The following is a 144,179-nucleotide window of genomic DNA, read 5'->3' as shown; positions in this document are numbered from 1 at the left end:
GGAGACGTCATGTGCGTCCTGTTCATACAATATCACAAATGACAATATGGACAATATGGACAATATTACTATGGGTTTTCACAAATTTTCATTTAAGACGGGTATATAAAACAGATCAAATACATATTAAATTATATGTGTCTAATAAATATCAAAATTTTATCTTTATTATCACTATATATATATATATACCAAATATATAAAGTATTTGACCATTTTGAAATTCAAAACGGTTAATCCGTCTTAAATAAAACTTCGGCAAGTCTTGTTATAGACGGATATATCCGTTTATAGCAAGAGACGGGTCAAATACCCTTAAAGTTGTGACATTTTTGGGAATTGGGCCCCACCACGCAAGTTGTTGTTTGTCTTATATGTAATATGGTATGTTACTTAGCCCGTCTTTAATTATAGACGGATAGTTGCCCGTCTATAATGTGATTTTGCGATAAAACTTAGTACGAGTACTATTTTGTGGTTCAAGTGGTCAACTTGTGAAACGAGCATAAGGAATCCGAAAGGTGGGGCCCAAAATATATTTGGATTATAGTACAATTAGTGCCTCTTAGTCGAGGTCAACTAATCAATCCATTATTAAGCTTTTATTAAACACAAATTAATAAGTGGTAATTTAAGAACAAGTTGCATAAATGGTGTCTTCGATGATAAATCTCTTTCAAGTTTCAACGAAATAGAGAACATCCATAAAATTTTTGTTTTTTATGAAACATCATGGAAATTAAAAATTAACAAATTGTGAATTTTGTGATTGCATGGAATCTTCTTGCTTTGACACCGACTATCTAAATTTGTGTTTTGGATTTAAGCTAATTTCCATAAAGTCGGATGTATCGGTTTCATAGTTAAAACATACTCCCTTTATACCACACCAATGGTAACATTGAGAATCTTGGATTCATGGTCGTAGGAAATCTTCGATATTATTCTTAATTTATAAAACAAAATATAGTCATGTGAGATATTGTTTGATTTATCATCATGAATGCTATAAGAATATCAAATTTTTATAATTTTTAATAATGTGTAACTAAAGATATTCACGTTGCAAAACGTGTCTCGACAAGTGTGAAAAGGTCAATGTTATTATTGGTGTGGTATGGAGGGAGTATTAAAATAAATCTTTTGTTTATTCATAAGTTTTCTACTTTATTTTATTTATACTATTTGATGGGGCATATTCTGCACCGCTGACCAAGTCAACATATTGAACGAGGTCAAAGATATCCACAGCAAGTCAACGACTTAGACCTTTAGCCGATGCGACCCCATCGGCTCGCTAGTTGAGGGTATCGGCATGGCAACCCGCCGAACGTGATGGGCACATATCCGCGTACTCACATCCAAGACCCTCGGCGGCTGTCAGTAGGTCCATCTTTGAGGGTAGAACGGTCTTTCCACCTGATCAGCCACTTGGCCACTTGGTCACTACGTGACAAAAGGTGAAAGCCTATATATACCCCTCAACCTTCATTGAGGAAAGGATCCCACAACTTAACCTAAATACACTATTCATCTGGTAATATCTCCCTCATCTCTCTACAATACATACCTAGCCAAGCAACACAACTTAATCCTTTGAGTTTACTGACTTGAGCGTCGGAGTGAGTACGCTTGGCACAAAGCCAAGCCCTCAGTTCGTTCATTGTTGCAGGAGAGGCCGAGAGGAACGATAAGGACAAGAAGAATCCAACCAAAGACATTACTCTACAAGCCACGGGTGGTAACGATACTTGCTCTGGAATTACACCCGGAACACTATTCATATTATTTGACTCATTTTAATTTTAAGAGGGATAAATCCGTCTTATTTTATCCAATTTTTGTTTGGTAAATTTATGTTTCGCAATAATCATAAATTCTCAATAAACTTGCTAAACAACAGCAAATCATGTTAGATCGCACATAGGCCTGGGGCGCGCCCGTCGAGTAGGAGGGAGTGTCTACTTTACAAGTCTAAGGAGGTTCCATCCCAAAACCAATTGACAATGGGTAGAGTAGCCCCTTGGGTTATAAGTTAGATCACTCTTCTCTATTTCTCCGATATTAAAGACCTGCATGTGATTCTTCACAAATCATCTGTCTTATTTTCGTGTCTCATCTTATGTTTCACTACTCTTGTGACATTTAACCATCTTATGCTATTTACAAAGTATTGTCAATGGTTAATGCTTATGTGTCAATTGGAGAAGTAATGAGACACAAGATGAGACACGAAAATGTAACAGAGAATTCGGATTCATAAGTGATATAGCCACTATATGAGTATTAGATTCATGAGACCTTACCTATTTTCGAATTATTAATGTTTTGTTTGATTTGGAAATTTTATACCGTTACCAGTTACTACCCCTATTTAAGGAAAATGAGTGAAAAGTATACTAAATTGACTTTACACTCTAAACAATTCTCACCACGCCACTTTTTTTGTGGTGTATATCATCGGCTTTAGTTTGGATGTGAGTTGGGTAGGACCATTAGAGCGATAAAGCTCTTTTCATGAGTTAAGTTTTAACACTGCTACATTTTATTCTATAATTCTATTTCTGATTAAGTTAAAACAACTTCTTACAAGAATACCAATTAATTTAAGTTAGAACAATCCCCTATTATATTATCACAAATTCTCATTTTAGACGGATATATATGTCTTAAATTTAAAACAGGTCAACTAGTTAGTATAAAACAAAAGCAGAATGCATGGGAATAAGCAACATATTTGTCTTATATGCACGTGTGGGATGATATTTGACCCATTTTAATGTTAAGACGGAAGGAAGACTTATTGTTATACGAAAGGTAACACTTACTATGACCGGACGATCCAAACCAAATGTAACATTCATTATTTGACCTACGGGCTACAACATTACCAAGTTGTTCTTACACCCATTTGATATTTATACGAAATGTCGTTTACCACCTACCAACCAACAATTACATGTCCCATCTGTTTTTTTCCGTTTTACCCTTACCTTTTCCACATTTTCTTAAATACTCCATTTTCCCCTATATTACCTTTAGTCTGGGTCAGAGGGAGTATTATAGTAATAGTTAACCCAAATACACAAATTTTAAGACGGAGAGGATCATAATATTCTACAACCATAATAGAATCGTAAGATTCTACAACCATCCTAATTCTAAGATGGATATAATTTTCAAACAAATAGGTCGTATGATCGTTGAAGTGAAATTGGAAACAACACCAAGCTCCATTTTCCACGGTTTTGGGCTATCTCCTAAAATGAGGTCCAATTCCAATTCCGTCTAAGAACACATGCCATTTTCCAGCCTAAGACTCTTCTATGATGAGTTTAGGGCACTAGCAATAGAGGTTTGTCAACGGGTTTGTGCAATGACATGTCCTCAATTTTTCAGGTTTGTCAACAAACCTCCTATTGCTAGACATGGGTGTTGAGGTTTGTTGTTGAGAATGGTTGCTAGGTAGTATATGGGTTTGTAGAAAGAGAGTGTGAGAGAAAGAATAATATGTGTGGGCCACGTTATGAACCTTGAAAATGTTTATCTATTGTTGGGATGAGGTTTGTAGGTAGATAGGTTTGTATCATAGCTTATGTGGCATGAGAACAAATCTCTTGGAGGTTCATCCATTGTTAATGCCCTTAGAGCCTTTTTGCCTAGGATATTAAGTCTTGAAGAGGATTAAATCTGGTGCAAAAGAGAACAAACAGCCGGGAAGTCCAATGGGCACGGTTTTGGAGAGAAGTACAACCATCGCTTTCAAGCTTTCTTCTTTTGTCTAGGCAAGCTTTAAGGGATCTTTTGCTGCAAGTTTGGGTCTTATACTCCTTATGGACGAGCCTCACCAGCTGCCCAAGAAGTCCTTATAAGATAAATAAGTAAAGCATGCCAAAGGAAGCTTGTACAATTACCAACAATCCTCTTTATTTCATTTGTCTTGTAGCCTTTTATTTTCTTATTTGTGTAAGGCTTTGAGCCGTTTTTCTTGGAGCATTAGGAGACTCTTTTGAGCTCTTAGATGCTACTTTAGATGAATGGCTAGGATTGCAACAAAGACTCTATTTAAGGAGCTCTTTTCTCTTTGTAAAAATCAGATTTGAGTGAATTAAAATATGAGTTTGAAACTGAAGTTTTCAATCAACTTTCTTCTTGCTTAGTGCGGAAAACCCCTCATTACTTAGTGTTTGAGGCAGAATTAGCTCTTGCTTCGTGATCTTGAGTTTAATTCCAAGGCTTAAACCTGCTTCGTGATCTAGTTTAAGTCATATCCCGGTTACTTGTTCTTGTTTTCGTGTCAAAACAATCCAAAAGTTTCTGTTTTCGTTGCTTTAAGTCCTTGTGGAAATTGTTATTTGAATGTTTACTTCATAAGCATTTAAGTTACAATCTTATTTCCATTGTTTTCATTCAAATTAATCAAGTTAATTAGGGTCTTATTTTCGTCCAAAACAGGTTGTTTCGTACCTTGCTTCGGTTGAGACGTTTGTTAGTTTTAAATCTGTCCTTTTGTTGTTTGTTGGTCCTTAAAACAGTCCATTCAAGTGTCCAAATCGAGTCCATTGTTGAGTCTAAATTAAGGTGTAATTCTTGGTTATAAGTGTTGCTCTAAATCGTGACAATACCACAAGATTACACTCCAATCGTATTTTGATCCTACTTCTAGAATTTTTCAAACAAATAAGATCGTAATATTCTACACCATAATAATATCGTAAAATCTGAGATCGGTTAAACGTTTTTAGATCGTAAAATCGTAGGATCAAATCGGGATTTGTGACAACAATGTATTGACTTCTGATAAGTGCATATTTTATACATTTTAACCCCTTATATTAGTTTGATTTTACATATCATTTAGCACTTATCAAAGTGTTTCTAAGCTAATATTGTGTTTCTAGTACAATTGTGTGTTCAAGTGTGTTTTATAGGAAAATGAGCTAAATGAGCTAAAGTACTATAAAATGTGCTAACACTAGAAGCAAGGCTAAGTATAAGAGCAAGATTGGACTAAGTGTTGGAAGTGCATGGATTTTGCATGAAGAAAGTGTTGGATCAAAATGAAAATGCAAGCAAAGTCATTGTGCAAGTCAAAGCCCAAGAATTCAAGTCCAAAATGTGGTGGAAAATTTGGATGCTAAAGAAGAATTTAGGATGCCAAAATACTTAAGATGCCCTCCTTAATGCTCTTAATCGCACTCATAAACAAGGCATTAAAGCACCAACTTTGGATACTTTGAGCATTAAACCAAGAATTGAAGAGAAAATTAAGAGTGTGCTTAGGATGTCATTTTGGATTCCTCTACAAATTTTACTCTCTTGTTTCCTATATAAGGGGTGCTAATCACACACCCTTTACACACCATTCACATACACAATTTCTCATAATTCTCTCTAAATTTAGTAGTTAGATTAGTTTAGTTATTAGCTTAGCTTAGTTTAGATTTACTTTATGTTATTTGCATTTCCTATTTACATTTCAAGTTATAAAACAATTTACATTACATGTTATTTATATTAAAAGTATTGTTCTTCCATTTCCATTTCCATTTCCAATTGCAAGGTAATTTCTTATTCATATTTTCATTATGTTTTCATTTATCATTAGTTTAATTTACATTTCCACCATGTTAGAGTAGTTTCTTTTGTCCAAGGGATCCATGTATAAAAAGTATTTGTAAAATGTTAAATTAGTTTGTTATAATATTGTCTAATTGTTTATATCACATGTTTGCACATTAACGTTTAATCTTTGTTTAAAGGCCTTATTCATCGATTAAGTTTGTTCATTCGTTCTAAAGTCGAGAGGCACGGAATTGAATTAGACTAAGCATGTGTAGTAGGACGACCTAGTCATGGACGAGAGTTTCTCTAGGACCCGGTTTATGGTTGACACTAATGCCGTAAGGTGGGTGTCTCTAAGCCTAAACAATTAACGTTTCATCAACTCCTATGTTTAATTTAAGCATTTACATAATTTGCATGTGTGACCCGAGTTCCCTAGACTCCTTTTATCATATAGTTTATTATTTTCTAATCAACAAACCAATCAATCAAACGTAACCGACCTCGATAGAATTCAACCCATAACAACTAATTAACAACTCCCGTCTCTTTGTGGTTCGACCCCTACGTACTACATTAATTTGTGTCTAGGGTATAAATATTATTTTTGCATAGGTGTGCGATAGCCTATCAACTTCACTTGTATAACACAAATTCTCATTATAGACGTACACTATCCGTCTATAGCTATAGACGGATAGTGTCCCTCACACAAATTAAAGTGGGTAGTGCAAGTGGGTGGGAAATGGATACCCCACTTGCACCATCCACTTTAATTTGTGAGAGGGACACTATCCGTCTATAATGAGACCGACTGCTTGTATAATAAGTTCAACCCAATTACTATAACTAATGGGCCAATTACTTAGGTGAAAGTTTTATATGGGCCACCACCTGCAATAGCATAGTGCGATCACAGTTTTAGCATTTTACACAAGGCGACCACCGACACCAATTGCGGAATCACTTTTGGCCCAACTTGGATAATCTAATTTAATACTCCCTCCCATTCACAATAAACCTCCCATTTCATTTTGGCACAAATATTAAGGAAACACACTACCCCACCATATAATTAAATTTCAACCACACAAATACACTACCCCACCATACAATTAAATTTGGACCACACAAACACTTACCAAAAAAGGAAATAGGGAGGTTATTGTGAATAGACGGAAAAGGAAATAGGGAAGTTTATTTTGAATGGGAGGGAGTACTTCTTTCCTTTTTCTTTTTTTTTTATTTGATTAAATTTCTTTCTTATTTCTATACGATGATATAATTAATTTTTTCTATAATATTAATTAAAATGCTAATTCACGATTCATTTTTACTATATATATACTCTGTATAAATAATAGCAACTCTTCTACAAGACCGTCCTATAACATAAAACTAATACTCCCTCCCATCCAGACCAAATGTTACATTGACTTTTTGGCACTATTCATGGTCGTAGAGAATCTTTAATATTATTCTTAATCTATAAGAGAAAATATAGTCATGTGAGATCTTGTTTGGTTTATCGTCATGAATGCTATAAGAATATCAAATTTTTATAATTTTTAATAATGTATAACTAAAGATATTCACGTTGCTAAACACGTCTCGACAAGTGTGATAAAGTCAATGTAACCTTTGGTGTGGATGGGAGGGAGTAGAAGAAAAGTCCAAACATAAGACACCCCTTATACTAACGGTGTTGCTCTTTCACATACGCCTTTTACTCGTTCACATACTTTTTTTCATAAAATTTCCATCCTCTACCCTTTTTCTAAATCTAAACAAATTAGGTTTTCATTTCCTCTAAAATTAAAACCTAATTATTCTACAACTTGAACAATGGATTACAATTCTTCAAATTCTTCAATTAATGAAGTAATACTAATTTGTTTAGCTATTATTAAAAACTTGTTTATTGTTTATTAATTATTTTGTCTTAAAATTAGGGTTTATAATCACCCTAAAAGTTCTTCAATTATGTTGATGGCGGAAGACATGTTGAGTGGTGGGCTGTGAAGGAGGGTCGTCGGGTCAGGTGGGCGGTGGTCGGAGTCGCAGGGGTGGGGCGTTGCGGGGAAGGGTGAGTGCGGGGGAGACGAAGTTGCAGGGTAGGGGTTATTGTTCATCGTTTTTTTTTTTTCGTAAATCATTATTTGTTTTTTTTTTCCGTAAATCATTACTCCGGTAGGCGTGGGGTCGGCCGGAGTAATGGGTTTCCGGCAAGGTGTTGGTTAATGGAGGTGCGTGGTGGTTAATGGAGATAGATGATGGTGATTTAATGGTGAAAGGGGATTATGAAAGGGAGAAAAAAATTGAATGGGTAAAGGAAGAAAGAAATGAGAAGGGTAACAGTGTAAACTACGTATGTGAAAGAGTAAAAGGCGTATGTGAAAGAGCAATACCCTATACTAAAAGAATAAGGATTATGAAATATTTTTCCTCCAAAAGCACTTCCTTAATTAAGGAAACAAATAAGATTGATTTTCTTCAATTAAACCATTATCCTTTTATCCTATTTTCTTTTCATCAAAGTATAATTTTGTTATTAAACTCTAAAATATAACTATTGATTAAAATAAAATAAATTTGAGCGCATAATTACCAATAGCAAATAAAACTATAAATAGACATCATTAATAGACACATTTTTTTTCCTCCAATCAAAATACTTAAGCGTACAATATGAGAATTAATAACATGTTGATTTAACCTATAACTAAAACGCACACAAAATAACAAATCTATATATACCGTGCATGCAATGCGCGGGATCTAAACTAGTTATTATATTAAGCCCTTAATTTTCCCACCCGTGCCCCTGTGATTTTCACTTTTCTCAACTGTACCCTTGCGTCTGGTACTTTTCTAATTGTACCCTTAAACTTAGGTAATTCTTCCCATCTGTAGCCAATCTACCCTATACCGCCTGTTTTGCCGTTAAGTGCCAACATGACTTTTCCTTTTTTTTTCTTTATTCCCCCCATTTTATTCAATATTTCCATCCATAACTTCCCCTATATAATCTACTAATCCCTCAATTTTATTTCATTAATCCTCCAAAATCCATCACCCTCTTTTTTTCCTTAATTATTCATAATTGTTGTCCGGATCCTTCACCCTCCTTTTTTTTTCCTTAATTATTCATAATTGTTATCCGGATTAAGGGAAATTAATGAAATAAAATTGAGGGATTAGTAGATTATATAGGGGAAGTACCCTTCATTAAACATGATTCCCTATGTTTTTTCATATTCTATGATGTACCCTTCTTTTTGAGCTAAAAATCTTTAACCGTCTATAATTCTTGACCATAAACTCGTAAACGGCAATTTTTTTTCAAACTAAATATCTCGAAAGAGATCAATTTGAAAAAAAAAATTGTTACTTTATGAATTCGTAGCCATGAGATATACCCAGTCAATAATTATTTGGATAAAAATGTTTGACTGACCGTAACTCTTGCAACAAGTTTATAAAGTTGCAATATTTTTTTTTTCGAATCGAAAATCTCGTAAAGACGAACAGTTTGAAAAAAAGATATGTCGCGTTCCGAACTCGTGACCACGAATTATAGGCAGCCAATGTTTTTTAGTGGTGTTGGAGTATGATGTTACTCCAAACTAAAATGTGTAGTAAACTTGTCCCACATTGGTAGAATAGTGGGAGAGTTACTACTTTATATATGGAGTGTATTATCTAGTGTTAACTACGGAGTAGATAATAGTGGTGTCGTCGTCCATCCGGCTCGGCTCGTGTTCCTGACACGTGCGCTGTGTTGTGGGGCTACGTTTTTGCTTCGGGTCCAAACTAATTTCTCGGATTCTAGTCGTTGGAACATTGTTACACAATAATATCTACACTTAATTTACGATTTACCATTGATTACTGCCATTAATCTACAGATCCCTTCTCTGTAAAAGCCTCAATTCTCCGACAGTTTTACACACAAGAAGAATTACATAATACTTTCTCTCTTATATCTTCTCTATTCTAATTATTGAGAACAATTCTCACTTCCGTTTGTGGAGTGCACCACTGTGCGGAAGGAGGCGTTAACCCCGGAATCGGTTACCACGGAACCTAAGGAGCACCTGTGTGGGGGTCTAAGTGATTTAGGGCAGTGTCTTACACGACATCTTAATCAAGGGTATTTTGATCAGCTAAGTTCATATTTTCTTACAAGTGGAAAAAAGAGGGACACCTCTTAAAAAAACTAAAATATAAAGGGGTACCAGGTCCAAATATATTTTATATTTTTGTTAAATAATTTTGTTAGGCTTAATGTTACTAGGTAGTCTTATGTACAAATAAGTCTTATACAGCAACTTGCGTTTAAATATTATGTTACAATTTGCAAAAGACAAAAAAGACACAATTTTCTTCCTACAAAAATGTGTGTTTACGAAAAAAAATTGGTACAATAGAGGGGACATAAACCCTAAAAAAATGGTATCAACTGGTCTGGCGCAAAACTTTTTCTCTCTTTAAAAACTCTCTCCAAAAAAAACGCCCTAAAAACCTAAAACTCTTTTTTCTTTGCACCGCCGTCACCGCCACTCTCCCATCCCTTTCCCCCTATCTCGCAATCTTTCGCCGGAGATGAGGCATTGTCTATGTTCATCTCCGGCGAACCATCTCTTCACTATTGATTAATTCATCTAATACCACTTTTATCTTAGTTTCTAAGGGATTGTAATATCATCTTCCCTTCTATATTCAAGATTCATCACTGCATGTCGTTGTCTACCGGTTTTCGTTGTTGTGGCTGCTGTTTCTCATCTGTCTCGGCTGTTTCCGGTGTCTAGCTTTCCATCTGGCTCTGCCGAGGAGGTGTTCCCCTCCCCCAACCTCTTATGGTATGTCTTAAGTCGTCGATCGTCAAGTCGGTTGGTTTGTGTGTCTCTGATGGTGGTTTGTTTGATTGTGCATGCACTTGATTTGGTGTTCCCCCTCCCTTCGCCCCTTCCCCCACCAGTCGGGTTTTGCATGTCACTTGTGTGTCGGGTTTTGGTTCTGTTTGGTTGTGCATCCACTTGATTTGGTGTTCCTCTTTCCCTCGCCCCTTCCCCCACCAATCAGGTTTTGCATGTCCCTGTGTGTCGGTCTATCTCTGTCTGTTTCATTCTTTCCATTTCCTACTTGGTTTTGATTGATTGCTTTGGGCTTTGTTGGTCTGTTTTAGCTACGGTCGTGGTCTCGGCGGATGGTCTTTGTTTCTGGTTGGCTTTTATCTTAGGTTTGATTTATGCAGCTCGATGATGATTCTTGTCTATAGTTGGTTTGTAGGGTGATGTTTGTCCCTTCTTTGTGTTTGATTTTTACTGGTATTGTTGCATTAAGCATTATGGAAGAGATGTGTTATGATTGTTTAGAGATGGGGTGGTCTGTGATGTTGGTTGGGTGAGTCGGAAGCGGCGGTTCTCCTCAATCATAATGTTGCTTTGTTTAAATCTCCTTTGTTTTTTTTTTTTCTACAAATAATCCCGTCGTATGGGACATGCTTTTCGCTAGGTACTAATATTCGTAGCTTTTGTGTGTCTGTGTTAGTGGTAATCTATCTGGGTTATGTTGTCTTCTCCCAAGAATGTCATTCTTGGGTGTTCATGGCCAGGGGATTGGTTATAGAGTTCTCTCTTTTCCTTGTCGTCAATCTCGCCGTCTCTAGTTGTTGTTGGTTCGTTGATTGTTGTGAGCGTTCACTATGGTGTAGGAGAGCGATCTCCATCGGAGACATGCCTTCGCGGCTTGTTTTCACCTTCAATTTTCTACGCTCTTGTGGCGTAAGTGCACCTCGTGTTTGTCCCATGATATTTCGATTGGATCAATGGCTTGTGGGTGACGATCGTTTTGCTGATGATTTGGGTGAAAAAGCTCGGCTCCATTCCATCGTACTCCATCAACATGTTCCTGATACCCGATGCAGATATTTCACTGATCGCAGTTCATTAGTAGATATCTAAAGTTCTATGTTTTATCATGCTTTGTTTTATGTTGTACTATATCAACATGGTTCGCTGAACCAAGGTACTGGAATGCAAAACATTATTGCACCTTTGTCAAAAAAAATAAAAATAAACCCTAAAAAAATTGATTAGAAATTAAAAAAGTCGTAGACACCAATCAAACCAGTGGTGGGGTGGGCATTTAAACTCAGCACGGACGAAAAATTTCATTATAGAACGGCTAATAATGTGTGAAAAAGTTCTAAAAATAGTACGGAGCTCCACTGACAAAAAATGTGTTTATATGTTGGGTGGTTAGAGCATCCGCAAAAGTGGGGCTCCTCATATTTTCTCTTTCCTTCTCTTATTCGTCCACCTCATTTTCCACTAACTTTTCCATTTACCCTCCCCATTTCATAACTACATTTATGCAACAATGTTCCCCAATTCACACACAAACATTTGGGAACCTCCCCATAAGTAACTGTGGACAGCTGGGGCCCACGGGGGCGCTTGGGAGGAAGAGAACAAGCGTTTGCATTTTGTTGGAGTCGCCACCAATTTTTATGGGAAATTGGAACCGTTCGAATACCTCGTGTCATGTCAAGACACAAAGTAGTGACATGAACACTAAGCAATCGTTACCCTTAGCATTCTATGTCTAGAATGACTCTCGTGGATGCCAATGAACACGGGTGTTCACAGAGATCTGGAGTAAGGGGTGAGGGTACGTATTAGGAAGCTCTTTTGATCGAACACCTAATCCCGCCCGCCTCGATAGCGGCCTCTACTAATGATTAGGGAAGTTATTCGTACTCGATATATCGTCGATTATATGCATGCAATGCAACATCCAAGTTTTAATCCTAACATGTGAAGAATTAGGCTAAGTCGGTAAACACGTAATTTAACATACAATTAATGTCAAAGTCGGGATTTAATGTTAATTGCATGTGAAAGCATACAAATGATACAAGAAACAATGATAAATGCAATAAAGGAAAATTACAATAGTGAAAATTACAATAATTACAATGGGATTGGCGATTTATGTCGAAAATACCTTTAAAACGGATAATTTGAGAAAAAGGAATAAAAGAATAAATGAACAAACAGATTATAGGCGATAATACGAGTAATAGTTAATTATACGTAAGCTAATTAAACTAAGTCAAGGCAAAAACGGAGTTCAGGGACAGAATTCAACCCGGAACAGGCGCAACAGAGCTGCGTCCTTTGGAAGAGGCGCAGCAGTTGCTGCGTCTGTTCCTGACCTGAATTCTGGCTGTGAAGCCGGAATTGCGTGTTGTTAATACTCGTTGGTGATTTTAATGATTGATTAAATTATTTACTCGGATGAAAGTGATTAATAGGTTATTTACATGTGAATGATAATGGTCATAAACAATAAAACATGGATGCCGGATGCAAGATGAATTAATTTACATGAAAGAAAGATGGATTAATAACAAATTAACAAACTAAACCAATTAATTAGGTTAAATACAATGGATTAATGACGAACATATGATAGTGACGATAAATAACAGATGCAAATATGTCAATGATCGAATTCCAGGAACCCAATATGAATGAATTGAATTTCTACAACCCAGATTGAATTTAATGACGAAAACCCGCAAATATTGATTATAAGGGATTTAAGTCGGATTTAAATGATGAATTAAACGTGTTAATGAATGATAAACAATATACATGCGAAATAAGTTATTGTAACAAAGAATTAACGAACGAATTGCAGAGGACGAAGGAAGAAGAAAGGAAGCAGGAACTGCGGCAGCCTCACGAAGAGGCGCAACAAATACTGCGCTCCTTCGAAGAGGCGCAGCAGTTGCTGCGTCTTTTCTCGACGGTTTGTCTTCTGGAAATCCGTAAAAGGGGTTTTAAAGCATGGTTTTAGAAATCGATTTTAAGAGGTATTTTCGACATAAACCTTACATTAATGATACAAAAAATAAATAACAATAAATAAATAAGGATTTACACCCTCAGACTTACATGTTTGACGAAACGAGATGAACTAAGTTATCGATTAGTGATGCTCGACTCGAACTATAATGCAAATATGAAAGTGCCCTCGTAAGAGGAAATTTAACAGATTAATTAAGTTGATTGATGTGGAGTTGGTCAAATTGGTCGCTCATGCAGACGAGGCTGGTACTCAGAAAGATCCGAGCTTACGTGGTCGAATGTTCAAGCACGTAGACGCCAAAAAGTAAGAGCAAATGTCTAGAATGCAAAGGGAGAAGAGAAGAGCGGACACTCGCGTGAGAAATATGAGGAGCGAAGACTCCTATTTATACTAATCACGTGAAGGAAATATGGAAAGGAGAGAAAGATCCGGAAATAAACGACTTAGGTTAAACGCGGAAACTTGGAGAAAAAGAAAACCTTGAGGAAAAGGCGCAGCAGGCACTGCGTCCCTTGGAAGAGGCGCAGCACTTGCTGCGTCCTTTCCTCAGCGGGTTCCTCCTGCGCAAGAAAGCGTGTTTGACAGCCTGTCGTATTTTAGGCATAACTTTCTCTACAAGACTCGGAATAAGGTTATTTAGGTGGCGTTGGAAATCTAAGAAAGAGATCTAGAACTTTCTGTGAAATAGGCCTGACCCAAAAAAGTCGTTATCACCTCGTAAAACGGGCCTAAAGGTCGGGTTATCATTTTAACTAAATGAAATACACATTTTGTAATGTAAACTTTAAGTTTAGACTAATGAAGTGACATGGGACTCAAAATGAGATAACATTTTATGACATCCTAACCTTAGGTAGACAAGCACACTATTTTGACTCGGGATTTGACGGTTTTAGGAAATGAAGACGGTTTTTTACCCGGACTCCAAATGAACTCTAATTACTGTCAAAACGACCGTATCGGCACGTAGATGACAACTAAGAGGTAGACATTAATGTTTGAGCAATCACTTGACGATAAACTTATGAACTGTCACAAATCGTTCCGTATACCAAACATGCGGCCCAATCATCACCGGGTGGTTTTGCGGGAGTTGCAGAAACGAGGTGTCTACACAGCCCCCACTTTGACTGAGGCTTGGACAAGGCGAAAGTCAAAGTATAGCTATTAGGTCAATCGAAGATTAGAACCTGACGACTATGGCGACGCGAGGCGGCTCAAAGGGCCTGAACCAAGGACCTGTCGTTGGGAACATTTTAGAGTCTGTCGACTATCGGGGAGGGTCGTTTAAAGTCCATTAGACTACGTAAGGAAGCTCGCCAGCCATAAGAAGAGACCATACCTGAGACCTCTTTCTCGAGATGCTTCTGGAGGTGCATAGGAGCTAAGGTTAAGCGTAGGAGCTAAGGGTAAGACCTAAAAGATATGTGAGGATTTGCGCTAGGGTGTGGGGCCCTAAAGGAAAGCATCGACGGGAAGGAGGTCAAATATAAGTTCAACTTAAGGGGTAACCAAAGTTTGGGTGTAGGAACTCTAAGAAAAGGTGATTCTAAAAAAGGTGATCCTAAAGGAATATGATCCTAAAGGGTATAAGGTGATGAACTCTAGGGAGTTTGGGAACCTAAAGAGGCTAGGTGTGTGAACCTGGGTATACGAACAAGGACGGATGGTATGGGAACTTAAAGGCTTTTGAACCTAAGAGGATTTGGGATCCTAGGGTTAAGTTTAGGAACTACTGGGTTACTAATTCTTGTTTCAAACGCGTGCGTTTAAGCTTTCTGAGGTATGAGAACTCCAAAAGGATTAATGGGTTTATGAACCTAAGGATGTTGGTGTGGGAGCTTAAAGGCTTATGAACCTAAAGGAAGTCATTTTGGGGTCTAAGAATCTAAGGGTATGGATCCTAACTTTGGGTTTACGAACCTAAGGAAGGAGGCGCTGTCTTGGGAACTTCTGGAGAACGACACCTTCGCCGAACTCTGCGAGGAAACAAAAATGTCAAGGGTAGCAGGACGTAGGCGGGAACTGCTGGGGAAATCTGCTTGGGTCGTCTTCAAACAAACTTCGATAAGTCTTGGGGTTGATGTCGATCTCCATGTCTCGAGAGGGAAGATTGCCTGTCCGTGAACTCGCGTTGGGGGAACATAATGGATGTGTGTCGAAACACCTGTCAAAGAATATTCGCTCGTTATGGCAAGCGAGGTCTTGGTAAAGTACTGCTTCTGATACTTACCTGCATGGTTAGTAGCCACACAAGAATGCGAACTAATATATGCACGTAAGCGATTATCACATGGACCTCGAATGAGGAAACACAAAAGCTGTTTCTTTATAAAAGGTGTTTAAAACTTGTTCAAAGAAATTTGTCGTTTGTAATGCGTTATGCATATTCAATGGGCTTTAGACATAGGACTTGTCATGACACAGACCTTATATGGACGTGACGCGAAATGTAGATTTAGGTTTGACTGACGCGACACTAACTTAGATTTGACGCGACACAAGGATAACATTGACAGACTTTGTTTAAGTATGCGCAACCCCTAGCTGAGTGTGGGTGACAATGCGTATCGGTTCCAAAGGTAGAATAATTGCAAGAATGATGAAGGCATATAAAGGCAAGGCATGAGCCATGGATCATCTGTCTACTAGGACTTCTTTCACCACCGTTTGCTGTAAAAGAGACCCCCTCTTGAGGCATGATGACTTGGAGAATTGATCTAAGATCTTTGTCATTGTCCGGACCGAGTACTAGCTAGACTTAGAGGAATAAGGGAAGGGTGGCATCTTAGAAGATAAGCCCCCGGGATGAGAAGATGACTCTGGACTTTGGTAAAAAGGAGCTGGGCGATAATAAGGAGCCCCCAGTATAGAGGTTTTGGTTGTGGAAGGGATGTTAATTGAAGTTGAAAGGTTGAAAATTGTGATGGTTGTGATGGTTGTGTCCTTAAGGACTGCCTACGTATTCACGTGAAGTGAAATCAAACCAGATCGTAGTTCTGAGGTTTGGTTAATTTGTTTGGGTGTTGTGGTTGTATCCTTCTTGTGTAAGAAAAGACTGCCTACGTATCCACCTGAAAAGGTGAAATCAAACCACGCTCGTAGTTCAAGTGTGTGCCTAAGCTATGTTGTTAGGACCTTAAAGTGCAGGGGTCACAAGGGTAATATTCCTTTGGTGACTCGAAGAATCGATTTGAGATAAGTCCCTCTGATCATAGACCAAAGAGGTATAACTAATTTTGTAAAAATTTCCTTGTCATGTGAGCACACTTAGTGGACCCTAAGGATGATATGGGTATGTCCCGTTTTAGGCATCAAAGTATTTGAAGACTCCGTGTAAGGGTCAAGGTGAAACTGTATTGGATGTTTGGAATGTGGAGCTTGGACATAAGAGGCTTTGATGAAACAAATCTCTGGAGCTTTATTTTGTGGAGTTAAGGCTTTGTGGGGTTATGGCTTGTAATGTGGCTTGGAAATGGAGTCTCTTGGCTTGATGTAACCTGAGCTCATAAAGGTGGGTTAAAATGACGTGGGATCAAGTTTCCATGTCTTGGCCCTAAAGGATGGGTATACTTGACGAGCTTGAGAAGATTCTCAAAATTCTTAACTATCTCCTTATAAGAGTCTCGAGAAGGACTTAGGGTGTGTGATGTGTGAAAGGCTAAGTGAGGGTGCTAGATGACCATCTTCATTGATGTCCTGATTCTATATAGACTTCAGCAGTATTCCGTTTAGCATTTGATTTCAAGCTTGTTGTTGATTCCGGTTTTTGAAGATAACTTTAACTTTGGATATTGACTTGACTTGCTTGATTGAGCCTTGTTCTTCAACTCTTTTGTCTTGGGCTATAGCCTATAGGCATAACTACGGCTTTGGATATTGATTTTGGGTATTTCTCTTGATTGAGCCTTTGTCTTTGATCAGGGCTCGTATTGTCTTGGATTTGATTGCTACCATGGATTTGGGTTAGACTAGCACCTTTTGATGTGAAAGGGGTTGGTCTTTTAGTAACACGGGTTGTTTATTGTGGAGGAAATGGGCTTGCCTTCCGTCATGGATCGCTAACAAGGGAGATGATTTGGATTCGTCCTAGAATCTCTAGAGATGGGCTCGTCCTAGACTAGGGTTATAGTGAGGTTTCTATTGCCAGACATGGAATAGGTAAAGAAAAATGAACACGGAGTTTCAGGTCCTCTACAACATGGAACGGAACATCATCTAAGTGCACTCACATCGACTTGTCATGCGTTGTTGTTCGTTTTAAAATGTCTCAAATCAATTCTTGTTGTCACAGGAAAAGGATAAAGGAAGGGATCGGATAGAATATGTGGAGTGAAAATTGTGCCTTTATTGAAACGAATGATAAATGTATTTAACATAGACTCGAGAAGACACGTGACTCATGGGACAGCCCCCAGGTTGCCACTAGAAATAGAAAATGGAGAAAGACACTAGAACAATTGGGGAAAGAAAGCCTAAGACTCGGACTCGGATCCGGACTTTGACTCGATCTTAGATTTAGACTCGTAATCATCGGCCCACGCTTGAACATCTACTCTTCCAGCAATTGGCTTTGGCATCTGACTTTGAGAATTCATCCATTTGAGCATCTCATCTTCGTCATTGGGAACATTGAAAGGGTAATAGTCAAGAAAAGTTTCTTGATAAGTGGTATATCCATGAGGATTGCCTAAGCTACCTTGTGGGTTAAAGGTTGAGAGGGACAACCTCCCACTTTCGATCATATCCTGAATGACGTTTCTTAATTTGTAACATTTCTCTGTATCATGCCCTTTGCCTCTATGGTATTTGCAGTAGGCATTCTCATCCCAGAACTTGGATTTCTTTTCTGGTTCGGGCGTAGGTCCTATAGGCTTCAACATTCGTTGTCCCATGAGTCTCTGAAAGGCATCGACGTATCTAATACCAATGTTGGTAAATTTCCTAGGAGGTGTGCCCTTATTTTCGGAAGCCTTTGTAAATGACCTCGGAGGGTTGTTAGGTTTCTTTGACGAAGGGTCCATGAGGTTGCCTTTGTTGATTTTGATTCCCGGATGAGAAGAACTAAGAATATATTGTCCATTTGTTGCTTTCTCCTTAGGACTGTCAGGTTGAGGGTTTGTCTGGACACTTTTCATTTTGAGAGGTTGGGCATCAAGCTTCTTACCCATTTCGGCGAACTGGTTTTCTATGTTGGAAAGCCGAGAGTTTAGAGTATCAATGGCTCCTTCTAACTTGGAAAATTTATTGTCAAAGGCCCTGGAAAGCATGAGCATTCCATCTTGGATATCTTCGTCTTCGAGGACATTGATTTTTTTATCATCATGATGATTGAGGAGATGAGAACAATCCAGGAATGATTCTTCATCATGTTTAATGATATTGGACCCAAGAGGGTCGGTCTTCTTGGATTTCTTGGCGGAAGGTGGCACAGGAAGCTTGTGATCCTCGATCATATCCTGAATAATATGCTTTAGACAAAAGCATTCCTCCGTATCGTGTCCCCTACCTTGATGGTACTGACAATATGAATCGCCCTTCCATCTAGGGAATATCTTTTCAGGGTCTGGGGTTGGACCAATTGGATGAAGTTTTCCTTGGGAAATCAGTCTTTGTAGAGCTACTTCATATGTGGTTCCGAGGTCAACGAATTCCCTATGAGCTCGTCCCGGCCTTCTGGGTGGAGTTTGCAAGAGGTTGACTCCCTTGTCTTTATTAGCTCTCTTAGATGGGTGAGTCGTGTTGAAGCTATAACTTGGCCTTGGGGTATGAGAAGATGGTGAAGGTTTCATCATGTCTATCTTGTTTTCCATATTGATGACACGAGCGCTCAAGTCTTCGATGGTGGCCTGAAGCTTAATGATTATAGCACTTAGTCCCTTGACGTCGACAGATAAACGTTCTTGAACACTTTCATTGGAAATTATAGAATTCCTACCGAGAAGAAAATGATGCGCGTTACAACTTGATTTGACATGGGATCACGCATACTAAGGCAACAAACAAAGGATATACAACGAGACGCGATGACTAGACTCTTGATTTGTGAATCCAGGAAATGTCGTGAGTGACCTCTCGTGTTTGGACTCATGGTGTTTGACCTTGACCTTTAGACTCGAGTGTTGACTTTGACAGAGTGACATTTATGTGGTTGACTTGATTGACAGGATTGGCGACACGTGTTAATTCTAATTCGCGGGTTTAAGACAGACTTGACTCGAGGCTTGCTTATAGGTGTTAAGAAGACTGTTGTAGTTTAGACTCAAATATGAGGCCCATTGAGACTCGTGTGTTGAGCCTCGGAACTTGTGACTTGAGGTGTCAAAAATGTTTAGATCCTAACTGAATTGGGGTAGGGGGTCCAAAATGACGGCGTGACGCCTTAGGACTTGACTTGAATTTTGAAAAGACCCAAAATGTAAAGGAAGACGAGTTTATGACTCGACAGAGTTCCGACTAGGACATAGTCGGTTTGAATCTTGACTCTAACTTAGCCCAATTGAATTTACATATTTACATTTACATTGTTTGAAAATACTTTGGATAAAACGTTTTTTTTTGTTTTTTTTTTTGTTGTTTTTTTTTACGTTTTTGTTTTTTTTTTTTACGTTTTTGTTTTTTGGACTTTTGAAATGGGTTTTAGGCCCGAAGTTTGACTCGATATTTGGACAGAGTTTTGACTCATTTTACGCTGTTTTGAAAATATTTATATTTTGAAAAGGATTTTATTTTATAAAATTCGTCATGATTTTATTTACAAAAATGGTGATCACGTATATGATACAAGCATATATATAGGCATTACAACGGGATGCTGAGTGCATTTAGAAGGGTTTTGGTTTAAAGGGTGGGTTGCCATACCGAACAATCAAACCCGGGGTCTGTGGAGAGGCTCGTGCCAAATAGGAGTAAGGTCGATTCCTAGTCCATTTCCTTAAGTAGTGAAAGTCCTTGATACAAACAGGAGTAAGTACCATGGTATGGATGACGTCAATCGCTATCCATCCTTAGGCCCAAATAAGAATTAGGACCGTTTAGACGGTACGATTGGTCAAATGGGTTGGGTTGGGCCTAGGAAGGCCGAATAAACGATCTAGGAAGACCGAGTTATGAAAACCGACAATTGTCTTGTACAAACTATTCCCTAACCTTGTTCAAGTTTCACCCTTGGCTACACGTAAGTGTATGATCCCCAACGGAGTCGCCAAACTGTGGACAATGGGCCACGGGGGCGCTTGGGAGGAAGAGAACAAGCGTTTGCATTTTGTTGGAGTCGCCACCAATTTTTATGGGAAATTGGAACCGTTCGAATACCTCGTGTCATGTCAAGAAACAAAGTAGTAACATGAACACTAAGCAATCGTTACCCTTAGCATTCTATGTCTAGAATGACTCTCGTGGATGCCAATGAACACGGGTGTTCACAGAGATCTGGAGTAAGGGGTGAGGGTACGTATTAGGAAGCTCTTTTGATCGAACACCTAATCCCGCCCGCCTTGATAGCGGCCTCTACTAATGATTAGGGAAGCTATTCGTACTCGATATATCGTCGATTATATGCATGCAATGCAACATCCAAGTTTTAATCCTAACATGTGAAGAATTAGGCTAAGTCGGTAAACACGTAATTTAACATACAATTAATGTCAAAGTCGGGATTTAATGTTAATTGCATGTGAAAGCATACAAATGATACAAGAAACAATGATAAATGCAATAAAGGAAAATTACAATAGTGAAAATTACAATAATTACAATGGGATTGGCGATTTATGTCGAAAATACCTTTAAAACGGATAATTTGAGAAAAAGGAATAAAAGAATAAATGAACAAACAGATTATAGGCGATAATACGAGTAATAGTTAATTATACGTAAGCTAATTAAACTAAGTCAAGGCAAAAACGGAGTTCAGGGACAGAATTCAACCCGGAACAGGCGCAGCAGAGCTGCGTCCTTTGGAAGAGGCGCAGCAGTTGCTGCGTCTGTTCCTGACCTGAATTCTGGCTGTGAAGCCGGAATTGCGTGTTGTTAATACTCGTTGGTGATTTTAATGATTGATTAAATTATTTACTCGGATGAAAGTGATTAATAGGTTATTTACATGTGAATGATGGTCATAAACAATAAAACATGGATGACGGATGCAAGATGAATTAATTTACATGAAAGAAAGATGGATTAATAACAAATTAACAAACTAAACCAATTAATTAGGTTAAATACAATGGATTAATGACGAACATATGATAGTGACGATAAATAACAGATGCAAATATGTCAATGATCGAATTCCAGGAACCCAATATGAATGAATTGAATTTCTACAACCCGGATTGAATTTAATGACGAAAACCCGCAAATATTGATTATAAGGGATTTAAGTCGGATTTAAATGATGAATTAAACGTGTTAATGAATGATAAACAATATACATGCGAAATAAGTTATTGTAACAAAGAATTAACGAACGAATTGCAGAGGACGAAGGAAGAAGAAAGGAAGCATGAACTGCGGCAGCCTCACGAAGAGGCGCAACAGATACTGCGCTCCTTCGAAGAGGCGCAGCAGTTGCTGCGTCCTTTCTCGACGGTTTGTCTTCTGGAAATCCGTAAAAGGGGTTTTAAAGCATGGTTTTAGAAATCGATTTTAAGAGGTATTTTCGACATAAACCTTACATTAATGATACAAAAAATAAATAACAATAAATAAATAAGGATTTACACCCTCAGACTTACATGTTTGACGAAACGAGATGAACTAAGTTATCGATTAGTGATGCTCGACTCGAACTATAATGCAAATATGAAAGTGCCCTCGTAAGAGGAAATTTAACAGATTAATTAAGTTGATTGATGTAGAGTTGGTCAAATTAGTCGGTCATGCAGACGAGGCTGGTACTCAGAAAGATCCGAGCTTACGTGGTCGAATGTTCAAGCACGTAGACGCCAAAAAGTAAGAACAAAGGTCTAGAATGCAAAGGGAGAAGAGAAGGGCGGACACTCGCGTGAGAAATATGAGGAGCGAAGGCTCCTATTTATACTAATCACGTGAAGGAAATATGGAAAGGAGAGAAAGATCCGAAAATAACCGACTTAGGTTAAACGCGGAAACTTGAAGAAAAAGAAAACCTTGAGGAAAAGGCGCAGCAGGCACTGCGTCCCTTGGAAGAGGCGCAGCACTTGCTGCGTCCTTTCCTCAGCGGGTTCCTCCTGCGCAAGAAAGCGCGTTTGACAGCCTGTCGTATTTTAGGCATAACTTTCTCTACAAGACTCGGAATAAGGTGATTTCGGTGGCGTTGGAAAGCTAAGAAAGAGATCTAGAACTTTCTGTGAAATAGGTCTGACCCAAAAAAGTCGTTATCACCTCGTAAAAAGGGCCTAAAGGTCGGGTTATCATTTTAACTAAATGAAATACACATTTTGTAATGTAAACTTTAAGTTTAGACTAATGAAGTGACATGGGACTCAAAATGAGATAACATTTTATGACGTCCTAACCTTAGGTAGACAAGCACACTGTTTTGACTCGGGATTTGACGGTTTTAGGAAATGAAGACGGTTTTTGACCCGGACTCCAAATGAACTCTAATTACTGTCAAAACGACCGTATCGGCGCGTAGATGACAACTAAGAGGTAGACATTAATGTTTGAGCAATCACTTGACGATAAACTTACGAACTGTCACAAATCGTTCCGTATACCAAACATGCGGCCCAATCATCACCGGGTGGTTTTGCGGGAGGTGCAGAAACGAGGTGTTTACAGTAACACAATTTGTCTTGCTTTTTTTTTGGGACCTTCCCTAAAAACAGTGGAGCCTCAAATAATGGGGAGGTTGGTGCAACAATGAGGATGCCCATATGAGGAGAGAGGGTGCATATGGGGAGCTATTTTTCCACCTTTACGGATGCTCTTAGTGGACTAAATTGGTTGGCTAGTCTCCACAAAAAAAATGGCTTTTTTTTTTTGCAAAGTGTAAACACTATCATTGTTTCTCTAATGGTAGTCTAATAGATAATTTTGTCCTAATCATAATTATAAACTCTATCAGCGCGTCTTGCTTCATACTGTTTCCCGTCTAAAATAAGACGGGCAATATGTTGTCATTTTACAATAAAATGTTATTATTTTCTGATAATATGTTACCATTATTTTTCACATCATTTTCAGGGTAAAAAGTGACACCTCTAGTGATAACATTTTGTGGATTAAATGGTTACATTTTCTTAAAAAATGGCAACATTTTGTCGGTCTTATTTCAGATGGGAAAACAGCCCGTCTAAAATAAGAATTTGCGAAACTGTATATTGGGCTTTGTCAAACTCTATACTGTATACTTTATCCAATATGGACCAATTTAAAAACACATTAAAATTCACATCATCATATAAATTAGTGTTGAAACAGGTTAGTAACAAGTTTATGTACTAATAATAATAATAATAATAACAACATAAGATGCAGAAATTACTGTCAAGATTAGCATTCTTTCTAATGCTTGCTAGCTTTGGACTAGAATTTGCATTGGCTGGTATGTACTCCCTTCGTTTTATTTATTTGTTTTAACATTTTTTATTTTTTATAAATAATATTTTAATTAAAGGCAAATAAATAAATGAGACCGAGAATATTTGTTTTTACTTTCTGTGTCACGTGTTTCCTTATCTCGGTTATTACCATTTTCCATTGTTTCATCACAAAATTTAGTCTTCAAAACCATGATTCAATGTTATTATTTCACCATCCATTCTTTTGCTTGTGATATATCATTGCTATTTATTTATACTATTTTGTCCTTATTGCGTATATAATAATTAAATTTAAATTTTACTAAATTAAATATAATAAATAATCAAACTATCACTTAATTTAAATAACACTTTTTTTTTTGACAATTAGCAAGAATAAGTTTACATATTAATGGCTCTTTGGGCTAGCTTATGAGCCATTTTATTGAATTTCCTAGGAATAAAACAAAATGAAATACAATGGAACATACAACATAAATTAAGGATATCTTTCAACATAAATTTTATTTAAATAACACTTAATGTTAACATACTTGTTTATAATGTTTTTTTAAGGTAAATTAAGTTATTGCTTCATAAAATTACAAGGATTAGTCTTGACTCTTGAAAAACATCAAATTCGGTTAATAAGGTTGAGACAATAATTAACCGGTTTCGAACGAATCAGCCTATCGAAAACAGGAACTTTAAAATAAATAAGGGCCATTAACTAGGCCTAAAAGGATTTGATCCAGGTTCAGTCCAGTTCAAATGATCCGGCCCAATACTCCAGAGTCCAATCTATTTTCCCAATCATGAAAGGTTTCAAAGACACATTAAATCAAGGCAACCCCAAGTTACATAGGGTCTAAGACATTGTTATGATTATTTTTTTATTAACAACGATAAACTGAGATTAAAATAAAAGAAAGAGGCGCTGTTGTGATGATTATGTTGACCAAGTATAGTTCATTTCCATGACAGATGGCTTGAAGGAAGCATGGAGGCCCTCAAATTATAATGCAAATAATTATATGAGAAAGATGATTGGAGGAACACCTTGTAAAGCAAGTGATAGTAGTCTAAGAGCTGCTAAGCCATGGTATCCACCTTCACCAAACCCAAACTTTGGCCGTCATCAATTTCTTCCACCATCCCCTCCTCCGGCTATTTCCTAATTCTCCTGTCATTGGTATAAGACCGTCTTATTATAAGATTAATTCAAATATTTTTGGATATTTGATTTTTATTAGGTTTAATGAGTTGATTTCGCAAATGAAAGCATTAAGATAAGTTTGTTTCATTTACTGAAAGGAGTAAATAGTGCGGTGAAAAGATTTTATGGGATCATGTGATAAACATGATCACAATATCGATAAAATGTTACTCACTCCTTCCAGGTCAATAGTTTACATTTTTATTTTTTAATTTGGGTATTTCAGTTAATAGCTTACGTTTCTATTTTGGGTATGTTTTATTCTGTATTTTATCTTTTAATAATATTAAAAGCAATTCCTCTCTCCTTGTACCTTGATCTTTGAGCATAAAGTATGTGTAAACATTTCATTGAGAAAGACGGTGTAAACCAATTCATTGTCAATTGGTTGTGTGGCAAAACTATGGATATACTATAGTCCACACTCCACAACAGTAAGGATCATTTGTCCCACTTTTGTGTCTCGTTTTGTGTGTCACTCTCACTCACCTTTTGACACATCACTGGTTGCAAAATAAAATATTGCAATAATTATATTAATTTGTTGATGTGTTAGAAAGTGATTGGAGTGACACACACATTGGGACACCAAATGGGACAGGGGATCCCCACTCCACTCCACAGTCCACACCATTTCATGTAATTCACTATGAGTAAACCTTGTAAACAGATCAACCAGATTGGGTTCGGGTCAGGTTTTTTTAGGTTTAACAGAATTCAAGCGAGGTCGGGTCGAATCAGTTAGGGTTTAGGTAATTTTAAAGTCTATTATTATCAAGTTATTTATGGATAATAAACTGTGTACAACAATAAACATTGGGGTTGAGTTATATTGATCGTGTTAATTCAGGTTATGACTCAATATCAAATCCTTAGTTTCGGGTATCGGATCAGATCATTCGGACCGGCTTTGTTTTGCCCTACCTAAGTCAATGAGTCCACAAAAATGGCTGATTTCCAAATTCCTATTTATGCAAAAGTCCAAAAGTTGTGTCCTTTTGGACATACTACACTTAAGTCCATTGTGGACCAATTTAGAACACTTAAATTCGCACCACAGTATACATCTTTTCTTAATTATTGAATATAAAGTTGACTTGATAAAATATCTTCAATAAGAAAGTTGACTCTATTTTTGTATATAAATAAACTTATATTAAGAGCCAATCATAAACGTGATCTTACACAGAATTTAAACTTCAAAATTAAACTAATTTAAGTGTTTATATTGTTCTTTACATGTTCATAAAATGTGGCAATTAAGAAGATCAACATTGGCATTGTTTCTCATACTGGCTAGTTTTGGGCTATTACTTTCATTAGCCAGTATGTATTTACTCCTTTTTTTTTTTTTTTTTTTTTTTTTTTTTTTTTTTTTAAACAACGATAAAACTCGTACAAAATTGTTTTTTGAGAGAGTTGAACTTAAGACTGCTAGCTTTTTACTCAAGTTTTAACCTCCAACTTCACACTCGTGAGCTACTACCTTAATAAACTAGTTTTAAACCCGTGCAAAAAATGCACGGGTCGTAATTATTCTTGAATATTCTTGAATATATGAGCATATAAATAAGCATGATTATCATTTATTTTAGTTTATTGTCATCGTAAAACAAACAACAATGTGGATATAATCAAGCAAAATATAAGTATATTTTATAAAATGAAATTTAAATTCACGATCAAATAATAAATCTGAAAAAGGTGATATATTTAGTGAATATAACATGATTTTAGAACATATAAACCAATATAAAGAAGAAAGAAAAATCTTATATGGACGGGAATAAAAATAACTATATATTATCTCGACCTGTTAAAATAAATGTACATCTATAATAATTATACAACAACATTATTGAGAGCAACAATCTTAATCTGCCCAAATTGCAATTGGACCGACATTATCTCCGATTTAAGAGCTCATACGACTATAAAATGAGTCTGAAACTATTACTTCTTCCGTCTCGATCGTTTCTTATCTATTTTCATTTTAAGTATATTACTCATTCTTTATCTATTTTCATATTAGGTAAATTTTTAAAATGACAAACATGCCCTTACACAAATTATAGAATAAGAAGGCCTAATATGGGTGAGACGGTATTTTTTATTTGTAAGAAAACTATTCATTTAATACTAATAAATAATTTGTATGCTTAGACCGTATTAAAAGGTAAAACAGTCTCACGGTAACCCATATTATTTACTAATACTTCGTATTACTTACACCTTTAGATGCAAAAAATATAACTTAAACATACGAATACTAATCAGTAATCACTATATTTTAATATGTCAAGGTATAATCCAAATAGAGAATATTAATGACATAATAGAGTTACGAAAATTGAAAACGGGTCAATATAGGCTTGATATTTGAAATCGCTAACTCACCCAACGTCTTATTGGATCTAACATCTAAGAATCTTAATCCTAGATGCAATTAATCTAAGACCCAAACAATATTAAGTCGCATTATTCCCACCCGAAATTTATTGGTCTAAGTATCAAACATCACTAGTTTAAAACCCGTGCAAAGTTGCACGGGTATATATAAAAAACATTTTAGAATTTATTTTTTGCAAGTTTTACAAACAATATGCTAATATTAGTGGTTGTCTAGTAATCAACTCATCAAAAAAAAATTTGCTTAATTTCACTTTTATTTTCCTTTCGCTCTAAAACTTATTCCAAAATAATCATAGTTAAATGACTAAACTACTAATATATCCATAATTTACTAACTACCCCTCCCTCCATAAAAAATAAAATCGTTCTCATTCTCTTTAATTCAAATAATAGGGTTGTAAGTTTAGCCTATTTATTATTTATTATTTTTTTCCAAAATAGAAAGTAGGATAATAATAGTGTAATGAAAGAGTAGTATATTGTGATATAATCTACAATATTTGAATTTCAATATGTTGATTCTCCAAGCTGAATAAATAAATTAGGGGGAAAATGAGTATTAGACCCTTGAGAGAAGTGAATAAATATTTAAGTAATATTTTCTTCACGTATTATTTGTCATTTTAAAAAAGGATGGAAATAATCTATACACCTTTAACAAATTCAATCAGTATTAAATCGTTGTTTACTGAGCCAAGCCATAATTATAATGGACAGTTGAACACTCAATATAGTATATCTACATACTTGGATTTTACATGGCAATGCTGGTAGAGTAGTAGTGGAGCTATGTACTTGGATTTAGACGGATATAGTATCCGTCTAAAGTGAGATATTGTGATATATTTATCTCAAGATTAGAGTACTATCTTACATGTTGACTTCTTGGTAAGTATAATGTATACTTATCTCAACATTCCCAGCCCATTTTCATGGTAAGTTTAGTTTTGAGCAATTCACGCATTCATTCAAGTATAATGTACATTGAAGCCCATCGCTTGAGAAATGGAAAAGAATGAACTATATGAAATTAGAATTAATCAAATTCAAAAACTGAAAATCCAAATACACGTGATTACATCATAATAATTACTCGTATTTGTAACAATCATTATGTGTAATGTGGTATAGTGTAAATCAAGATGGTCCAAATTGTCCATTGGACATTCAAGTTTATTGTTGATCACGTTTCTTCGAAAACCTGTCCGATTCACCAATTAGGACTTGGTAAGCCTTGTTCTTTCTAAACTGAGTTAAAAGTTGTTAAGAAATAAAAACTATAAAAGTGTAAAAAATATATTGATTATAAAGTTACAGATTTAAATCTACAAAATGGCACAGTACTCTACTATGGGTTATTCATTCGAAAACTTATAAAACCACATTAGAGAGCTCAATCCGTGGATAACTGAGGCCTGCCAGAGGTAGAGGAATACATGGGCTATATAATCTGCAAAAAAAAAAAATCACTCGGGCTATTACTATGTTTATAAACTTGTGTACAATATGCGGAGAGAGAGAGAGAGAGAGAGAGAGAGAGAGAGAGAGAGAGAGAGAGAGAGAGAGAGAGAGAGAGAGAGAATTTCCATTGTTAAGAGAGAGAGAGAATTTCCATTATATTAACAATAAGCCGATTGTTATTGTGCAAGATGCAAGTATTTAATCACTTGGTCTCATAATTCTATTAATATACTTTTATTAGCGATTACAATAGGGAATACAAAAGACAAAAGATAAGAAAATCAAAGTCACCGTAAATAATGAAGGTACAAATTAATAATTTAACCCCTTACCACAAATTACTAACTTAACTCCCTCATTTGCCTTTCCCTTCTATGATTCCATCCATCTCGATGATCTCCCCCCGACATTTACTCTTTAAATAACCTCTCCATATACCTTAATTCTAACAATTTAATTCGTGTGCTTTTATTCGTTGCCTATGATTTATTTCTTCTTCTTGTGCTTGGTGGTATACATTGTTTTATTATACTCCAACAACTGTGCTGTCTATATACAATTTATAAAACCAAACTACATACGAAGTAGAATAAAGAGAGACTATGACAAATACTCTGAAAATGAATAAATAATGAGAGAAAACAAACTAATTGCCTACAAAGATGTAAAAGGAGTTAGATTTTAAATATGCTAAATTTTGTATTATTGGTTGTGTTTACATACCACCCTAAACTAAACCATTTTGTTCCTTTATGTGACTCCAATCCACATTCAGCTAATTAATCAAACGATTTTGTTCCTCTCCAATTCCATATTCCTCCAAATTCACAATCCACATAACGGTAAATGATTTTATTTAGTAAAGACTTTATTAATTACAGACTACTAACGTATGGAACAAATTTATGAATCCAATAGTTAGTAGTACACTTATAGCTTCGTTGAATTAATTATTATAAGCAACAATTATTATGAACAAAACAAAATAGAAAGATGAATCATGAAATTTAGTACTCCGTACCAAATCAACTAAAAGGCCACACACCATCAACAATGTATATACTTTTCACATTAGCAGCATAATTAACAAAATTTCCGTTATAATAACATCAATACACCATCATTAGAGCAGAAAAACGTACTTCGTAGCTATTTCTCGAGCCGACTTATTAATATTCTCGTTAGTAGACAAAACCTCTCACCCTTCCAAGGAACACAATCTATAAATCTAAAAGCAATTGAATATATCAGACACATCAATAGGTCTTACTTGTGACGGATAAATCCGTCACAAGTTTGTGACAGGTCAAGTATCACCCACATGGTAGATAAAACAAAAAGTAAAATGCATAGGAAATCACAAATGATTTATTTTTATCCTCCCATATAGGTTTTATTTGACCCGTCACAAGTCCACCGTCACAAATGAGAATTTGTGCAGACCCATATGATATAACTATAGAAATACAACTAAGATGAAAACAACCTACTCAACAATTGTTAAAACAAAGTATATAATTTGGTGAATTTGTCTATAACAATTAACAAAAGTTTATGAATTAACCAAATGTTCTCCAATCATCACTATCTCTGTACGTTCAAGGAAAAAAAATATACAATCTTAGATCGCATAAAAATTACGGAGTACTATTAACTAATATGAAGCATTTAGAAATTATAAATAGATTTAAATTTTAAAGAAGTTTTCTTTAATGTCGTGTTGAAAGCCGTAAAACAAATGCCAAAAAAAATGAGAAGGCATATTAGAATTAGAGTTTAAAGAAAAATAGGGTAAAGTAATATTTGTATGGTAATTTATTTGGGGAAGATGAGTAAATACTGAGATACCGTAAACGTTAATATAGAGAGAATGAAGAGTCTAGAATATTATTATCAGTAATATCAAGTCTCATTGTTAATATTTACGACTATAATTTAGGGATTTTGATTGAATGGGTTTTTAAGTAGCTGAGGATATTTAGGAATTAGGATAGGAACAACTTTTAGTAATTATTTAATTTAAAAGATATTTTAAGTGGGTATGGATGGATGTTGAGTAAGTAGGCGGGAAAATGAGAATGTTTAAGGTTGTTGTTTTATTATTTTTTATAGATTTTGTTAATATCCATGTTCCTTGTACGTTTTATGACACGTTTTCAATGTCAGTCTTTCGTAAAATATAAGGTTAGAAGTTACTCTCTATGAAAGTATTATTTTGTAATCATTTCCCCCTCAAAACAAATTTCGTATCATAAGTTTTTGAGTTAAATAATGTCGAAGAAAGTAACCCGAAAAAAAAAAGGTATATAGAGTAGTGGTTTTTCTAACGTGTGGGGCTCGCCCCCTACATGCACACATTAATAAGCTTAATCTTATAAATATTTTCATATTAAACTTATCAATGTATTTTTTCATATTAAGCTTATTAATGTGTGGCGTTATTAGGGCACACGTTAGAAATAGTATGTCTCATGAGAAACTGTCTTCCACTAGTTTAGTGGGAGACATAATACGGAAAAAAAAAAGAAATTCAGTGGGTCCCTCACCCATCATGTGAGAGGTCTCTTAATAACGTTATTAAGAGACCGTCTCTCCTGAGTAGTACTGAAGTTGCACGTTTACTCTTGCATTGAAAATTTGTTCTGTTTTCATCGTATGAGCTTTGATGCTCTAATTGATTTGACAATTTACTTTTTTTTTTTCCTAAAAGATGGCATGGAAAAAGCTTGGTGGCAACATAGTAATAATAAGGCAGATAACAAATGTATAAAGATGGTTGGTGCTCCTTGTAAAACCGGTGATATCAGTTCAAGAAGGGGCAAACTATGGTATTATCCACCGTCACCCAACCCTAATCATCCCCATCAGCAGATTCATGACGTGCATCCACCTCCACCGCCGTGCCTGTGATTCGATTGTCTACTCTACATCCACCTCCGAGATGTGTTAAACAAAATAGAACGATAAAAACCAAGTGGTGTTAGTCCAGTGGTAGCTGGGTTAAACTTTGAAGCTTGCAGAAATGCAGGAGTTGATAGGTCCCAGTTCGACTACCAGCTGGGGCGATGATCACTTGGCCAGTGCAGCCCCCGAAGGGGGTGGCTTACATGGTTCATGTGGTGGTGCGGGAATGCATGGGCCCGGGGGACTCAACCCCCTCGTCATAAAAAAAAAAAAAAAAAAAAACGATAAATTGTGTTTTGTTTCATTCCTCAACCGTAATATAAATAGTACAGCCAACATTAGGGCACAAAGCCCAATACCGAACTAACATAGACCAATGGGCCTTTACGACTCATACAACGCTATCAGTTATGGTGTCGTACTGATCATATGAATTGGAAATCGTGTAGAATTATATAATCGGTACTAAGGTTTAACTTCGATCCCCTAAACTTTTATTATAAGGATTTACGATATCATTATATCAAATCTCTTTCCACACTTTTCACTACTTGTATGGACAAACAATTAAAGTAAAAGTTAGAGCCATGTAATTGATGTAACAAAACAATTGAATATTTAATCTATAATCATATAACACAATTGATACATATGTTTGTTGTTACAAGAAAATGATCCAGAGGCCTTAACTCGACTCAACAATCATGGAAAATTGATCAAGCATTCACCACGTGAGACAATTAGTAGAGAACACCTTAAACTTAAGAAAGTCGCAAATTCTTATATAAGACCGGCTAGACTCTAGATGAGGAAAAGAACATGCAGCGATTATCCGAGGAAGAAAACGCGCACCTAAAGTGGAGTCTTCAACTGCAAATGACTATTTTTTCATTTTTTAATTAGGTAGTGGCACTACTTTTGAGATATGAGAACGACCAAATTTGTGATTGTTCCGGGTGTAATTTCAGAGCAGATATTTGTTACCACTCGTGGCTCGTAGAATGATGTCTTTGCTTGACTTCCTTTGGGTCTCTCCTGAAACAATGAACAAACTGAGGGCTCGGCTTTGGCCGAGCGTACTCACTCCGACGCTCAAGTCAGTAAACTTAAAGTGATTAAGTTGTGTGTTACTTAGCGCAATATATTGTAGAGAGATAAGGAAGATAATACCAGTTTAAGTGTGATATTTAGATGAATTGTGGAATCCTTTCCTCAATGAGGGTTGAGGAGTATTTATAGACTTTCACCTTTAGTGGCCAAGTGGCTAGCAGGTGGAAAGACCGTTCTACCCTCGGCCGATGGACCCATGGCAGGCCGGCCGAGGGGTCTTGGATTTGTCACGTAGTGGCCAAGTGGCTAGCAGGTGGAAAGACCGTTCTACCCTCGGCCGATGGACCCATGGCAGGCCGGCCGAGGGGTCTTGGATATGAGTACGCGGATATGTGCCCCGGCTGGCTAGTTGCCTAGCCGAGACCCAAGTGACAGGCCGACGTAGCTGAGTCGGCTAGGCTGTCCAAAGTGTTGACTTGCTTTGGATATCTTTGACCTTGCTCAATATGTTGACTCGGTCAGCGGGTGCAGAATATGCCCCATCAGTGATCTATTTTTATGTACACTATATTTGTTTTTCAAGAATCAACTTATTTCTTAATTTTGCCAAAACTTAATATCTAATTATTTTTTTCAAAAAAATAATTACACTATAGTTCCTTTTTTTTCCTCTACAAATAGGTAGTAATATTTGACATATATTCACATACTAGGCAACGCCCTCAAGGTATAAAGGCAGCTAAAAAGAACAAAGGAAAAATGAAAGTAGGCGAGGTTACTATTTGGCTGAAAGCATTGACCATTTTGGTGAAAAAAAAAATCCGGCGATGCGGAATTGCAATGGGAGAAAATAAATTATAAAAAAAAGGAGATGAGGGCTGAGCAATTAGCGCTCGCCAATAAGAAGCTCCAACAGGATGAAAGGTTGTACAAATGGAGTGCATACCACTCTTTACAATCAATGAATGATTTAACTCTGGCGGAAGAACAATGAAAAATCTCACTGTTTCAAGACTTGCAAAACAGCTAGATTAATGTTTTCTATTTTCAAGTGTTGTATTTTCATGTCAGGGTGTTGTCTTTTCGTTTCCAGAGTGTTGTATTTTCGTTTTCAGAGTGTTGTGTTTTCGTTTCCAGAGTGTTATCTTCTTGTATTTAATTTAGGGTTAATTGATGGAAATAATCCAAACTATTAGCAATCTTCTCATAATAACCCCAACTAAGATTTATCCTAAAATAAACTCATATTTTGATACTATATTCTCAAAATAGTTCAGCTAATCGGCTACCTAAATAACAGGTAATTCTTTTTTTACTCCGAAAAAAAGACCAATAATTTAACATATCTCCTTAAGGAAATGTAAATGTAAATAAATAATCCAAATTTACCATTAAGGTAAATTGTTTGTAGTAATCATGTATGCTAGGTGTAAACACTACATAGGTGCTAAGTGTAAGATAAATAAGTTAGCAAAGTGTCTTAGGTGTAGTGCAAGGTGTAACACCAAGGTGTGCCAAGTGTGTGTGGCATGCTTATCATGTAACTTCCCTCGAGTAGTATAAATAGAGTAGCTTGTGAGCTTTACAAAGACAAGCTAAGTTGAAATCAAAAAACACTTCACATCAAAATTCTCTTTACTCTTGTTCCTAATATAAGTTCTATAGCTTTACAACTTCTTGTTCTACTCTTTATTCTTAGTATTACAACTTCGATCCTAACCAACCTCCTTGGTGGTTGTACTTATTATGTGTTCGTAAACGTGGTATCAGAGCCATGACAGTTTAAGCTTTGGCTCTTATCTTCCTAAAAGGTATTAAAGTATAATGAGTTATCCCCTCCATAAATACCCTAAGTATGGAAAAGTATGCTCTGTGGTTGCCACTATGTGGATCTTCCACATCAGAAAAAATTCATACTAGGAGAAGTAAAGTGTAGAGAATTAATTATGATGTTCTTAAAAGCTTGTACCTTGAGACAAAAGTTTAAAACTATGTGTTGTCTCGGTTTAGCAATTTTAAGAACATCAAAATTACTTCTTTATACCGCTATATTATACTAAAGAGGAGGAACACTCATTATAATTTAAAACTTTAAAGGAAAGATAAGAAATAAGGCATTCTGTTATGGTTTCTGGTCTCATATCAAAAAATATGGAAAATACTTCTAATATTTTAGCACATCCATTTTCCTCTTCTCGCAAATCAAATGCTAATAAAGTAGATTATCTTTATGAAGTAGAATATGTAGATGAAAAAGGAAAAGTTCCTATTACTCAACTTCCCTTGTTAAATCCATACCAAGCCTTTACAAAACCAAATTCCTCATTTCCAAAAATAATCAAACAGGCACTCGGCCCACATAAGAATACAGTTAGAGAGATTGTTTTAGCCTCACAGTTAGAACAACATTTTGTTCCAGCTACAGAAGCAGAACAAATGTATTGCGATATTGTCGGGATATTTTGTGATATTTTGTTTGCTTGTATTCCACGTAGAATGTATTTAGGAAAGTACCTAGTCTTTCCTTATTTCAGTTTCCTCTTTGTCAAGTTTGCTAGATATATATACATGTATTCTTAGGTCATGTAAACACACGATTGAATCAATAAAATCTTCTTATTCTAAGTTTCATCATGGTATCAACACCAATGGTTTAACGATCCAATTTTATTTTTTTCCCACGCCAAACCAAGCTTTCCTCCTGCTTATCTCCACAACTTGCTCACGTAAGTTTTTTTTCTTTTCCTCGGTATCATGACTAACGGCAACGGAAACGGAAACGGAACCGGTAAGAAGCTCCAACTCATTCACGATGCTTCTACTATTTATTATTTACACCCTTCCGAAGGACCGAGTAATTCTTTAACTAAATATTTGTTAACTGGAGATAATTATGAAATTTGGACTAAAGCAATTATCAATGCTTTAGACAGTCGGAATAAATTTGGCTTTGTTAATGGTGAATTTGTTAAACCGGTGGATGTAAAATCGACTGAATTCGCAGCTTGGAAATCTAATAATTCCATTATTTGCTCATGGATTTTTAATTCGGTCGATATTTCCATCCAACCGAGTATTGCATCACATACTATTGCATCAGAATTATGGGCCGATCTCAAAGAACGTTATTCTACGCAACGGTCCTCGTATTAATCAACTCAAATCTGAATATCATAATTTCCGTCAAAAGGAATTGTCAGTTGTGTCTTATTATAATAAATTCAAAAGTTTGTGGGACGAATTGTATGGGTCGGTTGATGTCACATGTGGTTGTACTTGTTCGGCGGCTACTAAATTGCGTGCTCGAGCGGCTGAAGAACAGGTTCATGACTTCGTCCTCGGGCTTAATGATGACAAGTACAATACTCTCCGAACCCAAATTCTTAGTATGGATCCTATCCCTACTATTAATAAAGCTTTTTCGTTGGTTACTCAAGAGGAAAGACACAAATCGATTGTTCGCGATCGTGATGACAAGACCGAAGCTATGAGCTTCGCTGTTCAGGGGCCTTCATCCTCCTCTGCTCCATCGCCTACCCCTGTTAAACCCCCACTTTTATGCACCGCCTGTAACAAGCCGGGCCATGATTATGACCATTGTTTTCAGCGTCTTGGTTATCCTTCTCGTGGTAGAGGCCGTGGGAGATATTCTAGAGGTCGTGGTGCTTCCTCGTCTGGCAGAGGACAACAACACACCGCCACTGCTCACGCTGCACAGGGACCTCACAACGAGCCAGCACCTGCCACGACTTCGACCACTGTCATTCCGGGACTCTCCTCTGAACAATCTCAACAACTGTTCTTGTTGTTAGATAATGCCTCTGCCTCTTCCAAATTATCGGGTATGTCTTGTTCTAATGCTTCTTGTTGGTTACTCGATAGCGGCGCTTCTCATCATATGACCGGGTCTATTGAATTTTTAACGGACCAACAATCTCTCGCGCCGTCATCTGTAAGTCTCCCGGATGGTGGGCAAACCACGGCTGTATTAAGTGGCTCGGTGACATTAGGCTCTCTTATTCTTCGGAATGTGCTTTACGTTCCTCAGCTCAAATGCAATTTAATATCCATTGGTCAACTAATTAGTGATAATAATTGTTTTGTCACATTCACTGACCGTTTATGCGTATTACAGGACCGCAATTCGAGGATGCCGATTGGACTGGGTGAACAATCAAACGGGGTGTATTACTATCGGCCGGTGACACAACAAATTTTGAGTAATAAAAGCACGGTTGATTCTACTTTACTATTACACCGTCGCCTAGGACATCCGTCTCGACAACATTTATCTTTTGTTTCTCCTACTAGTCAGGATAGTACGATCAATAAGTTATTAACAAACTGTGATGTATGCATTCGTGCTAAGCAAACTCGGAGTGTCTTTCCTATTAGTGCTTCTATTTCCCGTAATTTATTTGATTTAATACATTGCGATCTATGGGGACCTTACTCTACTCCATCTTTGTCTGGTGCGCATTATTTTCTTACTATTGTTGACGATCATTCTCGTGCTGTATGGGTTTATTTAATAAATGACAAGAGTGAGGTGCCCAGTTGTATGAAAAATTTTTGTGCAATGGTTCGCACGCAATTTCATAAGGAGGTCAAAGTGGTTCGCTCCGACAATGGGACTGAGTTCATTAACTCCTCTCTTCACGAGTTTTATAGTCATTTTGGGATTTTGTTAAATACGTCTTGTGTGGATACTCCACAGCAGAATGGACGAGTAGAGCGGAAACACCGCAATATTTTGGAAATAGCACGGGCTCTTCGGTTTCAGGCGTCTCTTCCTATAACATATTGGGGTGAGTGTGTTCAGACGGCAGTATTCTTAATTAACCGTACACCTACTACCTTATTAAAAGGAAAGTCGCCTTATTCCATTTTATTTGGGTCCGAACCCAACCTGGACACATTACGCACATTTGGTTGTTTGTGTTATGTTCATTATCGGCCACGAGCCAAAGATAAATTCGGTCCTCGGAGCCGTAGATGTGTATTTATGGGGTATCATTCCGGTAAAAAGGGTTGGAAAGTAATGGATTTAGAAAGTAAGACAATAAGTGTGTCTCGTGATGTACGATTTGTGGAAGACGTATTTCCCTTCGCTTCCTCTGTTTTTTCATCTCCAACCGCTTCTACCCCGCTCTTTGCTGACTTTCCTGTCTTACATAACCCGCCTATCGAGGACAGGGGGAGCTCTACCCCAACTGAACAGCCTGCCTCGAGTGCCGAGGAGGCAAGGGAGGGCGATGGTGCTGCTGTCCGTCGCGGCACAAGACTCCGCGCTCCACCACCGTATCTTGATGATTACTTGTGTAATTCTGATATTGATGAGCATTTGTGTCACACGGCCCTCACTACACACCCCGTTCAAGCTTCCTCCACTCCAACGCCATCCTCAGGTATGCGGTTTCCTATTGCAAATTTCGTTCGTTATGATAATTTCTCGAGTTCACATCGCAAATTTCTTGCTTCTGTTTCGGCCAATGCTGAACCTAGATCTTATAAAGAGGCAGTCATACATGAACGATGGCGTAATGCTATGAAACACGAGATTCAGGCCCTTGAGCGAAATCATACTTGGGATATTGTTGATTTACCTCCCGGAGTGAAGCCAATCGGGTGTCAATGGGTTTTTAAGACGAAATACAACTCGGATGGGACCATTGAGCGTGATAAAGCTCGTTTGGTTGTTCTTGGAAATCACCAGAAAGAGGGAATAGATTTCACGGATACGTTTGCCCCCGTTGCAAAGATGGTCAGTGTTCGTATTTTTTTGTCCGTTGCAGTGGCTCGTAATTGGGAAATTCATCAATTAGATGTGAATAACGCATTTTTGCACGGTGATCTTCGTGAAGACGTTTATATGCGTCCTCCTCCTGGTTTCATGGTTCCTTCTTCTCATAAAGTTTGCAAGCTGCGTAAATCTCTTTATGGCCTCCGACAGTCTCCGCGCAATTGGTTTGCCAAGCTCACCTCGGCCTTACGCAGGTATGGCTTCACACAGTCCCACGCCGATCATACGTTATTTACTTATCGCCAAGGAGCCGATATATTGTGTCTTTTGGTCTATGTGGATGATATTCTTGTGGCAGGTAATAATTCTACCTTATGTGCTGCATTTAAGCGACATTTAGACCAATGTTTTCAATTAAAGGATTTAGGACCGCTGAAATATTTCCTCGGCATCGAGTGTGCTCGGTCCCCTGAAGGCTTATTTTTATGCCAGCGTAAGTACGCTCTTGACATTCTCCATGAGGCTGGTTTACTCGCTGCTAAGCCAGTTGACACGCCTTTGCCCCAAAACCATTCGTTGGCTGCTGATGACGGTCCCATGTACGAAGATCCAGCCTTATATCGTCGGTTGGTAGGTCGTTTAATTTATCTTACTCTTACACGACCGGATTTGACTTATGCGATACATATCCTTTCTCAGTTTATGCATGCTCCGCGCAAAGCTCATTATGACGCGGCCATACGAGTTCTACGTTACATCAAATCTCATCCAGGGCAAGGCCTTGTCTTACGTACTATTAATGACTTCCAGCTCCATGCTTATTGTGATTCCGACTATGCAAGTTGCCCGATTTCCCGACGCTCGGTCAGTGGCTATTTTATTTTACTTGGTGATTCTCCCATTTCCTGGAAGACCAAGAAGCAAACTACGGTTTCACTTTCTTCTGCTGAGGCCGAATATCGCGCTATGGCTTTCGTTTGTGCTGAAATTAAATGGGTGCGTTATATTTTAGCTGCTCTTGGTGTTTCTCAACGACAACCCGCTCGCTTGTATTGCGATAATAAGGCCGCTCTTTATATTGCTGCCAATCCCGTTTTTCATGAGCGTTCCAAGCACATTGATATTGATTGTCATTTTGTACGCGAGCTCTTGACGTCAGGGGTAATCACTACCAGTCACGTTGGCACTAAGATGCAGTATGCCGATATTTTTACCAAAGCTTTAGGTGCCGCTCAGTTCACATTTCTTTTGTCCAAGTTGGGCGTTCGGGATCCTCACGCTCCCACTTGAGGGGGAGTATTGCGATATTGTCGGGATATTTTGTGATATTTTGTTTGCTTGTATTCCACGTAGAATGTATTTAGGAAAGTACCTAGTCTTTCCTTATTTCAGTTTCCTCTTTGTCAAGTTTGCTAGATATATATACATGTATTCTTAGGTCATGTAAACACACGATTGAATCAATAAAATCTTCTTATTCTAAGTTTCATCAAAATGATTCCTCTTCGACTTAATGAAGCTATGCTTCACTCTTGGAAAACAAGTGGTTACACCCACCTTCATTATGGAGCAGTACGTTTAGCACTGACTCTCCATGGAAGGAAATGTCTTCCTGTTGTGGCACGAATAGCCCTATTGGATACAAGGTACAAAGAATACAAACATGCTTGTATTGCAACCATACAAACAACACTCAATGCAGGTACTGTATTTATTACCCTGTTTCCAAATTTTAATATGGCATTAGAAGACCCACAAATTCTCCAAAATCTTCAAATCCAGCTGCAAATAACTGGAACCCCACAAATTGGAAACACATATGCCGCAACTTTACACCATCAAATGGCATATAGAGTCCAAACCATGCAATGGATCTTAGTATTCCAAGGGATACAAATGATGCTCTCTTTATCCAATTAGAATCACCACATAGTCCCTCTTGTATCCATATACCCAGACAAATTCCCAAAGATGAACTCATCAAATTGCTCTCAGAGTCCTGGATTACTCACTATGAAAGAATACATGATGTCAACACTCCTATACAATCCATAGACTCCAAAATTACCAAACAAAAAGATGGCACCATTGAGATATTTTTCAAAAAAGAACCAAATGAAAAATCGTGTCCCCCAATTTTCTGTACTGAAATAAATACTATCACTCCACTTTTCATTCCAATGAAACAAAATGAGAGTTACCTTAATATTCCTATACATTCCTTTAACTCTCTTGGAGATCCAGTATACGTATTTAAAGATGAGTCAGGACACAAGTACTTTGACATCTGTGACTGTGAGAATTGCATGATGACAGACTCAGATGAAGATGACTATCCAAAGAAAAGAAACAAAAATAAAAAATCCTCACAAAAAATCCTCAAAGAAAAATATATATCAGGGGATCCTAATGTTGGTCTCTTGGGAGAACCAACTGGAAAAACTTTTGAGTACTATGTACAATATTCCAACCAAGAAAAACCTATCAATCCACAACAAGAAATCCCTACCTGTTATATGTTTGGTCCATCTTCTTCTCAAGACATAAATTTTCCACCAACCGAGTTTGAGGAAGAAAATTCAAAACATTCTTGGAAAATTAAAAATCCAGTCATCAAAAACCCTGATGGTTCCACAAAGCAAATAAGTGCTGCAGAAGCAACATTAAACTGGCAATCAGAAAATGCACGAGCCCAAAACAATCTATTGCAGCAACTAGATAAAAAGGTGACAGTCATGGACCTTGCAGTAAAAGAGATACATCAAAAAATCTCTTCATTACACCAAGAACTCTTGCGACTTGCAACGACAGTTTCCGTAGCATCTCCAATTATTTCCCAAAAAGAGGCCGAATTAAAAACCTTAAAAGCACAGTTATCCTCCTTACAAAATCCAAAAACACCACCAAATATGCCATGTGACATATTCACTCCATACCCAGTTTATACACCACCTTTTGAAAAACATCCACAACCTCTTCCAATACTACCCCCAGAATCAAATCGTTTCGGGGCATCATCTTTCCTTCCAACAAAAGTTTTGGAGGAAGGATATATCACAAAAAAGAGGCAGTCAACATCAACTGATGAAGGAAAAACATCTACAGTAACCCAAACTGAACCTTCTACAACTCAAAATCCAAAAGACGCCTCACAATTCATGATGGAATACAATAATCCCATCTCTTCCTTTCTAACCAAAATAGCCAATCCCAAAATAAAGAAGCCTACGTCTCAATGTTCAATAGATGAGGTTTTAATGCCAGAATTTATGATGGCTGAACCAACTCAAGTTGAAGAAGTCGTTGAGAGTGATACAGAGAATCCAGAAGGAACTGAACAACCTGAAATTCGTCCTCCACCAGGTTGGAACCCTAAAAGTCAAGATATACCGGGCCATGGTTTCTCTTTTGATAATATCCCACCTTCAAAATGGAGGGACAAGATTTACGAGATGCATGCCTGGTGTACCGAACAACTTCTTTACCCTGGAGCTCAACTTACAACAGTAATAGATAGCCTAGTCTCAAGATTTTATGGTCGTCTACGGCAATGGTGGATTAGTCTTGGGGGTTATAGACAATTGCAAATCCGACAGTCCTCCACAGTTGACGCTTTCATTGGAAACAACCATAATGAATTTATGGGTGCTTGGGATCATTACACGACTCAAGCAAGAGAAGAATTCCACAGTATGAAATGTTGTTCATTCATGAGGAAAGATCTTGAACGACATTATGAAAGAATGTCCAAGCGGTTTTATGCTCTTGGAGGAATGGATGATGTAAAGCTCACAAGCTACTCTATTTATACTACTCGAGGGAAGTTACATGATAAGCATGCCACACACACTTGGCACACCTTGGTGTTACACCTTGCACTACACCTAAGACACTTTGCTAACTTATTTATCTTACACTTAGCACCTATGTAGTGTTTACACCTAGCATACATGATTACTACAAACAATTTACCTTATCCATAGATTATTCGCCATTTACCAACCTACACACTCCGCAACCGCATCTCAACACCAAGCCCTCGCCACCAGCGACCACCAGTCCACCACCCCACTATTTCTCAACACCAAGCGCCAACCACTACTCCCTAACATTAACACTATCACTAAGCTCATCTTTCACTCACCAATTGAACCCATCATCACAACCGTCTCCGTATCGAAATTGAATTAACCACTGATAGTCCGCAATCCCATCATTCACACTCACCTACAACCGTCGAACTCCAACAATCAAGCACCACCCATTCACTAGCCTTCCCTCTGCCTCACTCGTCCACCGGGTTCAGGTCGCTGCTCCTCGCCAATCTTCCATCACCTACCTCAATTCGATCAAGCTGCATCTTCCTTACAACACCACTGCTACTGGCCGCAACCGACATCGGTTTGAATCCATTTGATTCGCACCATTGTAGCCCTCACTAGCCACCACGGCTATAGCCCAAATCGACCAAACCAGATGCAACTCACAACTTGGGTTTAGCCTCTTCACAAATAGGTTCACCATTACCGTTCCGGCGTAATGTGGCTGCATCGAATAGGTGGTTTGGGCGCATGACATAGTGGTGAATGGTGATGGGAAGGTTTGTTATTGATGGGGAATTAATTAGAAGGTGGTGGCAGATATGAGTGGATGAGAGAGGATGAGTTTTGGAGGGTTTATAATTATATTAATAAGATGCAAACTTGCATACAAAAAAATGGGATCCAGGTGGTGGTGTACTGGTTTTTGGTAATGGGATTGTTAATGAAGAAGGAAGAAGATGGTTTTAAACAAAAATAAAAAAAATAAAAAAAAAAGACTACCGGATAGTTTATCTGCTTCTATAGGTCAGAAATGTCTTAAGTGCAATAGGAGTAAATGAGGACCATATCATGGATTATTTTCAGTTAAGTTGAAGTTTGGATTATTATAAGCAGATGACTAATAGTTTGGATTATGGTTGGTTCTATCTAGATTACTGTGACACCCTTAAAAATTAGCGTTATCTAATTACTTAAATGCGTAAATTCTACGGAAAAACTGGTAGGATATGTTTGTAAATGGTTCGACTATCCAAAAACCTGCAATTTCAAAAAATTTTCTAACTAAACCATTCACAACCAATCCAACTCAAGAAGTCCAACATTCCCAGAAGCGGGTGCCAAAACCCTGCAAAAGCTGATGAACTACTTTGCCAGAGCTAAATAGAAAGTAGAATGATACAAACCCAAAATAGAAAAAAAGGGAGACATATGTCCCTTTAAATAATATACAAACCAAAAGATAAAAGGGTTACTAATAGAATAGCCAAAACTAGGTCCAAGGTTCCTTGCTCACTAGCTCGTCTGTGACTCCCAACAAAGCATCAACAACCTGTCAATCGCATTTTATACAAACACGAAAGCCACAATTCAGTGGGGAGTAACTTCGAGTCCTCCCAGCCACGAATCGTCAAAATTAATGTAACATGTAAACAATTTGATAAACCATTTACTTATCATGTATTCTAACAAATGACCCCTAAACTGACCAAACTAACTATCATGTGAATCATATAACAAATTGTAATCCAAACTCTATCAACCATAGCCGGCTTGCATCTCACCTTCTATGATTCATAGAATCATCAAGCAAGAAAGGGTAATATATCAAAGACAGGCATAAGTTCTTAGTACGGTCAATAGTCACTTTGTAACTCGAGTCTATACCACGAGGTAGGGAAGGTAATCGAACCGGTATCTTGGCTCAGCGGTTACTATTAAGAAAACATGGCCAAGAGACAACACAACCCTAGCCTAAAATGCACTTGAGACCTAGACATGCGGATACACACCACCGCACCCAAGACCCACAACTTTTTTTAAAACAAAGTGAAGTGAGTACCCTAAGGACACCACCGAAGGGTTGGCTAGTACTTAAGCCGACCCCATACTATCAAAATAAGTACACGAGGTCATGCCCTAACTTGGATAAACATCCACTAGTCGGGAACACAAAGGCTATCAAGCAAAGTGAACATATACTCGTCAAAGACTATAAAGACCTATCTATGATGGAGGCCGAAATACTCACCTAGGACCTAGTCCCAGCTAGTCCCAGCTTGAATATTTTAGCCCACACCACACAAGACTCACCACACAAGTCAAGTAAGACACCCACTTAACCTTAAGGGGGCAAAAAGTCCTACTTATCAACATAAATTCTAGCATTCTATCATGTGAAAGGCTTATAATGTCTATTTACAGCATACAATCCCAACAGAATCCTCAATAAGTATTCAATACTAATTTCTAATTCTAACAATAGTAACCATATTAAAGGCTTCAGGGGAAACTAGGGCCATTTCTACAATACAAGTCACTATTAAATTCAATAAGCTATACATGTGAACAAAAGCTTGATAAATGGCCTAAAACAAGAAAAAGACCGATTATCTAAATCATTCAACCGAATTTTTACCCGCAACCCTGACCTGCGGCAGTGCGGGTCAAATTGCGGTGACCAATCACTCAATTAACTGACATCGCATCAGTTAAAGGGACTAAGGCTCAGTTTTCGGCACAATCAACAAAACATTACAATTATAGCTATAAAATTCATTTTGAGCCTATTAATCACAATTTCCTTTTGTAAACTACCCTAACATGTGATAACTATTAATATAAGCACAATTTTACCAATAACATAATTTTTGTTACTATCAAAATACTACCCATTTGTTACTTATACTATTCCAACCTTAATTAACCCGAAATGACCAATATTGTACGAAAAACCGCAAAACAAGCACGGACCAACCCGGGCAGCCGTGGGCTAGCCGTGGGCCTGCCACGGGCCTGCTGCCCGTCCCCCTACACCAACTTATTTTTCCATTTTTGTTTAGTAAAAGAAATCGAAAATTAATTAATCGTCCCCAATTCAACTTTGATAATTTAAACTAACAAAAGGCACAATTTAAGCTAACAATTGACATGCATGCAACCATTCTAAACATGTGAAAACTAATTCTCAAACAAAAATTCACCAAACATACAAAAATCAAAAACATGTGACGATAATTCGTCGAGTAACTCGAAATATGTTACCTTAAGCTAGAAAAAGAGCAATTAACACCTTGAAAACCCAAACCCTAACGACACTAGCCGCTATCCTCTACAATATACGAGTCCCCGAACTCGTCTTCCAATCCTTCACCTAAATAAACAATTAAAACACAATAATAAGCATATAAAACCGAAAATACCGAAAATTGGTCTTAAAACAACTTCAATAAAACTGAAATTAAATTGTACCAAGTTGTAGATCGCGTCGAGGGGATTCCGGAAAGGTAAATTATGCGAAAAACGGACTAGTAACGAAGAAATTACGTCGATTTTGAGCTTGAAATTATATGGAAATTGTGTTTTGATCTTTGGAATAAGATAGGATGTTGAAGAAACAAGAAAAACCAGAAAAAAAATAGAAAGAAAGGGGCTGGTCAGCCGTGTAAGGGAGAAGGAAAGGAGAAAAGGAAGTGCGGGATTTTTAGTCGGGATTTTTACGAGTCGGGTTTGACTTGTTTCAATAATAATTAAATCCGTAAGTCAAACGCAAATTCCGTCAAGTCCAAAGTTCTTAAACACGAGATTACAATAAAATTGAGTATTCATACGACCCATCTCCAAATTCGTTTATCCAACGTTCAAACGAATTGTCATTTTCCCCCTGATATGCCCTTATTTCGAAATAAAAGATTTTACACGGTTTAAACTATTTTTAAACATTTCAAAACTATCAAAATAAATACTTTTCTTCAAAATATAATAAAATTATATTTCTTTGAATTATTTTTACTTTAAATACATTGTTGTCAAATTTTACTTGATTAATTAATTATTTTCGAAATATATTAACGGTCCGAAATTTACGGGGCGTTACAATTACGGATAAGATTGGATTTATAAAATATAATGTTTTATAAAATAATGTTTTAATGATATGCCAGTTGTTTGATCATGGTTGGTTCTATCTAGATTACGGATAAGATTGGATAGTATCGATTGGATAAATGAAATCTCAGTTGTTTAATCATGGTTGGTTCTATCCAGATTATGGATAAGATTGGATAGTATCGATTGGATAAATAAAATCTTAGTTGTTTGATCATCGTTGGTTCTATCCAGATTACGGATAAGATTGGATAAATGAAATCTCAGTTGTTTGATCATGGTTGGTTCTATCCAAATTACGGATAAGATTGGATAATATCGATTGGATAAATGAAATCTCAGTTGTTTGATTATGGTTGGTCTATCTAGATTACAGATAAACTTGGATAAGATTGGATAAATGATATGTCAGTTGTTTGATCATGGTTGGTATATCTAGATTACAGATAAGCTTGGATAAGATCCATTAGTTAAATGAAATCTCTTGTCTATATATATAGATATATACTTATTCTCTCAGTTGTATTATTCATCACACTCATCTTCCTTCTTTTTCAGCTCAAATGGATTTTTTATTTGAATTCTCATCATCTTCATCCTCTAGTGATGACAATAATGAAAATGAAATAATAGAAGAAGCTATTGTTCCTGTTATATCTCAAGTACCACGAATAATCAATCGTAATCGTCGAAGACGTCCTTATTAAAGAAGGTACATTGAGAGGAATCGTGAAACTGGCCACGAGAACCTCTACAATGACTACTTTTCTTCTAATCCTACCTATCTTCCAAACTTGTTCCAGCGTAGATTTCGAATGCATCGACACGTATTCCTTCGCCTAGTTTAAGCAACGGAAGCTTATGATTCATTTTTTAATCCAGGTCCTCATGGAAGTGGTAGAGAGTCAATATCATCTTTGCAGAAGTGCACTACAGCCTTACGCATATTAGCGTATGGAGAAGGAGCAGATAGAACGGATGAGTACTGCCGGCTTGGTGAATTAACAACATTTGTTGCATTAGAAAAATTTACCGAAACTGTTATCGATGCATTTGGAGCAGAGTACTTACGATCACCTAATGCAAATGACTTCCAAAGACTCCTACAAATCGGTGCTCACCGAGGGTTCCCTAGAATTATGGAAAGTATTGGTTGCATGTATTGGCAATAAAATAATTGCCCGGTTGGTTGGAGGGGGATGTATTAAGGCCGAAGTGGTAGAGCTACTATCATTCTTGAAGCCGTTTCCTCACAAGACCTTTGGATATGGCATTCTTTTTTTGAGATTCCAGGATCTTGTAATGAGCTGACTATACTCCATCGTTCTCCTATTTTTGATTATATGATGAATGGGCGGGCACCTCGTGTTAACTATATGGTTAATGGAAGCCATTATAACACGGGGTATTATCTAACTGATGAGATCTATCCACAGTGGACGACCTTCATACAATCAATTCCACTCCCACAAACACCCAAGTATAGATTATTTACAGAGCGTCAAGAAGCGGCTCGTAAAGATGTTGAGCGGGCGTTTGGCGTACTACAAGCTAGGTTTGCAGTCATTCGTAAACCAACACTTACTTTGAGCGAGCAACTGATGCGCAAAATTTTAAAATGTTGCGTCATAATACATAACATGGTAGTGGAAGATAAAAGAGATACGTGTGCTAACTACTCCGACCCTACTGAGTTTGACAATAACGGGAATGAGGAAGGTCATCTTAATGTTGATGATCCCGAGTATTGATGTAGGATTTTGTCGTCGTTTCCCAATCAAAAACAATTTATAAAGAACCCAAATTAAGTAGTATAATTAGGGTGTCGAACACAAAGATGGCGGGGGTGTATACTTAGTCCGTTTAAGTCCCAATTTAGCCTAATAAATGAAAGAGGTTGATTAAATTGTAAACTAAGATGCAAATAAGGTATAAAATTAAACTAAATAAAATTGTAATTGATCAATATGAGAAAGACTAGAGCTTTCGGGTTCACTCGGGTCATTGGGCATGAAACAAGGCAAATATGGGGAATAAGTGATTCAATTAGTCAAGGAATTATGCCTAATGTCTTAGGACACCTAGAATTCGCTAACCCACTATCGTATGATTAACTAAAACTCGTCACACACATACACAAAGATCATCCAATAGTCTACACACCACGATTGTTCATCCACTAGTATAGACACCAAGACAACTAAACATGTGAGAAAATACTCAAACTTTCATAGGAGCAATTCTACAAACACTTCATGTGCAAGAAAGTGACAACCAATAAAACACCCAATTCCTTATAATTCTAACCCAAAATCATACCCATTATAGACCCGATATCCCCATAGGCCCTAGATTAGGACTACTCACACATGTTCATGGGTGAGAAATTAACAACAAATTGCAACAAAACACAAGTAAACATTGTAAACATGATAAAGATAGAAACTTTAGATGAATAATGATTAAACAACATAAGAAATGTAAACAAATGAAGTAAATGTAAACAAAAGATGAGAATTATACCTATTAAGAGGAGAGTAACAAACTTGGATAATAAAAATGGAGGATGAATGTCTTCTTCCTTCAAATTACACCCCAAAACTAAATGTAAACTATTGAGAAAATGAAGAACTTGCATAAACAAAGGAATAATTAAACTAATAATTGAAGAAAGATTACAACTTTTTATTGAATCAAAATGAGAGAGGAAATATTAGGGTTCTACAATATTTAGAGAATAAAATAAGCTAAACTATTCTAATTCTCTATTCTAAATGGTAGTGTAATTGAGAGGTAGTCTAATAATAATAATGAGAGAGTGTGTATTTATACTACTAATCTAATAATAATAATAATTAATAATAATAATTTTAATAATAGACAACGATAATCATAAAGGGGAGGGGGAATCTTTATCGGACAAAAACAAGTCAAAACACGCGTGAAACAAAACCAATAAAACCAAACTGAGAACGCAGCACGGGGTGCGCTGAGCCGGTCGGCCGTCCGTCGGGTAAATGACGGGCTGGGAGGTTCCTGGAAACTGGAGCGAAATCAATTGTATTCCCAGCCGGGATGAGAGGGCGGCAGACGGTGGACCGTCTGGGAGAACAATTGTTGTTGCGAGCCGGGGGGTAGGCACCCGGCTGGGAGTACAATTGGTATAGATTGTCGATGTTGTTGATGCAGGGGACGAAAATGAAGGAGTTGAATGTTGGTGAGTTGGTGTTGGGTTGTTAATGGTATTGACGAGCTGGTGATGAAGCATGGCAATTGTCGGGTTTCGAATTATTGAAACTGGGGCCTCGTGGTGAACTGGTGATTGGGTGCGTGGTGGAGATGGTGAAGGTGGTGAATGATGAAGATGAAGGGGACGGGTTTGACTTTGGTAGAGTCAAATGGTCAACTTTGACTCTTGCTTTAATGAGTATTCCAAGTCTCAACTTCTCAATTCGATTCCGTCTCAACCCGTCTCATTACTTCCCCTTGCTTTCCCGTCTCACCTACACATTAAGTTAATAAAATAACATTAATACGAATATTATAATAATAATACGACTAAATATTGAATATGACTAAGACGACTAATCCCCCTTATACTAAAAGAATAAGAAATCTCCAAATTTTCCCGCCTAAATGAATTTGGCTATAATACGGTTTTATTTCTTTATATCATATTTGTAATTGAGTTTTTATTATAACATATCTGTAATTGGGCTTTCATTATAGTGTATCTACAATTGGATTATACTGAACTTTCTCTTTTCCACCGATTACTACAAAATATTAATAATAATAAATTTTACAATTAAATATCAAATTGTTAAATATCAGGTTTTATAATTGTTACTTCATATTTTCTTTAATATTCTTATCTAAAAACCGCGCATTTGCGCGGGATCTATACTAGTTATTATAAATTAGTAAATAAATGAGCCTTTTAAATCATTTAAGCACGCAAAATCGAGTCGGAATAAGGTATAAATGCGGGGTAAAATATGAATTAAATACTACTCATCAAGTATAAAGTAGGATATACAACTCCTATAAATGCGTACATTCAAAATAGAAATCGTATAAGAAATGCAAGGGCACATCAAGTCCTAAGAACAGATCTAATTGAAAATATTTGGCAAAAATTTGGTGCCCTCAACTAATGTTGTATTATTTTCTTTTTCAACGGTCTTTTAATTTATTGTATTTCCTTTATTGTTTTATGTTTTCTTGTATTTAATTAATCTATGTAATGTTTGGTGTTTTTTTTTAAATATTGTATTAATGCGACCTTGTAAAATGATGTTTTAAATGTTATGTCTTTTATGTTTTAGAAATTGTCTTGGAAAATATTTTTTTAAAAAGAAAAAAACGTCTTGCCTTTTTTCTATAATAAAACTGAAGTCGGTAAATTATCTAGTTGAAAATACGAACAAATTACGAAAATAGATTTTTAATGTAAAAAATGTGTGGGGTATGTTAAAGTAAGAGAGATAAATGATGAAAGAGAGTGATGAGAAATAAGTGTAAATTATTGTCGGATGAGTATTTTGGTTGTAAATTGAACAGTTGAGGAATAACGAGGTGAATGAGTAAGAAGTGATAAGAGAGAGTAGGATGAGGAAGAGAATGACTCATAGTTGAGGATGGTCTAATTACAAATAACAAGATGGTCGTGTTATATATAAGATAACTAGACAAGACCATGTGTGATACAGGCAATCAGTTTAGGTCCTGTTTTTTGGGTTAAATGAAATAAACTAAACTGAAATGAGTTGAAGCGAGCTGTGCTGAACTGATCTGAACTGAATTGAAGTGAGCTTAATGGAGCTGAACTCAATTGAAATTTGTTGAGATGAATAAAGCTCGAATGAGCTTAACTGAACTGAAGTGAGCTGAATGAGAGCTGAAATTAAGTCGAAAAGAACGAATAGGGCCTAATGAACAAGTAAATCGTTCGGTGAAAAGATTTTATGGGATCGTGTGATAAACTTGATCACAATATCGATAAAATAATGTTAATCAGTTCGTTGTCAATTGGCTGTGTGACAAAACCATGGATCGATATAACGTAGCCCACACCATTTCATTTATTTCACTATGAGTAGACCTGGTAAATGAGTTGGGTTCGAGCCAGGTCATTTTTGGATTTAGCATAATTCCTGTCGGGTCTGGTCAGTTGGGGACCGTGTGCTTTTCGAATCTTTTACTATCAAGTTATTTATGAATAATAAATTGTGTACAACAATATACATTCGGGTCAATCAAGTCCTTAGTTTCGAGTATCAGATCAGATTATTCGGTTGGGTCTATTTTACCGGGTCTAACTATGAGTCCACAAAAATGGCTGATTTCCAAAAACTTAAGTGTCATATTTATGTAAGTCCAAAAGTTTTGCCCTTTTGGACATACTACACTTAAGTCATTGTGGACCAATTTAGAACACTTCAATTCGCACCAAACTACACATCTTTTCTTAACTTTCAATTTAAAGTTGACTTGTATAAAGACCTTCAATAAGAAAGTTGTCTCTATTTTTGTATATTATGAACTATATTAAGATCAACATCTTATACAAAATCTTATACAAAATCTTCTTCAAAATGTGGCAATTAAGATCAACATTGGCCTTGTTTGTCATACTAGCTAGCTTTGGCCTAGAACTTTCATTTGTTGGTATGTACGATATACTCCCTTTTTCTTTTCTTTTCTTTTCTATGCTTGAAAAACCTACACAAGATTGCTCTAGAGAGAGTTAAATCTGACACCCTTACACTAAAGTTACACGTTTACTCTTGCATTTAAAATTTGTTCTGTTTTCATCGCATGAACTTAATTTTTTAAATAATTTGACAATTTACTTGTTTTTTCCCCCTAAATGATGGATTGGAACGAAGAAGCAAGGTGGCAATATAGTACTAACAAGATGGTTGGAGCTCCTTGTAATAACGTCGGCATTATCGGTCTAAGAGGTGGCAAACTATGGTATTATCAAACTCGTCACCAAGACGACACCTTAGACTTAAAAAAGGCGCAAATTCTTATATAAGATCGTCTATATATCATGTAATTATCGCCTATTATACTCCGTAACACTTCTTGTTGAATTGGCAAGCATGATCGTGTTGTACATCAAATCGGTTAGATTTGGGCCAACCTCTCGATATCAAATGGGTAAGAATCGGTTGATTTTTGGGCCCTAAATAAGCACAAATAGGATTATACAACTAGTTGTACCATAAGCATTGTACAACCAAGGTATAAGAATCCGAGCTTATATGTATTCTTTTTGAGCTAATTCAAAATTCATGTTTTTAATGTGAAAATGGATGAACTCAATACTTTCTAGTAAAGCTCATATTCTTTAACATAAAGCTCGGATACTTTATCACAAAGCTCAGATTCTACACCGTACAACATATACAACTGGTTGTATAATCCATGAATTGCTAAATAAGTCTTATACAACAACGTGCGTTTAAATATTGTGTTGCAATTTGCAACAGACAAAAAAGGCCCAATTTTCTTCCTACAAAAATGTCGTTTTACGTACTTTTTTTTTGGTACAATAAAGGGGACATAAACCCGAAAAAAAGTGATTAGAAATAAATAAGACGTAAAGACACCAATTAAACTAGTGGCGGAGTTAGCATTTAAATTCAGCAGGGACGAAAATTTTCATTGAAGAACGGGTAATAATGTATGAAAAATTTCTAAAAATGATACGGAGCTCCACTCACAAAAAATGTGTTTACATGTTGGGTTAGTGGAGTAAATTGGTTGGTTAGTCTCCACCAAAAACATGGCTTTTTTTTTTTTTTTTTTTTTTTTTTGCAAATTGCAAACACTATCATTGTTTCTCTAATGGTAGTCTAATAGATAATTTTGTCCTTAATCATAATTATAAACTGTATACTTTATCCAATATGGACCAATTTAAAAACACATTAAAATTCACATCATCATATAAATTAGTGTTGAAACAGATTAATAACAAGTTTATGTACTAATAATAATAACAACATAAGATGCAGAAATTAATGTCAAGATTAGCATTGTTTCTCATGCTTGCTAGCTTTGGACTAGAATTTGCATTGGCTGGTATGTACTTAATGTTGCACCTGTTTTCTCTCATATATTTATTCTTTACTCCCTTCGTTTTACTTATTTATTTACCATTTTTTATTTTTTATAAATAATATTTTAATTAAAGGTAAAGAAATAAATGAGACCGGGAATATTTGTTTTTACTTTCTGTGTCACGTGTTTCCTTATCTCGGTTATTACCATTTTCCATTGTTTCATTACAAAATTTAGTCTTCAAAACCATGATTCAATGTTATTATTTCACCATCCATTCTTTTGCTTGTGATATATCATTGCTATTTATTTATACTACTTTGTCCTTATTCCAAATATAATAATTAAATTTAAATTTTACTAAATCAAATATAATAAATAATCAAACTATCACTTAATTTAAATAACACTTTTTTTTTTGACAATTAGCAAGAGTAAGCTTACATATTTATGGCTCTTTGGACTAAGCTTATAAGCCATTTTATTGAATTTCTTAGGAATAAAACAAAATGAAATACAATGGAACATACAATATAAATTAAGGATATCTCTCAACATAAACTTTATTTAAATAGAAGTAACATTTAATGTTAACGTACTCGTTTATAATTTTTTTCAGCAACTCTTTTACAGGACCGTCCTATAGCATAGGACTGGTCCAAAAGGAGAAAAGCCCAAAGTTAACATATAATTACATTCATATTTCAGTTTTATTTTAATTACCCGATATTTTATATGAATACCGACCTATTTAAATATGCAAGTTATCAAGATAAAGTATTATGTTATCAAAATAAATAATTTTTTTTACAGATTTATTAACTTACTTAGTTGGGCTTTGTGCCATTAGACTAGTCTTTTGCTAAAAATGGTCCTATAGAATAATTTGTGAATTTTTTTTAAGGTAAATTAAGTTATTGCTTCATAAAATTATAAGGATTAGTCTTGACTCTTGAAAAACATCAAATTTGGTTAATAAGGTTGAGACAATAATTAACCGGTCTTAAACCTGACATCGAAAACGGGAACTTTAAAATAAATAAGGGCCATTAACTAGGCCTAAAAGAATTTGATCCAAGTTTAGTCCAGTTCAAATGATCCGGTCCAATACTCCAAAGTCCAATATATTTTCCCAATCATGAAAGGTTTCAAAGACACTTTAAATCAAGGCAACCCCAAGTTACATGCATAGGGTCTAAGAGATTGTTGTGATTTGCAACAATAAATTGAGATTAAAATAAAAAATAGAGACATTGTTGTGATTATTGTGTTGACCAAGTATAGTTCATTTCCATGACAGATGGCTTGAAAGAAGAATGGAGGCCCTCAAATTATAAGGCAAATAATTATATGAGAAAGATGATTGGAACAGGAACACCTTGTAAAGCAATTGATAGTAGTCTAAGAGCTGCTAAACCATGGTATCCACCTTCACCAAACCCAAACTTTGGCCGTCATCAATTTCTTCCACCATCCCCTCCTCCAGCTATTTCCTAATTCTTGTGTCATTGGTATAAAACCGTCTTATTATAAGATTAATTCAAATATTTTTGGATATTTGATTTTTATTAGGTTTAATATTACATGTAATGAGTTGATTTCGCAAATGAAAGCATTAAGATAATTTTGTTTCATTTACTGAAATGAGTAAATTGTGTGGTGAAAAGATTTTACGGGATTGTGTGATAAACCTGATCACAATATCGATAAAATGTTACTCCTTCCAGGTCAATAGTTTAGATTTTTATTTTTTAATTCGAGTGTTTTAGTTAATAGTTTACGTTTCTATTTTGGGTATGTTTTATTCTGTATTTTATCTTTTAATACTATTAAAAGCAATTTCTCTCTCCTTGTACCTTGATCTTTGAGTATAAAGCATATCTAAACATTTCACTGAGAAGGATGGTGTAAACCAATTCATTGTCAATTGGTTGTGTGGCAAAACTATGGATATAATGTAGTCCGCACTCCACAGTCCACACCATTTCATGTACTTCACTTTGAGTAAATCTAGTAGACGGATCAATTAAATTGGGTTCGGGTCAGGTCGTTTTTAGGTTTAACAGAATTCAAGTCAGGTCGGGTCAGATCAGTTAGGGTTCGAGTAAATTCTAGGTCTATTATTATCAAAGTTATTTATCAATAATAGACTGTATACAACAATAAACATTGGAGTTGGGTCATATTAATCATGTTAATTCAAGTTATGAATTAGTATCAGGTCCTTAGTTTCGGGTGTGGGTCGGGTCCTTTTGCCATGGCCCATGGCTAAGTCAATGAGTCCACAAAAATAGCTGACTTCCAAAAACTGTCTTATTTATGCAAGTCCAAAAGTTGTGTTTTTAATTTTATTTCGTGGTCGTGTGTTAGTAGATCGTTAAATTGCGTAGCTCATGAACTAGCTCATTTTAGATCAAGATTCGTAGGTAGGAAACTTTGGAATGATGATATGCCGCGGCATATTATTGATTGTGTCAGTTTTGATCGTAATGATATATAAGAACCCGCTTTGGGATTTCAAAAAAAAAAGTTGTGTCCTTTTGGACATACTACACTTAAGTCATTGTGGACCAATTTTTTTTTTTTTTTTTTTTTGACAATGATTTGTGGACCAATTTAAAACACTTAAATTCGCACCAAACTACACATCATTATTCAATATAAAGTTGACTTGATAAAATATCTTCAATAAGAAAGTTGACTCTATTTTTATAAATGAACTATATTAAGAGCCAATCTTAAAAGTGATCATATACAAAATTTAAACTTCGAAAATTAAACTAGTTTAAGTTTGTATATTGTTCTTTACATCTTCATAAAATGTGGCAATTAAGATCAAAATTGGCATTGTTTCTCATACTAGCTAGTTTTGGGCTATTACTTTCATCGGCCGGTATGTACTTACTCTTTTTTTTTAGTGAATGACGAGAAAACTCGCATAAAATTTCCTTTTGAGAAACTTAAATTTGAGACTCCTAAAATTTTACTCAAGTTTTAACCTCAAAACTTCACATTCGTGAGTTACTACATAAATTTTGTTTAATATCCAAGTTCTTTATATGTTTTGTGACACATTTTTAATGTCAACCTTTCGTAAAATATAATAATGATAGAAGCCAGTCTCTATGAAAGTACGGAGTATTATCTTGTAATCAATTTCCCCTCAAAACAAATTTCTTACCATAAGTTTTCAAGTTAGATGTCAAAGAAAGTAACCCGGCACAAAAAAAGTTTATATAGTAGTACTGAAGTTCTACATTACTCCGACTTTTCTGATTCCCTCACGCACCCGTGTCTGACACTTGACACTTGGAAAAGGGTATGACACATAGACATCTTATTTTAAGCCAAAATATACATATTTTTCATTAAAAAAGCAGACACTTGGACACGTACCCGTGCCAAATACTTATGAACTTTAATGTTTTAATTAATTTGACAATTTACTTTTTTTTTTTCTTAAAAGATGGCATGGAAAAAGCTTGGTGGCAATATAGTACTCCTTGTAAAAGGATGGTTGGTGTTCCTTGTAAAACCGGTGATATCAGTCCAAGAAGGCCGGCCAAACCATGGTATCCACCATCACCCAAACTAAGTGGTGGCCATCAACAGATTCTTAACCTGCGTCCGCCTCCGCCACCGAGCCTCTGATTCGTCTAGCACCGGCCCGAGATGTTATGGTGCATGTCATATTGATCATATGAATTGAGAATCTTAAAAGACTTGGGAAAAATCCAGCGTAAAGCTAAGACGCTCTTAAGCAAGACGAGCTGTATTTTATGGTAATCGTGTAGAATTATGTAATTCGTACTTAAGGTTTAACTTCGATCCCCTAAACTTTTATAAGGATTTACGATATCACCCCTTTTTCAACACTTGGAGATCACAACTTGTTTGGACAAACAATTATGTAAAAGTTAGCCATATAACAAAACAATTAATAGTTTAATAGTTTAATCTATAATCTTATAACACAATTGATAGTTTGATACACATGTTTGTTGTTACAAGAGAATGATCAAGAGGCCGAAAAAAAGAAACAATACAAACAAAAAAAAAAAATTCTTAACTCGATTCAACAATCATGAAAATTATCACACTCGTCACCAAGACGACACCTTAGACTTACAAAGGGCACAAATTCTTATATATGATCGTTTATATATCATGTAATTAACGCTCTATTATACTTCGTAACAATTCCAGTCAGAGGCGATTCCAGTACATGGATAGAACTCATGACCTCTAACTAAGAAATAGTCTTAATAACCACTAGACCCACATAATTAATGTGCTCCTTTACTAAAGGATATTGTAATTATTTTTCGGAAAAGGGGTGCAGATGAACTCCTTACACCCCGCCAAAAACGCCCCTGACTCCAGTTGAGTTGGCAAGCATGATCATGTTATACATCGGATCGGTTAGATTTGGGCCAACCTCTCGATATCAAATGGGTAAGAATCGGTTGATTTTTGGGCCCTAAATGTTCTTCTTCCAATAATGACATTAGCTGCATCACCAGGATGAAATGCATCCCAAAATATGTATTGATTTCTATTTGGGCATGGAGTTTGCAGGGGCAAACATGTAATTTGACCATTATTTTTTCTATCTGGGCGAACAAGTGATCACTCTATAAGAGCATCTCCAACAATGATTTTGAGAACATGCAGCGATGATTATCCGAGGAAGAAAACGCGCAGCTAAAGTGGAGTCTTCAATTGGAAATGACCATTTTTCCATTTTTTAATTAGGTAGTGGGCTAGTGGCATTACTTTTGAGATATACATAATCTCATTGAAGGCAGTCATTATCGTCATCATTGGAAAACGGATAGTCTTTTCTCACATGATATCACAGTGGCAGTATCCATGGGTGCTCAATTTCCCCCCACTTGCCCTCCACTTGCCTTATTGTGACTTTATAAGAGGGGTATTATCCGTCTTCAGCTTGTGACGGATAGTGCCCGTCACAAGCAAGACCAACTGTTTTGAGATATAAGAACAACCAAATTTGTGATCTTTTTTTACGTACTCTATATTTGTTTTTCAAGCATCAACTTATTTCTTATTTTTACCAAAACTTAATATCTAATTTTTTTTTTTCGAAAAAATAATTAAACTATAGTTCCTATTTTTTTTTCTCTACAAATAGGTAGTAATATTTGATATATATTCGCATACTAGGCAACCCCCTCAAGGTATAAAGGCGGCTGGCTAAAAAGAACAAAGGAAAAATGAAAGTAGGTGGAGGTTGCCTATTTGGCTGAAAGCATTGACCGTTTTGGTGAAAAAAGTCTGGTGATGCGGAATTGTAATGGGAGAAAATAAATTATCAAAAAAAAAATGGAGATGAGGGCTGAGCAATTAACGCTCGCCAATAAGAAGCTCCAACAGGATGAAAGGTTGTACAAATGGAATGCATATCAATCATTACAATCAAGGAATGATTTAACTCCGGCGGAAGAACAATGGAAAATCTCACTGGTTCAAGACTTGCAAAACGGCTAGATAAATGTTTTCTATTTTCAAGTGTTGTGTTTTCATGTCAAAGTGTTGTCTTTTTGTTTTTAGAGTGTTGTCTTTTCGTTTCCAGAGTGTTGTCTTTTCGTTTCCAGAGTGTTATCTTCTTGTATTTAATTTATCTATGTAATATATATGGTGTGTTTTTTTAAATATTGTATTAATGTAGCCTTGTAAAATAACGTTTTAATGATATGCGAGTTGTTTGATCATGGTTGGTTCTATCCAGATTACGGATAAGATTGGATAATATCGATTGGATATATGAAATCTCAGTTGTTTGATCATTGTTGGTTCTATCCAGATTACGGATAAGATTGGATAATATCGATTGGATAAATGAAATCTCAATTGTTTGATCATTGTTGGTTCTATCCAGATTACGGATAAGATTGGATAATATCGATTAGATAAATGAAATATCAGTTGTTTGATCACGGTTAGTTCTATCCAGATTACGGATTCGATTGGATAAATGAAATCTCAGTTGTTTGATCATGGTTGGTTTTATCCAGATTACGGATAAGATTAGATAATATCAATATTGGTAAATGAAATCAAAGTTGTTTGATCATGGTTGGTCTAACTAGATTACATATAAGCTTGGATGAGATTGGATAAATGATATGCCAATTGTTTGATCATGGTTGGTGAAAAGTCTATCACACCCGAAATACTCGAGAGGGGGGGGGTGAATTGAGTATTTAAAAACTTATGCCCACTTTTTATTTTATATCAATGTAATTAATTATTTAAAGTTTATTGATTAAACTTTAACTAATTAACTAAATGATTATGAACGTAATGAAATGAACAAAACGAAAACTGTAAAGACACACGGTTTTGAAGTGGTTCAGCTTCACACGTCGAAGCCTACGTCCACTATTCTCGATTAATAATTTTAGTACCTTTTTCCGGATTACAAAATTATCAACCCAACTCGTATAGCTAACTCTAGCTATAACTCAATTTGAATATCACTAGATATTCGGTTTTGACTATCTTAAGTTACTAAGAAATCACTTGATTGTTCTTCTAAGTGTTCACACAATTGAACGAGTAAGAAACAATATGAAGTACTATTATCTTATGACGTAACCTTAAGAAAAATAAGCAATTTTAAGAGCACGACTTTTCGCAAGATTTTCCAAATGCAAAACAATAAAAATAACCGATTAAAAATTAAACTCAAATTTGTTTGCAAGGGATTTTTAGATTTCGAAAAGCTTGACTTAAATGAAGAATGATCATATGTATTTATAGTAGAGGAGATGACTATGGTTTGCACGAAAACCTAGAAGTGCCGTGAGATAGGTAGTTTATTTCGTAAGAAATAAATCTCTATCTCTTTCTTAATTCAATCCAAGATATATTTAGTTTAGGTAAGTAAGATAAAAGTAAATCTTATTTTTCCAAAACTATATCCTTAAGATTTTCAGATAAGTAAACAAATTAAATCATATATATTTAAGATAAGAAAATATCTTATAAAAATATAAGCTAGATTTAATTAGATTGATTACTTGTACTAGAGGACTTGTGAAACCTAAAGATTCAAAGCCAGCGGCCGAAACCCTAGGCCCGTGTCCATCTAGACGGAAATCTCTCTTCTGGGATTAGGGTTAGGTTGAAACAAAACTAGCGAACCCTAGGTAGCATGACGACCCATAAGTCGTTTTACTAACCAATAGAGACATGCAAGTTATCCATTACAACAACCCATATTTCAGCTCTACTACAGACATATATGATTTCGAAATATGTTTAAAGAATTTTTATCCTTTGAAAAATGATCTTAAAATTATTAAAATCATGCCATCAAATTGCTACTCAAAGTTATAGTAGAAACAACTATAACTTTAAGTTTGGTAAGTAAAGTTATAACTTTACCTTCCCAATATTCTTCTCTTAAGATGCCGTCATTAGATGAAGACCTATACTAGCTAATCTTCCTGGAGATCTTCAGTGATATGATCTTCTCTTTATCTTGACCATAAGCTCTTCATCTTGAGCTTGTTAAAGACTTGATCTAGCCTTTTGCTTGAGTGATCATCATAATTGAAACTTGTTACAGTTACTATGATGCTTTAAGAATCTTCAATGTTATAGCTCAAGCTGCTATAACATTACTTGAACAATGCCTCACAAATCTTCAATGTAACCTAAGTTAATCTAACAAAGACTAAACAAACGATTACGAGCAAGAGTATATATAATACGAAGCACACACTTGTCATTATCAAAACTTAATCATATATCTATATGGTCCAACAGTTGGTATATCTAGATTACAGATAAGTTTGGATAAGATCTATTAGTTAAATGAAATCTCTTGTCTATATATAGATATATACTTATTCTCTTAGTTGTATTATTCACCACATTCATCTTCCTTCCTTTTCACCTCAAATGGATTTTTTATTTGAATTCTCATCATCTTCATCCTCTAGTGATGACAATAATGAAAATAAAAATGAAATAATAGAAGAAGTTATTGTTCCTGTTATATCTCAAGTACCACGAATAATCAATCGTAATCGTCGAAGACGTCCTTATCAAAGAAGGTACATTGAGAGGAATCGTGAAACTGGTCACGAGAACCTCTACAATGACTACTTCTCTCCTAATCCTACCTGTCCTCCAAACTTGTTCCGGCGTAGATTTCGAATGCATCGACACGTATTCCTTCGCTTAGTGCAAGCAGCAGAAGCCTATGATACATTTTTTAATCCAGGTCCTGATGGAAGTGGTAGAGTGCCAATATCATCTTTATAGAAGTGCACTGCAGCCTTACGCATGGTAGCGTACAGAGAAGGAGCAAATAGAACGGATAAGTACTGCCGACTTGGTGAATCAACAACATTTGTTGCATTAGAAAAATTTACTGAAGTTGTTATCGATGCATTTGGAACATAGTATTTACGATCACCTAATGCAAATGACCTCCAAAGGCTCCTACAAATCGGTGCTCACCGAGGGTTCCCTGGAATGATGAGAAGTATTGATTGCTTTCATTGGCAATTGAAGAATTGCCCGATTGGTTGGAGGGGGGATGTATCAAGGCCGAAATGGTAGAGCTACTGTCATTCTTGAAGTTGTTGCCTCACAAGACCTTTGGATATGGCATTCTTTTTTTGGGATTCTAGGGTCTTGTAATGATTTGACTGTACTCCACCGTTCTCCTATTTTTGATGATATGATGAATGGGCGGGCACCTCGTGTTAATTATATGGTTAATGGAAACCATTATAACACGGGGTATTATCTAACCGATGAGATCTATCCACAGTGGACGACCTTCATACCATCAATTCCACTCCCACAAACACCTAAGGATAAATTATTTGCAGAGCGTCAAGAAGCGGCTCGTAAAGATGTTGAGCGGGCGTTCGACGTACTACAAGCTAGGTTTGCAGTCATTCGTAAACCAGCGCTTACTTGGAGCGAGCAACTGATGCGCAAAATTTTAAAATGTTGCGTCATAATACATAACATGGTAGTGGAAGATGAAAGAGATACGTATATTAACTACTCCGACCCTACTGAGTTCGACAATAACAGGAATGAGGAAGGTCATCTTAATGTTGATGACCCCGAGTATGAAGTAGGATATACAGCTCCTATAAGTGCATACATTCAAAACAAAAATCGTATAAGAAATGCAAGGGCACATGAAGTCCTAAGATCAGATATAATTGAAAATATTTGGCAAAAATTTGGTGCCCTCAACTAATGTTGTATTTTTTTTTCAACGGTATTTTAATTTATTGTATTTCCTTTATCGTTTTATATTTTCTTGTATTTAATTTATCTATGTAATATTTGGTGTGTTTTTTAAATATTGTATTAATGTAACCTTGTAAAATAATGTTTTAAATGTTATGTCTTTTATGTTTTAGAAATTGTCTTGGAAAATTTTTTTTTTAAAGAAAAAAACTTCTTGCCTTTTTTCTATAATAAAACCGAAGTCGATAAATTATCGAGTTGAAACCCGAACAAATTACGAACATAGATTTTTAATGTAAAAAATGTGTGGGTATGTTAAAGTAAGAGAGATAAATGATGAAAGAGAATGATGAGGAATAAGTGTAAATTATTGTTGAAAGAGTATTTTGGTTGTAAATTAAAAAGTTAAGGAATAACGAGGTGAATGAGTAAGAAGTGATAAAAAAGAGTGGGATGAGGAAAAAGTGATAAGAGAGAGTGGGATGAGTAAGAGAGTGGTTCATGGCTGAGGATGGTCTAATTACAAATAACAAGATGGTCTGCTATATATAGGATAACTAGACAAGACCATGTGTGATACAGACAATCAGTTTATGTCCTGTTTTTTTGGGTTAAATGAAGCTGAAATAAACTTAAATTCGTTGAAGCGAGCTAAGCTGAACTGAAGTGAGCTTAAAGGAGCTAAACTCAATTGAAATTTGTTGAGTTGAATAGAGCTGGAATGAACTGAACTAAACTGAAGTGAGCTGAAATTAAGTCGAAAAGAACAGGGCCTAATGAACAAGTAAATCGTACGGTGAAAAGATTTTATGGGATCGTGTGATAAACTTGATCACAATATCGATAAAATAATAATTAGTTAGTTGTCAATTGGTTGTGTTGCAAAACCATGGATCGATATAACGTAGCCCACACCATTTCATGTATTTCACTATGAGTAGACCTGGTAAACGAGTTAGGTTCGAGTCAGGTCATTTTCGGGTTTAGCAGAATTCTTGTCGGGTCTGGTCAATTGGGGACCGTGTGCTTTTCGAATCATTTATTATCAAGTTATTTATGAATAATAAACAGTGTACAACAATATACATTTGGGTCGATCAAGTCCTTAGTTTCGAGTATCAGATCAGATTATTCGGTCGGGTCTGTTTTACCGGGTCTAACTATGAGTCCACAAAAATGGCTGATTTCCAAAAACTCCAGTGTCCTATTTATGCAACTCCAAAAGTTTTGCCCTTTTGGACATACTACACTTAAGTCATTGTGGACCAATTTAGAACACTTAAATTCGCACCACAGTACAAATCTTTTCTTAACTATTCAACTTAAAGTTTGACTGGTAAAAAGATCTTCAATAAGAAAGTTGACTCTATTTTTGTATATTATGAACTATATTAAGATCGAGTCCATCATATACAAGATCTTATACAAAATCTTCTTCAAAATGTGGCAATTAAGATCAACATTGGCCTTGTTTCTCATACTAGCTAGCTTTGGCCTAGAACTTTCATTGGTCGGTATGTACGATATACTCCCTTTTTCTTTTCTTTTCTATATAACGAGGAAATCTAAACAAGACTGCTTTAGACAGAGTTAAATTTGAGACCCTTAGCATTATTTTTTTAAACGCTAGTACCAAAGTTGCATCTTAAAATTTGTTCTGTTTTTATCGCATGAACTTAATTTTTAATTAATTTGACAATTTACTTGTTTTTTTCCTCTAAACGATGGACTGGAACGAAGAAGCAAGGTGGCAATATAGTACTACTAACAAGGTTGATAATAATTGTCTGAAGAGGGTTGGAGCTCCTTGTAATAACGCCGGCGTTATCGGTCTAAGAGGTGGCAAACTATGGTATTATCCACCATCACCCAATCCTAATCAAAGCCATCAGCAGATTCCTTACGCGCGTCCGCCTCCACCGCCGAGCCTGTGATTCATCTAACTCTGGCTCCGAGAATCTTAAAAGGACTTGACAAAATCCAGCGTACCTTATGCACCATGCATTTCTTCTTTAAAACCGTCTTTACTTTAAAACGGCTCTCATACACGACTAAAATAAATGTAGAAATAAAAGGAGGTTGTGAGAGGTCTTAAGCTGATAAAGTCTTAAGCAAGACCAACTGTATTTCATGGTAATTGTGTAGAATTATGTTATCCGTACTAAGGTTTAACTTCGATACCCTTAACTTTCAGAAGAATTTACGATATCACCCCTTTTCGACAATTTTCACTTGTTTGGACAAACAATTAAGTAAAACTTAGAGCCATACAACAAATCAAACCAATTGAATAATTTAATCTATAATCATATAACACAATTGATACACATGTTTGTTGTTACAAGATAATCATCAAGAGGCCGAACAAAAGTAACAATACAAACAATAAAAATTTTCTTAACTCGATTCAACAATTATGGAAATTCTCACAATCGTCACCAAGACGAGACCTTAGACTTAAAAAAGGCGCAAATTCTTATATAAGATCGTCTATATATCATGTAATTATCGCCTATTATACTCCGTTACACTTCTTGTTGAATTGGCAAGTATTCATGATCATGTTGTACATCAGATCGGCTATATTTGGGCCAACCTCTCGATATCAAATGGGTAAGAATCGGTTGATTTTTGGGCCCTAAATGTCCTCCTTCCAATAATGACATTAGCTGCATCACCAGGATGAAATGCATCCCAAAATATGTATTGATTTCTATTTGGGCATGGAGTTTGCAGGGGCAAACATGTAATTTGACCATTATTTTTTCCTACTCCACAACACCCTGAATTCGTATTCGTGAAACCTGCAATATAATTACGATGAAAGGTTAGCAGGGGCGTAGCCAGAAACAAATTTTGGAATATTTTCACTTGTACCCCTCAACTTTTTCATTTTCTGATATGTACCCCTCTTTTCTTGCAAAAAAAACTGTGACCGTTAATAATTCTCGGCTACAGGTTCAGAATACGATAAACTTTTTTTTCCAAATTGATCATTTTTACTAGCTCTTCAGTTTGATATAAAATTCACCGACATCTCAATTCGTGGTAGGGAATTATGGCCGGTTAAAGTTTACTCGTTAAAAAAACTTTCACCAACCATAACTGCTAGCTACGAGTTTAGAAAGTGGTGAATTTTTTTCTCAAATTCAAGGCCTTTACGAGATATAATTGGTTTGGAAAAAAAACTTATCATTTCCTGAACTCGTAGCAGAGAATTATTGTCGGTCAAAGTTTTTTTTGTGGAAAATGGGGGGTAGACCTTAGAAAACGAACAAGTTGAGAATATCCCAACAAATTTTTAGGCAGCACAATTTCTGCTTGTAGCTTAGCATCTTTGTTAACACCGCATTTTTAGAGATCTTTGTTAACAACGCATTTTTAGAGATTTTCGGTAGCATAAATCAATAATTTTAACTGTTTTTTTTTTCCAAATGTCTTAAAAATTACGGTTGCTACTATGTAACCCCCTTAGGATACATGTTAACCTTTGTGATGTGTCCCTTAAAATACATGTTAGAAAAAGCGATTTTCAAAGAGAATATTAAGTGGATGACGTACCAAAAGCAGACGGATTATCAATCAAGTCCTGGAACATATCATAAACGTTAATGTAGATAGCTCGACCATCAGTAAACTCGTTGTTGAGTTGCTGCACTAATTCTTTTAGCCTTGCATTGAAGATACGGTTGGCTGAGTTTATACGTTCATCACATGTTGAACCATCTGGGCTTCTTTGGGCTAACTCATTTGGGCTACATCCGATTTGTCCTATGCCATTAAATACAAACTTTCTTGCCCCATAGTTGTACATTGTCTGCATTATTTTCCACATTCAATTTAGTAGGGTATTACAAAAAGTAGAGGTGAAATCCGATCCAAAACCTTAACAATTTAATACATCCGGCACCATATTATATAAGACGGTCTTAGACTCTATATGTAATTAGGTTTGATAAATAGATCAAATCGTGTAAATTGTCACCCGTATCAATTTAAATGAGTTATACCCTTAAACTCGAAATTAAGACCGACAAAATGTGACCATTTATGACAAAATGTTAACGTTTCTTAATTAAAAGTTACCATCAGTTTATTGTTAGAAAGTGACAATTTTAGTTCTGAATTTTTCATCATTTAATTAAATGGTCACTTTTTTTTATTGTAAATTGGTGACAGTTTTCTCGTTTTAAGATAAAACCGTCGTAAGGGAGACTAGCTGGTTAAAATTGTATCGAGCTTGTGTTAAAATCTTCACCACAGACCCGATCAAAATAAATTTGTGTTGTGTCGTGTTAGTGTTAATCAATTACTTAAATGAGTCACAAATCATAACAGAGTAACTTTAAGTCGAGTTACCATCATGTTTTCAGGTCGAATCAATGATTACGAATTGCTACATATATAAGAGTGTAATAGAAGAACCAGCTATTATTGCTTGTGACGAAAAACTACCTGACCTATGACATCTCACAACCACCTTCCTTTTAAACATTATTTTAAGCAATTGTGAGACGTCACATGTCACAAGCTTGTAACGCGCGCGTCACAAATGAGAATTTATGGAGGAACAGAAGAGAGGAGACTAACCCTAATATTTTGAGCATATTCTTGGATGAGAACTTGAGCATATTGATCAGGAGTGTACTGACTGCCAGTAGAATAATAAGTTGGCATAAAATAATTATTAAGGTAATCATTGCTGCCAAGTCCTACTGAAAATATGCATTTGCTTAAATAATTTGCAGCTTGATTTTCATCTCCTAGTATTTGTACTACTTGTGATACTGCATTTTGGTAATTTGTTACTTGTTCTCCAAAGCTTATTCTTCCTCCCTGCATTAAAAATGTTTATTATGTTAATTGTCACAACAATATATATAAATCTTAATTAAAAAAACGTGTAACGACGATTGTCGATACTGCCATAAAATGAATTTGTGAGGCCCTGTTCGAAAAGTAAATTTGAGCCTTTGAGGCTACAAAAATTTTTTTGTACCAGATGCTGGTACTCGAACACCGACATTTTGGTTACCAAAAGGGTAAATTATCAGTAACTCCCTTTTAAATTACATTTTTTAAAATTTACGCCTTTTTTAAAAAACCTTTAAAAATTACACCCAAATTAATGCAAAAATTTTAAAAATTGCTGCCAAGAGTATGCTCATTTTTACATTTTTATGACAAAAATACCCCTCATGTGTTGCATTATTATAAAGTAACAATTAACAACAGCAATGGTATGCATTTTTTTATTACTCTGTATTTTGTTAAATTACTTATTTGGTCCCGAAAATAGGTAACATTTTGAACTTGGTATTAGACAGCCTTGCTTTAATTTATATATTTCTATGTTTTGAACGATGGTGATGTTGCATGACCTTTTTTAGTTGTATGAACGACTTGGTTCAAATTTCGTTGGCATGAAAGTTAATCTCGTGACTCCCTTAAAAAATAAATAAGCCTCTCACAGTGAATAAAATAAATAAATAAATGACTGAGACGGAATTGAAAGAGCAATAATAATATTCAATACGTACTAATTGTTGTCCTGTTTCAGCCCTAATCCCAGCAGCAGCAGATGCAAAGTTTGCTCCTCTCACTACTTGTTGACTACCACTGACTTGTGCATATGGTGGAATGTAATCGTCAAATCCTAGAAGCTCAGCTGCATCAATATCTCATTTATTAGCTAATTTAACACTCTAACATAAATGAACGAATTTACTCGGATCTACAAATTCTGGTTCCGCTACTGCATGTTACCACTTACCAAAGTTACCATATCCCCTCTCCTTTTACTACAATTATGAACCTATAATCTTAGGTGAGGTCATGGTATCTATATATCGTGCATGCATGGTACGTGACACATTTATGTGCTTTAATTTATAGATATGAATGAAACAATGCATGCATGGTGGTCCTTTAATTAAGTAACACGAGTTCTTTAATTACTAGCCTTTTTATTTAGGTTGAGAAATTGTACAAGGAGCCAATCCTATGAGCAAGGTTTTCCAATAAATAACATGCATAAGTTGACACCATTTTAAATTCAAGTAATGAACAAATTTATGACAAGCTAGCTAATCGAGTTATTCCGTTTGTCTCGCTCATTTGTTTACTTTTTATTTAAAGAAAAACAAATGATTAGAGACAGGAGAGAGTATTTAGTTAAGATATAATGTACTCCTTCTGTCCCAATGAATAGTTTATATTGGCTTGAAAGGAAGAAATAAATAAAGTAAATGTAAACTATTGACTTGGACGGAGCGAGTATGTGCATGAGGGGCTGAGGGATGACAATCATGGAACATATGCATGTAATAATTCTTCAACAATTGATAGTTGTACATGGACTAGTATAAAATGTGTGTAGCATACTAAATACTCCATATATAAGATGAAATAAAATAATATTTCCTCCATTTTTCTGTTTATTTCTCATTTCATTAAAATACTTCTCACATATATTAGAGAAATGAGAAGAAAACAGGAAAATGGAGCAAGTATATATATTTAGCTCTGAGATACGAAATGAATTTTAATTCTCTTTATTAATTGATCGACTTTACTAAAACGAAATTAAAGACTTACATATAACATCGATTGTGGTTTTTCCATTTGAAAATCTTCCGGTAGGACCTTCAGAGAAATCGATACCATAAGGCAAGTAATTAGCTCTAGCCAACGACGCAATATTATTATTATTACCATTATCAACCAAAGAATCGCCGAAAATGAAATAACATGGCACTAATGGATCGGCATTGACTCCCAAAACCGTCACCACCAACAGCGTTACACAAACTCCGAACCAAATTTTACGTTCCATAACTTAATTTGAATGAATTTGAATAAATTGTGACCGAGAAATGTGACCAATTTCGCTAATTTTAGGAGCGTATAGAGTAGAGAAATGGTCAAGTATTGTGTGACAAATAAAATGAGGATTCGAGTGTATATATATATGAGTTAAGGTAAGTGAGAAAAAGGGTAATATAAGGTGGAGTTAATGGTGTACGTAGTTAGTTAGGACGTGCATTAAATGCACGCGTACATTGGGTGTGTGATGCTACTGCTCACTGCTCAGTAAGTCACTAGTGCATCACGACTGAGTCGTTTAATTTAAGTGAACAAATTGCTATTCAATCTCATTAGTTTAGTTTAGTAAGTTTTGAGTGAGTTTTGTATGAAACGGTTTTATTTTGTTACATCATTTAATCATTTATATAAACATCTGTATGTAGTTCTCAAATGTAGAAGTGTCATAACTCATAACTATGCACAACCCCTTTATCGTCGTGTCGAGGGTAAGAGATGGCCGGTTAATTCAGTTAGGGGAAACGAAGTGTAAGGACGGTTAAAACCTTGTTCTTCTTAGCTTAATTTCAACTCTTATTCAGTTCACTTTATAGACTTTAGTTCATATCAGTTTAGTTCAGTTAACTTCATTCGGTTCAGTTCAGCTTTACTCAACTTCTCTCTATAGTCTAGCTTCATTCAATTCCATTCAGCTCACTTCAAGCACAATTCAGTTCAATTAAACCCAAAAGAAGAATCAAAATGAAGTTTGGTGCTTCAAATTTTTGATTAGGATGTAAAGTGACTATAATTAGGGATTTTGTGACGGAGTCAGGATTTGTAAAGAGTGTATTATATTTTGGATATTTAAGCCCTTTGTCTCTGTCATCTATTTACCTTTTATATTATTTGTCAGAAATATTTTAATCAAAGGTAAACTAATGATTAGGGAAGAGGGAGTGATAAAGATAATGATTTTTTAATATACTAGACCTCAACCTTAGGGATGTCAATGGGGCGGGGCGGGACGGTGGTGGATGTGGGCTCCACGACACCCGTACCAACCACACAATACTCATACTCATACCCGCCCCACCACCCATGCATGGCGGGTGCAAGTTTCCAAACCTATTCCCGTCCTAGACCACTAAATGAAAATCTAAACTCGTATCCGCCCCATTTATCCACTAACCCTCTACTCCCTCCGCCCCGGTCAATTGTTGTCCTTTGATTTTGGCAGAAAGACCAAAGAAAGAGGATGAGGCCAATTATAAGATGACAAGTGGACCAAATTGAATGTGAATGATCAAATTGGTCATCAAATGCAATCCTAAAATAGAAAGGACAACAATTGACTGAAACACCCAAAAATGTAATAGGATAATAAATGACCGAGACGAAAGTAGTATATCATAATTTCCATCGACATTTTTTACAATAAAATGTAGTATAATCCCATGAATCTCCAAAGTGTTAATCTTTATATATAAATTATGATTTTGAGCAAAAAGTTATAAATAATCGTAATAATACTCGGTATTATTTTATTTTTTAAAAAAATTGGTGGATAAAAGGGTATGAGATGTGTATAAAATCCATCCCTCGACCACCACTATGGCGGGTGGAACTTTTACCCGCACTTGCTCCACCACCCATGTGCGATGCGATACCAACTTGTATCCACCCCTTCAACCTCCCTACTCAATTTCAAATAACTCCCTACTCTGTAGTCTGTACTACATTGTATTGCATTTATCTCTTCATGTGTGATTGTCAAAATTGCCAATTGTAATTGCCGTGTTGAATATTGTTACACTATTGTTTGTTCAAAACAGTACAAAAGTCCCCCAAAGTCTTCATAAAGCTATTAATTTAACCCGACATAAATCTTGGATAACATGCAATTACGTACAGTATTACCATGCACAGTGAAAATTTGAGTGACTTCACGAAATGGTAGATGGCTTTAATAACCGTGACGGAATCAGGATTTAAACGGGTAATAATTTAAGATAAATTTGAAAAAAATTCAAAAAATTTAACTCATAGTTTTGAAATTTCGATCATTCAGCGAGGGCGAGTGTCAATTCGGGTTTTCGGGACACATTCGGATGATGTAGTTCGGGTCTCGGGTCAGCTTTTTCGGATCGAGTCGGATTGACTTTGCCAGTCTACTATTAGCCTTCCCATAGGTCCGTCGCTGGTTTAATTTTCCTAAAAAGAAGTTTGCATGGTAAAGTGGGTAGTTGGCCAAGAAATTAAATGCAGTAGCTGACTAAATACAACGAAGAAGTAACATGCATGGCATGCACGTATATGATTAGATTGTCTAAGATTGGTCATTATTTGTGCAATTAATTGACGGCAAAATTATATTGCACATTTGCACTGGAACAGAGCTGGATCCCCCCATTGATTAGATTTAATAGTTGACCCATCGTAAATGCCTAAATGGTCGTCTCTAAGTCTCCAATACATCTTGTAGCTAGTGGTGGAGTCAGGGAGGGGCTAGCAGGGGCGGTCGCACCCGCTGACGTTTGAAAATTTCGAAATTTTTAGTTAAAATTTTCGAATTTTTTAAGGCCCCCTCATAATATTACCGTTTTGCCCCCGCTGAAAATTTTCGCCCGCTGACTTACATTCCTAACTCCGCCACTGCTGATAGCTTTCAACATGATAAAGAACGCAGGGTGGACAATGGACATGGCAGCTGATGACTAATTCGTCCATCTAAACTCGAGCTTAAGTATATGAGTATATTAGAGACTCGATAGAACCAAACCGATTCAATTGATCCAACTCAAAAACACTCATCCAAGAGTTGATGACTTGAATTGCATAATCCAAATATAACTCGAAAACCCAAAACTCAAGCCGACTAGAAATATGACCCGATTCAAAACTACTCAACCCGAAAATGACTCAATTATAAATACGGAGTCACAAAAATTGAGCAAAATAATTTGAAGTGACTAATTTGAAATCAAATTTACATTAAAATAAAGAGTTAAATCATCAAAATCAAAACTAATTTAATTTATAGGTAATTGTCCAAACGTCCAAAACATAGTCTTCTCTCTTTTAATCACTTATCCGAAATGACTCAATCCAATTGAACCAAAATGACTTGACACAATTAACCAAATTAACCAGAAACGACTGTAATAGAGCCGAAACCCAAAATAACCGTAATTGACCTGAACTAACCCGAAATATGGCACATCCAAACTAACGCGGCGTGACTGACATGTTTGCCGGGTTTAGATGATCACCGGTACACAAATTGTCCCTAAAAATTAGCCTATTTCACGAATCTAAGCCTAAAAACAGAGATTCAGGGTACACCAAGTGATAATACATTCAACGTACACCAAGTAATAATAGAGATAATAGATAACCTAGCAAACACATTTATTGGTGCCTATCCAACCGTGGCGGCTCTAAGGATTGAACAAAGGGGGTGCGGAAATTTTACAAAATCAAAAGACTTTTGGTACATGGCGGTGAAATCAATATTAATATAATAAAATTTCATACATTTCACATACGTCTTTCTTAAAGGATGTCTTTTTTTAAAGGATTTTTTTAATACGAGGCTATCTAACTGACGCAAAATTAGAATACGAAAAAAACATTTATTATATACCAAACAAATTATTCTTTTTGGTAATTTTTTTAATAATGATGGACATATTTATCAAGAATTTTATAATTACAATACTAAAACTACTTGTTATATTAGGGAGGGAGTATTTAATTATTTATTAGGCCTATTTTGTACAATGATAGGTGAAAAATAATTAAAAGAAAAAAACACAGAAATTGTTGGTTGTAGTAATTGAACCGATGATCTCTAGGTTAGAATAAATGCTTCTTACCACTGAACCAAACAAATAACATTAAAATATATTGCACAATAATTTATTTATTGCTCCTGCTATCCAATCCATAAAGCTTTTAAAGAAGATGGCATACAGATATGCCATGGTTCTTTGGCCATTGAATTTAATCTCAGAATAATCTCAGAATTACGAAGGAAAATCTGGCAAACGGGTTAACCAGGTCGAGTTCGGGTTGGATGAGTTCAGGCCAGGCATTTTTATATTTGCCGGAATTTGGGTCAGATGATTTCAGGTTCAGGTCACTTTCAGCTCTATCATTATCAAGTTCTTCAGAAATAATGGTCTATTTGCAAATTGCAACAACAAACACTCGGGTAGAGTCATGCTCGGGTTTTCGGTTCGGGTGTCAGGCCGGGTTCGGGTGAGATCATTTGGTCCGGGGTCAATTTTGCCAGGTCTAGAAGGATATGAGGATGAGAATAGATCAACACTAGCATTTATAAGCATGTGACTTTAAGAAATCAAGTAAAGAACATGATCAAATAGTGGAACCAAGTTTGCATAGCTTTCACCCAGCATCCAATTCAATCCTATAACACCTACCACATGTTATATTTATTGTTGTTTCTAGATAGCTACTTCACCTATTCATTGTCATGTGAAATTGCAAATCATTCCAGAAAAATCGGCCTTTTGGCTCCACGATTCGCCACTACTCACCAGTCACCACCATCGTTCCCCATCGGCATACCACAAGAACTCAAATGATAAAGAGTAAAGACTATTGTCGAGTTTTTCTCTCGTAAATTGGTACCTCATTTATCGAGTAAACTTTGCCAACTACCCAGCTATGTTACTCCGACACTTCACTTAACGGCCGTGTCACGTGTCGGTGTCCGACACAACACGACACTTCGACACTTTAATTTAGACCACAAAACAAGAAAATTCACCCCAAATAGGCGTGTCTCAGTAACAGAGCTACCCAGTCACTTTGAGAAAAAAGCTTCATTTCTGTAGTTTTAACATTAAACAGACTGACATTCTGACAAACTCTATCTCAGGTTTCTCTGCTCCCTGAATTCAAAGAAGAATGTAATGGTAACCTTATAGTGTCCTAGGAACAGGGGAATAAAGCCACATCTAATGTGAGGCTATGAGCAATATGCCAAAATGAATTTAGGCTAGGAATGTAAATATTTCCCGTACTATCATTCGACAATCAACATAAAGACGTGTCTTTTGAAGCCATTAATATCAGTCAAGACTCCAGAGATAGAAGCGTACAAACCAGATGAACAAGAATGCTGGTTCATTGCATAAAATTGCTAGCGCTAAATGGTACAATGAACTTTAGCCTAGTAAATGGTGTCGGCATAGTTGCGCCAGTCAAACAATTCCATGACAACATTAGCTAGCGACTCAAATGATCCTGCATATAGAAGATAAGTGCGGTAGGATGTACAAAACATTTCCTCAATTGAAGAAGTTTGTCCCGTATGCCCTAGTAGTCCCTACTTAGAAAACTCTTGCCATCTCTTGCCATTCAACTCCATGAGCAGAAAAAGTACATGTCCTTAAAAATTAATTACGACAAAATGCATAGCAGACAAGTACTGTAATTTGCTTCTGTTAGATACAAACTCCAATTAACTCTGGAATTTGCTAAAGCTAATGACGCTCGGTTGTTCCTAATACCATCAGTTCCCTTAAACTTTGGAATCAAGATATCCAATGATGCCTACAAACTAATTAAGCCAACATTATCGTAACTTGATAAGCTCTCCTGAACATCCTAACATGCTTCCCTTTACCATATTTATAGTCAAAACGTTTATGTTTTATAATCACATATCGAAGGGGAAGACTCTAACACTCTTTCAAGCAGGTGACTTTCAACTCAAACAAACATTTCAGTAACATTCTATGCTACTTGAACTATTCCTTATAATTAGAACCCTTCACAATGTCATATTTGAAATAGGTAACCAAAGAGGTCATAATTAAGACGCCATTGCTAGCAGCTGGCCACACAAAAATGTGTTTTCTATTAGACGGTCACATTTATGGTTTGTTAATTCGACTAACATGTAAGACCGTCTCAAATAAACAATAGGTTTTGTATGAGGCGGTCTCAAATGTGAATCGAACGAGAGAATAGCTTAGGCTGAACACGATTGCTGAACATTCACTTACATCACATAGACACGATTCTCATTAAGCCAAAATCACATTATACCCCGTATTTCTGAACATTCATTTACATCACAAAGAGACAATTCTCATTTGCAAAATTCCATCATACATACCTGGCCCAAACTAGAGTAATCATAGCTCCTGCTTAGGATCATAATCTGTATATTGAGACGCTAAATCCTTCAAAATAGAAGCGACACCCTTCAAATCATTAAAACCAACCTCAAGACAATCCTTGAGAAAATCACCCTGCATCTCCTTCTGCAATGTCTCCACAAATTCTCTTACCGGTCCCTGCATCATCATCATGCCATTTTTTACATCATACTCTATATCCCAACATTAATTCCCATGTCCCTACTTCCTCAATCAAACTCCTCTCAATTTCGACAACTATTTCACACCTTATTGTTTTAATGTTTCAATGAACCTCCAATTTATACCCTCTCATATATTTAGCATATTGCTGCGTTTCTACTTCCTCCGTCCCAATCATTTGCTTAACTTAGATTAATATACCTCTCACAACGAATAGATAAATGATTGAGACTGAGGAAGTATTCAATTAGGTTTTCACAAAATCTCATTGAAGACGACCGATATCCGTCACAAGCTTGTGACGGATACCGTTTCCTCTCACAAAATGCCAATTAAGAGGTGAGTGGGAAGACACGTGGTGAGTCCCACCTTGCACCTCTCTCCTTTTTGTGAGAGTCACAAATGGCACTGTTAATTAGCACATCAGCAAAGCTAACTCATTATATTTTTGTGCATAAAATTTCACAACTTAATATTTGTGTCAAAAGCAAATGTCGCAGCTAATTTTTTAATTTACACATACCATTTCATGTTGATATATTATCACATCCGTCCTAATTATCTGTTTACCTTTTTTTTTATTCTTTACAACTATTTATATCAAAGAAATTACCACACTTGTCACAGTTATTTGTTTAACTTTTTTATTCTTTTCGACACCTATTTATCTTTTTTATACTTTTCGACACTTATTTATATCAAAGATAAACAAATAATTGGAACGGGGGAGTACACCTAATTGGGACGGTGTACATCATAGAAAAACATCATAAGCTATTATAAGGTCAAAGACGAAAGAAAACTCACAGATTTAGTGAAGATAGAGAGCAAGCGAGTAAAAAGCGACTTCGAAATCCGGAGGACAAAACGGTAATTATCAGCAACCCAAGCAGCGCGTTCAGAATCAGTCCGTAACCGAGTCAACTCAGTAAGCGAACTCAACAACTCATTAACATCAGCAGCAAAACCAACAGCATCACGAAACGACAGCGCATCACGCCAAGCGTAATTTCTGAGGTAATCCCAGCCCATGGAGAGGGCGGTGGGCCAGAATCTAAGGCCCAGCCCAATATGGAGCTTTGAGGCGATGAGTTCGGCCCGACGAGCACCCGGGATGTCGCCTCGTGATTGACGGAGGGTGGCGACTCGGGTTGAGAGGGAGTGGGAGAGGGAGATTAAGGTTCGGATTTGGGTTAGGGTTAAGTAGGCTGTGGTTTGGTGGATTTGGTGGGTTAAGAGGAGGATTAGGGTTAGGAAGGTGGTTAGGGTTGGTTTTGGAGGTGACATAGTTTGGGAATGTGGATTGATGATGATGATGATCAAGGTTGGTCCATGGTTTGGGGTTTTTGGGATTGTAGGTGGGTGGGGGGTTTAAGGTTAGTCTAAAGGTGGCAATTAGGTCACTCGGTAGATTTGTAGGTCGGATTATAACGGGTTGAATTATATTGGGTTTGGGCACTTAACAATAAGTCAAGGTTTAACATTAGTTTATCATGGAGGTGATAATCAGGTTAATCGGGAGGTCGATCGGGTTGGTTGTTAATTATAATAGATCGGATTATATCGAATTTGGATTTTATCTAGTTAATAACGATTGTTGAATTGTAAGAGATTGGATTATGTTGAATTGGGGTTTTATCTGGTTAATAACGAGACAGGATTTAACCTTATTTGGGAAGGTGTGATCCAGATTGATCCATGGGTTGGGGTTTTGGGATTATGGAGTTCCAACTTCCAAGGTTGGTGTCTATTGTAACTTTGTAAGGGTGGACTTATCAAATAGGTCGGATGGTTGGAGTCGGGTTGTATGGGTCAATTGAATATCGACGGGTCAGATTATACAGGTCATGAGTTGAGTTGAAATACAGGTTAGTAATAATTTTTGGCGCATTTATTTTAACATTTTTCTCATTTTTATACGGGGCAAATAATTTTCTCATTTTTATCCGTGATGTAACTTTTATATTTAAAATAATTTTACATTTGACCCAGCAAGTCGAGTTGGGTTTTGAATCTAAATTAACGAGTTATTTTGGGTTCGACTCGATCGGTCACATGCTCAATATTTAGAGATTGTAGCCCTGGAAAAATTGTATGTTAATGTGAGTATGTGACTATGTAATCTATATATATATATATATATATAAAAGAGAGTTTTTTCGAGCGATCTGAGAGCGTCCCCATCATCAAAAATCAATTTAGGAAAGTATAATTTTTAATGTAAAAAATAAAGTGGAGAATCTTTTAATTATTATAATATATATATTTCCTAAATTATATTCAAAATTATGAAAATAATATAATTAGCTTTGTGGTAAAAAATGCTATCATTAGAGTATAGATTTCATATTCTTTGCACATATTAAAGATGGTGTACTTCGTAATATGTAAAATTGTGTACTTTTTAGTATGTTTTGTCCCACATTGGAAAATAACGTAGGTGCGGTGAATATGCTACATATAAATAGTAGAATTGTCCCACATCGAAAGATTAGTACAAGGTGATGTGATCATATGATTATAAATAGGAGGCATATTTGGAACTTATGATCCACCCAAAAATTTGAGTCTCATAAATATTGTTTTAAAGAGCTCTTAAGATTTTCAATCATTATCTACGATATGATATAAAAAATAAAGTGGAAATCGTTGGGAACTACCCGGGAAAGAGTTAAGAACATGAGCAAGAAAATCAAAAAATACAAAACTAAAGATTTTACTAATGGTAGTCTCCTGACAGAGTACAAAACTAAAGAAATAATGTCGGTAAAAAAATTATGAAAATAATATTATTAGATTCATGGTAAGAAATGCTATCATTAGAGTATGTATAGATTTCATATCATTTGCACATATTAAAGATGGTGTATTTCATAGTATGTTATATGTCCCACGTTGAAAAATAATATAGGTCTGACAAATATACTACATATAAAAAATAGAATTTTCCCACATCGAAATATAACATAAGGTGGGTGATTCCATGATTATAAATAAGAGGCATCCTTGGAACTTAGGTATCAACCCAAAATTATTTGAGTATCTTAAATCTTGTCTTGGAGTCTTTCTTAAAAGTTTATATCATTATATTTTCTACCTATTGATTTTATATGTCCCACAATTAAAAAATAATGTAGGTGTGGTAAATATACTACGTTTAAATAATATAATTAGAATTGTGTTAAAAAAAAATTCTATTATTAGAGTATAGGTTCATATCATTTGCACATATTTTTATTATGATAAAAAAAATAGAAAACAAATGTATGAATATTAATAGATAATATAGTATTTACTTATTATTAAATCGGGTTGGATGTCGAATTAGGTTCAAAAATATGGTGTACTTTTAAATATGTTATTCGTCTCACATTGAAAAATAATGTAGGTGTGATAAATATATACTACGTATAAATAGTTGAATTGTTCCACATTAGAAGCTGAGGTGATCCCATGATTATAAATAGCATTTATCCCTTGGAACTTAGGAATCACCCCAAATATATTAATCTCTCAAAGTATACTTAATATATAAGAGACTTTAAACATAATCTTGAATTAAATGTTAAAATTTTAAAGTTGTAACATTTTTTTTTTAGGTGGGAGAAATAGCGATAAAATGGTCAGTATTATAATGAAAATTTTTCATGATACCCTCGAATTTTGGTAGATTACACATAATACCCCTAATTTTAAGTTTCTACATATAATACCCTTGTGTTTACTTTTTTTCATAACGCTATTACTCATATGAGTAAATATATGAGTAATTGAGCATGCCATGCTATTTGTGTTTTGTTATTTAGGTATTAAATGTTAGTTTATTAAATAAAATATGGATTTAGGAATTAGATAATGAAGTGTTTGTGCAATAGATAACAAAAGAAAAAGGCGTCCCCAAGTCATAAGAGTAATGGGCTTATGACGGAAGTTGTCAAATGGTATTCTGAGAAAGAAAAAGGTGAACACAAGGGTACCATTTGTAGAAACTTAAAATTAGGGGTACCATGTGTAATCTATCAAAGTTCAAAGTTACCATGAGAAATTTCTAATATTATAATGATATAGTTAATTAAATTTTCATTTAAAAGAGAGATATATTCGTACCAATAAAACAATAAAGGGAGAATTATTTTTTAATTGTTATTTTATTGCCACGCCATCAAACTTAACGTTCATTTAATAACCTTTACATTAGGGGGTACCATGGGCAAAAAAATGGAACCTCAAGGGTACCGTAGGCAGATTCTTAAAAGTAGGGGTAACATGGAAAATCTGACAAAATTAAGGGGTACCACGGAAAATTTCCGTATCTCAATTATGAATTTTTTTTGAAGAAAAACAACGTACAAATATTAATGGAGAGTACTTGATCATATTATTAAATTTAAATATAACTATTAGATATAATGAGTAGTAATTGTCCGTATTTGGTATTCGGGATCTGGTTGGATGTCGAACTAAGTGGAAAAAAGATAGTGTAATTCTGAGTATGTTATTTGTCCCACATTGAAAAATAATGCAGGTTTGATGAATATATATTACGTATAAATAGTAGAATTGTCCCACATCAGAAAAATAATCCAAGTTTGGTGAATATATTACATATAAATAATAAAATTGTCCCACATCGAAAGATTAGTATAAGATAGGGTGATTATATGATTATAAATAAGAGTTAACCCACGTATATATTAATTTTTTTTTTTTTTTGAAAGAGATATTTAATAATATGTAAACCAAGCATTAGACATAGAATGTAAACATTAAACCCTTTTTTTTTTTGCATTATAAATAAGTTTATTACCCCGTTGCAACGCACGGACATTCAAACTAGTTAAGAGACGATTTTACAATAAAATAGCGAACCGAACAACCATATGACTCACTATATGAGACACAGTGCGTTCGGTTGCATGGCCAAAACGGCCAAACCTTGGGACAACGACCGTCCGTCACTTTCAAAAAATCCATTCTTCGTATCACATTTTTGATTCGCAGAATATAACAAACAGAAAAATAGAACAGAGTCTTGATTTGACGATCAATCAAAATTCCAAAATTACCAATCTTTAAAAGGTTAGGTAGAAATGTAGAATGTTTAATTCTTGTTTATATTACATGTTCTTGAATAACTTCAATTCGTAGGATTTAGGAATGTTTGTGTTTTTATTATTTTATATGATAGAATTCTTGCTAAATTTGCTGAAATCTTAGCAATTTTGTTATTGTTGATGATTCCTTGGATGGTAATTTACTTATGTTTCTTCAGTTGAATTAAATGCATGAAACCCATGATTCAATTTGTTCTTTTTTTGTTTGTTATGGTGATGATTTGCATTATTTCCATTAACTAATGTCATTATGCAAGAAAAAAGAACTACATTGTTGATTTTAATGGGAGTTTGTGTTATTTGAGTGCACTAATTCTTGTTTATCTTTCAAGAATCATCTTTTGGTTAAAATATATGAGACGGTTTTACGCGTGAGACCTACTCAATAACCCAAATGGGGAATACATGTATAAAGATTCGGCTGGTCTCACATGCAAAACCGTCTCATTGTCGTAGATATGGGTTATTGAATTGAACTCCATGCCTAAAAATTGCAGGCTTTGATAGCATTTCGCGAATATGGTAGTTGTTTCAGACGGTAGTAGATGACAATGGGTGGGATAATTAGTGAAAAGGAGGTGAAACAGTTTCATAACTATTATCATCATATAGGAGGCCGAAGTATTCGAGGAGGTGATCAATATGGGGGTGATATATTCTTTAACGAGGGCGACAATTGTGTGTTTAGCTATCAGGAAGAGCACCCTGAACGGAATTCAGAAGCTACAACGTCAAGTAATCGATGTAAACATAAATTACTGGTGGTAGCTAATAGGCTCCCGGTTTCTGCGACAAGGAAAGGCAAAGATTCTTGGCAGTTAGAGATTAGTGTAGGGGGTCTTGTCAGTGCACTTTCGGGTGAGTACTCAATCTTTAACTGCTGTCATAGATTGAAGCCTTCAACATTTTCATTGCTTAATTTAGAAATCTAATCATTGATGTTGTTTGCTGTTATCCAATAGTACCTGTCACAAATCTTTGAGAAAAGAACCTAAAAACTGAAGTTATTGCTCCTGAAATAGAAAGAATAATTTCGGGTTCTTTTCACAAAGCTTTGAAAGATTCGGAGGCCATATAGCTTGCTGAAGTATCATGAATATGTCCCTTTATTGGCTGCGTATTTTAGAAAGCTGGTTACTGGTGCATTTTAATGCTATCCGGATTTCTGTCGCAAACTACTAAAATCTTGGATATTAGAATGCTTTGCAACTTCAGTTGACACATTTTGATATACTGCATTGAATCTGTCTGGTTCTCTTATTTCAAAGGTTTGGAAGATTTAGATGCAAGATGGATTGGCTGGGCTGGGGTGAATGTACCTGATGAAGTCGGAAAGCAATCACTAACTAAAGCCTTGGCTGAAAAGGTTGAACTTATTGATTTTCTTGGGCATCAAACCTATATTTCCTGCTTTCTTACACTCGTACTAAATTATTCATTCATCGCGTTACTACATCCATTCCAAATATAAGTATCAATATAGTGTAAATTTGGTATGCTTGGTTTAGAAGTGTAACTCAAGTATATTGGGAGAAAATTTGGTATCGCGTTACTACATCCTTTCTCATATGACTGTTCACTGTATGCAGAAGTGCATCCCAGTTTTTCTTGATGAAGAAACTTTTCATCAGTATTACAATGGTTACTGCAACAAAATCCTGTGGCCTCTATTGCATTACTTTGGGCTTCCCCAAGAAGATCGTCTTGCAACTACTCGGGGTATTCAGTCTCAGTTTGATGCTTATAGGAACGCAAACCAGGGATTTGCTGATGTTGTGTGCAAGCATTACAATGAAGGTGATATAGTTTGGTGCCATGATTATCACTTGATGTATCTTCCACAATTTCTGAAAGAATACGACAGTGCAATGAAAGTTGGCTGGTTTTTGCACACACCTTTCCCATCCTCTGAAATAGTCAGGACGTTGCCTTCACGATCACAATTGTTGAGATCTGTTCTTTCAGCCGACATAGTTGGGTACTACTCCATTTATACTCCATTTTATCTTTTGACATACTCAAAGAAATTTGCGTTTTTGCTCAGTTTGAATTTGAAGTTTTTCCGTGTTGAACTCGATGTCTCTGGTCTTCACAGTAAAGATGGAAGTGATAGGGTGTTGTTGAGTTTCAGTACTACCATACCAGCATAGAGTCTTATATTAGTTCTTAGTAGTAGTATATAACTCTCACATTCTAATAATATAAGAAATTATATGAGAATGGTGACACTGAATTCAATACCATTGGGTGACGCAAGTTCATTTCTGAACAATCTCTAGATAATGTAAAAGCTAAGGAACATAGTATTGGAATGTTCTATCAGCCAGGCCAGTATAGTTTCTTCACTTACCACTCGTCTTGAATTTCTATTTCTTATACTTTTTCTTGTGTTGGGTTTGGTATTTGAACTGAAGTTGTAGAAGAGATTTTGGCCTTCAGGATTTCCGATAATTTGTCATAATGAGCTATCTGTAGAACTAAATGAGAATTTGCTCCCACACTCGTATCGTCATTTTAAGACAGGGTCCTGTATCTAAATAATTGAGTCCAGCCAAATTCTACACTTGGATGATACTAGTGACCGTCACCTGTACCAGAGTAAAAAGTATAGCCATATAGTTTTCTTGTTTTTGTTTTCTGGTTTTTTTTATCTGAATGCAGAATGAATTTTCTACAGCTCTGAAATTTTGAAGGGTAGCATTACTTTAATGCTGATACTTCTGTGACCCCTTACAATGTTTAAACTTAGAACTCTAGTATAAATCCAATCGACTATCTTCAACAAATATTATACGTAGTTACACGCAAGGATTATTACTCGCTGAATTTAACAGAAGTTAAGAAAAAATTGAACTTTATCTTTTAGTATCACTTATTAACGACAATTCGACCTTGAACCTTTTCATCCCAGGTTTGAAGATACTTCCAAATGAGATTAATGTTGAGAGGGAACTACGGTTGAGATGGTAGAGAGGGCATTATCTTTCGTTTAGGGTTTGATCAATGTAAGAGGATATATGAGAGTTAGGTCCGAAGATTGGAGTTGGTGATGTGTGGAGGCTGCAATATATGACAGTAGGTAATTTTCCTGGTGTCGAAGTCAGCCAAGGGCTAATGAAGAAACTAATGGAGTTGTAGCAGGTGAAATGACTACAATCCTAGTTTTGTAAATAGCGAGTCTAGGTTTAAGGCGCAGTGGGTCGTACGTGCATAAAAGTGTAAGACTCACCCAAGCACTACAACTCAGACGCTTTAAGGCGCATTAGTCATTACTATCCAAACTCTAGTTTTTCTTCTGCTTTTCCTTTTTGTCCTTTATCCTAATTTCACCTTTTTACATGTTATCCCTCTCTAAAATGAAAAACAAAAGGAGTTATATTCGATAAATTACTATTTTGAAAAATCGAAGTTTGTTTACAAAAATATTGTGCCTCATGTGCATAGAGCTCACCATCGCCTTGTTGCCGCCACTCTTATTGCCTTTTTCTTCAAAACTTAGACTGCAAATGTGCATTATATGTGAATCTTTCAAAGTTGGGATTATTTGCAATTTTGTATGTATCTTAACTTAAGGTCACTAATTTTGTATCACTCAAACTTCTGATTATTAGCATCAGTGTATCCACAAATATGGCATCTAGTGATTGGTGCATTTTCCCTTGTAGCTTTCACACATATGACTATGCAAGACATTTTGTTAGTGCTTGTACGAGAATCCTGGGAGTAGAAGGTACACTTGAAGGAGTAGACAATCAAGGGAGACTTACAAGAGTTGCAGCGGTAAGCTGATGATGATTCCACAATTCTAATTGTTTTTCCCATAATACATGTATTCTGGTTAACTTAGGATGATTCCACGAATCCTTTCTTCGAGTATTGTTCTACGCCTACTGATCTTGATGATTCTTCTGTCTCTGCTAACTGTGCATTGCAGTTTCCTGTTGGGATAGATTCAGAGCGGTTCACTCGAGCTCTTGAGCTTCAACAGGTGCAAGATTACATGAAGGATTTGAGACAGAGATTTGCTGGACGAAAGGTTGGTGCACAAGACATCTATCTAGGTTGGAATCCCTAGTTTGCTTTCCATCTGTCCTAGGATCTATGTCAGATCAACTGTAGCACAAGCTTTGTTACTTGACATTTCATAATAAATCTCATACCCGTGTCTGATACTAGCCAACTGATATGGGGCTGACACTTAGATACTATTTTTTAAGCCAGAAATATCAGTGCTTTTTATAGAATAGGCAAGCCTGATACTTGGACACGGTCTGATACATCTAGCTGAGTAACAGATTGAGACCCTTGAAGTGAAAATTGGGTATAATATGCTGTTTTACACTTTTACCAGTTCATAGCCGTATTTCCCTAATCAACCCTTTTTTAGGCGAAATATGTAGCGAACATGAGATTGGCCGAGTGATATTTGACTGTTTCTTTATTGTTAAAAAGGAATCCTAGGTGCTTCATCAAGAAACTAATTCTTGCTAGTCAATTCTCTTTTTTAATCTACCAGGTTATGTTAGGCGTTGATCGTCTAGATATGATCAAAGGTATTCCTCAGAAAATACTTGCTTTTGAGAAGTTTCTGGAGGAAAATCCAGATTGGTGTGATAAAGTAGTCCTGTTGCAAATTGCTGTGCCAACAAGAACTGACGTTCCTGAATGTATGCATTTACTTATCTTTCTCCTTTTATTCGCAAATTTACTTTAACCGCTGCTATTTGTTGCTTATCCGTATACCTAAGACATTGGTGTTGTGTGTGTGAGGATGAAGTTATAAGGGGTGGCCGGGTGGGAACACTATGAAGTGGGGACTAAAGAACATTGTTTATAGTCCATTCCTTTGTACAGCGTCCTAATTTCTAATTTGTGCTCTGAATATTGATTTTACCAGATCAAAAGCTTACAAGCCAGGTTCATGAAATTGTTGGACGCATCAATGGCAGATTCGGATCTCTTACATCTGTCCCTATACATCACCTGGTCTGTGTTTCACAAAAACAGCTCTAAGCTTGTGCATTCATTTTTCGTGTGTCTGATTGATTACCAAGTTTTTATTATTTAATTTTCTGCAGGATAGATCTCTTGACTTCACTGCATTATGTGCACTGTATGCTGTTACTGGTAATTTTTTGAAATACGCATCATCCAAGCATATATAAAATGTAACTAAATGAGTAAATCGGTCATTAAAGTACTCGTGATGCTAGATGTTGCACTTGTCACTTCTCTAAGGGACGGGATGAATTTGGTGAGTTATGAATTTGTGGCTTGCCAGGCTTCAAAGAAAGGGGTTCTCATTCTAAGTGAGGTATGACTTGCTTTCATTTCATTTTCCTGTTAATTTTTGAAAAACCGTATTTTTTTTTTCATTTTTGTAACACGGTTTTTAATTCTTTGTAGTCACTTTAGTTTGCAGGTGCGGCACAGTCTCTTGGCGCTGGAGCTATTTTAGTGAACCCATGGAATATTTCAGAGGTTGCTATTTCGATCCATTATGCATTAAATATGCCGAGTGATGAAAGAGAAAAGAGACATCAACTTAACTACGAGTATGTGACAAATCATACTGCTCGGGAGTGGGCAGGGATATTTGTCAGGTATATCTCATGATGTTGTTTTTGTTGTTATTTTGGAAGACATCATAGGCTGGACTAAAATTACTTATTTTCATGCTGCCTCGTGAACCAGTGAACTGATCGGAACTACAGTCGAAGCTCAAGTACATACAACACAAGTTAGACCATCGCTTCCACTTAGCCTTGCTACAGAGAATTACTCTCGGTCTGACCACAGACTGCTCGTTCTGGTAATCTATTTTTTCCGTCCTTGATCTTTTCACTGTTTCTTGCAGAACTGATCTGAACTGAATGACCCTTTAGCCTGATCTAGATGGAACTATGCAGACAATTTGCTATCGTGTGACTGAGAATTTTTTTATCACAGGGTTTCAATGCAACCATGACCCAATCAGTCAAAACTAAAGGCACAGCCTGCAATCAAATTAAGGACATGGAGCTTAACTTGCACCCTGAGCTACACGACGCATTGAGAAAGATTAGTAATGATCCAAATACTACAACACTTGTGATGAGTGGAAGCGTCAGAGACGTCCTTGATGAGGTTCTCTTCTCTTCTCTGCTCGTGTTGGCTTCTATTTTGGTTTATTTGAGCTGATTCATTTCTATTGCAGAATTTCAGTGGCTATAATCTATGGTTGGCAGCTGAAAATGGTATTTTTCTGCGTCACACAAACGGTGATTGGATGACAACCATGCCAGAATGCGTCAACCTGGAATGCGTAGACAGCATTAAGGTAAACCGAATACTCCCTCTGTTCCTTTTATATACTCCTCATTGACTTTGGTGGTCTAACGATATCGACTCTGACTGGCATTTTAGATGTTTCGATAAATTAAACTTGTCAAAGTTGATATTAGCGTTCATGAATTTTTTTCCAGTGTCACCACCTCTTAGTAGTTCTGCTCTTTTGTCAGCATGTTTTCGAGTATTTCACAGAGAGAACTCCGCGTTCCTATTTTGAGCAGCGTGAGACTTCACTTCTATGGAGCTTCAAATATGCAGGTATTAAGCAAAATGTCTAGCCTAATGGCATAGAATCTGTTATTTTGATATCTTTCGTACCTGTATCCAACACTCTACACTCGGATATGTTGTTACGAGTCTGACAGTTTGGATACGCACTCATGTTAGATACTTACGTCTGAGTACAAGTGACATAGCTTTCACTGATTTACAGACATTGAGTTCGGGAGAATCCAGGCAAGGGACCTGTTGCAACATCTCTGGACTGGCCCAATTGCCAATTCTTTTGTTGATATTTTTCAGGGTGCAACAACTGTTGAAGTCCGAGCAGCAGGAGTAACAAAGGTCTGAAAGTTGTGGCCGTTAATGTTACTGCAACATTTCGTCTTTTTGGAACACCTTGCATTAAATTCTCGTTGATTGCCACTTATGTTAAGCCGACTTCTGCAGGGCGTGGCAATGGATCGCATTCTAGGGGAAATAGTTCACCAAAAAGGCATTAACAAACCTATCGACTATGTCTTATGTATTGGACATTTTCTTGGAAAGGTTCGCCCGCCACCATAGTTGATTAGATAATTACTTCAGTGTCTTACACTGTTACTGATTACAATGAGAAATGTGTATCAGGATGAAGACATCTATTCATTTTTCGAGCCAGAATTGCCTGTCGAATCACCAGTACTATCAAGAGCCAAGGCAATAGATGCGGTTAGGATGACATCACCGACCTACAAAAGTGGGATCAAATCATTTATAGGGTCACATAGAACTAATGTAACTCATTTCCAAGCTAAACCACGCGCTAATGTGCCGCCTGCATTATATGATGAGGGTGTTTCTGTACTAGATCTCCAAAGTGACAACTACTTCTCATGTGCTGTCGGAAGAAAGCATTCAAATGCCCGCTATCTTCTGGGTTCATCCGAGGATGTTGTTTTGCTTATGAAAGGACTCGCCGAGGTTTCATCACCCTGCCTCAACCATGCTGCCTGATTAGAGTTTAGGACAGGTTATTAGGGTGCATTTTTGTGTAGATTTCGTACAGGATACATTCTTTTATTGATTCTTTGCCACTAATGAAAATGGTTATTCGACTCGTCTCTGATTACAGCTTCTAAGTTTTGGGTAAAAGAGCTGTAATATCTAGCTTCAGGGTAGAGATTGTAGTATTGTACATGTATTTTAACGGACAAATACATTTTTTGATCGAATGACAAAATTATAGAAGATTATTCTCGAAACATGTGGTAAACTGGTAACATTACTGCAAGTGCATAAAATGGTTTTATACAAGTATTTGTGTTTTAAACAAAGTCATCAACAAGATTTGGAGAATTTGCTTCAACTAATTGGGTTTTTATACTTGAATAAATTAAAGTTTAGTTTAGTCACCAGTCTTCATGTGACTTGTTGGTTGAGACACTAGTGCATCAACCTCAATTCTCAGGTTCAAGGCTTGGTATGCACATTAATGTGCAGGAGGAGATTATGATGATCATGATATGATAATGATAACAAAAATAATAAATGAGATATTTCCAAATACCTCGCTTTTGGCAATCGAGAGAATCCGAGTTCTATTTTTATACTGTTAAATGTCGAAAATTCCCAAAAAAAATTATTTATTTATTTGAGAGAGGGTTAAAGTTGATATAAATGAAAAACGTATACAAGGATAATACACATAATCAATATAAATACCCCTAATCGTATCTATCGAAGTGGTACTATGGTCTATGACCCATTTGCCAAAATGTCGGATCTAGCGTATACATTCCTTGTCAAAAAAAAAAAAAAAAAAAAACATCATACATGCAGCATCATCTTCCGGAACATTTATTTTCAGAAACCTTTGATCCATAGCTCAGATATATGAGGCTTGATAATCAAACCTTTACCATCTTCCGATATCCAACATCCAGTTAGTTCTGGATTTGATCCAGCATTGTATAGAACAATATTCCCGCGTTGCATTATATTTGAACGGTCAGAACTCACGAGCTTGAACGAATATCAGCATATATACATGGAGCATTTAGTCACAAGGTTGGATCTCTTCTCACTTTGACCCTTTCTCCTTTAAAGTGAATATACTTCCATTTACACCCGTATCTTTCAAGAACCAAACGTTTCTTGTCTGCTTGATTGAGTTTCTCAAAGGCTCGGGCTACTCTCCTCACTGTATCCTCATCAGGTCCAACACCTAATTCTTCCATGTCTGCAAAAACCTGATTTTTTCCAAGTGCAACTCGTTAGAAACTAGTAGGCACCTTAATTCCAGATTTACTGACCTCATTTTACTTTGGTAATCAACCAATGTCGACTTTGACCAGCATTTTCGCAAAATAGTAAAGATACAATGTAAAGTTTGTCAGGTTTGATTTAGTAAAACAACAATTTTCTAAATTATCATTTGAAAAACTTGTAGCTATCGTAAATTTTGAGAAATATCTGTCAAAATTGATATATTATAACCACCAACATCGAAAAGACAGAAAAAAGCTAAACTAAGGCTTCTCCAGTGCATTCAGTAAACTTCAAACCCAATTGCGAGAACTAGGCTATAAATGTAACTAGACATAGTTTAAATAGATACGATTTTCAAAAGACATACAGTATGTTGCATTTCGTTACAGATGTATTAAACTACAGAAATAGATAGATTTCGCTAAAGACATGAGTTTCTCATTACCTCTATAATTTTATCAGGCAGATCATGATGATGATATACAGATGTCATCCTAGAGAACAATTTCTTTGAGACAGAACGAGTATGGGTGTGCAGAATCATGTTCCACAGCGATGCAGCTTCATCAATTCGAACTAAATTCATCGCCTTTTGACCAGACCCTGCAGAATCTTTACTTTTCCACAAATGATGCTCTCTCATCCCCTGACTTCTTGACAGTATTAACAGATCTTCAAGAGAAAAAATCGTCTTATGTATTCAAGCAACATATTGACAGTATTAACAGATCTTCACATCTTCACTAGTGTAGAAAATGAAGGAATAGACGAAACGCGTGACGCAGAAAAGCTCACTTCTCAATTGCACGGAAAGAAGACAAAGACCGTCGAACAATTGGGTTGGAGCAACACTGATCATGGAAAGATGCAAAACTATTTCATAAGCACACGAGTAGCTAATATTTCAAAATGTATTAAACCTGTGATGGAGAGCAACAAAGGCCTTTGTAGATGCATCATCCTTCGTGATATCCGCAACCCTAATCCAACTTTGCTTATCTTCGCCTAATAAGTCGAAATGAAATGAACATAAGGCAAGCATTCAATAACAATGCAGAGCAAAACACTAAAAAGACAAAGTACTATGTGGATAACCTGATCTAAGGAAATGTTGCGAAAGCCAAGGAAAACCGGGTTTCTGCTACAATTAACAATCATCTTCTATTCTCTCATTGCCAACACAACTTCACAATTCTACAAATGTTTAAAAGGGATAAACTTCTGCACCAAGTGTTTGCTTCTGTAAGAATATTTCGTAGTGCGTAAAGAAACCATACTTCAATCATCTACCACAGCATAATATCCAATAGAAAGACACCAAATTTATGATTTAACATAATATAACAACACTGCCCAGGTAGAAACATCCTTAAGATTCATTGAAAAGACGCTTAGGCCCTATTCTTTCGGACTTAATCTTAGCTTCAGCTGAAATCAGCTACGGTTCAGCTTAGTTCATTCAGCTAGTTTCTGTCGAAAAGAACAAGGCCTTAGATAGGTGGAATATGGATTTAAAGAGCGTCGCCGATAAATACATAATGGATTACAGTCATTTTTAGCATTCCAAGTGTTCGACGAAATGCCTCAATGAAATACGAATGCTCAAAAGACAACACTACATCTAATTTCCTAAATTCACGAAGATATCAAACATTCAATGAACAAAATTCATAGAAAACTGAAAATACCCACTTCAAAATCCCAACTAGGGAGCTCACCCACATCGCAAAATTGGAAATTTGAAATATTAAGCATTGAACAATTGGCAACACCCAAATTCTTGTTTAAGACGGACATATCCGTCTCAATCTTAAAACGGGTCAAATAGGATAGATGAGACAATTCAGAATAGGTAAGGACTAAGGACTATAAAGGAATTAAGAAGAAATAAGGGAATTACCGGATAATAACGGACGGTAACGAATTCGCCTTTTAATGGTAACAAAACAGAGGTAATGGTGGGTGAGAGGTTAAATGTTGGAGTGCGTACGGGATAAAGTCAAGGACTCAAGGAGGAGAAATGAGGTATATTGAGGTAGTGGGTGATTTTTTTTATCCGTATGTATGTAATATGTATGGGTATAATATACGATTAAATCACCACAAATTGACACTTAGGCATTTGATTGTAGAGTGGCTTTTGCTTTAACTAGTTGTTCCTCCGCGCGCGATGCGCGCGGAGTTCCAATGACCATATCCGCCTTGATCTGTAATCTCTTTGCTCAAATCTTCATAGGAACAAACCGATAAGCGCACAGTTATAATAGAATCATTTTCGAAAACATTGAACTTAAATTTCCACACGAATAAACTGATAAGCCCAGAGTTATGGTAGTCACATACCAAAGTAGTACATAATTTAGATAAGTTATAGTAACATTGCAAAATAACATCATACCAGGATGTAATACGGGGGGCGGTTCAGTACATCGTTTAAGTCTAGTCTTAGTACGCAAAATATTAAGATTACAGGCCATTACTATTAGTCATTCTTTAAATGCATGTGCTGTTCTGATGCCGTTTCCCCTTCATTCATGGAAGAGGTGCAGAGGCAGCGACAGTGGCTGCTTTTTCCTTCTTGAGCAACTTGTTGTGAGTTTGTGGCTGGACTGAATCTGCAGTAGTAACCTCACTTAGCTCGTCTACTGGGGTAGTTGCTATTGCTGGTTCAATAATGCCAGTGAGGCAGTGACTGCTGATGTGATGGACGCATCAGTGACTTTGCTTTTTGGAGGAGGTGTCGAGGAATTGCGTGTCTGCACTTGGCTTCCTTTGGAGCTGCTAACAACTTGAGATTGTGAAGGGTCTGCTTGAGTAGCTGTTACACTTCCTGAAGCATTGTCATTTGTACCATCAATAACCACCTGCTTCACTACCCACTGGAGAATGTTGCTCATTGAGAGCGATGTGGATGGGCCAACTTGGACTTTGAAAGGTTTAAGGCGGAGCATTTCCTGCACGGCTGAAAAAGCTTGATCGTCATCCTGCAAAGTAGTACCATATATGTTAAGATGTAGGGCTAAGTGCATGAGTTTAACTGTTGATGTTGTTAGACTCACAGCGTGCTTCATGTGGAATATGTCTGCGGCTGACATCTTGAACAACTTCTCAGTGGTTGAACTAAATGCAGTCATTGGTAATGTTCCAGTCCCATCCGATATGTCGCAGTTGAACGTGATCCTTTAAGAGGTTGTGTTTATGCGTTAGCAATGTAATAACATAGTTGTGAGTAGTGGTGTTAACTGATTAGGAGGTTGTATATGTAGTGTCTTGTATTGCTAAATCAGAGAAATGTTTGGGGTCTTACTTTGGTTCCGTGGTACAATCGGCTTCAGAGCAATTTTCGCACGTGTATGCACTGCCTGGTGGAATGCTGGATCGCTTACTACAGTGTGAACAACCCATGTATGCATTAACTTTGTGGAGCTCAGCAGCTGGAATTGTCACTTCTAACCAGTGTTTCCCGTCTTGTAAAGTTGTTTTTGCCTGCAAAAGGCAGAGGGGTCAATTTTTTTCCCCCAATTGGTGCTTTCATACATTTGTCCTGGTAAATTTAACAAGTTAAATACTAAAAATCTGTGCACCTTCTTAGAACGGAGGGCTGCAATCTTAACATTTTTCTGTGCTGGAATTGGCATCTTTACATTAAAGACCCTTGATTGCAATTCTGTCAGCGCCATTTGATGGTTGGTCATCCTACACATTGTAACAGTTGTAATTTTGGGAATGCGAGTTGTTACGTTATCTTAGTGATTGAACTAAGAAGGTTAAGTCTGAATAATACCAGGATGCTAGCGCTTCGGCTTTAGCTCCAACAGGCGAATGAATTATAATGGTTGACATAGATGTTGACATTGAAAAGCCTGCACATGCAGGTGTGGAATATGGACGGTTTGTTAATTATAAGTCGTAGCAGATAATCTTTAGTGTGCAAGGATAGTAAGTGAATGCAACCTCTGTAGTTTGATACTCTGAGGGTCGTTAGTCCAACAGTCCTGAATTTACCAGGTACTGGAATAAGCATGCTGCAGTCGTCGTCCGCTAACTCATCCCATACAGAGATTGACAGTGGTTGCGGGGTGTTGTGATTACAAATTAATTAATTATTTGTAATATTAGAGGAACCATTGTAAGTTAGGACTGCATTATTACAGAAGTTATCATGGGGAGGCGTTGATCGTGTGAGTGTTACCTGTGGTCAGTGAGTACGATTTCACGTACTTTGGTCTCACGATCGTTGCCTGTTCTTACCACACGTGGATGGTTCTCCACAAAGAGCACAACACCTAGGACATCTATAATGTATGTGAGTCACATTCAAGTCAGTGCACAGTCTATTTTATTTTGATCAGAAAGCAGTTGATTGAAGCAATAATGAACATATTTAGATGCGAATCTTTACCAAACATCTCAGCATAGTCTGGTACTCTAGGTAGTTGGGAGATTGGGCAGTAATCTTGGTCATTAGGGTCGTCACCGCCGTCGTTATTGTCTGCCGGTAGCACAATGGTTCGGCGCCCAAAGGTCATTTGGTAATCCAGATCATTAGGGTGTGTTTTCCACTCTGGCTTAGAGGACTGATAGGAGCATTAGTTATTTCATAGACTCTGTTGCGTTTGATCGCATCTTCATATGTGCCTACTTGATCAGCGAAAAGAGCTCCACGCATCTTTGTGCCCTGCAAATATAATCAGTAATTATATGAGAAAAAAAAGGAAGTCATTGGTTAGATTAATGTTGTGTTATAAGTATGCAATGGACAGATAACAGTAGCAGTGATTATAAACTTTTAAAAAACAAGATGGAAATCTAAGTTGTTCAAGCTGAAACTTTATATAAAAAATGGTCTTGCCTTGTCATCCTCGAGCAACAAACTTTGGTATAGCACCTTTTCAGGGGATGTCTTTGGGCGTCGCTTCTCTAATACCCTCACCTTGACTTTGTAGTCTTTGCTCTTAGTGGTTATGATAAGTACATAATTTACATACTTTTACCCCTCATTTTAGCTCGGTTTCTATTGTTCGTCGTACTTTAATTAGTATATATTTGAGCTAATCTTGTGTTCTAGGTGTATTGTTGTGTTTGTTACGGTTTTGTAGGAATCTAAGCATTTAGAGGCTTTTTCCTACCATTTTATACACCAAGTTCACTAAGCTAAACAAGGCCTAACACTGGACTAGCATGGGAGTGTTTGGATGTGTGTTTGCATGAAGATTTGTTGGATTGAAGTGAGAATTGCAAATGTTGCCAACAATCAAAGTCAAGGCCCAATGATCAAGTCCAAGTCAAAGTGAAAAGCTTAGGATTCCAACATGCATGGGATACTTTTTGGAGGCTCTAAAGATGATAGAGAAGGCATTTACCCGAGTGCATTAAGGGTCATTAATCACGCACTTAGGATTCCTCAAGCAATTAAGTGAGGAATTAAGCGAAAATACCCGGAAACACACGACCCCGATCGGGGCCACCTAACCCCGATCGGGGCCGCATGCATCTAGCCCATTTACGTTTCTTTTCCTCTCCTATAAATAGGAGAGGTGTACCGGGGTTTTGGCATATCCAATCTTTACGTCCCATTTCCACTTTACAATAGCCTTAAGCTTTATATTTCTCTCATTAGTTTTCTCATTTTAGTTTACAAGTTGTTAAGCTTTCCTTAGTTTAATCATTCAACACTTTGTATTCAAGTTATTGTTCAAGCATTTCTTATTCAAGCATTTTGGTTATTATTCGTTCTTCCATACAAGTTCATCTCTTTAAGGTATTTCATTTTTTTAGTTTATGTTTCTATTTAGTTTCTATTTAGTTTATAATCAAGCACTCCATTTAAGATTACTTTAGTTTAATTTCTTTTATATGTTAAAACATTTAGTTCATATAAATCACTCAACCATGTTTGTCATTTCTCTTTATTTAGTTTGCAATTTACACCTTAACATGAGTAGCTAATTCTCTTAGTCTAAGGGCTAGGGGAGCCATGCAATAATCAAATATGTAACATGATAAAATAAGTTAATAATAATATTGTTCATATTGCTTCTATCACATGCTTGTGCCACAATGTTTAATCTTTGTTTAGGGCCTTATTCAATTGATTAAGTTTGTTTATTCGTTCTATAAGTCGAGAGGCACGGAATTGAATTAGACTAAGCATGTATAGTAGGACGACCTAGTCATGGACGAGAGTTTCTCTAGGACCCGGTCTATGGTTGATGCTAATATCGTAAGATGGGTATCTTTAAGCCTAAGTAATTGACAATGTTGTTAGTACCAAGTTTATCATGATAATATATTTACCCTTGCATGTGTGACCCGAATCCCTTAGACTCTCTTTTAATCATATAATTCACATCATAGTTTTATTAGTCAATCAAACAATCAAACCAAACCAAATCGTAATCGACCTTGATAAAAATCTACCCATATCAATTCACGAAGTAATTCCCGTTTCCTTGTGTTCGACCCCTATTGCTACATTAACTTGTTGTCTAGGGAATTTATCTTTGCATAGGTACGCGATAAGCCTATCAAATTTTGGCGCCGTTGCCGGGGAAACGGTTTTATTGCTTATTGAATTGTCGATTTCTATCTTGTTTTTTCTTTGTCTTGGGGAACACTTGTTCCTTGAGACCGTTACTTATCATTTTCCTAGAAATTGTTGTCTTATGCCCAGGTCCTCTCGTAGTGGAGAATTGCTTTCACCGGATTCCGAACCCGAGAAAACCTTTAGGAGAAGACGACGATTTTGGAAGGAAGTTAAAGAAGCCACTTCTCCCATCCAAGCTGAAAGTGCTAGAAAGTTTTACTTAGACGATCTAGAGGTTCTTGAAGATGAGGAAGTTTCTTGTTCATCATCTCCACCACCATCATCATCTACTACCAAAAAGATGGTGAAACTTTCCGATCACTCAAAGCCCACCGCGGCCATGCTTCCGGCCGGAATCACAACTACTCAAATCACCGCGCCAGACTTCGAGATCAAACCGGCTTTCATTAGCCTTGTGGAGAGAAAGCAATTTGGGGGAAGTCCTTTGGAGGATCCTAATTTGCATGTTCAAAATTTTTGTGACTATTGCTCCATGATCCAAGCAAACAAGGCGTCACCCAAGCCCAAATAAGGGAAATACTTTTCCCTTTCTCATTGAAGGACAAGGCTAAGCTTTGGATCAATAGCCTTGACCGCACCACCTTGGGAATCACCAATTGGGAGACATTGGCTCTTGCCTTTTATCAAAAGTTTTTTCCACCGGAGAAAACTCAAACTTTGAGGAGCCAAATCACCGGATTCCGTCAACAAGCTCTTGAGAGCTTATATGAGGCTTGGGAGAGGTACAAAGAGCTTCAAAGGCAATGCCCACATCATGGGCTAGATGAATGGTTTCTTGCAATAACATTCTACAATGGATGTTGTGCCGAGTCCCGGAGAATTCTTGATTCCGCCAACAATGGGCGGTTTGATCAAATTGACACCGATCTTGCTCATTCCACGATCGAATCTATGGCGATCCACGATGCCCAATATGTCAATTCCCGAGTTGTGCCATCCAAAGGTAAAGAAGAATCCTCTAACAACTCCGTTTTGCTAGCTCAAATTGCCTTGCTCCAACAACAAATAGCGGAAAGGGATGCTAGAGATTCCATTCAACAAGTCAATGCCATGTCCTCAACAAGCCAAATCATTGTTTGTGATGGTTGTGGAGGTGCGGGTCACTATGCCGCTCATTGCCGAGCCCCTATGGAAGAGGTAAATGCTTTTCAAGCTTTAAGACAAAGTTTATATCCACCGGGTACATTTTCCAACACTTATAACCCGAATACAAAATTCCACCCGAACTTGTCTTATAATAGCAACAATGTGCTTAACCCTCAACCCCCACCACAACAAAATGCCTATGTTCCTCAACAACAAAAGTATATCCCTCCACCGGGTTATCAAAATCAACAAAGGCCCCCACAAAACAATTACCAACAAAATCCACCACAAAATGGCCAACAAAACAATCAAGGAGGTGGTAAGCTAGAGGGCATGATAGTCCAAATGCAAAGGGAACTATTGGCTCAAATTCAAAAGAATGATCAAGCTCATAGTGCCGCGGTCAAGATGTTGGAACAACAAGTGGCTCAACTAGCCGCTTCTAGCTCTCAAAGGAAGAATAATCAACTACCTCCCCAAGGTGAGCAACCACATGAAACCGTTAATTCTATTTCCTTGAGAAGTGGTTCAAGCTATGATGGGCCGTCCATGACTTTGGATGATGAGGTGGTTGCCAAAAAGGCTAAGCTTGGGGGAAATGACAAAAAGAAGGCTAGTGAAGAGCCTATTGTTAAAGATCGTGTGCCATTTCCTCATCGATTGTTGATGCTAAAGAGGAAGAGCAAGCTTGATGCCAAAGATGTTGGGTCTTCTATGCCAAAAGAAAGTGATGAGGTGGTTATTGAAGAAATCTCTCCTAATGCTAAGGAGAGTGATACCGTTCCAACAAAGGTGAGTGTTCCCATTGAGAAAGAGATAGTGAAAGATGTGGAGGATGCTCCTCCCAAGGAAATTGTTCAAATACCATTTCCCCATCGTCTAGCAAAGCACAAGGAGGAAGGTAAGTTTGCTAAATTTTTGGAAGTTTGTAAGAATTTGCAAGTCACCATCCCGTTCATGGAATTGATTACCCAAGTCCCTTCTTATGCAAAGTTTATGAAGGAAATTCTCTCAAAGAAGCGATCCTTCAATGAGGTTGAGACCATTGCTTTCACCGAATAGTGTAGTGCACTCTTACAAAACGAGTCTCCCCCGAAACTTAAGGACCCCGGTAGCTATTCTATTCCTTGCACTATAGGCAAATATACCATTGATAAGGCCCTTTGCGACCTAGGTGCTAGTGTAAGTGTCATGCCTTACTCCCTTTGTGAAAAACTTAACATGGGTGCTTTAAAATGCACAAGTATTACATTGCAAATGGCGGACCGTTCTTTAAAGCGACCTTTAGGTGTCTTAGAAGATGTTCCCGTCAAAGTTGGTAAGTTTTTCATACCCGTTGACTTCCTCATACTTGATATGGTCGAGGACTCTCAAACCCCAATTATATTGGGTAGGCCATTTTTACGCACCTCGGGTGCGTTAATTGATGTGAAAAATGGGAGGTTGACGTTGGAAGTGGGTGATGACCGGGTTTCCTTTAGCAAAAACAACACCATTAGAAGCCCAATGTTACAAGAGTCTTGTTATTTATTTAGCACTGTGGACTCTTCCTATGCCTCTACTACGCTTGAATCCTTACTAATGGATCCGTTGGAGGACGATATGGGTGTTGTTTGCTTTGTAGGTGACGATGCTAAGGGCACTATTGCTAAGAGTGCCAAAAAGAAGAAAGGGAAGTCTTATTTGAAGAATTTCAAATGGTTGAAGAATGCAAAAGGAGCTATGAAATGGAGCTTGGTTGGTGGCAAGCTCAATGATGAAACTTGAATCAAATAGCTTCTTACGTCGTACGGGACGTTAAACCAGCGCTTCTTGGGAGGCAACCCAAGCTTTTTATTGCTTTTGTTTATTTTTGTTTTTAAATTTCTGCATTTTAATTGTTTTTCGTAGATTATTAATAAAATACTCGACTTAACGATGTTTCTTTTTGTGATTTTAGGTGAAAATGAAGAAAGGAGAAATTGGATTGCATTTGGCACGCTTCCCCATGTAACAACCCCGTTCGGGGACGTGGTTTTCGAAAAACGAGAAGGAGTTAAAACAAATGCGGAAAAGAGTCAAAATACGAAGAGGAGGTCAACCCCGATCGGGGTTGGGTGGCCCCGATCGGGGTTGGGTGGCCCCGATCGGGGTCGTGGTTCTGTGACTTCTTGGCCTTTGTTCTATGCGGGTAAAAAAAAAATAGATTTCTTTCTATCATTCAAGCATACCCGATGGTACTCATTTCCTCCTTTCTCTCTCGTTTCTTCATATTTCTTCACCAATCACATAGAAGCATCTACATTCCCCCGAATTCATGCTAGCTTGGGGGAGATTAGCAAGTCGAGTAAGTTTTTAATTGCTTTGCATTTTAGTTTAGATCTTGCATCCCATTAAACATAACCTCTAGTCCTTCCTGTTTTGTGCTTTGAGCCATTTTTATGGTTTGATTGGGTTTTGAATTGTTGGCACATTGAGGACAATGTGATGTTTAGCTTGGGGGGAGATATTGCATTTGCATATAGCATAGTTTGCATGTAGTGTAGAAAATTTGAAAATTTTTGAAAGAAATTTTTGCTTTGTGCTTGCTTGTAGCCTACTTTCCTCTTTGCTTATCCTAATAATGGCTTATTGCTAATGATTTATTCTTTAATGATGGGATATTAGCTACATGGGGATGTCTTGACATAGTAGGTGGGAGATGAAGAATGAACCGAATAGGCTTGATCTTGACTTGTGGCAAGCTACAAAATGGTAAGGTAGAGCCTCTTCTTGACCGATGCATCCATATCCGGTCTCTCTTAGGTGAGTGTAGGTCTCCTTATGATGTGTGTTTCATCAAAACGCACAAGTATGGTTCTCATGTCATCTCTTGGTAAGCATGCATTCACTTGTTATAGCATTTTGGAGCCATTCACATGAATATAATTGCCTTCTTGACCCCTTCACAAAATTTATTCCTAGCTACATTATAACTTGCCTACCTTGTTGAGCTAGTAGCTTGTTTGGTCTTGTTTGGGTGCTCATTTGGGATTTGTTTCAAAGTTTGAATATCATGTGAGCTTGGTCTTAATGCTTAAGAAAGGAAAAAGAAAAAAAGAAAATGAAAAAGATGATGAAAAAAGCAAAAATGATGAATTGAGAAAGATGGAAAAAAGTTGAAAAAAGAAATGAAAAAGCATGCAAAAGAAATGAGAAAAAAGAAGTATGAATTGGAAAGAAAAGAAAGAGAAGAAGAAGAAAAGATATGAGAAATTCTCATGCATTATTCACATATTTTGGAGAGTTTTCTTATGATTTGAATTGCAAAATTGGGTTAGAATTGGGATTGAGCATCCTTACACTTGGTTGTTGCTAGCTTGACATTAGCTCCACAATCCATAATTCATTTGTTCCCCCTTCTTACTCATTACATATTGCCTTCTTCCTACCCATTTGGCTTCTTTATCATGCTTGCGTTTGATTGTTTTGGCTTACTAGTTTTGACATGTTTATCATATTAGATTGCGGGCACATTATTATAGGTCGAGGATAGTCGAGTGTTTATTCACAAAATTGTCCTTTCACATATAAATAAGTTTGAGTGTCCCGTGAGAGTCCATAAGTCAAAAGATCATGCAAAGCTTAAAGGTTCATTCAAAGTTTTCCATGCTATGCCGTCATGTAAATCTCATCCATGTCTTGCTTTATTCCTTGCCCATGTTGTTTCGGGTTTTTAAATCATTATGCTTAGCTTGTTTGGATATTGCAATTGATGGGATATGGTTTCTTGCTTGAGGACAAGCAAGGGTTTAGCTTGGGGGAGTTTGATAAGTACATAATTTACATACTTTTACCCCTCATTTTAGCTCGGTTTCTATTGTTCGTCGTACTTTAATTAGTATATATTTGAGCTAATCTTGTGTTCTAGGTGTATTGTTGTGTTTGTTACGGTTTTGTAGGAATCTAAGCATTTAGAGGCTTTTTCCTACCATTTTATACACCAAGTTCACTAAGCTAAACAAGGCCTAACACTGGACTAGCATGGGAGTGTTTGGATGTGTGTTTGCATGAAGATTTGTTGGATTGAAGTGAGAATTGCAAATGTTGCCAACAATCAAAGTCAAGGCCCAATGATCAAGTCCAAGTCAAAGTGAAAAGCTTAGGATTCCAACATGCATGGGATACTTTTTGGAGGCTCTAAAGATGATAGAGAAGGCATTTACCCGGGTGCATTAAGGGTCATTAATCACGCACTTAGGATTCCTCAAGCAATTAAGTGAGGAATTAAGCGAAAATACCCGGAAACACACGACCCCGATCGGGGCCACCTAACCCCGATCGGGGCCGCATGCATCTAGCCCATTTACGTTTCTTTTCCTCTCCTATAAATAGGAGAGGTGTCCGGGTTTTGGCATATCCAATCTTTACGTCCCATTTCCACTTTACAATAGCCTTAAGCTTTATATTTCTCTCATTAGTTTTCTCATTTTAGTTTACAAGTTGTTAAGCTTTCCTTAGTTTAATCATTCAACACTTTGTATTCAAGTTATTGTTCAAGCATTTCTTATTCAAGCATTTTGGTTATTATTCGTTCTTCCATACAAGTTCATCTCTTTAAGGTATTTCATTTTTTTAGTTTATGTTTCTATTTAGTTTCTATTTAGTTTATAATCAAGCACTCCATTTAAGATTACTTTAGTTTAATTTCTTTTATATGTTAAAACATTTAGTTCATATAAATCACTCAACCATGTTTGTCATTTCTCTTTATTTAGTTTGCAATTTACACCTTAACATGAGTAGCTAATTCTCTTAGTCTAAGGGCTAGGGGAGCCATGCAATAATCAAATATGTAACATGATAAAATAAGTTAATAATAATATTGTTCATATTGCTTCTATCACATGCTTGTGCCACAATGTTTAATCTTTGTTTAGGGCCCTATTCAATTGATTAAGTTTGTTTATTCGTTCTATAAGTCGAGAGGCACGGAATTGAATTAGACTAAGCATGTATAGTAGGACGACCTAGTCATGGACGAGAGTTTCTCTAGGACCCGGTCTATGGTTGATGCTAATATCGTAAGATGGGTATCTTTAAGCCTAAGTAATTGACAATGTTGTTAGTACCAAGTTTATCATGATAATATATTTACCCTTGCATGTGTGACCCGAACCCCTTAGACTCTCTTTTAATCATATAATTCACATCATAGTTTTATTAGTCAATCAAACAATCAAACCAAACCAAATCGTAATCGACCTTGATAAAAATCTACCCATAGCAATTCACGAAGTAATTCCTGTTTCCTTGTGTTCGACCCCTATTGCTACATTAACTTGTTGTCTAGGGAATTTATCTTTGCATAGGTACGCGATAAGCCTATCAGGCTAACTCATCCAAGTAAGCCGTCTTAGGTTTCATTCTGCAAGGCCATTGATTTACAATTTTAAATTCTGATGATAGGCTAGATATATACAGTAAAGTGAACCAAAAAAAAAAACCAAATGGCGCACTTTGAGCTCATTTACAGCAACAAGACTATAAAGTGATAATTTTTTTGCATATGTTCAACATGATTTCTACAAATTTGTTGATTTTAAACAAATGTATACTAAATTCAGTACAAGCAGCCTGTTTCATTGTCAAATGTCAAAGCCTATAATCAACACCAAGACAGAAATTAATCGCTATGATCTTGTAGATACCTCATTTCTGCACCTCCCGCAAACCACCCGGTGATGATTGGGCCGCATGTTTGATACGCGGAACGATTTGTGACAGTTCGTAAGTTTATCGTCAAGTGATTGCTCAAATATTAATGTCTACCTCTTAGTTGTCATCTACGTCCCGATACGGTCGTTTTGGCAGTAATTAGAGTACATTCGAGTCCGGTCAAAACCGTCTCCATTTTTCGTAATCGTTAAATCCCGAGTCGGAATGTTCTGGAATGTTCCGGATATTTCTTTTCCATATTTCACAAATTTTATCTTTTGGCAAATAATATCCCGTAATATTCATATTAAATATTAAGGAAGATCGGATTATTTCCGTCCTACCATAACTCAAACGCGGAAATCTTTCTTCAGCAGGAGGAAACCTCTCGGGAATAGACGCAAAGCAGTCTTGCGCCTCTTCCAAGAGACGCAGTGGCTGCTGCGCCTCTTCCCAGGCCCTTCTTTGCATGTTTCACGTATCTTTTTCATATCTTTCCGAGATTCACTTCCAAAGAGTCTCCGAAACCCTAATTCCGTCACGTGATTAGTATAAATAGGAGCCTTCGCTCCTCATATTTCTCACGCGAGTGTCCGCCCTTCTCTTCTCCCTTTGCATTCTAGACTTTGTTCTTACTAATTGGCGCCTACGTGCTTGAACATTCGACCACGTAAGCTCGGATCCTTCCGGGTACCAGCCTTTCCGTTGCATGACCGACCAATTTGACCAACTACACCAATAATCAATCAATTTAATCAATCAACTTAATCGTTTTCCTCTTACGAGGGCACTTTCATTACATTCGCGTCGAGCATCACTAATCGATCTTCTTAGTTCTTCTCGTTTCGTCAACATGTAAGTCTGAGGGTGTATAATCCTTATTTATTTATTGTATTTTACTTTTTCGTATCACAATTGTAAGGTTTACGTCGAAAATACCTCATTGAAACCGATTTCTAAAACCGTCTTTAAAACCTCTTTTTACGGATTTTCAGAAGACTGACAGTCGAGAAAAGACGCAGCAACTGCTGCGCCTCTTCGAAGGAGCGCAGTTCCTGCTGCGCCTCTTCGTGAGGCTGCCGCAGTTCCTGCTTCCTTTCTTCTTCCTTCGTCCTCTGTAATTCCGTCTTTCTTATTTGTTCTCATATGTTTGTTCTTTAATTCTTCGTCATGATCATCATCAATAATTCACATGTATATTATGTATCATTCATCCATATGTTTAATTCATTAAATTCGACCTTAAATCCCAAGTAATCAATATTTGCGGGTTTTCGTCATTAAATTCAATTCCGGATTGTAGGAATTCAATTTATCAATATTGGGTTTCTGGAATTCGTCTTTGATATAGCTTTCACATGTTCATTGTATATTCGTCATATATCATCACGTTTAGACTAGTTAATTGATTTCAATAGAGGACTCATTAGTATCTTTCGCTAATCATTCGTTCATTCATGTAAATAATTCGTTTGCATCCGTCTCATCCATGTTTTACTGTTTTTACGACTCGTTCATATGTTAAATAACCTATTAATCACTTTCATCCGAGTAATTAATTTAATCCATCATTAAATCATCAATTGACATTAACGGCTTGCAAATACGGCTTCACAGCCAGAACTGAGCCAAGAACAGACGCAGCGTCTGCTGCGCCTGTTCCTGGCTGAGCTCTGTCCCTGAACTCCGTCTTTGCCTTGACTTAGTTATTTAGTTTACGTAATTAATCAACTATTATCCGTAATATCGCTAATTCCTGTTCGTTTATTTAATTTCTTTCTTTTATTTCTTTTTCTCAAATTATCCGTTTTAAAGGTATTTTCGACATAAATCGCCTATTCCAATGTAATTAATGTAATTTCCATTATTGTAATTTATCGTTATTGTATTGCTTTTATTGTTTGTATGTTTTCACATGTAAATCAATATTAAATCCTACTTCGACATCAATTGTTTGTTAAATTAATTGTCAACCGACTTAGCTAAATTCTCACATGCTAGGATCAAAACTTGGATGTTGCATTGCATGCATACAACCGACGATATATCAAGTACGAATAACTTCCCTAATCATTAGTAGAGGCCGCTATCGAGGCGGGCGGGATTAGGTGTTCGATCAAAAGAGCTTCCTAATACGTACCCTCACCCCTTACTCCAGATCTCCGTGAGCACCCGTGTTCATTGGCATCCACGAGAGTCATTCTAGACATAGAATGCTAAGGGTAACGATTGCTTAGTGTTCATGTCACTACTTTATGTCTTGACATGACATGAGGTATTCGAACGGTTCCAATTTCCCATAAAAATTGGTGGCGACTCCATACAAAATGCAAACGCTTGTTTCGACCTTCTCACCAAGCGCCCCCGTGGGCGGCCCGCTGTCCACATATCTAACAATGTTAACAAATGAAGGCACAAATCAATTACTGCACTACCTGAATACTCTTCCTACTGTATTTTTCCACTTTCTACTTTAATTTAGATAGTAATTAGAAATTAAAGCGATCTTTTTAGTCACTAAAAAACATTTGGTGGAAGAATGTCTAGTTTTGCTAAGAGATGTTCACAACAAACATAAAAACACTTATTTTTTTTCACAACAAACAATATTGAATAAACCTATCTTGAACTGAAGTAATTTACATAGTATTATCGCCTATATTTTGAAGAAACTATGAAACATAAAATCAAATTATTATACAGTCAATAAATACATAACCGTAAACAACATAATAAGGAAACAAACTGATTGAATCAAAATGTAAATTTAGTCCAAAGTGTAAGGGTTCATACCTGAAGCTGCTTATTTTCCTCAACTTTCCTAATGTAAGAGAGAAGTTGTATTGTGGTAATAAAGGAGGTAGAATGTAATATAAGGCTATGCTCTTAGGTGTGTATTGATTAGTACGGCTAGATCAGTAAGGCATGGCTTGCTATAAAGTAATGTACTCCCTCCTATTCACTATATTCTTCCCCTTTACTTTTTACTCAAGAAATAAGGAAATCAATTTAGACCACACAAAACACACTACCCCACATGACATTGAATTTGGACCACACAAATCAACCCAAAAAAGGAAATAAGGAAGAAAACCCGAATAACCGAATATGGAAATAGGGAAGAATACCCTGAATAGGAGGGAGTAGTATATTTAGAGGAAAGATCCTCTCCATTTCCTTCTCTCCATTTCTTGTCCATTTCCTCTCACATTACAATATAATATTACACCTCTCTTTCTATTGTATTTTTCCTTTATTTATCGATTGAAAACATAGACCGTTAGATCGCCGTGAGATGAAATCTTGCCCATTGATAGGAAATGGACCCTCCTAATTGGTATATTTATGTCTATTGTGCATAATGCTTGTGGCTATGGTTAATTGTGATACTATTCACAACTGTATAAGTATATATAATAGTCCTTGTAAACTATTGTCCTTTAAAGTTGGTACAAAGACTAAGGAAAGAAAAGGGAGCTAAATTACTAAATGATAATTAGACCATTGTGTGTGAATGATCAAATTGTTCATTAAGTTTATTTTTAAAATAACAAAGATAACAATTGACTAAGATACTCCAAAATAAAATAGGTCAACAAATGATCGGGACAAAGGGAGTATTGTATTTAAGGACTACAATATAAGAGCGTGTAAAGAATATATTAGTTTATTTACTGAAGCTATATGCTTTTACTGGATTTAAGGAGATTTGTTTAACACAACTTAGGGACTTGTGTATTTATTGAAGCTATATTGTTGTGCTGTTTATGCTACTTTTTTATTTTGTGATATTTAAGTCATACTATTGTTCTGTGTATGTTGCTTTTTTGATGATGTGATAGTGCTTATAGCATGATAATTGTGGTTTTTCTGTTGATAGTTAAACTGATATGCTGCATAATTCCAGGATGTTTGTTATTTGTTCTTTATCTAATGACATATAAATGGGGTTTGTTGAGAGTTAGTATGCATAATCCAATACTTCACTCTGAATAATCAGTGGCATTTTAGGAAGAATAACCTGCAGTAGTTTCCGCATTTGTGAAATTTGATACAGTTCAGACCATATATAAGCTTATAATTGCTAAGGTATTGTGTGAATTAGTGCATGTTTTGGAAATTGTTAAGGTGCACGCTTATAATAACGAAGGGTGCGGTAAGTTAGCGAATGGATTATTATAGACAGGTAACATAAGCACACGAAAATAAAAGTGGAAAATATTTTGCATAAGTCCGTACATGAAATCGGCACAGTTCAAAAGCACTGATTAATTCCTTAATACAATACAGCCAACCCAATGTTCACACTCTCATTTGAGCATATAGGTTGGCCGAGTAGCATGGTTGCACTAAAGGAGCAAAACCAGGATATTGCAGATGTGAGTAATAACTTGCCTGGAATGGCAGCCCCTTGCAAAATTAGAAATGCAAATACATTGCATATAATATATGAATGCGGCTAACTAACAAAAGGGATACTTATCTCGCATGAACATTGTTTAAGAGTTGATGGACTGATTCATCAGCTGATGTAGTGCCTAGATGATGCCTGCAAGCCTTAAGACTTCGTAAGAAACAATGTTTTTCACAGAGCATTGTAGCGAATTCCGGACTGTTGGTGCAGAGACCACAGTTACTTTGCTTGATTCTCTAGCCCGGGAAAGAGCAACATATAGCTGGCCATGAGAGAAACAAGGTCTTGGAAGATAAATAGCAACCTGGTCTAATGTATGACCTTGTGACTTATTAATAGTCATTGCAAAACTTAGTTTCAAGGGAAGATTGATTTTGGTACATAACTGCCCAATTATAGAGAACTAAAATGTGTCACATGGTAACTGGCCTATTGTTGGCCCAATTTATAACTTTAAAATATTATTTTAATTTTTTAAATTAGGATTCTAGTTTAATAAGTGCTTGACAATTTGGTATTTTAAGTTAAAAATCCCTTATTTTATGATAAATATGTGCAGGAAGGTTACTTGGAGTATGATTATCGGTCATTGATCATTGGCCAAACACAAGGTGGGTACTAGAAATGCTTAATTGGGATAAACAAGGAGTAGAAATATAAATGGTTTGTGAAGAATGATTTTGGTACTTAACTAGACCAATTTAGGACAACTAAAGTGTGCCACATGGGATAAAAGTGAATAGTATTTTGGGCATTAATCTGGTGGGTTATACTCCGTAACATATAAGTGGGGGAGTAAGAAAAAGATACTGATTGAGGTGAAGAAAAGTATGAGCCAATTTAAAATTGGGTGAGTCTGTTTATAAGACTTGTCTTACAGAACAGTTATTTCATCGATTGTGGATGATAAATGTTTAAATTTATGGTTTTCGGGATTTGAAAAGAGAAAGCGTGAAATGAATCAAATTATCTATGCGAATGGATTTTACCTCGATATTGTAATGTACATAAATAAATATAATAAAATTTCATCACAACGATCCATTTTGCAATATACTTAGATTGACCACTCCCCAAAATTTCTATTGTTGGGTTCGAAACCCGTCGGAATCATAATTACCCATTGTGTTTCCTTTTACAACAAACAAACAATTGAATATATGTAATGGACATGGGGTTGTTTATCCTTAGTGATTTGTGTGCACGAAATTGAATGATATTTGGAACGTGATTGTGGAAATAATAATGGACATGAACATTGTAAGGTTATGGTAAATTATTTATGATTCTTCTCTACTGCCAAGAAAAATAAATATTCAGAGTATATAAAATAAAATAGGTTGTCTAACCCGAAAGTGTTGAATTTCGTTGAAAGAGTTTCCAGACCTCCCGGCTGGGCGGCCATCTCATCGATCATCTGCCACGACTCCGAGATAATATCGTAACTTCTTTCTATGTACTCTGTATAAAAAAAAGATTATGGTTACTCATCAAACTTTAAATTAGATGAAACCGTATAAAATTGATGAATTTCAAATTATGAACGTACCTCGAAGTCGCGGCTAACAATCGAGCAATATTGCTGCTCGGGGTCAGCTCCTCTGAGGCTAAGATATGGGCCGATGACGCTAAGGCCCCGTCGGCTATGTGAGGATACCTCATCCGGAACCAGGCAGCTAGCACTGTACATTTTAATAAATTTGTTAGTAAATGTTATTTCTGATGCATATAAATTAAACTTTATATTGACAAAGTATATCGAAGAGAACTTACTTCCGGCATAACCACCACCGAAGACTATGTGTGAGCAAAAATATACGACACGGTTTTATAATACGGATACGATACGATATACAGTTTGAGTTATACAGATTTCCGTACATACGATACGAAAATCCATATATACGATACGGTTTTATAAAAACCGTACCGTATCCGGGTCGGACAAAAACGAAACCGTATATACGGTTTCTGACACGGTTTGAAGTTTTTGTATAAAAAAAATTAAAAAATGCAAAGTTCCTCTTTCAACTCCACTCTTTTAATGTTTTTTACGACTTTTTTTACTCACTTATCTCAATAAATAAAAATTCGTCCTTTATAAGAGGTGGTCATGTTAGAGGTAGTTATTAGCTCTTGAATAATTACAATGTTTAATTGGGCATTTGTCACCAAACCGTATCCGTATATACGGATTTCGTATACACGATTTTTCCGGATACCCGAAAACCGTATATACGATTAAACCGTATCGTATCTGTATAGTGATTTTTGCGATTTTTAAAACCGTATACCCAATACGGTTTTCAAAACTGTATCGGATACACAGTTTTGCTCACCCCTACTGAAGACGATGACTGGCGAGTGAGGTATCGACATGTCTGACTTGAGGCTGAAGATGACGCTAGCGAAGTCCGCTAAAGCCTGCTGAGAAGTGAGACACCCCCTGACATAAGGATCCATCATGGCCATGTCGATGGATCCTATGGGAACCGAGTCGCCATTAAAGCGATGCTGCAAATAATGCCATATATTTGATCAGGAGACAATTTACAACAACTTATGATCAATCTATCTAAATAAAACTAAAAGAGAAATTAAATACCAGCAGAGGACACCTATTTCATTTGCATAATTACCTCAATATAGACTATGATAGCTTCAAACCGGGATGCGACATCTCTAACAATGGCTCCTCCGCCAATTGACACATGTCGATACTCGTTTCCCGCCAAAGTACGCCAAGATTGGCGTTCCGTCGTCAATCCCTTTGCCTTGTCGATAAGATGTATCGACAAAGGCCCTTTGCTGGAATGTACTATCACCCCCACCTCCGACTACGAAATGGTTGATTGGTTGTGTAAACAGCTGTTGTCCTATCATGGAAGAGAGGAGAGTTGTTTTCGAGACTCCATTGACGAGTGTGGACGACAGTAGAAAAATGGAGAGAATTGATGAAGCCATGAAAGCAGTAATATTGTTGGGAGTGAATGAAAGAAACAGAGTAAGTATTTATTTGGGTAACAGGGAAGGAAGGAGATAGGACGGTTACCTTTAACATTAGGATGATACGTCGTATAATGTTTCTAGATTTTATTAGTATATTTATAAAAGAGGTTTTTTTCGAGCGATTCTAAGTTGTCCACATCATTAAAATTCAGTTTAGGAAAGTTTCATAAATAATAATTTTTGATGTAAAGAATAAAGTGGAGAATTTTTTTAATTATTATAATATAGTATATAGTATATAGTATATAGTATATATTCAAGTTGTTTCTATTTTTTACATGAAAACTCTTACATTTCATTTGATAAAAAAAATTATTTATAAAATTATGAAAATATTTTATAAAAAATAATGTGAAGAATATTTTAATTATTATAATACACATTTCCTATATTATATTTAAGTGATGTTTATAGTTTTTATATAAACATTTATACATTTCATTTGACAATAAAGTGTCGTAAAAAACAAAAAATGTGGAAATTATATAATTAGATTCGTGGTAAAAAAAAATGCTATCATTAGAGTATATATTTCTTATTATTTGCATATATTAATTATGATAAAAAATAGAAAACAAAAACGTACGAACATAGTATAGTACTAAGTACGAAAAAGATGGTGTATTTCTTGATATGTTATTTGTCCCACATTAAAAAATAATATGGATATGGTTAATAAATAAAGGATAAAGAGCCGAATATCGGTGATCCTATATTCCTATGATTATAAATATGAGTCATCTTTGAACTTACGTGTCAGCAACCTAAAATCTTTTAAGTCTCTTAAGTATTATCTTATAGGTATCTTATTAGAGTTTCTATTATTATCTCTACAAGAGCGGAATTTATTTATTATTTGTTTTTCTCACATAAATAATAAATGATAGGTGCGTATGTATTTATTTTCCATTTTTATTGAAAGAAATATTGTAATTATATGTAAACAAATAATCTACATAGTATAAAAGATGGGTTCTTTAAAGAATTTCTATTGGCTGTTACAATTTTTTTTTTCTTTTTTTTTTTCTGACGTGGGGACCGCCACGATCTCTACATAATTAATTACACTCTTATTTACCATCTTAATTTTATTTACTTAAGATTACATTTACACAAAATCATACATTATACAATTACACATTAATAAATTACAATTACGAAAAATTAATAAAATTTTCAAATAATCGTCCTCCTACTTCTAACCTGAACAAATAAAATGTGAACAATGCATATTGATTAATCATCCGGAATGAATAGTTAAATTCATTGTGTAAATAAAAAAAAAATCAGTATAACTATTATATTCCAACATCACAAATACAGAGTATATTATTTCTTAACATTTTAACGACAAAATATATTGATATGTCATTTTTTTAAATTTTCGTACATAAACAATATAGTAGAGGTAGATAAAAAAAAATCGTAGAAAATATAATACTCCGTAAGAGAGTTTTTTTTTTTTAAATCAAAAATATATAAACTTTCAAATAAATGAAAGCAAATATAAACCGAACTAAATATAACATAACCAGTACAATTACACATATATAGTTAGCATTACTTAGCTACAGAGTGAAACCAAAAGAAGAAAAAGCTAATTTCATTTGTGAAAAATTTAATAGGCTAATTGGGTAGTTCATGAAAATGAACGTATAAGCAATTTATCTTTCTCATTTTCTTACAAATACGCCGTACAAAATTAGACAAACATGCTTTATAAAGTTACAAATCACAATGTCCAAGTTTAAACTAGGAATAATGTTAGTGGTGAAACTCATCTATCATAACAATTATTCATCCAGACATGTTAAAAAAAATGGCACATTCAAGCAAACTTTCTATGCATTTTAGTCGTTTGTTGTTTTGTTTCGTTTTCTTTTTGAGTTAATCCCGCTTCGTGTAACAAAAAAAATAACAATAATGAAATGAAAAAGTAATAGTAAAACTTTGAGGCCCATTATTTGAAGTCCACGTAAAATGGAAAGTTGGCATACACTAGGATATCCTTAACTTTTCGAGTTCAAGATCAAAAGAAGAAAAATGCACATTAGTAATCCTTTACCTGGAAGATAAATAGGCAAATAGCCCAAAATAAACATATAACTATATATGTGTTTTTTTTTTAAAGCAACTATATATGTGTTTTAATTTTAGTTTGATAACCAGATATCTTATGATGGATATTCCCGTATTTAAATATTTTTGTACCAATTTATTAATTAATTTAGCTGGTGATTTCTGTATTGGGATAGTCTTAATTCGTAAGTCTTATGCACAATATGGTCTTATGCAATAATTTGTGAATGTTAAGAACAATATTACTCCGTAGAATCCGCACTTACTATAACTACGGAGGTATAGATAATTCTGTGAGTAAATCCACTTTAGCTTATAAGACAAGATTGCAGCAAAGAATATTCTTGGGTTGTGAGAAAAGCATGGGACTATGAAGTTTTCCATTAAAATGTACACACAAAAAAAGAAGCAAAAAAATTGGTAACCTGCTAATAGTAAAGCCGATCAAATGATCCACTCATACTAGTCCAGTCTGACCCGACCCGATTTTCCCAAGCCGATCAAAAAGTAGACGAACATACATTATAAAGTTACAAATCACAATGTCTAAGTTTAAACTAGGAATAATGTTAGTGGTGAAACTCATCTATCATAGAAGTAACAATTATTCATCCAGATATGGTAAAAAAATGGCATATTCAAGCAAATTTTCTGACTAGATTATCCTTCATATACCCATAGATGCATAATAATGCAGCTCATCTACTTGTTTGCTTTCTCCATTTTTGTAAAGAGATGGGCTTCCTTAACAAAGACATACTAGTTTTAAACCCGTGCAAAATTGCACGGGTATGTATTTGGGCCAGTATTAATGTTTTTGGATGTATATTTATTTTTGCATTTCTATTGTACTTATCTAGTTGGTCTAAATCTACGATCTACATAATTTATGTTTAAATTTGTTACAAAGACGTGTTCACATACACTGGTTTAAATGCTAGTTGAAGGCTAAATTAACTCAGTAGCCTATCATTGTCACCTACCATTTTCGGTGTGCGCGGCTGATAGTTAAGTTGCCGAGTTTTATACTCCAAGTAAATACTCCGTCGTGATTTATTTTTTACAAAAATTATTGTACCATGTAGTTTTAAAAAATTATGTTATCGTGTTGTTGCTGCATGGTACAATAATATTAACCAAAATATATTAATATTTTATAGTCCAAGTAAATACTCCGTCATGATTTATTTTTTAAACAAAAATTATTGTACCTTGTAGTTTTAAAAAATTATGTATGTAATTCATTGGCGTTTTATGTATTATTTTTTCTAAAAAACATATTTTAAAGTTTTTCGACTGTTAACTTATCGTGTAGTTATCATTAAAAAAATATTTATTACAACAATTGTGAATTATTAAAAAAATTTAAAAAAAACTTAATCACTTGTAAATTAAATTAAAATTTGCTTTAAATGCTAGTTGAAGACTAAATTAACTCGGTTGCCTATCATTGTCACCTACCATTTTCGGTGTTCGCGGCTGATACTTAAGTTGCCGAGTTTTATATTCCAAGTAAATACTCCGTCATGATTGATTTTTTGAAAAAAAAAATTTGTACCATGTAGTTTTAAAAAATTATGTTGTGATGTTGTTGCTGCATGGTACAATAATATTAACCAAAATACATGTAATTCATTTTTGTAATTCATTTGCGTTTTATGTTCGACCCCATATATAAATGTAATTCGTTCCTGAAATTATGTAATTTTATTATTGTGTAATTTTGTTTTAAAAATTATGTAACTAAATTTCATTTACTCGCATTTGTAATTCATTCTGCGCATATGTTATTAATTTTATTTACACGGAATGTATAATTTTTTTCATAATATTAAATCAAAGAATTTTTTCATAATATGATTTCATAGAATTTGTTGTAAGACGGAATTTATCGCATGTTTGAAAAGACGGATATCTGAATAAATAAATACATTGCACACTCATGGGTCCCACCGTAATATGAATTTCCAAAAAAAATGCATTAATGACGTGGCGCGCTGAGGATTGAGTATTGTCTTTTGTATTAATATAGATAAGATTGCTATTGTTTTTTACCTTCTTTTCATGTTACTCCGTATTAGCTTTACTTTTATCCCCGACCTCTTAATTATGTACGCCCCGTCTTCCAATCATTTATCTATAAATATTATTAAAAGGGTAAACTTTAAAAGCCACGTAGACAATGCCACCTTGCATAACCAAAATTCCACGTCACCAATTATAGAAAGCCACGTCATTATTTCTTATTTAAATAGAAAAAAAATTTGAACCATTAAATGCAAATAGCATAACAAACATTAACTTTGACTTTTTTTAAATTTTTAGATAAATTAAACAACCATTAAAAATAAATTCATACTAAATTTAAAATTTTTACCTTTATTGTTCGAATATTTGAAGTAACAAGTAAATATCACATAATTCTAATTTTACACCATTTATAAAATAATAAATAAATTGTAAATATTAAGAGCAAATAATAACATACTTAACATTAAACATTAATATTTTAATTTTTAAAACTAGAATAGGTTAAACGAAAAATTAAAAATTTACATCACTCTAATTTTAAATTGTTTATATGTGCAACTCCCTCTTAAATCTTATTGAAATAAACTTGCTCAATTTTGTTAAATTTGATAAATAAATAAATATAAATATAATTTATAAATAAAAGGCAAGGCAAAATATCCACCTCATTTAGAGGCTATCAAGATTTGTAGAGTTGAACTATTCAAAGGTAAATATAATTATATCTTTATAATTCGATGCCTATTTCTTACCTTATTTAAGAGAAAACTTAAATTAATAACGATAAGGTTAATATTATAAAAATCAAATTCCACCATTTTATTTGTTATTAATCACTCAGTGGATTTTTTTTGTATGGATAGTTAATGGAGAAAGAAGACTATATGAAGAAGAGAAATATCTATAATCGGTTAAACAAATACTCTCTCCACTACACTCAATACTATGTTATAAACTAACTGCAAGATTAACAATATGAATGTGAATGAGTAATTGTTTTTAGGTTCATAATTTTTTTTTTGTTATTCAGAAATTTTCAACTATATGTTTTATTTGGGTATGTGTTATTTTTTTATTCATTATTTTTTCTTTAAAAAATAGCTCTCATAGAATGAAATTGGAGTTACGAGGATCTCAATCTTATTAACAAGTTGGACAAAAAAATCTCTTTTGGTATTGATAATAGCTAAATGTAAATTATTGTCTAATACTTATGCGTACATGTCATATTATCTTGTGTGTATGTCTTATAACACAAATGGGATTGCAATGAGATTTGTAGTAGGATACCATTTAACTCATTTTATCTTTTATGCAAAATTTTAAAATTTAGGATTTTTGATAAATTGATATAAATGATATATTAAGATTATCATTTATTAAACTTCATAATTATGCTACTACTAGAAAATATGATTTATGAGAATTAAAAGATTGAGAAGATAAAAAGTCTCATAATTCTATATCTTCTTAACTCCTTACATTTCGAGATTTATTATTCTTAAAAAAAGAAGAAAAAAAAGGATCAATAATTTAATATTATGGATTAATTTACTCTTTCGTCTTCACGTACTAACTTTATTGGCCTAAATGACAAAGGGACATTCAAGCTTTCACATAGAAAATTTAGTACATAATCTATACAATCTAATTAAATGGTAATCTTAAGCATTTATCATGAATTACTGGACTTATTAAAGGTAATTATTTTTTTTAAAACCACATGTTATTAGTATATTAATCAAAATAAAAAACTAAAGTACAATATATAGTTTTGAAAATAAACCAAAGTTGTCAAAGAAATAAGACACTAACTGACTCACTTTTATGTATTCCAAGATTATATTTTTTAAATGGATCAACTAATTGCTCAGACAAGTATAAATAAAAAGATAAAAATTACAAAACTAAAACAGATAAACCCCTGAATTTCACGGGTCACAAAGCACGCAATCACTTTGCTTATGATGTGTACCCTTTTAACTAACCCGTGAAGCGGAATAAAGACATGTTCACCGCTGTGATGGCCATTGGTTATGACGCATTCAATCAGATTTGGCATGAATCTTTTGCATATTAACCTAGTTCCATTGCATAGGCCTGAGGATGGTAGAAGGTTTCTGAGCAGAATGACTGGACAATTTTCCTTTAGAACCAGTTCATAAGGACTCATGCCTCCTGGACAAAGTGTATTTATAAATTCAGTAGGGTAGATGTTGCAGTTATCAGTGAGCATTGAATCATATCCCTTATACGTCACAGCTGGCCCCGGGAATCTTTCTATTAGAAGTGTGTTAACAGCATCAACGTCTTCATTTATGGGCGTTAGTATTGATCGGTTGATAAATATATCAACTCCCAAAGCTTTGACATCAGCCTCTGGATAAGCAGCGTCAGCAACTGCATTAATTAGCTCCGACTCTTCACCACTTGTATGTTGCATAATTCCGAGCGGTAATTTTACTAATGCAGACTCTTCAGTTTGTAGTTCACCATTTCCTAGAGCTAAGAGGTATTCGAAGAACACTGGGTCAGTTCTGGCCCGTACATTTACAGTTAGCCGAAACTTGATGAGTTGGGGCCAGATTGCGGAGGCGACCATGCTAGAGTTGACAACTTCGTGCATAGATTTATGTTGTACTACTGGGAGCACTTGACGAAAGTCCCCACCAAACACAATCAACTTACCCCCAAAATTACATCACTGTCACACAGATCGCGGAATAACAGGTCAAGTGCTTCGACAGTTTCCTTCCTTGCCATGGAAGCCTCATCCCATATAATCAAGCTGGCTGCTTGTATTAAAGCGGCTAGGCTGCTTTGTTTTGGCACATTGCACGTTAGTGATATAGCTAAATCTAGAGGAAGTTTAAATCTTGAATGGGTGGTCCTTCCTGATGGTATGTTTGCTGCGGCGATCCCTGATGATGCTGTAGGCAAGATAATCTTCCCAAGCAGACGAACTTCAGCATACAAGGCATTGTATAGGTATGTTTTACCGGTGCCACCAGGTCCGTCTACAAAAAAGGCTCCAGGTTTGTTTGCTGTTACATGTTCCATTATGGTGTCAAAAACATGTTGTTGATCTGAGTTCAATGTTGTGCGGCATAACATACATTCCTCGGGCACGGGTGCGTTAAGTGCGTCAGTTATATCTCGTGTTCGTTGAAGTACAGAATCTTGAGGTTCGCTTAAATGTCCCAAGCCAAATGATCTAAGAGATTTCCCCATTGCTTCTAGATGCTGTTCTAGCTTACGAACGGTAAGAACCCGTACAGTATAGGTGTCGCATGGGTATTCTCTTGAGTAATCTTCAGAGAGTGAAGTGTAGTACTTATCCCAAAGGCTGGCTGGGTCTTTTGGTTGGCAGAAAATGAGCAGAGTTACAAATAGGTGCCGGAGAGCAGCAGACATTTGCACAGCTATTGCTTCGTTGAGGCACAAATCGACCATGTTATCTTGCTTCACTAACCTAAGTTCTAGTGCATCTTCTTGGTATGTTGTAAAACGTTGGCCGTTGACAGTTCGAAGATCTTCAAACGATTTGGGTGCTTTCACATGAGCAAGTAGCAACCTCAAGAAATAACGTTCTCCTTCCGACGGGGAAATGAATACAAGTCTCCCTGATACAATTGATTTGGTTTTTCTCTTGAACCACGTCCGTTGCGTTGTATCCCATCGGTAGTGCTCTGTGAAGTTGGGGTATAGGTACTTCTAAACGGGCTGATTAGTAGAAGCACTATGATTAGCAGTCTGATTAGTAACAACATTTTGATTAGCAGCTTCACTATTAACACTATTAAGCCTGAAGAATTCAGTCAATGGTGTTCTTATCCGCTTTTCGTCTGAAACTACACGAGATAAGTTTTCATGAGGTCTGAGCTGTATTGATTACATACATGGAAGATGGACTAGCAATAGCATAACTGGCGGGTGAATCTCGAACAGATCAAACCCATAGATGCGCCAGATTGCTGCTACTGGAGACACCCAACGGCCAGACTGATATTGTTCTATTTCATCAACCACTTTTACTTCACCCTCTGCCGCAACGTTAAAAGATATCTTGTCATGACCTTTATAAACGTACTTATATAAGTATTTGACGGCTTGGATGGTGGAGCATACTTCTACATTGAGGTGGCAGTCGAACAGATCAAGCAGGTATGGATTATATGGAATAACCCACTGATTGTTGAGATCATGGCCTCTGATCTTAGCGCTCTCTCCTGTATCACGGCGCTTGTAGACCGGATATCTATCATCAGTATTTGTGGTGTCAGATGCAAATGGCTTTGGGTAACTATACTTGCAGTGGCCTTCAGTCTTTTTGTGTTTCATGCATTGACGGTCAGGGTCTAGACGACCACACGGGCCGTGCATCATATGTTTCAGCACAGCCGTGCGGAGGCTTTCATTTGTCATCGGGGGAATCTCGGCGCTTACAAACTTGTCAAAATCTTCAGGACAATTCATTTTACTACTTGGCTTCATAATTAGTAGAAGATGTGCGTGGGGAAGGCCTCTTTTCAGGAATTCTACTACATATACAAATGCGGCAACTTCTCCAGAGATTTTATCCTCTACTATTTTTTTCTTCAAAGCCATTAGTTTAGCCCGGAAAACCCTAGCTACTATATCTGGTCGGTTCTGAGCTTCTTCTCCACGAGCAAGTTCATTTTTTTTATTTCTGGCCAGTTTGCATTGCAAGTGATTGTCACAACAAAATTTGGCTTCCCATAGCGTTGCACAAGAGACATTGCATTCAGATACCTTCTTTTCATATCCCTAGGGCCTCCAGTGTAGGTTGCTGGAAGAATTACTCTTCTCCCAACATTAGCTGCGCACTGCTCACCAGCGTCGATTGTATCAAGTAAGCCCTGATACAATTCAGCCCGTATAGTATCTTGATTGTGTCGGAAGAAGTCTAGGCGAGTGTTTTCTAACTTCACGTGCATGTCTACTACATATTGCTGGAAACATCTCCCCGCTCTGAGAAGCATGTTCCCTGGCCTGTTCTGTAGTTTGTAGGAGTAATACTCTCGGCAAGACACATTCCGTTCATCTGAAGACGTTTGTTGTGAACTCCCTGCATTAAGGAATTGTCAGTAAGTGTACTCAGTAGTAATCAAAATGACCTTACAACTATAACTATATGTATTATTTGAAAATAAGAAACGATTATAACATGTTGGCTAATTCATCAATATTTAGCACCATATAAGCAGGGTAAATAACCGTGAAAGTACCTGTGATCAGGGGAAGGAGGGTAGCGGTCTAAGGGAAAGAGGTTTGACAACACCAGAACAAAAAGTTGAATTTTAAACAATGGATTACTGGATATTACAAGTTGTAATGAGTGGTATGATTACGGAATTCAGGACTAATATCATTGATATTGTAAATATTAATACTGATAGTATTCAAGGACTATTATTAATACTCCTACTAATAGACTCTTAATCCACTTATGGTCACTACTCATTGTGTTTACTTATTTTCAAAAGTGATAAGGATACTCTTTTAGTTCTATTATGTGTGCTTTGATATGGTTGTCCACATTAATCTATAGTAGCTGCTATGTAGGAAATGTTACAACATAATAGAGATATGTGACGAAAGCATACGATGTGCTTCTGCATCCAATAGACTTGCAGCAGTTGTGAAACTAGACGGGGGGACTACAACATTACGGCTGCGTGCTGCTGTGTTAGGCGCGTGTTTTTTCAGTCCTTGGTGCCAACCGCATTCTCCATTTTGGAAAAGAAGAGGGTACTGAAGTGGGTCATAACACCCGTAAAAGTGCATAATTCGATGTGAAGCTTGCGTTCGTCCAGTCACTAAGATGTGCGGTCCACTGGTTTCGCCCAATGTTGTATCTTCAGACCAAATGACAGCGACCTCGTCAGAAGTCGGAGCATTACTGACACGCTGGTCCCTTACAGGATTTTTGTGTATATGTATTTGTGTATCTTCATTGACATCGATCTCCTGTAATGACCGGAAAAATCGCGCGTATGGGTTTGAGTGTGTTATACCCATTAATATGTCTATAACATCCTGGTTTAGCTCCTTGAAGCATCCTGAACGCTTAGCAGCTTCATGTTGCCCGTCATAAAAGTAAAGTTGAAGGTACTTTGGCCCACCGTCATTGGGCACCAGATCTGGGATATTGTGGTAAATCTGACCGTGTAGCTTAAAAACATAGATTCCTTATTGTGTATTCGATTCCGTGTGGCCTCCGATTGAGCTGAATGCAAATAAGTTATTGTAGAGCCGGGCAAATTGCCTAAAGTGGACTGATTTTTCATCTGGAGCTGTGTACAATCTGGTCAGTTCTGGAGGGAATGTGTATGACGGCAGCACGATTGCTCCATCGCCGCAACAGAATGTCCGAGGTTCATAAATGAACCTTTTGGCAAGGCACTTTGCACATGACGGAACACCTGGTAGTTGGAGAGGCGTTCCAGGTAGTGGTTGCCCAATCATAGCAGGAGGGAGGTGTACTGTAGAAAGGTAACACCCTTGTCAGAGTTCACATACAAATTATGTATATATGCTGACAGTATGAGTTCAAACACTAACACTGAGACACTTACAGTGTTGTCTCCGCGTAGGGGGTCTTCCGCGTGGTCTTTTTATTGCCTGCTCAACACTGTTCTCGAGAGCTGATTATGTTATGTATTACTCATCATAATATATTCGTAACATTAAAAGTGGAGCACAATGTTACCTTGAAACACCCGCCTGAACTTGGCTCTGCATTCGGCATTTCCGTTTTGTCTTGTTAACTGTAGGTGAATCTGTGTAGTACGGGAAATCATCCTCTGCACAAAATGAGTACATATTATGTATAAGGATGCTGGAGTAGTAAACTTGTAGTGATCACAGAATTATGTGATTATTTCTGTATTGGGATGACATCAAATTGTCCACGTACCCATTTAACTAATAGATGCCGTGGTATATATAGTTACATGTGTTGCAATCGCACTTCTCCTCTGTAGGGTCATGCAAGACAAACAGTTAAGCAATAACAACGCCACAGTAAAAATACATCTTCTGCACCTATTTCATATGACCGCCTCAGATGATAAATGAGCAAAGGCAATTAGGGATGACTACAAGTTTAAATAGAACAAACGAAGGAAATTGTCTTAAATACAACCACCTATGGAAGCATTGTAGAACATTCCACCCAGAAATGTTCATTGCAATGATTTCCAATTTGGTGCAATCTATCGGCTAGAATCTATACACGTTGTACATCTAAATGTTATGCATCTGAATTTTAGAATTGTTGAACAGGAAGCAAAGAGTCACAGAGTTTATTCTACAAAACGGTTGTATCAGTCGTATCTAGACCAAACCCATATAGAGGAGTACTCCGTATCTGCTCTCCTTGTAACACCCGCGAATTTTCCATTTTTGACATTTAAAATTTATTAAACCGTTTAATTATTTTGTTATATATTTTTGAATTATTCAATTTAATTAATTTTATGTCAAACACAATTTTTATAAAAGTAATATATAAAAGCTCATTTATATAAAAATACGTATTATTAAATTATAATTTTGAGGCGTAAATTATATAAGAATTTCGGTATACATATTTTTGGTCGGACAGTAATAAAGACAGTAATGATAATAATCTTCGTCTTAGTCTCCATCTAACATTAGACCGTCACATTTTATTTTGTACCTACTTTAATCCGGACCAACCTTTTATCGACAACCCATCACACTCACCTACCCTTTTTCACTCCACTTTTATATTATTATTATTTTATATCCTTAGATATTATTATTATTATTATATTATATATTATTTTTTTTATCATTATTTATTGTTGTTGGTTTGTGGACCGTCCCCACTAGGGCTGAGCAAAACCGTATACCCGATACGGTTTCGATACGGTTTTCGGGTATACGGTTTTTTGAACACCAATTTTTTTATACCGGATACGATACGGTTTTAATCGTGTATACGGTTTTCGGTTACCCGGTTAAACCGTATACACAAATCCGGATACCCGGATACGGTTACCCAATTTCTCTATTACATTGAGTGGATTGAGCAATTCTATCCAATGTTCCACCACCAACCGCCACCTCTCCCTCCACCGCAACAACCACCACCAAAACCACCATAACTTAGCCGCATTTCGCTCCTCAAACTCCCAATTTTTCTCTTATTCCCCAAAATGTCCTCGTTTATCTGCAAAACCCATCAAAACCCGCATCTTTCTTCCTCATTTAGTTGCTTCCATGGTATGTTTACTCCTTATTTTCACCTCTTTTCAAAGTTTTCATCTTTTTACCTGAATTTTTTTTGGGTTTGCTGGAAAATGTTGAAATTTAATCTTTCTACTTAAATTTTTTGTGGGTTTTCAGTAAAATGTTGAAAGTTTTCATCTTTGCACTTCAATTTGCTGTGGAATTGCAGTAAAATCAAATTAATCGAAAACATGAACATGAACATGAACAACCAAAACACAAAAATTGATAGAGTGATTATTTGTGATTTTGTGCAACAGATCCGTTGTTTGAGAGGAGGAGGAAGTCGAAATTGTGGATCGAATTTAGGGATCGGTATTTGTGAGGACGGAGGTGTGAGGTTTGTGAGGACTGAGGAGTGAGGAGGCGTGAGGAGTGGAGAGGCGGAGGATTAAGGATAACAATTAGGGTTATGAGTTTTGAGGGTGAGGTATCATATATATGTATTATATATATATTTTTTTTAATATTACTCAAAACCGTGTCAAAACCGGGTATCCGGTTTTCATTTTCGCTGACCCGGATACGGAACGGTTTGTAGAAAACCGTATCGGGTATACGGAAAAAAAAACCGTGGATACGGAAAACCGTATAATGAGAACCGTATACCGTATCGTATTCGTATCAAAAAACCGTTTCGTAAATTTTTGCTCACCTCTAGTCCCCACCCCCTCACTACTTTTCCTTCTTTCTTCCTCCCTTCGCCTTTTTCACCTGCAAAACAACAATTTCAACTGCAACAACAACAAACACAGCCGCTCCACCATTTTCGACCTCAAAAACCCAGATTTCCTCCCTTATTTCTCAACCAAATTCCATTATTTTTGTACCATTAGCCTCCCCTCCTCATTCTCCTTCTTTATATGTAAGAAAGACGCCACCTTGCCCCCTGTTTCTGTCCGGACGTCTTACTTTGGGCTCGAATTTCCCGCCCTTTTTCCTCCGTTCCTGCGTTTGGGTGTTAGCTGGGGCAACTCAGAGTAGCTGTGGACCGGGAGCATGCTATTCCAAAGAGCAACGAGGTAACGGTGATAGGTTACTCGACAGAATGTCGAAATTCTGTCTTAATGTCGTTTCTCATACCCTTGTTTGATAAAGTTTGATTCTTTATTCTTTACTCACTTGTATGCTCGAATTTATCGTTTTAAATTCCGTCTTAAACCTTGTTTTAATGGAGGTCGAAATATAACTCGATGTGGTTGCACAAAAACGCGAATATGGAGCTGTAAGACGGTTTTGATGCTCGTTTTTAGTCAATGTTTGGTTGGTGGTTCGAGCCAACCTTCTTAATTCCGTCTTCAGTGTATATCCAAGATTAATATGGGTCATTTGTATGGTTTTTCCGTCTCAAAATGATGATGAAATGGACTGATTTATACGGTTGTATTGGACTGCCGCGGGTGGTCGAAACGAGGGCCTTTTATGGCTGTTATGGGCAACCGTGAAAGGGGGTCAACTTGGGAACTTCCTGAATGACATTGTTGACATGGTTCATCTCAAATAACTACTGAAATAGGGATTTGCTATACAAAGTTTAAAAATGGATCCTTGTGATAGTTTAGTTTTGGAAAAGGGAATATAATGTTGTTTGCTTATGCATCAAAGTATCAAACCGTGATGATCATTCAGTAAATACCCTTTGTCTTGTTAGTGTGATCGGTAAAACGTGTGTACATGTCCGTCTTAAGTTTGCTCGTAATTTCGTCTCATGGTTATATGTAATGTGGGTCGGTTGCCGTTTTACGCAGTGATTATGTGCCGAGTTAGTTATATGCCTGACTCCTCTTATTGAATATGTATACATATTTACATTAGTACTCATAGTATTCCCTCCAGTAATTGGTTTTGCGCGTGAGACGATTTGGAAACTTGGGTTCAATGCTTTTTATATGCAGACACGTGATTAGGAGTTGTTGGAGTTTTGTGATGAATTGTAGGGTCGAAATTTTGGTAGTTAGTGGATAATATCAAGAAGTACATTTGGGCTTTACATGATCAAGTCTTTGGGTCTTACATGAGTAAATGGGTGAATTACACATGATTAAATTGTCGGGCTTCACATGGTCTAATAATTGGATTTTACATGAGTAATGTGTTGGGCTTAATGTGATTCTAGTATTGGGCTTCTTTAGTCTATTTGTTGGGCTCATAAATGAGTCATTTGTGTGGGTTTCCATTTTAACCCGTAAATTTTACATAACGTAAATTATTCATTATCGCTTATCATATTTTATTTAACCGGCATGTTAATTTGAGTGGGTTTGTTTTGTTAATTTAAGTGGATTTGTCTTGTTAATTTAATTGGACTTGTCTAGCTTGCTTGTTGGGCTAAGTTTGTTCTATTCATTGGACTTAGGTCGCCACTCTCGTTGGCCGTACTGCCGAGAGTTGGTTACCATACTCTTTTGATACCTCTCTCGTTGGCCGCACTGCCGAGAGTTGGATATCTTATTTTATCTACGCCGCTCTCGTTGGCCGTACTGCCGAGAGTTGGTTACCATACTCTTTTGATACCTCTCTCGTTGGCCGCACTGCCGAGAGTTGGATATCTTATTTTATCTACGCCGCTCTCGTTGGCCGCACTGCCGAGAGTTGGTTACCATACTCTTTTGATACCTCTCTCGTTGGCCGCACTGCCGAGAGTTGGATATCTTATTTTATCTACGCCGCTCTCGTTGGCCGCACTGCCGAGAGTTGGTTACTATACCCTTTCGACACCTCTCTCGTTGGCCGTCCTGCTGAGAGTTGGATGTCTTATATGAGTAGTAAATGTCTTGCTTGGTTATACATATTGGTATCTATCTTTTATGCCTTGTGTTGTTAGTCTTGGTTCTACCGGATATTAGGGGTGAGCCAGAGGCCCTCTAGTTGCGGTATGAACGTCGGGAGTGATGTTCCCATCCGTACTTATGGTGATGCAGACCATAAGTATGAATGTGACATTAATAATCTCGTTCTATGTGCTTGTTTGTTAAGAGGTTTTAAAAGTAACGGCTACAGTCTCTATTTGATCCCTTACTTAGCTGTTTCACATGATTCGGATTCTAATCTCATATCTATATTGTAATTTCTTGAAATGCGTGCTTTTGCATAAATGACCGTATTCTTATCTTTCATATTTATTAATTATTTCACATGAATAATGAGTCTCCAATTTGCTAATATTGATCTATCATATTCCATCTCATTTAATTGACATGTTTAAATATATAAACTTGATGTTCATATCTTTTGTAAGTATATTACATGATTTATCTAATTGAGTTCTTTGTTGTGTTCATTTTGACATTTTGTGGCTGGGAGAACCTTGAGTTACTCCCCACTGACTGTGGCGTTCATGTTTACATGAATGACAGGTATTGGTTGGTACATTCATGGGGTGAAGACATGTGTGAGCTAGCGAGCACCTTGGGCTAGTAGTTGGCTTATTAGGATTGTTTAGACTCACCTTTATTGTATTGTCATTCGAGGGATATATTTTCCCTCACCTTTGACTATCACGTTTGTATAATTTAATCTTTATTTCCGCATTCGTTATTTGTGTTTTAGATTTTTGTGAACCCGCGCTTTAAATTTTAAAAGTTTCAAAAATCTCTTATTTTCCGCTTGAATTATATAAGTTATAATTTCCGCGTTATCGCGGGGTGTCACACTCCTTCAATGTAAACAAACCACTAAAATTGCCACAAACTTATAATAACAGTAACTGGTAAAGTTCGAACGTAAAATCTGACAATAAAACCAGTACTTAGAAATGTATCCAAGGTAAAGAAAAAACCATGACATATAGAACATTGGTTGATATATAACATAAGTAGCTTAATAAAAGAACAAAACAGGAAGATACATAGCCTACATAGACATTTCATCAGCTTCAACATTGCCCTTGTCCAAAAAAAGACCAAATACAAATTACTAAGCAGATACTACATAGTTTCCAATGAAGATGTATTCATGAATACAACACTTCAATGAGACAACTATAGGCAAAACGATGAGGACTAAATTGCATTGGTGGGCACAGCAAAAGATCATTTGTGGAGAACCGTGCTGTCTTTATGCAAACTTAATATTCTTATAGAGGCCGGTAATATCATATGGAGGCACAGTATAAAATGATATGTTGCGGTTGTCTGGCACACTGTTAGCTTTGGATGAAGTTGGTAAGCTGGACTTGCGTTTCCGAGGGGGTGGTGGTGGAGATTTGAGGAGAGGGATCAAGTGCATCACACCTTTAGGAGTAGTACAATCCTCTTTAACAAGTTCAGGGGTACCTAGAAGACCCTGCTGCACCTCTAGAGCATGCTTCTCTAAGGTTAAGAATTTTTTCTTTGCGGATTCACATATAAAGGCAACAAACTTGAGCTCCTCAGGGGCATAGTTTGCATCAATAATGTCAACATTGTATAGAGGTGTTAGGTATTGGATAACTTTGTGGGCAAGATCCCTCTGTGATGCAATAGACGATGTGCACGTATCACTAATGATACAGGTGTGCTCGTGCTTGTTGTCGCTGTGATCTATATCTAGCCATGATGTGAAACTTGAAGGAGTGTGCTCTATAGTGTGAATGGAGGTGCATTCAATGGGAAGTTTTTCAGTGATGGTCATAAGAATAGACACAATGTCTATTGCAACATGGTGGAGATGATATATCTCATGAAATACAAACTCTTCTTCCAAAGGGATTTTGGACAGCCCTTTTCCCAACCTATCCATCTCGAGGCATTTAAAACACCAGAGATTGGTGCACCTCTCATACATATGTTTCTTGGCAGCCGTGAAATCATTAATATAGATGTCAAACTTAATTATAAGATCACGGGCAGCTGCCTGTGCTGCCTTCTCATACGAATCTTCAAGGGTCGTTGAAGCACCGCCTATATAGAGGTGTTCAACAATCATAATCAACCTTCACAGTTACAGAACCACTGTTCTGCTCTAAATTCACTACATTGTATTCTGGTTCTGGGAACTCCATGCACTCAGTGATTTTTGCTAGCAAAGGTCGAAAAGGGATTGCGATTTGTGTAACTGGTGTAGTCATCGTCTGCACACACTGAATCCTATATGGAAGTGCAAACAGTAAATGGCCCGACATTCCATAACGTATGAATTATAAATACAAGTGATGACTCTAGTATGGACTATAACGCACTAAATAAGAGTCCATCAGCTTTTAAAGTTGTTGTTAAGAACAGTATTTAGTCACAAACCTACACACATTTTCAACACCGAACTAATGACAATCCATCGCACGTATTCCATCCATAGCACACATGACAAAAACAATTAACTGAACTGCTAATTAGCACTTTTTAACTGATTAACTAACAATACTTCTCAATATCCATAGAAACTATAAACAAACATTTGTTAGCACTTGGATCCATATTATCATATATCACATTTCATATTTTATTTAAAAAGGCATGGGTGAGTGTTATGACTTATGAGTAAGAATTCAGATGTGTTTACTTAATTGATCATGCTATTTAAGGCCTACATATTGTATGTATAAGATTCAAGTAATACTAATAATAAAAAAATACACTACCTTAAGGTAAAGTTATGAAAAAAAATGTCAGTCTAACTTAGAGAACAAAGTAATGCCAGCATAATAACATTAGGAAATGCAAATTTAGTTGAAAACAGAGCTACAAATAAGATGGTGTACTTATGTAATTTACCACAAAGCACCTTTCTAATTGTTGATTCTGCTTGAAGTAAGGCTGAAGGATAAGAGAACAATTTAGAAGAAGGAATGACACCACTTAATTTGTAAGAATGTCACAGAGAATAGGAAGTCATATATAGTATTATTTATAGGAGTTTGTGATGCATGGAGTAGGAATGTAGGATAGTTCATTTGTCCTTTTTAATACTAATTTATTTACTAAACCCCACTTGGGTAAACTTATGATGATGTAAGGTGACATAGAAGCACAAAATCTGTGGAAAGAAAGTGCAAGTGTGCCCAGTAAATCATGGTAAATAAAGAGGTTAGTTACATTGGCGCCATTTTATCAGATTTTATGGGATTGGCATGTACTTGTCTAGTTATTACCCATGTTGCAATAACTTGTTTGTTACTCTGGAGTATGGTTAAGCCTAGTGGGTTGTAACTTGTAACACTACCATACATGGATGATTTATCATGTTCTAATTTTGGGCAGTTTCCGTAAAGTGTAGTAGCGATAATCTTCTTCTTGTATTTCAAAGTATATGTGATTTTGTCGGATTAAGCAGTATGTATGTATGCTTGCATAGCAACTACGACCTTAAGTACCATTAGTATTCAGTGTTGTCTGTGTTTGCTCGTTTTCTTATAGTTTTTTCTTTCTTTTTTTTTTCCTTTTTTTTTTTAATCTGGGTGCTTAAAAATCGCCGAAACTGTGTATCCCGTATTTCATAATGAGCGGTCCTTATATTGAGTATGCCTATAATGTGCAATTTATGCTTAAGTGTTATCAACATAACAGTATTTTGTTGCGGCCATCTTGAAAAGTCAGATCAGCAACCAGCGGCGTTGTTTTATTGTGTTCTTCTAACCACCACGTTCAAAACGATAGTAATGAAAGAATAAGGACGGATTTCCTAATGTGTGTGAAGTGGCACCATAGAATAGGGATGCTAAGGTACTAAACTGCAAGTAACAGGAGTGTGAGTTAACGATTTAACACATTGTTAAGATATACTTACCACATAAACCACAGCATTGTCCCTATCTTTGAACAGCACCGCACAGCTTATGCACTGTTAATAGCAGATCCTAACATCTGGATATGTACTTTAGCATACCATAGACCAAGGATTATGCGGCCCTAGCCTTACTGCATTCTGAGGCAAATAAATTCTCAGTTAAGGTAAAGAAAGTTTGTGACTGAATAACTACAGTGCTGAACTGAAGCATTACAAGCAAGCCAAGTAGCAGGCATATTCTATATGAGCCAAGCTATGTTGGCTGTCCGCTGGTAAGATGTAATCATTATAAGATTTGTGACTTCTTTACCCAACAAGGATAACAAACATGTGAGAGTGAACAAACATAAGTTAACCTTGTGAGGATGCATATGAACCAGCCTAGACAAATCAAATGCATAATATGCCAACGCAAGTAGATCGCATGAACACTTAACTTAGTACACAGAGTCATTACAAGAACACCAATTTAGATTAAATTCATTACATGATATATCATAAGGATAAAGCCTTGACTAAAGGCTAAGATGCTTATCAAAATACAGCTTCTACAGGTGGGTTATGGGAACGGCAAAAAAGAATACTGATTGTTGCTAACAGGCAACTACGGGTCAGAGGATAGCATAGTAGCCCCACAACATTAGAGCACCTGGTAAAACCAAAGAAATTGTAAAAAACCATTAGCAGACAATACCACACCTGCAAAGCCATACGAACTATTACTTGTACACATTCCTTGCACGCTTGCTGGCCATTCGTTGTTGCCGCGGCACCTTGTAGAAAACGGGGCAAGGACCTGCCTGACAAACAACTACGTTTTCAGGACTTGCAAGACGTGTGCTTCTATGTGACCTTGCTCGTACAGGTGCTGGAGTAATTGTTGGTATGTGAGCACCTGCATTTTCAAATGCCATGTCATCTTATTCCACAAGTACGCAGGAATATGCAGGTTCATCAGGGATTCCAGTCATGCGTGCCCTTATTGTCAGGTAGCTCTCTTGTTCAAGATTATATAGCAAAAGAGCGATCTTTGAAGCTCGCGACCCATAATTTGCATCAACAATTTCAAGATTGTATGCATGTATTGGATACATGGTGACTTTCCTATCCAATTCGCTCTTTGCGTGTGCAAGAGTATCACATGTTGGCCCAATAAATACTTCCTTTGATGCATTGTTGAATAGAGGTTGGATTGTAATCCAAGATGTGTAACGACCAGCGCAGTGCCTCAGAGTTTTAAGCGGCGTAGCCTGAACTGCAATGGTATTGAAGATTTTCCTCAAAAGAGGCACATAATCAAGAGAAACATGCCTAATGCGGCTAGGGCTATCAGGCACGTTTTCTTCAAGGTCACCCCTGCTTTCTCCTTTAACAATATCTTCCAATTCATTACGTTTGAGTCTGTATAGACGGCTGCAACGGTCTAAACATCTGTACCTGACAAAGGTCAAGTCCTCCACAATAACACCCCACCTCTTACTGATGTTTAGAACTAAAAGAATATAATCCCTTGATTATTATTGACGTATGAGCATCCAATATATACATCAGAACTATCCTAGGTTAGCTAAACACATCCCATGTGTTATGCCTACAATCATGGGAGTCAATAACTAAATTAGTCAAGGCAATCCTCTAATTTAGGTAATACAAACTATACAGAATATATGAGAATATTTACATATTCTATTACACCCCCGGAGTCGAAGCGGGAGGAGGACGGATGCTGAGACTGGATCGAAAATCATCGAAAAGTACCTTTGGTAGACCTTTCGTAAATACGTCCGCAAACTGATATCGTGAAGGGACATGGCGGACTTGAACCTCACCGAGAGCTACCTTTTCCCGTACAAAATGAATATCCAATTCGATGTGCTTGGTCCGTTGATGATTGACGGGATTTCCGGCAAGATAAATAGCTGAAACATTGTCACAGTATACAATGGTAGCTTTGCGGATGGGAGTACGAAGTTCAAGAAGTAGGTTACGTAACCAACATGTCTCGGCTACAACATTGGCTACACCTCTGTATTCGGCCTCTGCACTTGAGCGTGAAACAGTAGCTTGTCTTTTAGAGGACCATGAAATAAGATTATCGCCTAGATAAACACAATACCCGGAGGTAGAGCGGCGGAAATCGGGACAACCGCCCCAATCAGCGTCACTATAGGCCGTCAAAGATGTAACCGATGTGGATGTTAAATGCAGGCCATAGTGAGAGGTGCCACGCAGGTATCTTATTATTCTTTTCAGGGCACTATAATGGGTTTCTCGGGGATCGTGCATGAAGAGGCAAATTTGTTGTACCGCGTAGGAGATGTCGGGCCGGGTAAAAGTCAAATATTGGAGCGCTCCGGCGAGACTACGGTATAAAGTAGGGTCTGCTACGGGGGAACCCGAGGCAGCACTTAGCTTGGATTTCGTGTCAACAGGGGTTTGGGCCGGTTTACAGGAAGTCATATTGGCGCGGGCAATGATGTCCTCGGCATATTTCTTTTGATGTAAAAATAGCCCATTCTTGTGTCGTATTGCTGATATACCCAAGAAATAATTTAACGGACCAAGATCGGTCATTGCAAATTCCGATTGAAGATGACCCATAATTTTAGTCCGAAGCAAATCAGTGGAAGTGGCAAGAATAATGTCATCCACGTATAAAAGGAGGTAAGCAATATTGGCCCCTTCATGATAAATGAATAAAGAAGTGTCACACTTGCTATGCTGAAAACCAATAGTGGAAACAAAATGTGCAAACCTTTGATACCAGGCACGCGGTGCTTGTTTGAGACCGTAAAGGGACTTCTTTAGAAGACATACATAATCCGGATGATGACGGTCCCGAAACCCGGGCGGTTGATGCATATAGACAGTTTCCATAAGGTGTCCATGTAAAAAGGCGTTTTTGACGTCCAACTGACGGAGTGACCAATTTTTTGAAACAGCGATGCTAAGCACAGTGCGAATGGTGGCCGGTTTGACCACGGGACTGAAAGTTTCATCACAGTCGATTCCCTTTGTTGTGACCTGCCATTGACAACAAGACGAGCCTTGTATCGCTCCAAATCACCATTAGCTTTAAATTTATGCTTAAACAACCAAAGACAACGAGTTACATTGACATTAGGAGGTCGGGGAACAAGTACCCAAGTCTTATTCTTAATGAGTGCGTCAAATTCGTCTTTCATGGCGCGGTTCCATTGTGGGTCATTAAGGGCTGTCTTGGGACATTTGGGAATAGGGGAAAGGCTGTTGGTTGTGCATAAATCAAATTGTGGTTTGGGCTTGAAAATGCCGTGCCGAGCACGAGTCATCATTTGAGGGGATGGCTGGGATGTGGTGTTGGTGTCCGTAGGTGAAGAGGGGCCTGGCGAGTTGGGTGCAGCCGTGGGAGAGGTGGCAGGGGACTCTGGTGGGGGCGAGGCAGGGGACCTGGGACTGGACACGGCTGATGATGCAGGGGTAGACACGGGCGAGGTGGGAGGGGTCTGTTCAGGTGGAGTAGTTTGGTTTGAGGGTGGATTATGTATGTGGTGAGTCAAGTAAGGGGATGGGTCATCAGTGAGGAAATCATATGAGGCAGGGACCGTGTTTGTTTTGGCAAAGGGAAAGACTTGTTCATCGAAAGTTACATGACGGGCAATAATAATTTTCCGTGTAGCCAAATCAAGACACTTGTAACCGCGATGGGAAGCCGGGTAGCCGATAAAGACGCACGGTGTAGCACGGGGTGCAAGTTTGTGAATAGAAGTGGAAGGTGTGTGCGGGTAACATAGACAACCGAAAGTGCGGAGATGCTCATATGATGGGACCCGTTGGTAAAGACTCGATGTGGGGGAGGTATGTGAATTAGCTTTGCTAGGGAGGATATTGTGAAGATACGTGGCCATGGCCAAAGCATGATGCCACATAGACGGAGGCATGTGAGCATGAATTAAAAGAGTACGAGTAATGTTATTTATTGTTCGAATTTTACGCTCGGCCTTACCGTTTTGTGGGGAAGTATGGGGACAGGAAAAACGAAAAAGCATACCTTTAGCCTCAAAGAATTTATGGAGAGGTGAGTTATGGTATTCGCGACCGTTATCACACTGTAATGTTTTAATGGGACGATCAAATTGTGTTTTAATCATATTGTAGAAATTGGTGAAAATATCAAAAACCTGTGATTTATTGGTGAGAGGAAATGTCCATAGAAAATTGGTAAAATCGTCTAAAAACAAAACATAGTAACGGTGTCCCAAAGTACTAATAACTGGAGAAGTCCATAAATCCGAATGCAAAATATCAAAGGGGCTAATAGTACCTGCTAAAGACGCATGAAATGGAAGCTTTATATGCTTCCCTAATTGACAGGAATGACAAAGAGAAAAACGATTAATAGGACTACAAGAAATGTGTTTATTGGTACGTAAAGAATTAAAAATAGCTGAGCCGGGATGGCCAAGCCGTGAGTGCCAGGTAGTAGACGGAAATGCAGTAAAGGCTTGTGGTGTTGTGGAGACAGTTTGGTGAGACGAGAGTAGAGGGTAAAGATCGCCCGTGCTAGGGCTTCTCATAATTGGCATCCCCGTCTTGAGATCCTTCACAGTAAAACCAAATGGGTCAAATTCCACGGAAACATTATTATCAGATGTAAACTTTCGTACAGACACCAGGTTTTTAATTATGCTTGGAACATGAAGGACATTACGTAGGATTAGGGAATTATGAGGTGAAGGCAGGGACGAATTTCCATGACCCACAATAGGAATTAAACTACCATTTCCGACTACAATATGACGTTTATCACGCAAAAAAGAATAAGAAGAGAGTGTACCATTATTTGACGTCATGTGAGACGACGCTCCTGTATCCATGTAATAGTTGTCATCCGGCTGTTGAAGCGACATAGTCTGCATAACGGCAGCAATATCAGTCGGGACAAACGCTCCGTGACCCGTCCCAACCGTAGTAGGCTGAGCAATAAAAGCCTGCTGGGGTCGTGGTCCTAAAATACCCGGAGACCGATTGTTGCCAGGTGGAGCCCAACCCGCCGTGGGATAAGGACAGGGGGGCACCGGCCACCCCTGTTGCTGCTGCTGCCACGGATTGTATGGGACAAATGTCCAGGTTGAACCAGACGCCATCTGTTGCTGCTGCTGCCCATTTCTACCCCCATTCTTGTTGTTGTAACCACCCTGATTTCCCTTGCCCTTGGATTGACCACGGTGATGACGACTCCCCTTTCCTTTATTATTTTGGGAACGGGTGTAGTTGTTGTCACCCCGCTGTGGGGAGCGAGAATTAGAATCAGAGGAACCGTCACCAACAGCTTGAGATGCGACATTAGCAGTTTCAGTAGTGTTTTGTACGGTTTTGGCACGGCGGCTTTCCTCAAGAGCCAACATAGAACGGGCTTTGTAGAATGGTGGAAGGGGATCGCTTTGTTGAATAAGAGTAGCAATCCCATCGTACCCATCAGAGACATGAGTAACGAGTTGGAGGACGAGGCGAGTATCGGAAACAGGGGTTCCAACATTCGCTAATTGATCGGCGATCATTTTGAGCGCCTGACAGTATGACGACACATTAGGGTAGTTGTCCATATGGATATTAGTAAATTGCTGCTCTAACATCACTGCATGGGAATTCTTGTTATCGTTGAAGATGTCCTTGATACGATCCCAAGCCTGTTGAGCGGTGGCACCAGGCTCGAGGATAGTATGAAGGAGATCGAGCGAGATGGTACTGTAAATCCACTGTTTTACAATGGCATCAAGACGATCCCATTGATCATCCTTGTTGATGGCAGCACCTTTAGGAGGGGAGATGTGATCGAGAACGTCGAATGCTCGAGCGGTGTTAAGAAACAATTCTGCCCAGGAAGCATAGTGGACATTCTCGTTTTCTAGGGTAATTTGCACAAAGTTTTTGATATTGGAAACTGAATATGCAGGGTGATAGGCGGGTTTTTGTGTGTCGTTCGTCATTGAAAAGGAGAAGGAAGGAGATGCAGAGAGTTGAAGGAGAGGAAGGAGATGAAGGCGGAAGCTAGGGGATCTGTATGGTGACTGATACCATAAAAGAATATAATCCCTTGATTATTATTGACGTATGAGCATCCAATATATACATCAGAACTATCCTAGGTTAGCTAAACACATCCCATGTGTTATGCCTACAATCATGGGAGTCAATAACTAAATTAGTCAAGGCAATCCTCTAATTTAGGTAATACAAACTATACAGAATATATGAGAATATTTACATATTCTATTAAGAACAACTTTTTTCGCAGCAACTTCACATGATTCTTCAACTGTATCAGCACGCCCAGCCACATATGAGAAGGTGATATCCCTAAGATTTGTCTTCACTGACACATAGGCACTATTCTTGGACAAGTCCAGTATATGGTAAACAGGTTCAGGGAATTGTAATACAGCTGCGATTTGTTTTAAGAGTGGATGAAACGGAATGGTAATCTTATTAGGCGTCACGGGCAGCACCTGTAGGTTAAACATGTAAGATAAACTTCTCACCGAAAGACTATGAAACGTAGACATGTAGTGGTGCACATTAAATCACAGTACTAAATTATATGATGGAGAGCAACATATTGCATTTATTATACTAATGTGGGAATTGTCGAAAGTTTACTAATGGAAGCGTCTTATTATACATGAGTAATATGACTAAGGACAAAGACATATGGCCATATAAAAGTAACGCACAAGAAGTATAAAGTAGTTCAGCTACCATAACATAGACAAAAGTGAAAATAATCTGGCATTTTGTGATTAAATGGTTTTTTTTTATTAAAAAATGGTGACATTCCGTCGTCTGGAAATAAAACCGTTTGAAATAAGACTCATTGATAACTATTTATCGTTAGAAAATTCCATAGTAGTGGTTAACACGATATAATTGTACGATTCTGGTACAAACAAAACTATTTTAATAACCACTCATTTCACTATAATCAAACTATAGCATTTATTTTGTGCAGCGTAAAATGTATGTCAAAACTGACCATAAAGTTGTTTAAAATATATAATAAAAACGAAAATCTAAACGTCAAAGCTCATACATCCGGATTCGCAACTTTAGCAAGTAGATACTGTGTTTATCCAACATAATGCAACAATATTATTAGTTATTCATAAAATCATACATGATATTGAAGCAATAATATTTAGATTTGCTATATTGATTGCCCTGAGGAAAGACACGCATAAAAGAGGGGGTAGTTAGAGGGTTGTAGAAATTGCACAAATTATGGATTCAAAGATTTTGGTACGGTGGAAATCTTGTGATGATAGAGTCATATAAAGTTTTTTTTTTTTTGGTGTTGACCAGGAGTATCCCCTACCGACAGTTGGGGCAATCTCCTTCGGGGTACTGAAGGCAATTTAATGGGTTGACCCCTCCCAAGTTTGGCTTTTTCATTCGCAAGAGTCAGGAATCGAACCCCTGACCACTTGTTTAATAGAGTCATATAAAGTTGAGGATAAGGACATGCCAAGTGTAAAGGTATTCATTTTTTAAAAAAAATTACCTGAAAATCCTTATTTCATACAGCCTATTTTCTGTATAAAATAACACGGACCACATGTAGCTATATTACGATAAAATGTTACTATTTTGTGATAAAAAATTAACATCATTTTTAGGTAAGAAGTAATAATTATAGTCATAATATTTTGTGATTAAATGGTCATATTCGAAAGGATGAGATAGGTTAGCCCCACCTCAGAAGATCAATTTAGTTTTAGTAGATTATCAAAAAAAAAAAAAAAAAAAAAAAGCTACTTATCGCTAGGAAATTCCACAGTAATGGTTAAATGGTCTCATTCCATAACCATTTTTATGCGACCAGCGTTTCTCCTTTTTTGTCACCTAAGCCGAATATGTAATAATTTTAATCACTTGCTTTACATGGCCAACAAATCTTCATAGGTTCATAAATTTACACCACCAGACCAAGACAAAAAAATCACCAGCCTCGCAAAATCCATCACCTGCTTTATATGGCCAATAATCGATATTACATAGTTTAATATGTACTTAGCCGTTTAGAACGATCCCAAGTATGCAATTTTTTTTAAGAAAAAACGTAATATAACACAGTGATCATATTGGCAGACCCTGCGGCCTATTTGATGCGTGTCATTTATATGATGTTGTACATCTCTTTTTACACGCATTTCAGAGCTCAATTGTGCTATATATGCCCATATTTCTCTATTTTCCTCTACTTTTGTACTTTATCGCAGAAATGTGGAGAATTTAGCGGGAAATCAAGCCAAATCCGTCCCCGAGTAATCTGCATTGCAAATGACGTAAAGGAACTGCTTAAGGAACAAGCTTGGTGCGCGATCCAAGGCCCAAAGGACGAATCCACGAGTTTAAAGAAGTCAAGTAGCAGCTTAGCTAATGACCGACCAGCCTAGTCGATCGATCGACCAAGGCTCGGTTTCGAAGCTCTCCGGTTCTTTGAGGAGCGATCGATCGACAAAGCATCTTTAGTCGATCGACGATTTCGATTCCAGCATTTTAATTAAAAGATTGAGAAATTCAAGGCCCGTGAAGTTTAGGTTTTAGGAAATAAGTTGCTGCGTTTATTGCTATATAACGTAACACCAACATCTAGTTTGATATCGAGTTTTTGCATCAAGTTTCATATCACATACGAGACTTTTAGTTCTAGCTTATTTCGGAGTTAGGGTTTTGGGTTATCGACTTTAACATTGGATTTTCGCCTTTGCTCTTAATCTTTCCTCCGAAATTCTCGGTAATCATTCTGCTTTAATTCCATTTATTTGTTTCGCTTTTTCCTTAGTATTAGAATTGCTAGATTTGTGCCCAAAGCCAATTATTGTTATTGTTATTTGCTATCTATTTCAAATCATGAATTCAAGACCTATTGTCTTAGTTTATTTGTTGTTTTTACCTTCGTCATGAGTAGCTAAACCTATAGTGCTAGGATGTAGGCGATTTATGGCTAGGCGGCAATAGGTTAGACACGGATGAACCAGCGTGTCGGTCGATCGATCGACATTGTTGGTCGATCGATCGACCTTGTAAGGTTATCTTCGTTTTAATTGTTTTTAAACTTGTATTTAACAAATCGAATGCATGCGACCAGTTAGATACCTCTTTTGTGATGACCCATTACCGAAAGGTAGGGTAGGTTGCTTGACCGTCAATTAATTCGACTAAACTGTGCTGAGATCGAAAGATAGGTATAGTTTAGACCATTAGTCACTTTTCAGGACGAAAGTTAGTATTAGTGACATTAGGGACCTATAGCGAGATCGAGAGATGCTATTTGTTAGGAGTGGACCGAGAGGACCTCTTATTTCCCGCCTTACCTGTGTTCAATTCAGACCGACTTAGTTTGCTGCCGCCGAAGCTGTAATGACCCGACCATCCTAGTACCTTTCTTTTATCTGTTTAAATCGTTCTTTTAGTTTATTTTCTTTTATTGTTATTAGCTATAGACCAATTCACATCAACCCCCACAATAGTTACCTTAGACTGATCATAGAACAACTAAAGTTTACAACTGCCTCCTTGTGGTTCGACCCTGTTACCACTAGCCTAGGTTAGTCTTAATAGGAGATTATAAATTTTATCTTTGGTACTCACAGCGACGGGTATCAAATTTTTGCCGTTGTTAGGGAGGCAATAGTCCTAATTTTAGTTGTCTTTATTTTTAGTCTTTCTTAGTTTAAGGAACATCCGTTCCTTAAACTATTCTTATATTTTGTTGTAGTTTCCTCTTATGCGCGCAGTCACGGGGTGGTCCATTACGCCATTTGATCCAGAGATTGAAAGATCTTTGCACGTTAAGAGGAGGTTATTTCAAGAACAACAGCTGGAAGAGCCGAGTTCTCATTCTAGCTTTTACGAGAACGAGCTGTTCGAGGAGAATCCACCATCTTCAACCGTTTCTACATCTTCAGCCGAGACAGTTACTTCTCCTGAATTTTCAGTCATGGCCGAGGAAGCGAGTATAGCTAGTTTTTCTGAGCCGACGGCCGCGAATCTATATAAGGGGTTCGAACTACCGGGAGAAGCCAGAAAGTTCGAACCAAAGCCTGCCTACATCACTATGGTAGAGAGAAACCAGTTCGGGGGAGCTGCAAATGAAGATGCAGCTAAACACATGGAGACCTTCATTGACTACTGCTGCTCCATTCCCCCACCAGTTGGCGTGACCCAGGACCAGATCAAGGAAACTATGTTTATCTTCTCCCTCCGCGATGCTGCAAGGGAATGGTATAGAGATCTGGACCGAGCTGCTCTAGAGATTACTGATTGGAATACATTGGCATTAGCGTTCTACAAGAAGTACTTTTCTGCTTCAAGGACGATCGCTATTAGAGCTCAGATCACGGGCTTTAAACAAGGGCCAGATGAGAATTTTCATGAGGCATGGGTCCGATTCAAGAAGTTGGTGCGAACCATACCGCACCACGGGTTTGCTAAGTGGAGTTTGTGCAATCATTTCTACAATGGGTTGTACGACGATCAGAGGGCCATTTTGGATCTTTGCAGCCAATGGGAGATTTCTTTGAAAATTTAGGAGCAACCAAGGGGTGGAAGATCATTGACGATCTAGCTACCCACAAGGCCGAGTATGGGAATTCGAGAGGGAACCAGAGGAGAGCTGCTGAATCTTCCTCTGTCGCTGCACTTGAGGCTCTTACTGCGAGATTTGACAAGTATGAGCTAGGAGGAGCTTCTAAAGGTGGGATGTACCAAGTCAATGCCGTGATGGACGGTCCCTTTGTTTGTGAAAGGTGTGGAATTGAGGGCCATGTCTCGAAAAACTGCCCTAGTCCCTTTGAATCTTGTGCTGCCTTTCAACACTATAGGCAGACAAACACCTACTACGAGCCACCACATCCGAACTTGAGTTGGAGGAGCCAGAATGTCCAAAACCCAACTCAACCTCCACCACAGCAGCAGCCATATGTGCCTCCTCATCAAAAACAGCAGTATCAAAAGCCTCCTTATGTGCCGCAGCAGCAACAATCACAGAACTCTGAGTTCTCCGAGCTTAAGAATCTGTTGCTTAAGGAGTCCCAAGCAAGAGAGGCCGGGATGAAGCTATTAGAGAGCCAAATTGCTCAGTTGGCTAGTAAAAATAACACTCGAGCTCCCGGACACTTACCCACTCAACCCGAACAAAAAGAGACCCTAAATGCCATCACCTTGAGGAGCGGGTCCACCCTTGACGGTCATGCTATGGTTGAGGATGCTGTTGGGAAAGATGAGCCAGAAACAAGCAAAGAGAAAGCTTCCACGAACAATTCAAAGAAAAAGGCGTCACAGAATTTGATCGATCGATCAAGTACCTAGTCGATCGACCGACTTACGAGTTCTGAGGAGCTCGAATGTGCATCGATCGATCGATCGAGGAGGTTGGTCGATCGACCACTATCATCGCTGATATTGAAGAGTCTCGTCCTTTAATGCCAAATAATTTACGAGATCACTTGTTTCGGGGTACCATGATCCCGAAGATTTTAGGCGGACCGAATGCGATGGGTCGATCCCGCTCAAGTTCGATCCAATGACGGTCAATGGGTCTCATTTGAGACGGTCCGAGGAGGGGTCTAGCTTCAACAAAGAGAAGGCGACGGACTTTCAACCTAAGTCCAAGGATACCGGCACACGCGACTTAGAAGAGAGGGCTAAGGTGCTCCTTATGCCCCCGTATCCGGAGAGACTCGTGCCGACCAAAGAACAGGTATCTTTCAATAAGTTTGAGAAAGTTATCCGTAGTCTTAATGTGCAAGTCCCCTTCCTTGAGTTAGTTAACCAAGTACCCGCTTACACCAAATTTATGAAACAACTATTGTCAAAAAAGCGGTCACTTGAAACAGTGCACACTGTCGCACTCACAAAGGAGTCTTGTTCTTATCTGTCTCACACTGCGCCCCTTAAGTTAGAGGACCCGGGCAGTTTTTCTGTCCCTTGTAGGATAGGTACCTTTTCTATCGAAAAGGCATTGTGTGACTTAGGGGCCAGTATAAGTGTCATGCCCTTGAGTTTTGCTAGAAAACTCAAGTTGACCCGGTTTGCTATCACGAAATGACATTCGGATGGTCGACCGATCTGCGGTCGAGCCTATAGGAGTCCTAGAGGACATACCGTCCGATAGGGAAGTTTTTCTTCCTGTTGATTTTGTTGTCCTTGACATGCCCGAGGATGACCATATTCCCATCATTTTGGGTAGGCCGTTTCGCACACCTTTGGTGCGATTATTGACGTCGGTTTAGGAACCTTGACCTTCAAGGTTGGGAAACACTCTATCATTTTTGCCCAACCTGCTAAAAAGAAGGACGCCATGTGGCCTGTTACTTGTAATACGGTCTCTGAAAAGAGATCGTACTTTGTGCTTCCTGAATCGACTGTCCCTATTACTACTGCTGTATTAACCCCTCCGCCCCAGATTGGGAGCAAAAAGGAGGAAGACTTTGTTGTTTTAGATAATGCAGGAGCTGGTTTGGGGAAGGAAAAGCCGTTGGATACTCCAGCTGCGACAGAGCCTATCGTTTCGAGAGGAGGTCTTGGTTGTCTAAGCTATATGACAGATGAGGAAGTGGAAGATGAGCCGGCCAAGGTGAAATGGGCAGATTTGGAGTCCGACGATTCCGAGGGAGCCCTTGATTGGGGAGATGACGAAGCTGATCCATTGAGCTCTCCACCTGTTGAAGCTATGAGGGGTGCAACTGATAAGATGAGCACCATTGAGGCTACATCTAGTAGCCAGAAGCCGACGAAGTGGGCCATCCCTTGGTCCTTTTTGATCAACTATTAGTTGATCAAATTCGTTATAAACTTCATTTCATTGCTTTCGAACTATTTTTTATTGCTTTTGTGTGCGCGAAAACTTCGCTTTTAATTTCGTTTGCTTAGGATTTTTAAGTACTTTAGACTTCGTTCTGGGTTTTGCGCAATTTTGGGCGCGTACTATTGTGCATTTGCAGGTATTTAGAGCTTATAAGCTCAAATCATTGAGCAATTACGAAGAAATAAGACACTCGCAAAGAAGTGTTTTCGATCGATGTTGGTATCATTGGTCGATCGACTGAGTTGCGGGTTACAGGAGCTACTGTTCACGACCATCTGGTCGATCGACTGCCTCTTTAGGTCGATCGACTGCTGCTGCTGCTATATTCTTTCACGACCTCTCCCCTGCTGTGATTGGTCGATATGCGGATTTAAGGGAGTCTTCTACTCCACTTTATTTTCCGTCGAATTGTCTATTTCTTCTTTTGTCTCATTTATGCACAATTTTTACGTTCCAAAATCGCTTTCTTCAGTCTTATGCGTGGTTTTAATTGTCTTTCAGGTTCTTATTGGTAGCACTGCTGGCTACTGAAACCTCCTAGCTCACGCTGGTTTGGGGAGGTTTCCTTTGCTGCGCTTAAAGTCTTGTGAGTTCCCAAGTCTTTACTTTATGTCATTTTGTTTTTATTTCCCTTTTTCTCGCAAATTCCCGTTTCTCTTTTATTTCATTACATGATTTTGCACAATGGGGACATTGTGCGATTTGGTTTGGGGAAGGGTTTTGCGTCGCACTTCATTCATTTGTTTGCATTCACGTTTAATTTTGTTTTGCATTGTTTCATTTCATTTCTCTTATATATACTACAAAATTCAAAAAAAAAATTCAAAAATTCAAAAAAATTCCATAAAATGCACGTTTATTTTTAGCATATAGGTCGAGTCGGAACGGTAGTATTTCTATGATGATTTAGCATTTGCATCTGTTTTGCCTGAGCCTTGCTAGATTAACATGATATTAGTAGAATCGTATATGCATATCTACGAGTTTTCGTTAATTATTTGCTGAGCCTGAGACTTGACTTTGAAAATTGGCAAGCTACATCATATATTCTGAGTTATTAGAGCTTATAACTGGTGACATTCATGACCAGTTCATCTAGGAATGTGAGTAGTACTCCTTATGAGGCATGTTTCCTTAATTTGCATAATTATGAATTTGATCTACTTAATACCTGTATGCATTCGGTTTGTGGTTAGTTGACACATGTGGTAGAGGTCTCCTTTTCTCATTTTACCCATAAGCTTCACTATGCCAAAAATATCCTTTTTGTCCTATTTACTACATCCTACATTTAGCCTGTCCCTTGTCAAGCTAGTAGTCTGTGTTCTTGGGGTTGTTACTCATTTTTGGTGGTATATGCTCTTTTGAGACAAAGTTGGGA

At 36.7% G+C, this 144,179-nt stretch overlaps 10 protein-coding genes, 2 long non-coding RNA genes and 1 other non-coding gene across 22 annotated transcripts; 4 read left to right on the top strand and 9 right to left on the bottom strand.

Moving 5' to 3' along the window:
• Positions 1-43,830: 43,830 nt before the first annotated feature.
• On the bottom strand, positions 43,831-46,206 carry LOC141591326 (uncharacterized). The gene is made up of 3 exons (XR_012520806.1): positions 46,036-46,206; positions 45,829-45,937; positions 43,831-44,116 (listed from the first exon to the last, which is right to left on the bottom strand). It is a non-coding gene; the product is annotated as an uncharacterized LOC141591326 (long non-coding RNA).
• Positions 46,207-47,234: 1,028 nt separating this feature from the next.
• Positions 47,235-48,422, top strand: LOC141590653 (uncharacterized). Its single transcript, XM_074411224.1, has 3 exons — positions 47,235-47,352; positions 47,554-47,817; positions 47,965-48,422. Exons 1-3 carry the CDS (start codon positions 47,235-47,237, stop codon positions 48,420-48,422), a joined length of 840 nt encoding a protein of 279 aa, XP_074267325.1.
• An 8,040-nt stretch (positions 48,423-56,462) lies between these two features.
• On the top strand, positions 56,463-57,567 carry LOC141591325 (uncharacterized). Its single transcript, XR_012520805.1, has 2 exons — positions 56,463-56,638; positions 57,212-57,567. It is a non-coding gene; the product is annotated as an uncharacterized LOC141591325 (long non-coding RNA).
• A 4,753-nt stretch (positions 57,568-62,320) lies between these two features.
• LOC141590652 (uncharacterized) lies at positions 62,321-63,001 on the top strand. The gene has a single exon (XM_074411223.1). The coding sequence runs from the start codon at positions 62,321-62,323 to the stop codon at positions 62,999-63,001; it is 681 nt and encodes a 226-aa protein (XP_074267324.1).
• Positions 63,002-65,280: 2,279 nt separating this feature from the next.
• Positions 65,281-69,958, bottom strand: LOC141592821 (GDSL esterase/lipase At4g18970-like). The gene is made up of 5 exons (XM_074413664.1): positions 69,592-69,958; positions 68,535-68,662; positions 67,585-67,830; positions 66,556-66,811; positions 65,281-65,798 (listed from the first exon to the last, which is right to left on the bottom strand). The coding sequence occupies exons 1-5, from the start codon at positions 69,827-69,829 to the stop codon at positions 65,575-65,577; spliced, it is 1,092 nt and encodes a 363-aa protein (XP_074269765.1). The 5' UTR covers positions 69,830-69,958; the 3' UTR covers positions 65,281-65,574.
• A 5,874-nt stretch (positions 69,959-75,832) lies between these two features.
• Positions 75,833-77,842, bottom strand: LOC141592820 (uncharacterized). Its single transcript, XM_074413663.1, has 2 exons — positions 76,962-77,842; positions 75,833-76,130 (listed from the first exon to the last, which is right to left on the bottom strand). Exons 1-2 carry the CDS (start codon positions 77,439-77,441, stop codon positions 75,969-75,971), a joined length of 642 nt encoding a protein of 213 aa, XP_074269764.1. The 5' UTR covers positions 77,442-77,842; the 3' UTR covers positions 75,833-75,968.
• Positions 77,843-77,933: 91 nt separating this feature from the next.
• Positions 77,934-89,061, top strand: LOC141592819 (alpha,alpha-trehalose-phosphate synthase [UDP-forming] 1-like). 4 transcript variants are annotated; one of them, XM_074413661.1, is made up of 18 exons: positions 77,934-78,022; positions 81,766-82,126; positions 82,537-82,634; positions 82,858-83,246; positions 84,934-85,048; positions 85,203-85,304; positions 85,785-85,935; positions 86,166-86,254; positions 86,347-86,395; positions 86,482-86,582; positions 86,684-86,871; positions 86,963-87,080; positions 87,218-87,394; positions 87,465-87,587; positions 87,769-87,856; positions 88,032-88,162; positions 88,268-88,366; positions 88,448-89,061. In XM_074413661.1, exons 2-18 carry the CDS (start codon positions 81,814-81,816, stop codon positions 88,811-88,813), a joined length of 2,697 nt encoding a protein of 898 aa, XP_074269762.1. In that variant the 5' UTR covers positions 77,934-78,022; positions 81,766-81,813; the 3' UTR covers positions 88,814-89,061. The 4 variants fall into 4 exon arrangements, with proteins under 4 accessions (XP_074269762.1, XP_074269759.1, XP_074269763.1 ...); XM_074413658.1 differs by having other exon boundaries at positions 87,733-87,856; XM_074413662.1 differs by lacking the exon at positions 77,934-78,022 and adding an exon at positions 81,067-81,233.
• Positions 89,062-89,425: 364 nt separating this feature from the next.
• LOC141592816 (pentatricopeptide repeat-containing protein At4g18975, chloroplastic-like) lies at positions 89,426-92,127 on the bottom strand. 7 transcript variants are annotated; one of them, XM_074413651.1, is made up of 5 exons: positions 91,968-92,127; positions 91,163-91,307; positions 90,988-91,072; positions 90,513-90,739; positions 89,426-90,048 (listed from the first exon to the last, which is right to left on the bottom strand). In XM_074413651.1, the coding sequence occupies exons 2-5, from the start codon at positions 91,223-91,225 to the stop codon at positions 89,860-89,862; spliced, it is 564 nt and encodes a 187-aa protein (XP_074269752.1). In that variant the 5' UTR covers positions 91,226-91,307; positions 91,968-92,127; the 3' UTR covers positions 89,426-89,859. The 7 variants fall into 7 exon arrangements, with proteins under 7 accessions (XP_074269752.1, XP_074269753.1, XP_074269758.1 ...); XM_074413652.1 differs by having other exon boundaries at positions 91,163-91,288; XM_074413657.1 differs by having other exon boundaries at positions 91,163-91,261.
• Positions 92,128-92,446: 319 nt separating this feature from the next.
• On the bottom strand, positions 92,447-94,240 carry LOC141591324 (replication protein A 70 kDa DNA-binding subunit E-like). Its single transcript, XM_074411647.1, has 6 exons — positions 94,022-94,240; positions 93,852-93,930; positions 93,652-93,763; positions 93,375-93,553; positions 93,127-93,247; positions 92,447-93,051 (listed from the first exon to the last, which is right to left on the bottom strand). The coding sequence occupies exons 1-6, from the start codon at positions 94,089-94,091 to the stop codon at positions 92,725-92,727; spliced, it is 888 nt and encodes a 295-aa protein (XP_074267748.1). The 5' UTR covers positions 94,092-94,240; the 3' UTR covers positions 92,447-92,724.
• A 3,088-nt stretch (positions 94,241-97,328) lies between these two features.
• Positions 97,329-97,435, bottom strand: LOC141593790 (small nucleolar RNA R71). Its single transcript, XR_012521854.1, has one exon. It is a non-coding gene; the product is annotated as a small nucleolar RNA R71 (small nucleolar RNA).
• Positions 97,436-117,648: 20,213 nt separating this feature from the next.
• On the bottom strand, positions 117,649-119,577 carry LOC141590651 (uncharacterized). Its single transcript, XM_074411222.1, has 3 exons — positions 118,869-119,577; positions 118,710-118,820; positions 117,649-118,592 (listed from the first exon to the last, which is right to left on the bottom strand). Exons 1-3 carry the CDS (start codon positions 119,575-119,577, stop codon positions 117,649-117,651), a joined length of 1,764 nt encoding a protein of 587 aa, XP_074267323.1.
• A 26-nt stretch (positions 119,578-119,603) lies between these two features.
• LOC141590650 (uncharacterized) lies at positions 119,604-121,913 on the bottom strand. The gene is made up of 6 exons (XM_074411221.1): positions 121,910-121,913; positions 121,703-121,796; positions 121,569-121,624; positions 121,270-121,475; positions 120,597-121,152; positions 119,604-120,058 (listed from the first exon to the last, which is right to left on the bottom strand). Exons 1-6 carry the CDS (start codon positions 121,911-121,913, stop codon positions 119,604-119,606), a joined length of 1,371 nt encoding a protein of 456 aa, XP_074267322.1.
• Positions 121,914-130,871: 8,958 nt separating this feature from the next.
• Positions 130,872-136,454, bottom strand: LOC141590649 (uncharacterized). The gene is made up of 4 exons (XM_074411220.1): positions 136,218-136,454; positions 134,112-136,001; positions 131,721-132,975; positions 130,872-131,443 (listed from the first exon to the last, which is right to left on the bottom strand). Exons 1-4 carry the CDS (start codon positions 136,452-136,454, stop codon positions 130,872-130,874), a joined length of 3,954 nt encoding a protein of 1,317 aa, XP_074267321.1.
• Between the last annotated feature and the right edge of the window lie 7,725 nt (positions 136,455-144,179).

The sequence above is a fragment of the Silene latifolia genome, chromosome 7, assembly GCF_048544455.1.
Source record: "Silene latifolia isolate original U9 population chromosome 7, ASM4854445v1, whole genome shotgun sequence".
NCBI classification, from domain to species: Eukaryota; Viridiplantae; Streptophyta; class Magnoliopsida; order Caryophyllales; family Caryophyllaceae; genus Silene; species Silene latifolia.
This window is presented reverse-complemented; position numbering and strand designations above follow the sequence as displayed.

Bases quoted from the DNA above. Each gene is read 5' to 3' on its own strand.
- LOC141590653 (XM_074411224.1), top strand. From the start codon at position 47,235: ATGGATTTTTTATTTGAATTCTCATCATCTTCATCCTCTAGTGATGAC. The intron at 47,353-47,553 runs GTAATCGTCGAA...TTTTTAATCCAG, and splicing joins AGTACCACGAATAATCAATC to GTCCTCATGGAAGTGGTAGA. The intron at 47,818-47,964 runs GTATTGGTTGCA...TTGAGATTCCAG, and splicing joins GTTCCCTAGAATTATGGAAA to GATCTTGTAATGAGCTGACT.
- LOC141590652 (XM_074411223.1), top strand. From the start codon at position 62,321: ATGTATCAAGGCCGAAATGGTAGAGCTACTGTCATTCTTGAAGTTGTT.
- LOC141592821 (XM_074413664.1), bottom strand. From the start codon at position 69,829: ATGGAACGTAAAATTTGGTTCGGAGTTTGTGTAACGCTGTTGGTGGTG. The intron at 67,831-68,534 runs GTACGTATTGAA...TTTTTAATGCAG, and splicing joins CTGAAACAGGACAACAATTA to GGAGGAAGAATAAGCTTTGG. The intron at 66,812-67,584 runs GTTAGTCTCCTC...AAAATAATGCAG, and splicing joins AATATGCTCAAAATATTAGG to ACAATGTACAACTATGGGGC.
- LOC141592820 (XM_074413663.1), bottom strand. From the start codon at position 77,441: ATGTCACCTCCAAAACCAACCCTAACCACCTTCCTAACCCTAATCCTC. The intron at 76,131-76,961 runs GTGAGTTTTCTT...ATGATGATGCAG, and splicing joins TCTCTATCTTCACTAAATCT to GGACCGGTAAGAGAATTTGT.
- LOC141592819 (XM_074413658.1), top strand. From the start codon at position 81,814: ATGACAATGGGTGGGATAATTAGTGAAAAGGAGGTGAAACAGTTTCAT. The intron at 86,872-86,962 runs GTATATCTCATG...CTCGTGAACCAG, and splicing joins TGGGCAGGGATATTTGTCAG to TGAACTGATCGGAACTACAG. The intron at 87,081-87,217 runs GTAATCTATTTT...TTTTTATCACAG, and splicing joins ACCACAGACTGCTCGTTCTG to GGTTTCAATGCAACCATGAC.
- LOC141592816 (XM_074413651.1), bottom strand. From the start codon at position 91,225: ATGATTGTTAATTGTAGCAGAAACCCGGTTTTCCTTGGCTTTCGCAAC. The intron at 90,740-90,987 runs GTTTAATACATT...TTTCTCTTGAAG, and splicing joins TTTGTTGCTCTCCATCACAG to ATCTGTTAATACTGTCAAGA. The intron at 90,049-90,512 runs GTAATGAGAAAC...GGAAAAAATCAG, and splicing joins TGCCTGATAAAATTATAGAG to GTTTTTGCAGACATGGAAGA.
- LOC141591324 (XM_074411647.1), bottom strand. From the start codon at position 94,091: ATGCTTATTCCAGTACCTGGTAAATTCAGGACTGTTGGACTAACGACC. The intron at 93,248-93,374 runs GTAAGACCCCAA...AACCTCTTAAAG, and splicing joins GATTGTACCACGGAACCAAA to GATCACGTTCAACTGCGACA. The intron at 93,052-93,126 runs GTGAGTCTAACA...ACTACTTTGCAG, and splicing joins TATTCCACATGAAGCACGCT to GATGACGATCAAGCTTTTTC.
- LOC141590651 (XM_074411222.1), bottom strand. From the start codon at position 119,577: ATGGCTTTGAAGAAAAAAATAGTAGAGGATAAAATCTCTGGAGAAGTT. The intron at 118,821-118,868 runs GTATGTAATCAA...TATCTCGTGTAG, and splicing joins ATTGCTAGTCCATCTTCCAT to TTTCAGACGAAAAGCGGATA. The intron at 118,593-118,709 runs GTGCTTCTACTA...CAATTGTATCAG, and splicing joins TAATCAGACTGCTAATCATA to GGAGACTTGTATTCATTTCC.
- LOC141590650 (XM_074411221.1), bottom strand. The intron at 121,625-121,702 runs GTAACATTGTGC...TCTCGAGAACAG, and splicing joins GTTCAGGCGGGTGTTTCAAG to TGTTGAGCAGGCAATAAAAA. The intron at 121,476-121,568 runs GTAAGTGTCTCA...ACCTTTCTACAG, and splicing joins CCCTACGCGGAGACAACACT to TACACCTCCCTCCTGCTATG.
- LOC141590649 (XM_074411220.1), bottom strand. From the start codon at position 136,454: ATGTTTAACCTACAGGTGCTGCCCGTGACGCCTAATAAGATTACCATT. The intron at 136,002-136,217 runs GTTGTTCTTAAT...TTATGGTATCAG, and splicing joins GTGAAGTTGCTGCGAAAAAA to TCACCATACAGATCCCCTAG. The intron at 132,976-134,111 runs GTTTTTGATATT...TGTCAATGGCAG, and splicing joins CTCTCACCAATAAATCACAG to GTCACAACAAAGGGAATCGA.